The sequence below is a fragment of the Perca fluviatilis genome, chromosome 13, assembly GCF_010015445.1.
Source record: "Perca fluviatilis chromosome 13, GENO_Pfluv_1.0, whole genome shotgun sequence".
In the NCBI taxonomy this organism is placed as follows: domain Eukaryota; kingdom Metazoa; phylum Chordata; class Actinopteri; order Perciformes; family Percidae; genus Perca; species Perca fluviatilis.
In genome coordinates, this window is record NC_053124.1 from 18,566,065 (window position 1) to 18,693,069 (window position 127,005).

The 127,005-nt window shown below is 40.8% G+C and overlaps 2 protein-coding genes across 6 annotated transcripts; one reads left to right on the forward strand and one right to left on the reverse strand.

The window, feature by feature from the left end:
- The first annotated feature begins 6,695 nt into the window (after positions 1-6,695).
- atxn1a (ataxin 1a) lies at positions 6,696-108,298 on the forward strand. 4 transcript variants are annotated; one of them, XM_039821156.1, is made up of 5 exons: positions 6,696-6,807; positions 41,857-42,026; positions 79,328-79,442; positions 96,729-99,083; positions 101,393-108,298. In XM_039821156.1, exons 4-5 carry the CDS (start codon positions 97,242-97,244, stop codon positions 101,996-101,998), a joined length of 2,448 nt encoding a protein of 815 aa, XP_039677090.1. In that variant the 5' UTR covers positions 6,696-6,807; positions 41,857-42,026; positions 79,328-79,442; positions 96,729-97,241; the 3' UTR covers positions 101,999-108,298. The 4 variants fall into 4 exon arrangements, with proteins under 4 accessions (XP_039677090.1, XP_039677092.1, XP_039677091.1 ...); XM_039821158.1 differs by lacking the exon at positions 41,857-42,026 and having other exon boundaries at positions 6,697-6,807; XM_039821157.1 differs by lacking the exons at positions 6,696-6,807; positions 41,857-42,026 and having other exon boundaries at positions 76,803-79,442.
- Positions 108,299-111,854: 3,556 nt separating this feature from the next.
- Positions 111,855-121,483, reverse strand: gmpr (guanosine monophosphate reductase). Of its 2 annotated transcripts, XM_039820628.1 has the most exons (9): positions 121,116-121,483; positions 117,669-117,788; positions 117,168-117,251; positions 115,453-115,626; positions 115,283-115,364; positions 114,509-114,615; positions 113,610-113,652; positions 113,341-113,500; positions 111,855-113,149 (listed from the first exon to the last, which is right to left on the reverse strand). In XM_039820628.1, the coding sequence occupies exons 1-9, from the start codon at positions 121,386-121,388 to the stop codon at positions 112,966-112,968; spliced, it is 1,227 nt and encodes a 408-aa protein (XP_039676562.1). In that variant the 5' UTR covers positions 121,389-121,483; the 3' UTR covers positions 111,855-112,965. The 2 variants fall into 2 exon arrangements, with proteins under 2 accessions (XP_039676562.1, XP_039676563.1); XM_039820629.1 differs by lacking the exon at positions 117,168-117,251.
- Positions 121,484-127,005: the final 5,522 nt, after the last annotated feature.

The window sequence follows — 127,005 nt, forward strand, 5'->3', positions numbered from 1 at the left end:
GTAAATGTTACCACGGTTTATTGTAGAAAGGCTACCGCCAGAAAACCGTAGATTATAAAAAAGACATCATTCATAGATCATTGATGTTTGTTTGACTGCCGATGTTAGCTAGCAGAGCTAACGTTAGCTCTGCTAGCTAGCGCGCTGCAATCATGTCCGATGGCAGACAGAATTGCAAAATAAAAAGCAATCCAACAGCACATTATACAATGTAAACAAAGACAAGTTTTCTTGCAGCGGCCTTTATAAAATGAGCAGTGGTGAAAGTTATTATAGTCCATGGATGTATAAAGAGAACGTTACTCTAGCTAGTCATGTTATGATGGGAAGTGGAAGTGACTATGCTCTTCTTCTCCGTTTTTTTGGTGAATTTCTGTAGCAGAAACAGCGCCGCCTATAGGCCTGGAATATGAAGTAACGTGTTGAGTCATTTACGAATGGATTCGTTTGGACGCAACTATTCTTGAAACGAATCCAGGGAAGACGGGTAAAAAAAAGATCGTTTTGGTACGTGTGGACGTGGCCTAAGACACTCTAGATTACGTCCCAAAATCTGCCTGCCCAAGACAGCGTAATTGAATTGGCTGCTGTTAATACACAGATTAGGGAACTCTCTTTGCATCCTAATCCTCCCCGTTCCTTCTCCCTTGTCGCAGAATGGGGAAGGTGTGAAAACAGGTTAGCCGATAGCAGGCATTCACTGTAGGATTACACTTGCAAGGGCAACTTTAAGCCTCTGTAATTTGGTTGTCAGAGCGGTACTGTGAAAATGGTGGATTTTTCATGTTTAGAATTCAAGGAAGATATCATGTGTGGCTGAGATGCATTTATATCATTGCTACAGTATACAGCAGAAAAGAAATTGGAAATGATTGGGCAGTGAAGGAAGTAATTAGATCCTTTACTCTAGTAAAAGTACTAATACCACAGTAAAAATACTCTGTTAAGTAAAAGTCATGCATTGAAAATGTTACTTTAATAAAAGTATGTAAGTATCATCAGGAAAATGTACTTAAAGTATTAAAAGTAAAAGTACAATGCTGAAAAAATCCTCACATTTTAGAAACTGGAAATGATCAAAACTGTTCTGTTAATAATTGTTTAATTGTCTAATAATTTCAGCTGGACTTGTAGGTCTATATTTGTTGGGTAGTTTAATAATAAAACATATTTTATGAACTACATTTTTTTTGTGGAAAAATCTTAATTTGTAAAGTAACTAGTAATGCTGTTAGATTAACGTAGTGGAGTAAAAAGTACAATATTTCTCTCTGAAATGTAGCAGAGTAGAAGTAGAAAGTGGCATGACAAGAAAAGACTCAAGGTAAAGTACAAGTACCTTAAATTTCTTAAAGTTCTTGAGTAAATGTACTAAGTTACATTCCACCACTGCAATTGGGTGCAGGAAGTGAAGTGAAGTCCAATTTGTTTGGTTGTTCTATGTTTATTATGTCATGAAAACCAAGACAAAAATTCAATGCAATAATTTTGGACCCCAGACTAGATGACTCAGCATCCACTTGTTGACAGGTCAAATATATATATATATATATATATATATATATATATATATATATATATATATATATATATATATATATGTATGTATATATATTATAATCTAGTGATTGATTCCCAACTATTATGGCATACTTTCCCAAGGGGATCTGCAGTTGCTTGGGGGTAGGCCTACTGTCTTTGGGGATTGTCAAGGAGCTCAACTAATATGCAAAAAAAAAAAGAAGAGATGTTGAAATCATTAGCTGAAGTAATGGATAAATGGTTAAAATAAATGAATGGATAAACCATTGAAATAGTTAATAATAGTTGGTAATAGTTGATAGTTTGATAACGGTTAAAATAGCTCAAATTAATGGATTAGCCTTGAGGTAATTAATAAACAGCTGGAATAGACAGCTAACATGAGACTTAATTTCATTTGCCAGGGCTGCACAAGTATGTCTGATAAAAGAAAAGGTTGGTCTTTTATTACTTAAAAATAAAGCATTTCAAAGGTGATCATGTGGATATTGCTATGGTATAAAATAAAAGTATAAAGTGAAACACTTAATTATCCTCCTTGCATTGTGTTTGATATGATACTGTTTGCCTGGCCCTGAAACTTGTAAAACCTTCCACGTTTGAGCAAAAGGGGGAGCAGTGAGCAGCTGCAAAACACACCATCCCCTGTTCACAGAGAGAACTTCAGCAGACACTGAAGCCTTGAAATCTGAAGTGACAGCTACTTTCAAAGCATATACAGGATGAGTATTCCTCTTCTTCTAAGAAAGTCTTTATTGGATTTTGCAGATAATTTCAAGAGCTGACATGTTGATACAGTTGCCTACTCTTTCTGCTACTTATATTTTCACACCGGTTGAACAGGTAATAAGCAGAATTTGCATACAAATGAAGAAAATGCAATCTAGAGGCCCGAAGAGCTGGAGTGCTCAATAGAGTAGAATAATAGAATAATAGAGTGTACTATGTTAAGTGGCATGCACTTTTGTTTCATTTCCACTGCATGGTTTGGCTCGACTAAACTCAACTCACTTCTGGTACCAGGACCTTTCTCTATTTCGTTTTTCACTGCAGATAGTACCTCCTCAATAGGCGGAATTCTCAGCTGTTCGCCATAGCGACACCGCGTAAAACTGTAGTGACATCATCTTCAACACAACATTCGCTGAATTTTTTCATTGGCAACCAAACAGAGGAATGTCTGTACTTTGTCAATTGTACGGCGTAGCGTCAGCGGTCTGCAATGTTTTAACTCCACCTTCTTGTATCGGCTCAGCTCGCTTGAAACCTTGACCGAGGTGGTACCAAATAAAGTTGTGGAAAGTACCAAGTACCAGATACTATCCGCAACTTTTGCTAATGGAAAACCAAAAAAGAGTGAGTCGAGTTGAGAAGAGCCGTGCCGTACCATGCAGTGGAATTGTTCCATTTGTTACTGTGCAGGGCCATTTATATGTTTGAAAATCCCTTAAGGTGGCCGGGTTGCTCAGTGGGTAGAGCAGGCGCACTTAAACATAGAGGTTTATGCCTCCACGCAGAGGTCCAGGGTTCAAATCCAACCTGTGCCAATTTCCTGCATGTCTTCCCTGTCTCTCTCACCTAGCTGTCCAATCCATTAAAGGTGGAAAAGTCCAAAAAAAGAAATCCCTTAAGAGTGCTTCCAAAGGCAGGGGATTGTTCATTATTTATCTACCTTAGTGAATGTTTTAAGTTCAGTGTGTTATTCCCATGCGATGTATCAAATCCCTTGTTTGTATGTCAGTTAAGTGGATGTCTTTTATTAAATTGAATGTCTTTGGCCAAATACAGTTCTGTCTTGGTTTTCTGGTCAGAAGATGATGAAAACTGAAACAAAAATTGGGCATTAGCTTTTTTTTAGAGTACAGTACTATTATGATATACAGTATATCATAATAGTTTGAACAGTGATGATATATCCCATAAAATTCTGTTTCTAATATTTTATTTGGCACTCTTTCCACAAAAAGAGCTTTTTAATCATTCAGGTTTAAAAAATGCATTGACATTTAACATATGAGTCATTTAATCTCACAAAATAGCCATACAGGTATGCAGGTTTAAACAACCAGTTTCCATTTCTCAGGGCTCTCCCCATACATGCCACACCTAGTACTTTATTGTCCCTGAGTGTATATTGTTCACACCACCTACAAAGAACACAGATACAGATACATCTCTAGGGAATAACCCAACCCTCGAAGAATCTGCTCCTCCTTTGGAAGCAGTTCTTTATTATTCTTAAAGCATGCCATGGCACTACGCTACTCACTCAACTATTCTCGTTACACTCTGATTGGTGCTAGTCAATGAAATGAAGGCTTTGGCAGACAGGCTGACTTTTCCTACTGTGCATGTACATCTACTGGTCCTTTGCAACAGCTTAAAGAGTTTAACCTGGAGCTTTCCTAGAGCCATCCATCAACCCTCGAGTGAGTAGGTGTATACCTGTGAGTACATGCAGAAACGAAAGAAAGAGAGTGAGTGTAAAGACTGGAACGAGTACATGCTTGTGTGCGTGCAAATAAGTGAATACACTTCTGGGAGCAAACAAGCAACCCTATGATTAAATCACAAATCAGGATGACTTGAGGATTTATTCAGTAACATATTGTCAACGTACTGCTTCCACTTGAGTTCTGACTTGACACATATGCTGTGTGGGCAACTCATACTGTATACAATGTGAAAGTGACACTATGGGAAGCACTGCAGGGACTTTAAGTATCAAACAGCATGTCTGCACTGTGGATAATAAATGGTTGCGAAGTGAAAATCTTCATTACCGTCTCCATTCAAATATCAAGGACTGTTCACAACCAGACAGTGTCTCTTCATTTCTATGCATTCAGGCCGTGAATGTAATGCTAGCCTCCTGGCACACAGGGTGGCTTACCTCTCTCTCTCTCTCTCTCTCTCTCTCTCTCTCTCTCTCTCTCTCTCTCTCTCTCTCTCTCTCTCTCTCTCTCTTTGTTTGGCATATATGTGACAAGGGCACAATAGAGTGCTGGACAATAGGCCACTTATTGAGTGACTGGCAGGGAGTGGGATACATGCCAGATCGTCTGTCACTCTGCAGCCTCGTGCACCCTACCGCTCATGGTCAGTGTCAGGTTGCACTCTCCTGTGACGAAGAGGCAAGGCGCTTGCTGCCATATTGGAAATCTGGAAGAGGTCACAGAGGTTGAGCTGATAAAAATACACTGAAAATAGAGGGGAGGAGTTAACTGGGTACTTACATACTTTAATGTTGACTTTAATGATTGTTCAGCAACAGTAGGGTTGGTTGGTTCATAAAGTAATAACAACTTAAAGTCCCTGCAGGAAAACTAAACCTCACAGTTTTTTAATTGTCAAATATGTGACTGAGAAAAGGGAGCCAAATGAATTTAGCAGCTTTAAGTATTCAATTAGCACTGAATCATGTCATGACTAAACGCCTTTCATCAACATGTTTTCTAGTATTACTCCAAGATTGTGTGTATGTGTGTGTGTGTGTGTGTGTGTGTGTGTGTGTGTGTGTGTGTGTGTGTGTGAAAGCAGCAGCTGAGATTTTCCACCTTGTCACAATCAGCTGACTATCAGGCATTGCCATCAGCTGATTCTCTCAAAAAACTCGAGCTCTCTGCCTCAAATTCCTGCTTTGACATTGTCAAATACATCTTGAATGTTAATTTTTCACGGTCATATATTAATGTTATTTGTAAAATGTCAGAATCTCAGACTCTCAATACACTTTGTGGTTACAATTTTGCATGTGTATATAATACTTAATAATGTTGGTGCTGCCATCTTCACGGTAGGAACACCGGCTTACTTGACGGAGGAATAAACACACACATGCTCATCATCGGTGCTTCACCTGGAACAGAAAGTAACTTTATTTTGCACATACATACAACATACAGTTGTACATCTCGCACAGAAAATGACTTTGTCAGTATAGGTAACATACCTTAAAGCTATAGTGCATAGTTTCTGTCTCTCCCATGAGGAATTCTAAGTAATGACAAACCTTCCGTGATCACGCACAGCCCCCACCCCTCCTCCACGCAGTTGCTAGTAGCCAAGGAGGACACGGATGAGCTTAATAAGCTTTGTAGCAACTCATTTTAATGACATCTTAGCCTGAATGTAAGTAACTTTTAATTTTTGCTTTTTCATGCCTGTTATTGTATATAATGCTCAAAATAGTATTTGTGTTTTTAAGGTAACTTATCTATACTACACACTGTTGTTGTTACACTTCATTTTTTGTGCACAGGATCAGTAAAGTTTATCCTGTCGTATGCAGTGGTGCAAGAAGTATTACTTTCTACTACATAGGCAAAAGTAGTAATACTAGAATATAAAAATGCATTACAAGTAACAGTAATGTATTTAAAATCTTACTTAAGCTTAATAAAAGATATTATGAAGAAAAATGTACCTAGTTTCAAAAGTATTGATTGTTATTATGTATTATATTATTGGATTCACATTAGTAATGCATTAACATGCATCATTTTAATGTTGCAGCCGGTGGGGGCAGTACATCTACTAATGTATATAGTTTTGGGTAGTTTAATAACAATGCATCACATTTTATAAACTGATCATATGTTTTATATGTAAAATCTTCATCTGAAGACAGCTATCATATGTAGAGTAGTTCAAAACTATCCTCTGAAATGTAGAGGAAAAGTAGCAGAAAAAGAACAAGTACCTCAAAATTGTACTTTAGTTTACACTACTTGATCTTAAATGCTATTGGGGTTTGCTGCTGAAATGTTTAGCACAGGAGGAGAAGCTCTACTACTACTGCTACTCACTTTTTTGAGTGAGGTTGGGTAAAGAAAGCTCTAAAAATAATATGTTGGATATTTAGAATCAAATTCCAAAATACACACATAGGCCTACATCTTAAATTTGTTATAATGAATGCAGCCTGTGAATATCCAAAATATCCAAACACACTAAACTAAACATGGCATATGTAGGCCTATTGTGGATTCACACGCCCTAGTACTGTCAATGAACTTGTAATTCAGTTTCTGTTTGCGCTGCTCCGAGCCCTCTCATATTTTTGCATGAGTAGCTTAACAAACTGCTCCATTTTTTAACTCTCTCTCTCTCTCTCTCTCTCTCTCTCTGAAGGTGGGGGCAGAGAGCTGTGCGCTGCAAACATCATTAGGAGGGGAGACGCTTTCCACCGTCAGCGCCGGAGCAGAGCAGGGGAGCCCTGGCAACAAGGAGCGACACAAACTCAGCAGCCCGTTACACCCTACAGTAAGTCACACAAAACTGTTCATTCAGTACTCGTTTTACCAACCTGCCTTCTCCATGCCACTTTTCTCTTTTGGAGCTGTGAAGAGAAAATGGCTGGAAGAACTGGGCAGGGTGGCGCAGACGCTCTGGTTTACTTCAAAGCCTCGGGAAATGTTTACTTCGCCCTCTGACCTATTTTTAAGTGACCAAACAGTACGGGGGCATACGGGGTTTGGGTGTATGTACTTGTCATTTCGGAACGTAAATGTTAAGTAGTGTTTAAGTGGGGCGAAAGAGAGCGGAGGTTTGGCTGGATTCTGACCGAGCGAGGAGCGCGTCCGCCGGCCGAGCTGGTCTCGGGCAGGCGCTGTAGTTTCAGGAACTGCGCCACCCGACCTTGCAGACTGTTTTTTAGCGCTTAACATTGACATACACTGCTAAATAATGTTGCTTCAAGACGTATTTTTTTTCTTTTAAACTATGTTCTTACTGACAAGGACTGTCAAAGGCAAGCTCTACATTTTTATCTACGTTTCACCATCGCGGAAGTGTTTTCTCTACACGAAAAGAGACGAAGAACAACTAACCACAGTGTGTTTTTGAAAGACGGACATCTATTTGCATGTTAGGATCGTGGTTTCGTGTGTAATATGGTACTATACAGTGTTTTACATTGCCAGCTGTTTGTAGGCTAAAGGACATAGGGTTTGTGATTGCTGGACTACCCGTGATGTCATTCATCCTAGCTTGGATCATTATATAACGGGACTGTAGGGAAGCCTGTGATAGCAGGCTATTTTTACTCTGTTTACACCTCGGAGTTGCACTCAGGGTAGGCTATGCTCCCCAAGTGATACAGCCTAGGCTTTCACTCACATTGTGAATTTAATATGGCATCCAAATGAGACCAAATGGATGGACAAATGTAACTGGTAAAGATGAAAAGCTGCAGTTCTTCCCACCAGCGTTCCCCTTTTCCAGTGTGTAATTATTTGCTATTTGAACAAAAATGTTGTCAAGCTTAACTTGTTGATTATGTCTCTTCTCATTTTTGAAGCATGCCCTATATAGAGTTGCCTTCCCTTAAGCAATGAATGAACCAGACACCCTAGGGTGCTACTGTAACCTGCTATACAAATACCAGTGCTGCCAAACAGAACAAAACAGAGATCTTCAACATTATAACTATAAGCTAAATTTCGGTAAACATGCATAGCAAACAAGTTTTTGGTGGTTTTTGAGACTTCGGCTCATCAAGTTGTCTGTGTTGAAGAGGCAGCAGGTCGGAGAAGGGAGAGAGGTAGTAACTAGGTAGGTAGATGGAAGGATATAGCTAAGAATCAACTCTGTAACAGGGGATGCCTTGATGTCTAATGATGGGGAGGAGGTAGATGATGAAGCAAAGGGGACCCAGTATTAATCCTTGTGGAATACCATGGAGGCCTTTGAGATCTTGGTTCTTAATGGAGACTTAATTGAGAACTGTTCTACTTGAGAGTTCAATCAAATGTGTACAGTATTGGTCATGATAATAGGGCATAATTGTTTTAGGATGATTATATGAAACACCATATTGAAAGCCGTATTAAGGTAGAGAGAAGTGGTAATGGTGTATGGGCCATAGTCGGCTGCCCTTTGAATTTAAATAGTGCAGTTTGGTGCTGTAACAGTTATGGCCTTGCAGATGTGGGTTAAGCTGAGTGGAAACAGTACATTCCAGGATTTTAGAAAGGGATGGGATGCCTGGAAGTCTTATGGGTGGTGAGTTCGTGACCAGAAAAATGGGTGCAAAGTAGAACTGGGCGATATGGAAAAAATCTAATATCACAATATTGTTGACCAAATACCTCAATATCGATATTGCGGCGATATTGTAGGATTGACAATTGGTGCTTACAAAAAAATATTTACACAACGAGATTTTTGATAAATAATCATCATTAATGTGTATATAATAACTAAGTGGGTAAAGGCAAATAATAGAAAAGCTAGAACAGTCTGGTAAGTTAAAAAAATTACATCACTCAACTGTAATGCAGCCATTAAAACCAGGAAAGACAACACTTGTGTCATATCACGATATTACAATATCCAAAATCTAAGACCATATCCAGTCTCATATCATGATATCAATATAATATCAATATATTGCCCAGCCCTAGTGCAAAGGGTTGAGAGTGAAGATAGATTTAGGTCAGGATGTAAGGATTAACCAGGGTTGATTTATAGACCTGTCTAAAAATGACATGACAAAATGCTAAAGAGTAGTAAAAGAAAAGACAGGGGAAAAAAAACGGTATATTTAAGAAGTAGAGGGAGTAGTTGTAGTTGGTCACCAGTTTAAAGGAACACGCCGACTTATTGGGACTTTGTCTTATTCATCGTATCCCCAGAGTTAGATAAGTCCGTACATTCCATTCTCATCTCCTTGCGTGTCGTAACTCTGTCTGACGCACCACCACTAGCATCGCTAAGCACAGATCCTAACCAGCTCCATCTAGCCTACTGCTACCAATAAGTGACAAAATAACGCCAACATTTTCCTATTTACATGTTGTGATTTGTATAATCACAGCGTGTACAAATAACAAGGTCACATGAGACACAGCCATCTTCTAACCGTATACATACTGGGAACTATATTCTCAGAAGGCGAAGCACTGCTACTTCTGCCACTTGGGCGGAGTGATTTGCTCGCAGCACCTGAGAAGCCCTGTGGTGAGGAGCAGAGAGTTTGCCTGGAGTTCTGCGAGCAAATCACTCCGCCCAAGTAACAGAAGTAGCAGTGCTTCGCCTTTCTGAGAATAGTTCCCAGTATGTATACAAAGTCCTAATAAGTCGACGTGTTCCTTTAAGGAGTTTTATACTGGAGCGGAAAGGGTTTTGATTATGTCTATAAGAGTAGCAGGTTCAATATTTTTTAGGTTTGTTAAAGCCAGGGCTTTGTGTTAGTTAGGATGGTGAACACCAAGGCTTTGTGAGGGATGGACCAAACTATAGTGCTCTATTGTGGGGTCATGCCACTGTGAATCAGGCGTGCTATTCCACCCACCGACCACATGCACATATGCACGCACACTCACACTCACACATGCATGCACTGTACCACAGCCACCATAGCCTTTGATTCAAGTAGCCACTCACTTTCAAATGGTAATAAAAGGCAATTAGAAGCCGAGGTGTCCTAATCACAAGCCGTTTAACTGAGCTTGGCTCTTTTGTCAGAGCCATATGTGCATACAGACCCACACACTCAAACACACATGAATATACACGTCTGATAGATCATGCTCGAGGCTTTTCTTTGTCCCTGGAATTTGCTGCCTATGTAAGGGAAAAGAGGACATTTGTGTATTAATGTGTGTGTGTTTGAGGGAGACGGAGAGATATTTCCATGTAATGATTGGGTGGAGATGTCATGGCTGAATTAATAAGTGACAGACACGGCTCTATGCTCTAACCTGCAAATACAGGAGTGAATGATGGGTGGGCAGGGAAAATGGATCGACCAATGGCTGCAACAGTTGTTTGTTTGTTTGTGTGTGTCTGTGTATATTCCTATATAAATTAGTTAGAATAACAGTGCTCTTTTACTTACTCTCAACATTTGCTTGGAGAATAACTTTGACAGATTGCACACGGCAGGCAGAGGTGCACAAATAAGGGCCCTTTACCAATATCCCTTGAGATATTTGGAGTCTGCATGAGTGAGTAACGTTCTCACTCTGTTCTTGTACATTTTGGCTTGACTTGTCTTCTGCCAGATGATGGTGTCTTCATGTGAGCACAGGTAAAAACAGACAAACCCTGCTCTGCACTGAAGTGTGCAAAAGCTTTAAGTGGTATTGGGGCAGACTGATACGTTAGTAACCAGACAGAATAGTATGTAAATCATGCTCAAAAGTTTTCTTCATGTACCCTTTTATTTGTCACTAAAGCCCTGACTGAAAACTCTAATGTACACATGCTGCAAGGAGCCATAACAAACATAGACACTTGTTATAATAAAGTAAACATACATAGAGAAATATGTAGTTGTACCAACTCTGTTTTCAAAGATAACACTGAAAAGACAAATTATAGGTCTAAAGAATATGCGTTTCAGCAAGCCACCTGTTTCCCTCCACCTTCTTTCTTTCATATCTCTGGCCCATGTTTTATACCACTTTCACACAAAAACTCTGTCTGATGTCGTCATAATGAAAAATGATCAACCCCTATTTGCTGCATTCACACCACACTGCTATCACAGGTGAACTCCTGGTCGTCTCGTTTTACACAAGAAGCTACTCAAGCTACACAGAAAAGAAGAACAGCAGTCGAAAAAAAGAGTGTGCAAGAAAAAGGATTTTGAAAAAGTAAAGAGGGTTCTGTGGGGTGGGGGCAGATCAAGAGATTGAACTGTCTGGTTGAACCATGCAGTGCGCTCCGACCTTTTCAGCTTTTCGTTTCATCCTCCTCTATTCATGAGCGCAGCGAGTACACATGCATGCACACAAGAGAAAGGACACCATCGCACACAGAATACTGCTTTTAAAGGGAATCCATGAGAGTTTTTTGTGTTTTGTGTGAAAGAACATTCCACCATGTGTGATCGTGTGTGCCTTTTAGGGCTGGGCAATATATCAATATTATATCAATATCGTGATATGAGACTAGATATCGTCTTAGATTTTGGATATCGTAATATGGCATAAGTGTTGTCTTTTCCTGGTTTTAAAAGCTGCATTACAGTAAAGTGATGTCATTTTCTGAACTTATCAGACTGTTGTAACTGTTCTATTATTTGCCGTTACCCACTTAGTCATTGTAACCACATTACTGATGATTATTTATCAAAAATCTCATTGTGTTTAAATATTTTGTGAAAGCACCAATAGTCAACCCTACAGTATCGTTGCGGTATCGATATCGAGGTATTTGGTCAAAAATATCGTGATATTTGATTTTCTCCATATCGCCCAGTGCCTAGTGCCCTTGTTGCTTAGTGCACAGCTTAGTGGAGGAGGTGCTTAGTGTTTCTTAAACTGCTTTTACACATGCACTGCAAACCTGAAATTATAGAGACCATACCCAGCGTAGCTGTATGTAAGAACAGAAATGTCAGAATCAGTCGGATTGGACATAAAACATAGTTTAATCTGCTGGATCCATAGTACAAAATCTCCAATTGCGGAAAATGTGTGAAAATTCACAGCAGGCGATTGGGCGTGTTAGTGACGTCTAATGCTGCTCATGCAGAACCAGAAGAAAACAAACCTTCAAGGGTGAAGAAGAAGAGTGATTTACATGAAGATGGTAACGAAAATGTCTAAACTGGAGAGACAACGTAATTTGGGAATTGGGACCAGATTTGTATAGTCTTGTGAATCGCTGAACTTCACTAATGCAGTTGTTGAAGTCCCATTTAGTCATTTAAAAAAAATGTTTTAATTCAATCAAAATGTTCATGAAAAGAGAGGGGATCACTGTTCTGTTTATGCCTATACAGTACTTGTGGATCTATACTGTGTATGTGTGTGTGTGTGTGTGTGTGTGTGTGTGTGTGTGTGTGTGTGTGTGTCCAAACATTGAACAGAGTGGATGTAGTCTTGTATCGCCAGACCTTACTCCACAGAGCTGCAGAGTAAGGTCTGGCCCGTCCACACATAAACTCCTGGATAGGAGAAAAAAATGGTCTGGGTTATTTGCGTTTCTTTAAACCAATCACAATTGTCTTGGGAATAAAGACAGTGGATCTGCCAAAATGGACTCGGGAAGGAACTTGTTTTGGTGGAACATTTGCACCCCGCAAAAGAAAACGCCACATACAATATTAAATGAAGTGAACTGTTCATATAATACAGTAATGTGAGCTATATGAATTAGCTGGATACATGGTTAAACGTAATTTGCTCTTACCAGTGTATCGGCGTGTGTATTTTGTCCATAGCAAATCCCCACCAATCGGTCCCAGAACATCCCAGTCAGATAGTAAATGCTGTAAACATATTCTTTGTAAATCTTTACAACCATTCCCCAAAAAAACCAAGCAGGCCTGCCTTGTTGCACGATCCAAACTTGCCATTTTCAACATGTAGCTTGCTAGCTCGAAAGTTGTTGTTGTTGTTGTTGTTTCCCGAAACGAACAGCGGGGACTATCCAGTAAATGAAGTCGTCGATCCAGACTAGAGTGGATGTATAATTTGCAGTCTTTGTGACCCTGTTTACATGCATACCGTCTTTATTTTGAAGTGGCAATCTAATCAATACCAATCTTCTGAATGACCAAGGTACTCCCAGTGTCTGAATGAGAGAGAGAGAGAGAGAGAGAGAGAGAGAGGGGAAGAGTACTAAAGCCATCCCACAAACTTGTGTTACATTGACGGGTCAATAAGCCACTGCATGGCTCAATAGCCATGTGAAAAAGGGAAGCTGGCTTTGGGACTTAGTTCAGCCGTGTGTGGGCTTTGGCTCTGTAATGGCTGCCAGTGTAGCTGACATGATATACAGTTGTTACAAGGCTAAACTGGACTGAACTCCAAAGTGTATAGTGTTTAAATGATGACAGAGTGCTCTTGTGGGCAAATAAGCTTTTAGGCTACAGATTTGAGTTCCTCCATCAATTTTGAATCAAACCAACTCATCAAATCGGATAAAATCCTCAGAGCTGTTTCATTAACCGTCTCTAGAAAGATCATTATTGAGCCTGAGCTATACATAAAAGTGATACCTCATGTAAGTCATCATGCAATAGTTAATTCAGTATACTGCTCCTGTGATGTCTCTGCCTTGATTCATATTTGATTATATTCCAAGCAAAGCCTGGCTGAAAGGAAGGGGTTTTAAGCATTGGCCTTTTGAGGGCCAAGTTAAATGAGGGAGAACCTAACTGATAACAGCTGTTTAATGGTATTATGTAGTGCATAAAAGAGCAATGGCTCTGAGCTCTTTCAACTGTGGCTCACTCAATCTGACAAAGCCACAACACTTTTTGGTGGGATTGGAAAGGTCTAGTTGCTTAAATGGTTGTTCTGCAAGTGTACTCATCTCCCCACTTTAAACACGTTATATTCACTCATGTACATTTTTGCCTCCGTTTTTTTTCCATGTCTTCTTGCAACTTAAAAAAAGCATATTTCAGTCTCTTCTTCTCTTCTCTTCTCTTCTCTTTTCTCTTCTCTTCTCTTCTCTTCTCTTCTCTTTTCTTCTGCTAGCATAGTCTTCTCTGCCTTATCCTTATCAGAGGCAGTAGAGGATTACAGTGGGGAGTTGACACTGACTGGCAGTCAGACGGCTCCTGCTTCTCTTCCCCATAGAGCTCCAGGCCTGCGACAAGGATAAGCTGACAACCTGGGACACAGCCAGATAGATAGTGATGAGGAAGAGAGATGAAAGAAGAATGCTAGGAATTGGGGTCATGTACATATATTGGAGCACAAATGTAATGATTTCTATTACCTGAACATTCGCATCACATTCAAGGGGATTGCCTGTCTAGATCAAGTGCAAGTAATGATTAACTGATTTTTATGCTGACTCAAATGTAATTGAGTTAATTTAAGGGGGCACTGTAAATTATCTAGATACCTATTAGTTGTTGGATAATAATCTAGATCTACTTATAATGGATTACCTTAGATATTTTGGTTATTTTATTTACCTTTTTAGATCAGGTTCAATTGATACAAACTTGCCCCTTATATTATAGCAAGTATAATAACCTTTAGCTTTATGTTAGAACAAAATGTATGCATGTGGGCTGAAGAGGATTATTTGCCTGTTGTAATAAATCTGTAAGAATAAGTACATTTCAGTTAAAAGAGACATATTATGCTCATTTTCAGATTCATATTTGTATTTTGGGTTTCTATTACAACATTTAATCTTCAAAAACATTATTATTCTCATTCTGTCTAAATATGTCTGTATTTATCCTCTGTCTGAAATGCTCCGTTTTAGCGCCTTTCTTTTTAAGCCCCCCTCCCAAAAAGCCCAGTCTCTTCTTATTGACTTGTGAGAAAAATATGTCACGCCTTTGCAAAGGTATTTCCCAAACCTTGGCTGGAGATACTCAGATGGGGGCGTTATATTATAATGAGCCTGCATGTGAGATAGGAAGGGGAGCCAGAAAAGAATGGCTTGTTGAAGACCGTGTTGTTGTTTTTTTATCCAGGCAGCCAACAGGTTGTAGGTTGGTAGGCACTCCTGATATCCAAATGTATTTGGACAAGGGCTTAAACTGCCCCCACTGCTAAAGAAAATCCTAAAGGAAACACTGGTTAAAAAAAACACTTTATTTTTCTCATACTGCCCATGGCTGCTGCACCTGTATTCACCCTCTGTATGAGATGCTCTGTAGGAGTGCCTGTCTCTTTAATCCCTCCCCCAGAAAAAGCACAGTCTGCTCTGATTGGCCAATGCGCTTCCTGGAAACTCTGGAGCCCCCGCTCCGTGTTTCACTAGTTGGATCTGGAGCTACTGCAATAGAGTATATTGCAGGACTTTGTACTGTGAAAAATCACCAATAAAAGCTTGTAAACCAAATATTACACAACCGGACATGTCCCTGCAGTAAAATGACCACTCTATCTCTTAATACATCCATGTGAATGCCCAGCATTGGCCGAGATTGCAGCTATGTTGTGTTAGCATGTAGCTACTTAATAGACCTTTTTCACGGCAGACACGTTGACATGTCATAGCAGGAAAAGCACAGGTGTATTCAAAACCATTAATGGTGGCTGCATTCCACTTAGGAGAGGCCCTGGTATTGTGCATGCTGACTCACTGAAATAGCTCACTGGGACACTGGATGGAATTGAGCCATCGTTAAGGTTATCAATTTCAGCTGTGCTTTTCCTACTGTGACAAGTCCAAATGTCTGCTGTGAAAAAGGTCCATAGTAAGCAGTATGTTAACTTTAGATTGTAGTGGAATGAAGCAGCACGTTCTACTGTCAAAAATCGCAGATAAAGGCTTTTAAACCAAATACTACTAACAGAAAATGTTTCAGGTGATGTTAAGCCCGGGATTGGGTGAGGAAATGTAACGACACCCGCAAGGTGACATTTTATTGTTTAATGCGCGTAGTTAGTGTGTTACATGGGACAATGTTAACAAAAAAAAAAAACAAAATCCAAACCTGCTTGCTTGGAGCAGATGACCAATCATAGAAGGGCGGTAGGGTTAGGTGTTACACTTAGCCGAGTAGAGAAAAACTGTTGAAACCGGAGTGTTCAGAACAGTTGGAAATCTGAACGATTATAGTCTACACAGGGCTAAACTTCATCAAACATTATCATTTGGACACCGTAAATACTATCATTGACTTCTATTTTTACCGGTGCTTCTACCTTAATTGTTGGGAGTGAAGCCCCCAGACCCTCAGCTGCAAGGTGGGTGTGTGGGTATCAACAATGACTTAAGTATGAGCCAGAAGGATATGCATTGAAAGAGAGGAATTCAATAACAGGAAAATGGCCAGTGATAGAAACAATCCATGGAATACCAAAACCCACCCTTCACCAATGTTGTTCTTGGCACAAGCTTGATTTCCATTACTACTGTTTACTCCCAAGGATGCTGATGTCAGACACAGCAAGACACAGCTTGTGACGGTATGGGAAGGGTCAGTGCAATCTATCCTGAAACATCTCAGTTCATTGATGGTTTGTTATGTGGTGTGTGGAATGAAGTCCTGAATTCCAGTCTGTCCATGGCCAGTTGTTATCACTGTCCCCCTCTTTCTAACAATGTCACTAAATCAATCACTAGATGGTCAGGGGCATGCGCGGGTGGGCACTGGAGGACAGGTTGAGACAATTCTGTGCAACTAAACCACAGGCAATATTTAAAACGGTGTCTGTAAGGCTGAAGCTATTTCCTCTCTGACAAAGCTGGGGTGTGGTTTGAATAGAGCAAGTTGCTGGATTGCTGGCTTTTTCTGTCTGTAAGTCCTGCTGGCTGGCTGGTAGTTGTGGCTTGGCCAGTTCATCTTTTTTTACCCGATGGCCGTGGATCAGCCTTATCTGGCTGGACATGTGGCTGACTGACTTGCTGCCTTACTGACTGACTCACTGACTGGCTATTATTTTTGTCCCTTCTTTCAGCTATGTAGTAAGCTCATGACATTGGAACAGGGACATTTGGCTATGATAGTCAGGGAGGTGTGCTAAAACACTGCTGACAGAGATAAGGTCTAGTGAGCCAGGATGTTCCCTGCCTGCCCATGAGCCCCATGAGCCCATCACCAATTACAGTATCAGGACCTCTTTACAGTGTCTCTTTCTCTATTTTTCTTTCACCATCCGAGACTAGAATCTTTTACAACATTTTTTTTTTTCCCACTGGCCTGCCACTATGAGCGCCAAAGTGTCCCTTGAAAGTAACAGGATTGTATACATTGTTTGCTGAGGAGATGTAACTTAATTGGAGCTTTAAATTACACACGTTTTTAAGATGGTGGCATCATTTCTGCTTTGAGTGTGCACAACGCATGACAAATATGGCAGTACAAACCTAATGAAATTAATTTCTGTCTAGTGTTGTGCATGATACTGCACCAATGAAATAAAGAAAATTCTATATCTTCCTGCTCTTACACTTTTAAAAGTTTAAAGACATTACAGGGGTTAATTTAAAGAAATGTTGCACCTCATATTACTGGAATGTTTTATTATATTCACTCTCTTACTTTTGGTCCAGTTTCAACTCTTATTTATCAGATTTGACTCATTGTTTTAGGATGGCCTGGTCTAACTATGTATATGTGTACATGTGTAGACCATGTATTTGTGTTTGCTTTTATCCATGATTTTATGTTGCTGTGTATGAGTGTGCATTAAGTTAGATACTCAAGTGTGTGTGTGCATGTGTTTGTGTCTGCCGCAGCTCAGGCTTGTGTTTTGTGTGTTCATTAGAGAGTGTGTAGCAGGGGTCAGGGGATAAACTATGACATAAATGAGGTTAATGTTCGGTTTCACTGTGGCCTGGCCAGGTCTATTTCTCTGACACTGTCATCTACTATCAAATGCCACAGTGGGGGAGGTAACTTGGCTACAAAATGGCTCAGTGTCATACTTGCCCTATATGTGTACATTGTTCAGAGTAATGCATAAGGAGCCACATTTGTACAAGCTCATTTGCAGAAACAAGACCAGAGCAAGACAAGACACTTATTGACAGGCTCTTACACAACTTACACAATATACAGACATTCAAAGCAGATATTTGCATGGACATACAATACATAAACACACACACTTGGTGCAATTGCAGGGGCTTGCCCAGGAAAAATACTTGTGGTAGGAGAAGAAAGTTGACCTAATGGGAAATTACTAAGCATCCTCATCAGACTGAAATAACTCTGTTTTTTTATACATTCCATAACCTTAATGGCTCTTATGGGAACTTTTTAAACTTCCCAGATGTCAGATCTTTAAAAGCCGTTGTTAAGCGTTTTAGGTGGTTTTGAAATTATCATCATCGTAGAACAAATACCTTTTATGTATACCCACATCTCACCTCAGGAGAAACTGGAGGTCTAGTTTGCTAACCCAGGCAGAAACAAAACGTTTGTTACTGTTTCAAAAACGGTTTCATTATGTTATAAACGGGGCTTAAATTGGGATTTGTTATGTGGGGGCTCTATGTGGTGGGGTCCGGGGGTATGCCCCCCTGGGATTTTTTTTTGAAAAATAAACCATTAAATGGCACTTTCTGGAGAGTTTTGTGCAAATATGTGCAAAACTGCAAGGTTAAGAGCCTATACTTTGCATTGTTGTAGTATCACCAGGTATTATTAGGGCATTTAGCATTTACATTACTGTTATTCAGTCATCACTTGATTACACATTGTATTACCTTATTATGATATAAGAAGTGACCCATACAATGTGCCAAACATAATGTGCCACATGAAGAGACAGAGTGCAGCATATGACAGTAGCAACAGCTGAGAAGATCTGGGTGGTGACCAGATCCACCTCACACAAATTTCCTTCTCCCATTCTCTGTCTTTACTACTGCCTCGACTCTACTCGCCTATTTTGGTTTTCCGTTACGAAAAAAAGTCCCAGGTACTTTTTTTAGTACCACCTCCGTCGAGGTTCCAAGCGAGCTGAGGCGATACCAGAAGGTGATGTGAAAACCTGCAGACTACTGATTGGTCCGTGAGAATCGTCACTAATCACTGTGTCATCATTACTAGCGACAGAGGGGGGTGTCCTGAACAAAACCGTCATTTTTAAATAGTTTAGCCAGCGGTGTTTTGTTTTTTTGCTGACTCCAGGTTCTTTTGAAACAAAATTTGTCTTATGGCTGTGACAGCCACATGCAGAGAGTAAAAACAACACACCTTCGACGTTCTATGTGTGTGTCGCGTTAGGTCACGGCAGTTTCCTGCGGCGTTGCTATGGCGACCAGTCACGCTCGCCTCAGGCATGAGGCGGTACTAAATCTGCAATGGAAAATAGAGTAGAATAGGGTAGAGTCGAGCAGGTACTATGTAATGGAAAAACGCCAATAGTCTAACCAGGACTCAACATAAACTCTTCAAAGCTGCCAGCTTGGCAACCAAGTATGTAGTTTTAATGATTGGCTCCAGTGGTTGCCTCATTACAAACTGCCTACTATTAAGATATAAAACCGATGTTAACACTGCTTAGTTTTACAGTCAACATTTGGATTTATTTGTGTTTTACCTTTGTAATTTAATTAGCCTACCTAGATGCGCATGCGCGAGCTGTGTGCGATGGTCGACTGACCAAAAATGCGGCCGTGTTCCAATCGACTAGATTATACTATCGAATAGACATGCCATTTCAAAAATCTTTCATTTATTGTCAGAAATATCATGTTTTGTGCATCACTTTCATCAAATTTTATGTGACATATTTCCAGTAGGCAACTGACTGCAAGCAGGCACATGCGGACACAAACGAGCAGCCTTATGGGCCGGGGCTGAGCCCTGGAGAGCCCCGGCCCAATTTAACCACTGGTTATAAACATGTTCTGTGTGCAGTATTTATGTTGTTACGTTGTTAGAGTAACCAAGCTACTGTTGATGCCAAACCATTGTAGTCGGTAGATTCTTTAAAAGTATCTAAAGATTTCTTCAAATTGAGTTTTTGATTCAAATCTTTAAAGTAACTATATGTAACTTTTAAATGTTTCTGAAACTGTGTAATGTTCCATCTGATGATCATAAATGACCTGTAACATCAAACGAGACTTACAGTGAAAAGAACGCTATCTTTATATAGTTTTTATTAATGCCTTAACGCCCTGGTCTGTTTCGCGAAGTCACTAAATGATTTACAGCAGGTAGATGGCGTTACAGAGCACACATTCTGACGGGTCACAGATTTCGGTGTAACACCGGAAGCCTGTGTTATTGTATCCAGCCTGGTAAAGGGTAGCAGGAGATATCTTTATATAGGCCTAATTGTATTTTAATTTAATTTTAGAAGTTATCTGCTGTAGTTATGGCTGACACTGGGGCAGGGACATCACAGAAAAAAAGGAAATTAAACGAAGAACAACTAAAAGCTAAAATGGAAAGACAGACGACGGCCGAAACCCGAATCACACTCAGTCGGGCTTTTAACATCTGGAGACAATTATGGGATTGTAAATGATTCAAAACCGACCCGAATTGGCCCATTAGGTATGTAATATGTCTATATAATTTATTAAATAACTTTACAATGCGTTATGTGGTTATACGCCCCCCTTCCATTTAGCGCCCGGTTTTTATTCCTTTTAGTCCGTATTTGGGTTGGCCTACTATTTTCTTTTCCCTTGTCCCACCGTACTTACTGTAAAGCATCCTTGGGTTTCATGAAATGCGCTGTATTAATGTAAATTATTATTACGTTGGTTGCTATAAACAAACTCTTATTGCTTTGGATCGTGACACAGTGACAGTGATACCCGGTTTAGCTCACGATACATCCAAAGTAGGCTAAGTTACCGGATGCACCACTTGAAATGCAACGATGCATCTGTAACGTATTATCTTATTATTAATGAATGATTTTCTGTCTGAGCAAAACATTCATCGCAATCCATTCATCGTAACTCTAACTCAGTAATATACAGTGGGCAATACTGCACTGTGAAAAAAGACCTTAATGACAGCAGGTGTGGTAAAAACACTACCGCTTTTTCCAAAGCGGCCGCTAGAATCAACACAAACTGAAAGTTACATATAGCCACTCTAAGTTGAAGGTCTAATGTCTCAGATGGTGTTTCCATTTGTTATTATTGTTAGGTATTGTGAAGACCATAGCAGTGATTAAGGGCTGACCGATTAATTGACTGGACTTAACTTTTATTGTCAATTGTTGTTCTTTCTTCTTTGCTCACCACTATTTTCCTCTGATAGCATGCCCTATAAATGTCAAAGCAGAGTTCCCATGTCGCATTTACTACATCGTTTGATCGGTAATGTGTTCTGAAAGTGTTAGCGCAATATTTCCCCAATCACTTGAAAAACTCCTGCATCAAGACAGATTCAGATTCTGTCCGTCCTAAAATAAAAACCTCCTATCAAAGCTCTCACCACCAATTAGTCTCAAAACCCAATAGCAGACATCTTTTTGAGAAAAAAATATCATTTTCTCCCCGTTCTTCTTTCACCCCAGTGCTTTGATTTTTGAGGCGAGCGCCCAGTCAGCTCGGTTTAATGCTCCCACAACGTGCCATTAGCTCAGCTAGCGAGTTGCCCCCACACTACCTCTCGCACGGCTCCCTGAGATGGATATCTGAGTGCATTTGCAACCTGACAGGACACGCTACCTAACTATAAACAACTGCTGTGTGTGTGTGTGTGTGTGTGTGTGTGTAATGGTTAAAATGTATGGTGGTTGGGAGGAGGGGGTGGGGTAAGAGGCAGCGTAACCCTTTTAGCAGGCCCTTCATGGATACCATTTACACTTACTTAAAGTAAGAGGACTGGTGTGTGGGGAGGGGAAAGAGAATTTGTGTGCGCATGTGTGTCATGGGTGAGGATATTATGAGTAAGAGCATGCAAAATTATTGTTCATCAAATTTGAACAAAATACAGCTTTCAAAACTGCCCTCGCTAATTTAGCACACATAGCCTAAATGTATATGGATTTAAGAGGAGTATATGTTTTTGGAATTGTACTGTACTGAGCTAACAGGCAAACTACATCCTTCAGAAACCACAAACTGTCCTATTTCCACATTGACAAAACCATGATGACCCTATTCTATCGTGCTTTTACTGAATCAGTTTGATTTGTTTCTTTGATGTCATGGTTTAGAGAACAGAAACTCTCTGAATCAAAGCGTTAAATGGTCTAGTAGGCTGAATGGTGAGTCACGGCTTAACCTAGTGCCACTGTACACCAGACAGTTACAGTGAATAACCAGCTCGATTTGAAATGACGACTCCCACCCTTTGCACAGTGAATTTCAGCTTCTCCCCTCTGGACGGAGGTTTATAATCCCACGGTGTAGAACAAAGCGGTATAAAAACAGTTCTGTTCCAGCAGCTATCACTCAGATGAACGTCATAGCAACATTGCACAGATGCTGTAAAAGCAGCGTTTATTTATTTCTTTTGTGGTTTTAGTGATTGTTTGAGCTTTTTTTTTTATTACTGTCTGTCTATTGTCTGTGTTTGTAAAATATGTGTCAAGATGGATGCCTTGTCTTACTGCAACCCAAATCTACCTATGGGTACAAAAAAAGTAACCTAACCACCCCAAGGACCCTAACAGTTGTGTGATTGTAGCTTAACTCTTAAGTATCTGCTGACTCCTTGAATGATGGGATTTGAAGGTGAATGGCTTTAAAGATGGTGTTTTCTGCCAGAGACAGTAAGTAATAACCAGACTAGATCAGATTAAAGTCCTGAATTTACTAGGCTATCATCTTTAAGTTGTTCGAATACCACTGTTGAGGAAAGTAGAGGCTATTTAATAGAATGCCCTGTGTAAAATCCTCCAATCTCCATTCACCTTGATACATTCTAAGTGAGGCAAATGGGAAAAAATTGTTTGCTTGGCTTAAACACACACCACTTGAGATATTATCATACATACCAAACAAGAGATAGAGTTAAGGGGAACCTAATGTGCAGTTGATTGACAGGGCTGACCTATTTGTTGACTTATGATGATAAAACAATCACGCAACCTGCTACAGCCTCTCTGTTCTTGGACATGAGACAGTGCAAGGTCTCAGATGAAATGCTTAGATCAGTGGTTCTCAACCTTTTTGAGTCGTGACCCCCCAGAATAATGAGGTTGGTGTTCGCTGCAAATCGGTGTAATCAGCTGTTTCTACGCGCCCCACCCTGCTGATTTTTAGTTATTATTGTGAATGCTGTGATTAATACATGGAAACAAATAATGCTTTGCTTTAATGAGAGTTTAGTTTAGTTTAGTTTTAGCAGCTAGCACTTAGCCTTGTCCAATGTTTGTTCCAATTATGTTCTTCACACCCCTTTTTGTGTTTCAGAACGTCCTGATTTACAAGTGAAGCTCTGAATATAACACATGAAATGTACCAAACTTCACACAGTAAAAATCATACCCCAGTCTATAATATGTTATATATTATGTTTTTTCCACAACCATCTGGCGACCCCCATAAATTATCTTGTCGACCCCCTTGGGCGTCCCGACCCCCAGGTTGAGAACCACTGGCTTAGATACATTAAGTCAGTCTCACAAAGATACAGTACACACCACAAAAATGCAGACACAAGTATCCACCCCCATTCCCATTCACACATGCACACACACACACACACACACACACACACACACACACACACACACACACACACACACACACACACACACACACACACACACACACACACACACACACACACACACTCTCTGCTCGATTTGAGTTTTGGTCAGACTGACCTTAACTCCATGACATTTTTCCTAGAACTAGTCTCCCTGAACCATGTGAGGGCCACTATGATTTACTTTGACACTTAACGTCAGCTAATACCCTCCTAGTGGATTAACAGTGAACTGGTTTGAATTTACTGCTGCTTATCATTCCAGTGTTTCCTCTAGGAAATGGCAAATGTTTTACGTATTAAACAGAACTGACACTTCGCTGCAACACAAACAAATATATTTATTCGCCTCTATTCACACACAATGAGGCATATTTTGATTTCTTTTTGATTGGACTGTATTTTTGAGGAACTGTAGGTCTACAAAATGAATTTTACAAGAACTTCTTCATAGGGAAACCAAAACCCAAAGTAGGCTATAGTATGAAACCATTCATAATGAAACTAATTGCATATTTGCCTCAGTGGCAAAGTTGGCAGCCTTGCAGTGTGCATTTGGTTTTTCTTGGCTTTTGGAAAAAAAACTCCAAGGCTGGGTTACACTACAACGGCCAGGACGGTCATTTTGAACCGTTTTGAAATTTATATGTGTAATAACTTTGCTAAATAAAAAAATACAATCCTTCTGGTACCTGACTTTTCCTAAAAGAGTCTGTATTTTCATTTAAAATAGTTTTTATATACTGTACACTATACAAAAGGCAAAGAAAAAACAATCACTTTGACCTATTTTGGCCATACTGTCATATTGACCGCTCGGATTTTCGCAGTTTTGTTTTTAATCTTTTGCGTGGTTGAAGAGGCATCTTGGTTGTTTAGTAATAATCATAGTCTCTGTCAGAGAAACGTAACTAGCGGTCTCGAGTAACAAGGGTGGGCAATGCATCACCGATGGGCCGAAGGCAAAGCCAGAGTCGGTAACGTAGGCTACGGCGTGGATGGACTCGGTTCTGAATCAGAAGAAAAGCACCGGGCGATCGCTCTGTGAAAGGCGCGGTACACGTAGACGGTAGCTGTCTACGTGTTCATATAACTTTATACATGCTACAACTGGCTGGAATCATTGCACACATCCTCTCCAAGGAGTGCACCAGCTGTAAAATGTCCCGGAGGAAGTTCATGCAGCAACTGGCAGAGGAGCTGAGAGCGGAGTTTATGGAGGAAAAAAAAGGGCAGCGGCGCACGGTCCAAACAGCGCTGCGCACCGCAGCAGACACCAAATCGGAGGCAGTGCCTGCCAGGTTAGGTTAGGTTATAAATGTTCAAATAACATACTTTTAATTGTTATTTGGCTGTGAATTATGTTGAATGAATTTCCCCCAATGTGTTTCATGAATGTATGAAATAATCACGGTTTAGCCTACTAGGCCTATGCCATGATATGATATCAAGGGCGTTGTATTGAATCAACAGCCACGTGCAATTTAGCTAGCAGGTGAAGGTGAAACAAAAAATGTGTGAGAACTATAGACTAATACAGGCTTAAATGATCTGACAATATAAGTTATACGACTTACACTTGTCAAGAATGCACACATGGCATCTCAACCGGGTCCTCTGGACAGCCTGTCTCTTTTTTCTTTCTCCCTTTTCTCCGAAAGTTGCAGCGGCGGCGGTAACTTATGCGGTGTAAGCGTGTTCTCGCGTTATTCTCCGGCCGACGTGCTCTTTACAATCACTGCTGATAGACGGCTTTTTGTATATATATTTCTGATACCGTGGCGGGAGAAATCTAACTGTGTCAACATAGAGGAAACACTGACATTCTATTTCTAATGAGACATTCAAGAACTATGCTGTCGACGAGGACGTGATTTGTTTAGGGCTAAAGCCAGATTACACATCCTCCCCATGATTTAGGCATTGCATCACACATATTTTGTAGTGTGAGTTTATACAGCAAGACATGACAGAATTTTAGTAACTGCGCAAGATACACTGTTTTCAAAACCTTGTAGCTAATGGCAGATGTCATTGTGCATGAGCACATGGAAGCTTTCTGTTTTGGGGGTGTACATTTGAGTTTGAAAGAGGTGTTGCTCAATAAGGTTACAAAGTATGAGCCACTGTCTTGCAGCTTGATTATTAGTGCTGACTGTATTTTTTGGTTGCCTGGGTAATGGCCATATATTGATATTTCGGGAACTGCAGATGTCAGGAAAATACTGCTCTGTGTTAGTTCCTCTATTCAGAGAGGGCACTGTGCCCTGACTTAGGGCTAAATGTATGAGAAACATGTCAGGGTATGCCTTTATTGCTATGTATGCTTGTTTTTAAAATGTAGGCAACAAACAAAACAAACGTATTACAATATGTGTGTCTGAGTACGTTTCACTTCCTATCTGCTGAGCCACAACAAGTTGTGGCTTTATCAACATGACCCACAGGCTATCTCTATTTCATAAGCCTCTTGAAAGTGATCATTTGTGGTATTGCATGTACTTTTTCTGTGTATCTGGTGTTCATGTCCAAACAGAAGCATCCTGAATGACCAATCAAAAACTGGACACATCCACAAGTTCAAAGATTCACATTGAAAAGTGCTCTTTCATTCCCCAAATCACAACCCAGAAACTCAAGTCCCCTCTCCCACAAACACCCTATGGTCGGATTTTCGGAAACCTTGCACAAGGCTGCTAAGAAGCTGATGGATTTGAAGGTTTCTATTTGAACTTTTTCCAAAGGTTTTTCTCTGTCCTAAGTGTGTTTGCCAAGAACAACACATGATTAGTGTCCACCAATAGTAAAACTGCTCAGTCCCCTCTGGTCCAGCTTTGGAGAGGAGATTTATAGGGTTTATATTGTTGTTGTTTACTTATAATCTTTTAAAACTGAGGCATAGTTTCATAATGCCTCGTAAAAGTAGTAAGCTTGTGTCCTGTGCTCATTTATACGCTTTTCTGTTTGTAAGCCCCACAAGACATGAAAAAAAAAGGTTTTGACCAGATGTGGCTCAGCTCAGGCTGTCTGGTTTTCTTTGGAATTACCTTCAGCTGCGCACAGTGAAAGATTTGTAACTTGCACCAGTGTCACGTTTTTTTTAAATCTCCACTTCAAAGTACAACTCATGTCAGTTGCTTTTAACTTAACAGCATATGTAAAATACACATTTTATTTGGTTAAATTGAGAAATATGAAGCTGTGAGCCAGTTCTCCCCATGAAAGATAACATTTTGATTTCTGATATGGTACATGTGGTTCATATGGATTTTAGCATTTGGGAAGATCATGCAAATGACAATTTTAGTCCAATGCAGTAGTAATAAAGTAGTCCATGTAACTGAATATAACAGAAGTAATCTGAGCCTTGTCTCCCAGACCAAGCTGTGTTGACTCATGGAAGATTTCCAGCCTGATTCTCAACATTTATGTATGACTCAGTGTGAGCTAGACCTGGCTAAAATATGTCTGAGCATCTTCGTTGTTAAGTTTTCTTTTGGGAACAGAGAATAATGCTTCCAAAATATGTGTATTTAATTATGGATAAATGAAATCGATCAGTTCCTGTCAAAAACAATGTGTGAGAACAAGCAACTCCTATTTATAGAAATAGAAGCTGCACTGAATATCTCAGTAATATCGAAACTCACATGTACAAATGAAATCATACCAGCGGTTAAATGTTGACTGTTGCCTCATTTCTGTTCAATGTCTAAATAAAACGATTTGATTTACCTGACCAGATAATATGTTTGCAGTTCAGAGTACTGTGGATGCAAACAAAAGCCACCAAAGTTTGCAGATGTTTTCTGTGAAAAGTTCGGAGGTCACAAACTAAACATTTTATTTATTTTTTTAATTTTATACTTTTTTTATTGATCCCCAGTGGGGATATTACAATTTACAATTTAAATGTCCAGATGATCCCTCAGTGGGGATAAAAAGTTACTGAATATCATAGTGATGCAAGAGATAAATAATGTCTGACTATGCTATTTTCAAATCATATTTCATTTTGCAATTTTGCATCAACAACAAGACGGAGCATCGTGACCACTCATTTGACTTTTATGAGACCTTTCAATTCCCCGGGATATTTATTTAATCCTTTAAATTGATCCTTTAATTTGCACTCAGCTGAAAAAGCTTTGTATAACAAATTTGCAACCATGAAACCAGATTATATTCACAGCTAACCACTTTATATTAAAAACTGATGTATCACATGCAGTTCAAAAAGATTTCACACGTAATCACATTATTTAGTCCAACATGATGGTTTCTTTGAGCAGTTTGTGGACCCCCAACTCAGTCCACGGTGAGGAACGTAATGTCTCATTTTTGGGATGTTACAGAATGCTGTTATAAAATAATAATGTCCACCATCCTGTTAAGTGCAAAACAACAGGAAAACATTAAATGGAAGGGAGGGGCTGATATTTTTAAAGTTGTCTTATCTCTTGTGGCCAGCACCAATAACTGGTTGGCTCTTTCCCCTCCCCTACTGCTTCATCGGGGGAATCACTCAATTATTGAACCAATGCTATGTGGCTTGTGGACATTTGAGTGTGTGTGTATGTGTGTGTAGCCGTGCACACCTACTGGACATAGAGCCTGTGTGTGTGTGTGTGTGTGTGTGTGTGTGTGTGTGTGTGTGTGTAAAGGAACTGCAGTAATTCCACAGAGTTAGAACTGTGCGCCTGCCCCACTTTCAGTCTTTTAATCATGTATAGACACTCGGGGCACTGTGTGTGTGCGTGCATGCATGTGTGTGTGCACGCACGCTCATACAGTATGTGTGTGTACTCTATTCGTATTAATCTGTTAGTATGAAAGAGATTTTGGTACAGTATGCGTCAGTCAGAAGAGATAGCACTTACTACTCTGAACCAAGACACCATATGTGTGTGTGTGTGTGTGTGTGTGTGTGTGTGCGCGCGCGCGCGTGCGTGCGTGCGTGCCTTCCTTCTTTCATATGTCTTTTCTTGTACATAGGGAGGCAGAATCGGGCACTACGGTACCACTATCCTCATTTCAACTTTGGCATCATTTCTCATGATTTTATACTAAAACACAGATTTCTACTTTGAGATGGGATGGATTGATGCTTCTAGAATGCAGCTTTCCTAACTTTACTCTAAACATTGTTTTAAGTTAAACATTTAGATTTCAAATAGATTTTGAATTAATGTAGTTGTTGCCATCAACAGCTAAAGTCTATGTGTGTGTGTGTGTGTGTGTGTGTGTGTGTGTGTGTGCACATTTTATTTGTTAGACCCTCCAACAATGTAATCTCAGTATGACCTTGTAGCAGTTTGTAGCCCCATGGTGCCCATTCCTGTGACTAACACCCAACTTAACAAGCTGCCACAAGCAACTGCACTATTGTACTTGAAAAGAACACAATATATAGCTGCTTCAGCACGCCTCCTCTCCGTGTGGAGCAGCATCGTTTTTTGGGACTTATAGAGAGTAAGGAAAAGCACATTACATATTTTTAATCAGATACAGTATATTCTATTTAAGAGTGATACCATGTCTCAGTGGTTTCTATTGTTTCCTCAAGGTAGCTATCATTTTCAAAAATAGAGCTGGAAGTATTTGAGCAGAGCACCCTCACCAGAGCAGTAGGCACACTGAAAAAGGAGTTGAGGAAAAGATGCAGTTTGTTGTGGGTACACAGTGCACTTACAAAATGTTACAAAATTATATTTGGTTTGGCTTAGGGGGGATCACCCTCTTGATATTTCTTCCCTTGTGTGACATATAAACCATTCATTTGTTATGGGGGAAATAGGCACGCAAAACACTGCTGAAATGTGTTTTAATTAAAACGTTTTTTTACTCTTTGTTGTGTTTTACTACCATAAGCCTGTGGTATTTGCATATTTACTTGGTTCTTTTGTGTGTAACTGCAGACAGAGGAGAGGTCACACTCAACATGTCTGAGCCTGGCCCTTGGAGCCAGGACAGCAGCGCTGTACATCTCCAGCCTGACAAGTATTGACAGCGTAGCTCACTATGTAATGCTAACAGCCAGGCAGGCAGGGTGTGGCCAAGCTGTGTTAGCTGTAGGGCTTTGACTCCGAACTTCGTTATTCGAATATCATTCGAATATAAAAAAAAATAATGAAATTCGAACGAATATTAGCCAGCCCTTAATATTCAAACCTGTTATGGGCATTATTTTTTGTAAATGCGTTTGCTTGTAAACGTTGTTTTCAGTTCAGATTAGGGCTTTGACTTTTGCCCAAAAATTATATTCGAAGTTCGTTTGTATATTAATATTAATATTTGAATATATTCGAATATTTATTAATAATATTTTGACCATTAAATGCCTTCAGTTTAAAAAAAAAATTAAGTCAGACCCTGGATTAAACACAAACAGTATGCTTTCGACAGGAAGTTCGGAGCTTTCACCGTAGCCTATGTAAGTGGTCTGATGTTTATACTCGTGTGCTGGTGTGTGCGTGGAGCCGGTGTGTGTGGGCGGTGTTGCCAACTTAGCGTGAAAAAGCCTCGGAATCTGAACTGAAAACAACGTTTACAAGCAAACGTACAACTTAACCAATACCCTAGCATTGTGTATTATCAGGCCAATAGCAACCACAACAATTAGTAGTTAGCTGGATAATAATTTTTCCTAATAGACCATAATATAGCTACGTTACCTAAGGTTACCTGGGAGAGCATCGTAGCTCTGCTCGGGTCCTGCAGGTCTCTACAGAGAGAAGTAGCCTATAGCTAATGTTAAATGCTAACTTAAAAAAGCTTTACTAGCTAGCTAGCTAGTCACTTAACACAACGAAACAACAAATGTCTAGTAACCATGCTTGCAACGTAGATCACAGATAATATATATATTAATAATACTTACACTTTATTAAACTTGTAGGAATCCCCTGTGGAGTGGCTTGTGTGTCCTCCAGACCAGACTCTGAGTCTCTAACGTTAGTTTACCTGCACTGAGGCTGAGCTGTCACTCAAACTTTCCCCTTAACTCTCATTAGCCAATGGGGACGCACCCCTGTAAGACCCGCCCACGCAAGATATTTGTGTCAGAATCGCAAGCAAAAACTCAGGGAGCGCAAACGAGAAAGCTGGGAGCATGACTGCAAACGTGATGGAGAGAGCAAAAGACTGATCATTGAGAAAGAAGCAGAGGGAACTGTAAACAAAAGGACATAATATCAAACAAATAAAAGACCAATAGTTTACAACTACACAAATGTTTTGTTTGCAAGTTTTAAGTTTTACCTTTGAGGTGACAATTTCTTTGCTTGAGTTAGTGTTTTTTGTTTGATACTTGAGAAGTTTTGCTTGGAATTAAAGTCACAAAACTAATCCCATACGAACTTCCTGTCGAAAGCATACTGTTTGTGTTTAATCCAGGGTCTGACTTAATTTTGTTTTTTAAACTGAAGGCATTTAATGGTCAAAATATTATAAATAAATATTCGAATATATTCGAATATTAATATTAATATACAAACGAACTTCGAATATCATTTTTGGGCAAAAGTCAAAGCCCTAGTTAGCTGCTTTGACCCTGTGACCTAGGTTATATAACCGGTTGTCAGTGTTTTATGAGAGTACAACGTTTCATGATATGTCATGCAGCTGACATGACATGACAGTGACATAACCTAAAGTCACAAGAACCAGCTACATTGACCTGAAATGCCACTACTGCCATTACTTTCTAAGTTATTGGAGTTTTGTATTCTCATTTTGTCTTTTTTAGTGCTTTTTTCCCCTCCCCCTGGGCTTGTTTTTGGATGATTTTGCAGATTCAAATGAGCATGTTGCATTCATACTTTGTCAAAGGCTATACCAAGGACGTAGTATACAAACGCACATACACACAGCACTAGCAGTCAAGGTTAAACAAAGATAACCAGACTTTATTTGGGTTAAGGGCAGTGCAGCATGTTGGAAGTGAGCCATGAACCTGACACACACACACACACACACACACACACACACACACACACACACACACACACACACACACACACACACACACACACTGTTAGCGTCTGCTCAGTCCTCTTTCTTGTAGTCTCTCTGTTCCTTTGTCTGTCCTCTCTGTCTCATCTGACCTTTTAGCAGGATCTCGAGGGACAGCTGGTGGGGCAGTGTGAGCACCTGCACTCTGTGTGTGTCTGTGTGCATCTTTAGGTGTGTAGTAATGTACATAAGTGGGGTTGGGAGGGGGCACCTGCAGTGTTCTGGCCAAGTGTGTGTGTTTGTGTGTTTGTGTGTGTGTGTGTGTGTGTGTGTGTGTGTGTGTGTGTGTGTGTGTGTGTGTGTGTGTGTGTGTGTGTGTGTGTGTGTGTGTGTGTCAGCACCTGTGCTGCCAGCAGGAACCTGCCGTGGCACTCGATGACGTATGCGCTGGTGACTTCCTAAGGTCATGCTGTGAACCCCATAATAACCATTATCTTCTTAAAGTCAACATACTTCAGTGTCCAGTGAAGGATATTCAAATATTTGGTGGATTACAGATACATGATGGATACAAATCTTTTCATTCTTTTACTTCTAATATTTAATTTCCTTTCTAAGGTTAATTCTTCTTGCACCATTCTAAAACAACTTAAACTCTGTCACCATACAAAAGATCAAAAGTTAATCTTTCAACTAATAGCTTTGTGTTTCACCCACTTTCTATCAATCACCTCTCAGTCAAGCTAACATGCAAATAAAATATATGTTTTGCATCGGTGTCCTGTGGTGCATGGCATGTTCACTTGACATGTGATCTAGAGTCTGGTATACTGCTAAACTTAAAACGGCACGATCTGATCTTCCCTATCACTCTCTGCTATGTGCTAATAATAAATAGATTAACCTTCAAACAAAGAAGGTTTTTACTTTGGTGTCCAATTGGCAATTTTGAGATTAGCCCATCTCCTCTGATCCAAAAATATATGTACACTTTGTTTTGTTTTTTACATTGGTTTCACTTTTCTGGAAGATGCCACACAAAGTTTTCCACCGCAATTGCAGGGTAGTTTCTGTCCTTAACAAATGGACTTTAACGTTGATTTATATAAGCTGTCAAGCCATCAAAAAGAAACCGCTCTCTCGCCACAATTAAATGCAATGACGGACAAGAAAAAGAGTACCGGTTGACTCGTCATTCAGCACTCTGACGGGAATGAAATTGTGGGGGCGAGTGGGACTAAACGTTTGTGTCAAGGAGTTAAATAAGGTCTTATATGCTGCTCCTACAGCAGCCAGCTTGTATCCCCTCGCTGTATCGCTCTACTGTGTGGTAGTAGAACATCCGTAATCCGGCCATTATACCTGCCGTCTGCTTCACTGTCAGATTACGGCTGAAGAGCAGGCCTGTTTCGCATAAGAACTGTTTACTATCCTAGCACACTTTATATTTAAAACATGTCCGTACCTATTTTTAAATTAGACGGTAATTATATTTTTGTGTCTAATTTGTGAGGGTTGATTCGGTGCACATGATGGTTTGGGCTGGAAAGTATGTGTATTTAAATGAAGAGATCATTTGCTTTGTGTAAAGATGACATAGAGAGTGTGCACTGCATGTACAGCATGTGAGTGAGAGAGGGAGAAAAAAAACGTAAGAAATTATTAAAAGCAGTAATTACTATGCATGCGTGGGCAGCGTATGTCTGTTGAGTGTTTTGGAAAGTCGAAGAACGCAGTTTGTGTGCACGCATGTGTACCACTTTGAAGATGTAATTGTGTGTGTGTCTGTGTGAGTGTGCTCCCTGCAGGCCCCCTCCCAGCACATTCCCCTTATCATGGTTGTGTGGATCTTAGGGGGGCGATCAAAGACGGGCTCTCTGCGACTCCCGCATCTCCAGGCCCTCTTCGCTAACGCGGCTCGACTGAGGAATGCTGTGTAATTCCCTCAGGTGGCAGCTTGTGCTCTGATGTTTAGCGTGTGTTGCACTCCGTCAGTCTCACTGACACATGTTAGCGCCTCACACACGTGTGTGTTCGGAGGTAAATACTGTACGTACTACATGCACACACAGAAGAGTAATGGAGAAATTCCTTTCCCCGTCGCACACTCAGTTTCTTCTTATTTTTATCTATTTCACACACTTCTCTTCCATGCAGCATACAGTGTGGAGTGTGTGCCTGAGTTCTGCTCTGTATTTGATTCCCCCCCTCACCCCCCCCACCTCCCCCGCTCACATCTCTGTCACGTGTCATGGTGGTGTTGTTATGTTGTGATGTGTTGCCCTGGAGAATACTAGAGAGGAGGGATGAGGAAAGGAAAGGACGAGAGTAGATAAAAATACAAGTGGAGTTCATGAAACGGAAAGGAGAGAAGAATATATGATCTTAGGAGAGTTTGAACAACAGTACGGACAAAGGGAGAGGAGAAGAAAAATGAGAAATGAGATAAGAAGGATGTTGGATTTGATTTAAACCTTGGTTAGTCTACACTCGAAGGAAGGGTGCAGCAGCTGAAAACACCAACACCAATGAAAGAAATGCATTACTACTTATAGCTTACTCTCAATACTGAAATCTAATAGTAAAAGCATGTTGTAACATTGCAAACACAACCTCGATAGATTGTTATCAAGTTGACTTCGTAAATTCCTGTGTGATGTAACGTTATCACATTATGGCATTTAACAGCTGCTGTTATTTCATAAGACGTTTTATGAATCAGGAGATGCTAAATTAAATCCCCCACCCATGGTAGTCTATATCCTTGACGTTCCACATCCGTTGCCTTGGGCTTCCTTTGTGTTGGCTTTTTAAACTCTGGTCGATTTATAAGGACTATGGTTAACCTTTTTCTCAGATCTCTGCAGGGTAAATCCAGACAGCTAGCTAGACTATCTGTCCAATCTGAGTCCAATGTTCCACCAAAACAAGTTCCTTCCCAGCCTATTTTGCAGCGGCACCGCAGCTTTTCTCCGGTTCTTAGCACCGCCCAAGACGATTGTGATTGGTTTAAAGAAATGCCAATAACCAGAGCACGTTTTCCTCCCATCCCCGAATGCTGTGTGGAGTAGCCAGACTCTCCTCCAGCGCGCTTTGGAGGAGGGTCCAGACTACACCTATGGAGGCCTGCTAGAGGGGAGTCAAAGAGTCAGCAAGTGCTTTCAACTCTGCGGTGTTTTTCCTAGACACCAGGTTCCCGATGGTGTCTCAGTACTGTGTGCGTGCTGACAAACTAGGTACAGGAGGGCTTTTAATCTTCATTTATCATTTTACATCAGTATGTCTTATCTAAGTTGTGTACAGAGTGTCGTTGTCTATGACTACTATCCATGCTTTCTAGGTTGTGTGTGTGTGTGTGTGTGTGTGTGTGTGTGTAAGCATGCTGTATGAGTGGTAGTGGAGACATGTCTGTGTTTATCAGCAGGGAAAAGCATGACCATCAGGCACACGGAAGCATTTGGGTAGATTTAAAGAAAGCTGAACTTTGACCTGCAGTGATAGTGCTGAGGATTAGTGAGTGAGTTGCATAACAAAGAGGTAGTTCATGATTCTCTCCGTGTCTCATTGTAGGTGTTGGTCTTCTTTTCTTTTTTTTTTTTTTTTTTTTTCTTTTTTTTTTTTTTTTTTTCTCTCTCTTTTTCTCTCCTTCTCACTGCTTTTCTCAATTTCAATTTATTGAGCTTTACTGGCATAGTTCACAAACAGTATTGCCAAAACAGTTGCTTATTAGATAATAATTAGGCCTGGTTTGTGTTTTAACATGTGTCGGCAAGAAAACATGAAATAATTAAGAGGAAATAAATATGCAGATGTTGAGAATAATTGCAATTAAGCATAGTGCTAATAGTTAATAATAATCAGTTATATTTTGTAATGTTAAGGTATAAGTCAGTTGAGTGGATGTTTTTTCTAATACAGTTTTTTTACCTTTACACCTGATCCATGACGCATTGTTCACAGCCACTCATTATGAATGAGTATGCATGAATATGCGTCCATTCCTGGCTTATTTCTGTAAATTGGTCCTATGTAATCTAAGTTATTAGGACTATTTTACTTGCTTTATGGAGAGTCTTATACAAGTATGAATCAGCATTTTATACAAACGGTGTACTGTAGTTATCTGAATGAGGTCTTTTGTATGTATCTGATCATTTGTGTCATAATTATACCCACTTCGCATACATGAAGGGATGGAGGCAAATGCAAACAGGGTCGTGCTCAATTAACCAGCCTATTGTTGGCCAGTTTGTTGCTGGTCTTGTTGTGTCCAGCCAGTGAACCCAGAGCCTGCAGTGCAATCCAAGAACTTTGCAACGCTGCACTTTCCTCAGTGCTTGGAAGCCAACACTTATAACGCATTTATTTTAAACCAGAAAAAATCGCTTGTTGTTGCAGTGTATCTAATGCAAAATAGCCAAGTAAAAGCCAGTTTCAGTGGAATTTTCCTTCTGAGGACAGTTGCCTTCTGCAGGGCTCGAGAGTGCGACCAATTTGGTCGCAAATGCGACCAAAATTTGTAAGGGTGCGACTAAGATTTTTCCTAGGTCGCACCGGTGCACCTAACGTCCTCAGATCCGCTGCCTCTCCACTAACGGAGCGATGTTGTTTATATGGATATGGTTTAATGTTGCGTTACATGACCCATTCCTTCTGGAAAGCCGTGCCTGTGTTTGGATTTGGATCTCTCCTCCGCGCAGCCCCGCCCCCATTCACTCACACACCGGCCGGCTCACCTGCAACATGGAGAGACACAGCGCCGCTGGTCCAAACTCCCGACATTTGTATTTGACATTCATATACACAGCTGTATATTGTTAAGTATAAGAGGGAAACATGTATTGGTACCAGTGTTTCAGCTGGTAACTCTGTTACTGCGGCCGCCACGGCGAAAAACACATTATTAAACTAACTTCAGTTCGTTGAGTAATAGCGTGTAAGACGGAGCATGCTGGATCATAGTTCATAAAAATGCAGCGCAGTGACGATACAGACATTTCATAGCCTACACAAGACGTGTGTAACGCCGCTAATGAGTCAGCCGTCACTCTCTGAGTAGCCTAGCATACGCTTCAGTCCATCGCACTCCCTGTCTTTCGGTCGTTCTTTTTCTTTTTCTTTTTTAAGATTTCGGCCTTTATTTTGATAGGAAAGCTGAAGACATGAAAGGGGAGAGAGAGTGGGGGGATGACATGTACAGACATGAAAATCACTCACCTTTCGGCGAAATTCGCCGTTTTGAAACCAAAATAGGTGACCTACGTGAATCGTGTAGATTTGATGAGAAAATGTTTAAGAGGGGAGAGGGGGGTGTAAGTACTCGGGCCTGGTGCCGTATGACTATTTTAGAAAAATAAATAAATTAAAAAGTCCACATGGGATTTATTTTGGATTTGACCAATCATCGAACTTCCACCAACCAATGAAACGAGTTCCACCAACCTTCTGCAGCGCATTCAAGGAAGACTGCAGCAGCGGTAAGACGGTGCTTGCTAGTCATTAGATGCTGGTCACAAAGCTTCGGTCCGTGCACTCTGTAAAACGAGTACGTTACCGGCAACGACCGCTACCGTTAAGACTGCGACTGTTCCTTTACTGACCGACCGTGATACAAACAATACGAGTGTGCACGTTCATAGCGGATCATGATTTGTAAAAGCTATCTGAAGCCCAAACTGCCTTGATAAAGCTGTCTGTTTGGAATCAGCATGGCAGGTATTTAAACATAACGGCCTTGTCCCAGAGTTTAGACTTCTAGCTATATGAAAAGATAAACAATGCCACGTTTTTAATAAATGTAAATAAAGCAGCTAATATCAACATGGACAAAATCATGAATGTACTAATTTGCTTTTTTGATGATGACCTGGCCAAAATAGTAAATTTTAGTTTTCACAATGATTCATTGTAGATTGTGATTATGATATTATTGCAATATGTAAATCCACATTGACTCTTTATTTAATATATGGTTGGAAGAAGTACAAATGTATCCAAAACTTTTTAGTCTTTAAAAATTATGCCTTTTATTATTGTGTAATGTCAGAAGGACTTTAACTGTTTTGCCAGTCAAATTAACTTTAATGAGTGCATATTGAAATATTACACTGTTGGTTGGCAAAAAATGCATCTCAAAATGCATCAGATTGATGCTTTAAAATATGGAATATTTAAAATTTTCTTCTGGGGGGGCATGCCCCCGGACCCCCCTAGAGGGGTAATATCCTTCTCACCTTTTTCACCCCTGACCCGTTTTCATGCCTGTCATATAGGAAAGGGCTGCAGGTCAGAGTCAAACCTCTATATTTACCAACTGAGCTATCCGGGCGTCCTCTTTCTCTTTTAATCAGTCTGTTATTGTTGTTGAAAGCTTATGAAGGAGCTTTCTCAGGCTATTTATTTTAGATAACTTTCATTTACATGTGTTGCAGCTGTATATTTTCAAACTGGTAAAGAAAACCCTGTCTTTGCATTTTATTTTAATCACAATCTGTCTTAATAAAAGAGCTTGTGAAAAGTTGCTTTGACTTAAAACTGAACATTTAGCCCACTTTGTAAAAAAATACAGAGCTATATATCGTGTATCGCCATTCAGCGTTACGGCGATGCGAGGAAATATTTGGGTGCACCTACATTTTGTGCTGGTGCAACTAAATAAAAAAAGTTAGGCGCACCAGTGCAACCACGGCAAAAAGTTAGTGTGGAGCCCTGTTCTGGTTCATTTGCTTCATTCTTTTATTCCTTTTATTCAAGGGTTTATACATTTTTTTCATCTAAATACAAATATAGATACAAATAAAGAACGAAGGCAGCAAACGGAAGGACATGCTTATGGAGCCAAACAAGCCCACAAGGGCCCTCCGAGCCTCCTGAGAAAGATTTTAATGAATTTATTCTCATAAATAGAGGGAAAAAACAATTGACGTGTGAAAAAAAAAGCTGATGTGACATGAAATGTGACAAGGTTGTATAGGTAAAACTTTACAAAAAAAAAACATATAACATAAAAAACATATAACAATATAATGAACTCTAAATACCTAGAGAGTCAAGTTACTTGCGTTCCTCTCTTTCTAGTAGAGGTGTGGAAACACACACACACACACACACCCACACACACAACACACACACACACACACACACACACACACACACACACACACACACACACACAGACCCTCCACCTATGGCTCTCTTGACAGCTGTGCTTGCTGTGTCTCTGAGTGTGCGCGTTTGTGTCCAACCCTGTATGTGACAAAGGGACAGTAGGCAGGGGACCAATAGAAAGGCAGAATGAAAGGGGCAGGGACTGGTTTCATTGGTGCACATGGAGATGTATGCACGTACACACACACACACACACACACACACACACACACACACACACACACACACACACACACACACACACACACACACACACACACACACACACACACACTCAGGCTGCCAGTATTATTAAGTGTGTTGTGCGACAGACAGGGAACTGAATCCTAGGCTGCTGATGAGTAGGAGGAAACACTGTGTTGGTGTGTATTTACAAACCTGTGTGCATGTGTGCACACATATTTGCACATATTTTCGGATTTCATTTTTTTCCAAGAAACAGATGGACAAGGTCAGTCCAAGTGAAAGCTCTGTCCTCATATTTATGTAAACCCTGAAATTGAAAGATCGAGGCAATTTAATAGAGGATTTTAACACATTGATACAACTCAAATATATTGTGAAAAGAGGGGTGAGAAGTCATGATTTTATTGGTGGTTGTGATTTTTGTAGAGCAGGTAATTGACTTCCTGAATTACTCTTTTCCAAGAAGTATGCACTTAATGTGCAACGTGTATTTCCATGGTCAGTGTTGTGCCAAATTGGGCCTTTTTTTGTTTTCTAGCTTTGTACACATTTGTAAACGTTTTGCTCTTATGTTCACCTGTTGGTTCGACTGTAAGGGCTCTCAGAGTTACGCTTATGAAGTGATTGATGAACAGATCATACTGTTACATAAGCTCGCCGTCTCTTCTCTTCACACACAAAGTTCACAGCCTGCATTTTCATGATCGATGTTGCATACAACAGTTTCACAGTTCTGTCTGGTATGTTTACTATGCTAATTAAGTTGTTAATCTACAGTAATAGTGCATACAGTAAAAGGATTTTAAGCCATAGTGTAAATGGAACCTTAAAGGTCCCATGACATGGTGCTCTTTGGATGCTTTTATATAGGCCTTAGTGGTCCCCTAATACTATATCTGAAGTCTCTTTCCCGAAATTCAGCCTTGGTTCAGAATTACAGCCACTAGATCCAGTCCCACAATGAGCTTTCCTTAGGATGTGCCATTTCTGTGTCTGTAGCTATTGAGGAGGAGAGAGGGGGGTGCAAAGTGGAGGGTGGGGGTGTGGCCTTGACCAACTGCCACTTTGCTCGTTTGAAAGCCATGATGTCTCTCTCTCATGGGTTGGCCAAATTCTCTGGGCGGGCAAAGCAGAGAAAGGGGAGGTAACCTTGCTCCTTATGACCTCATGAGGAGCAAGATTCCAGATCAGCCCATCTGAGCTTTCATTTTCTCAAAGGCAGAGCAGGATACCCAGGGCTCGGTTTACACCTATCCCCATTTCTAGACACCGGGGGACCATAGGCAGGCTGGGGGAATGCATATTAATGTTAAAAACTCATAAAGTGAAAAAATTTTCATGCCATGGGACCTTTTAATACTTTTTGTTATTGTCCAAAATGGAAAAGTAGAGAAAGCTGGCATTGAATGTCTTTTTTTTAATCTTCTACTTTATTCTTCAGTTCGTGATTTAAATCAAAAATGTTGACGGTTTTAGAATATTTATGTTAATGTTGAGCATGTTAATGTAATTTTAATTCACATTCAGGTAACAAATAGTATGACAGTCATACGTCAGGCGCAATGATCCAGTCTTGTGTTTATCACCCAGGCTGTGTTATATCTGTATACAAGGTGTTATACAGGTTTCACATGCCTGCATGCCTTTGTGCGCGTATTGTATGTTTATTGAGTTTGTCTCGACTGAGTGCAAACAAGAAAAAAAGTGTTTTAGAATCAGTATTTGTCCCCAGGGCCTCGTTGGCACATGGTCACCTGACCTGAATTTGTGTTGCCAAAGCAATGCCTTGTTTCAATGTTCAACTTAATGCTCAGCTCCACCCCTTGACCTTGGGATGTGTTCTTGTCGCTATGGTAACCGCCTCCGGGGTTACTGTAAATGAGAAGAGTGCGTTGGATGGGTGCACAATGCATTTTTCTTTGTGCTTGTGCATCAAACTACGCACTTTATTACATTTATTTACCCAGGGAAGATTAACTCGCTCCTTTACAGGAACTCCCTGCAGCACGGTCATAGAGTTGGATTCACACCGGGATGATACATGATACAATAGGCTTCTGCATTGTAGTTAGGACTTCAAAGAAGGATTTAAGTAAAGTGTGACTTTTAGTATTGTTGCAGACATGAGGGTTTCAGTTTACGGCATGTGATCAAAGTGAAATATTGTCCTCACCAGATAGCGAGCCAAGTTCATGGAAGAGAAATGAATGCCTCCAAATAACTATGTTTTTATTTTTTCTAAAAAGGAGGATACGCCTCGAACCAGTGTCTCATGCGGGGAAACAAAGTGTGGTTGCCATGCCGATGAGGCGTCAGTGTATAAATAGCTTGGGTGTTTCTTCTGAATACTCCAGAGAGAGAGAGAGAGAGAGAGAGAGAGAGAGAGAGAGAGAGAGCAGGGAGAGAGCAGGGAGACAGTGATAGCCAGTGTACAAAATCAGAAGCACAGACTTTGTAACATTGGGCTCTGTCTATCTTGTCTGGGGCACTATGTCTAGAGACTGCAGTGGCAGTCAATATGCATCCAAAGTCAACAGGTTGCCTTTATTAATATTTACACACATCTATCATCACCATTGAAGATGAATGTGTTGTTATAGTAGCAAAATACATGTTGCTTTTATGTTTTGTTAGTGTTGCTGATTTTGGAAAGCTAACAAAAAGATGAATACGTTCTGGATCCAAGCGCTTTAGTGAGCAAGTTGTCAGTTGTCGGTGTGCCCCTACCTCTCAGAATAGTCACTATGAGTTTACTTTTCATCATAAGCGGCTGTTCTGCACAACTGCCATTAAGCGTGAAAGCAAATCGTTTTGTGAGAAATAACACTTGGCTGAAGGTTAAGCTGATGATTGTAATTGCATAGCAGGGGATTTGCTTATTATGCAGCGATTGATTGAGCTAGAGCGAGCAATACTTACATCTGGAAAAATAATGCAATGGAGAAAGGAACACTTTGAAAATGGTCTTAAGGTCTCTCTGTGTTTCATTGTAGGGAATGGTGACATCACCTGCAGACAGACAGACGTGGACAGGCAGCGCAGGCACCCAGCACGCTTCCCTCGCATTGGTGGAGAGATCCAGGCTTCACACCAGGTTGTCAGCTCTCTACTGAGCAGCAGGCTCCACCTATACCGCCCAAGTAGCTCTGCCTCCTCTACTCAGGTAGGACAGAGTGAGGGTCTTCTCTGTATAATGTGTTTGGTTCAGTTAAAATAAACAGCGGTGCGTTTGCTCATTTGGTTAGGTTTGTTTAGGCTGGTGTGAAAGCTCTCAATCTCAATGTGATATACAAATAAAATGACTTGACTTGACAATCAGTCTCTGCTTTCGCATCACAAACAGACTGCACCAAAGTGGAGCAACCATGGAGTTTTGGGATCAAAGATCTATGATATTAGCATGAATTCAAAAGCTAAACTACTATGGACTTTTTTCACAGCAGACATTTGGACTTGTCATAGTAGGAAAAGCACAGCTGAAATTGATAACCTTAACAATGGCTCAATTCCACCAAGTGTCCCAATAAGCTATCTCAATGAGTCAGCATGCAACAATACCAGGGCCTCTCCTAAGTGGAATGCAGCCAAATAAACAAAATAAACAAAACGCTAAACAACATAATATTAATATTTAAATAAATCACCGGGAGAGTCCGACACAGGCAGACTCTGGAGATAAAACTGGGATTAGCTCTCATATTCAAGTTTATGTTCTGCTTGTTCAACGGTTGTTTGGTAACTTGCTCTTATACACGTTCGGAGAGGATTTAAATTGCTATTTTTATTCTCAATTCTTATCATTTGGGTGCTGGTGATTTTCCTTTTGGGCCAGCTAAAACCTCTTTGGCGGGGGGTGTTTTTTCTAAGCAGAAAAAACACTGGTAAACCATATCCAAATGATTGCTGGGATTTTCCCTGATCAATCAGAACTCAAAAGGAGTTAAACATGGTTTGTTGTTTGATCGTATTTCAGCAGTTCTTGGTGAAAAAGCCAGTAAAATGTAGCGACCACAGAGTAATAATCCTACTGTATCATCATATTACAGTACAAGATACCTCTTTTTAAGCCTGTTTCTAAATGTTCATCATTATTCATTACATGTGAGCTAGGGCTGCACAATTAATCAAATTTTAATCACGATCACGATTTTGGCTTCCCATGATCAAATTTGCATGATCGAGCGATATTTAAAATGCGTCATTCCCTTCATAGAACAGTTTTTGCAAAGCCAATCTAGCGCTCCATAAACCACTGTCTGATCACATGTCTCCATGAGCCAATCAGAGCTGTTCCCTTCCTGCACCGCGCAGCTTAGTTTCTAGATGTAGACAGTCACAGAGGACAGAGTAACGTGAGGAAAATTCCACAACAGGTAGCAGTCGGTCATCATAAGCCGGTCACAATGTTTACCAGTTTACCAGTAAACGCAACGTTTTGTCCCGTCTGTTTTTGTTTTTCAGACAACAGCAGTGACCAGTGCTAGTTTGTGTCTTTTAGCTCATAGCTTTAGCAGCAGACTGTTGGACGTCCCGCTGTTGGAATCCTACAGTGAAATACAGACACACTACACTGTTTAGCAGTCAGCATTTTAGCCGTGTTTAATCCAGTTACTACGGTGGCTAACGGTAGGCTAACGTTACCTGCTGTGTAACGACTTATTAGTGTTTACTAGCGTGACATTCAGCGATGTTTATATATTATGTTTATCAGAGCGCAACGCAGACATGTAAGTGACAGTGTAATGAGCCACAGAAATCCGCGTAGCTATTTCGTCTGGTAGATACCAGGCATACCAGGCACCACATGCGGCGTTAACGTGAACAGAAAATTGCGTTGTTGTCATGACCGAAAGAACGAGATCCAGGGTGCAAGCGGCCGAAATGGGTTTCCTCAGGAGGGTGGCTGGCGTCTCCCTTAGAGATAGGGTGAGAAGCTCAGTCATCCGTGAGGAGCTCGGAGTAGAGCCACTGCTCCTTTGCGTCGAAAGGAGCCAGTTGAGGTGGTTCGGGCATCTGGTGAGGATGCCCCTGGCCCTCCCTAGGGAGGTGTTCCAGGCACGTCCAGCTGGGAGGAGGCCTCGGGGAAGACCCAGGACTAGGTGGAGGGATTATATCTCCAACCTGGCCTGGGAACGCCTCGGGATCCCCCAGTCGGAGTTAATGTTGCTCGGGAAAGGGAAGTTTGGGGTCCCCTGCTGGAGCTGCTCCCCCCGCGACCCGACACCGGATAAGCGGACGAAGATGGATGGATGGATGGATGGAAAATTGCGTTGCCTGTATCTTTCACGGCAAACATGCATGTGTGGAAAGCGGTCGCACAACAGCTGAAATGGCATACTCCTTCACAGTATCCTTCAATAAAGGAGGAATGTAGCACAATATGGATGTATTAGTAGGAATGTAGCACAATATGGATGCAAAAGCAGTTATAATTATATAATTATGTGACAATAAAACAAGAAATAATTGTGATAATTAATCGTGATCTCAATATTGATCAAAATAATCGTGATTATCATTTTGGCCATAATCGTGCAGCCCTAATGTGAGCTCCATTTGCATTCTTGACAAAATCTTTTTTCGTGAGCTCTTTTATGTGACAACAGACAAGATAACTACATGAGCGAATCATGCTGTCAGTCACCAGAATTACATTTTCCCATTTAATTCCATGTAACGCTGATGATGCAGGATGCAGTCACCAAAACTGTCCAAAGAATTAGTTACCTGTCAGTCAAACTTCATGCTTACACCTCTTTGTTCATTAGTAGAGAGACAGTGTGAACACATAAAGGACCAGAACTAAAATCAATGATGTATCTTTTTCTACTTGGTCAGAGTTTTGTCAGTATTAGAGTTGTAATATATATAGTCAGAAGAACTAATGCGCTTTTCAATTACGTGGAGGATACACTTTTCTGGGCCTGTCTGAGCGCCTATCCTTCTTCCCTTCTATTCCTCCATTCATGTCCTTTGTCTTTTGATTGTGTTCTTTGCTTTCTTGACCCTCCCGCTGATGTCTACCAACTGTTCCTCCAAACTCCCTCCCTTTCTCTTAGTCTCTATCCATTCACTAACTGAGCTGTCTCCCTTCCTCCTCTTTTCCTCCTTTCTGTATCCTCACTCTCCACCGTATCTATTGGAGCTCCTCCATCCGTCCTTTATCGTCATCTCGCCAGCTGTGTGTAGCAGCTCCATTCTCTCCTATGAGGGAGAATAGAATGAATAGAAGGGCTTACTGAGAACAGTGAGAAAGCCAATCCCTGCCTTTCGTCTTATTGAACACGTGTCTTACTCCTCTCGTGTCCTCTTGTCTCCTCTCCTCTTCTATCCTAAGACTCTGCCGTGACCAATCCTGTCTCCTCTGCCTGCTGCTGCTCGCTGTTTCAGTGTCTCAGATGTCTTTTTCTTTTATTTATTTTTTATGGAAGGTGTATTTCAAGACCCAACACAACCAAAGTACTGGCTGGATGTATGTACCAATTTCAATTAAACTACAGATATTCAGAAGTTTAATTAGTTCAAAAACAACACTCAACCCAAAGAGAAGTGTCTTCTGAGTCTCATCCCAGCAACAGCATACCCACTAAACAGTTTTATGTTTATTAGCCCTCAGCAATATACGGTTATACTTGACTCAAGTCTGCTGTGAGATACTTCATTGGCTTGGGGACTTATCTTCATAATTATACAAATATGTTTTGAAGTACAGACTAATTAGTTTATTAAATCAACTTTGTAACAATTGAGAGTAGGAGTAGCGAGGAGGGGTGTAAAATATAAAGAGAGCTTCTTAGTGAAAGTATAAAGGAAAGATGAGATTTAAATGAAAAGTGAAGTAGTTCATTTTCTTTTTTTAATGTTCTTATGTTTCTTTCTCACTCACAACGATTCAACCTATCCTGTCCTTCTTTCTCTCCCTCTCCCGTCTCTACTCCCTGTCCTCCTTTCTTCACCCATCACTCTCGCTGAATGGAAATTACCCGTTAACACTCCCTGCTTCTTTCTGCTTCCCCTCTCTTTTGTAAAGTCGCTGTTGACAGTTGCCTTTCTCTGAGCAGAAAGACTCAGAAATGAGCAGATGGAGGGCTGACAGTAGCGAAGCTCAAACAATGACGCTGGGTGGAAAGTCGTGGTGATCAACACATGTCAGAAAATGACTGTTAATGGGGCGACCATATACAGACTGTGTCAGTCACAGACTGTGACTGTGTCAGTCATCTATATAGGGGATGGATCCATTTTTGTCTAGCTGCCTGTTGAAGCTCCAGTCATGATTGACAATACCGTTAAGATGGTTGGCATGTGCCTTATATTGTTTCCTGCATGTTCATCTGTACAATAAGATTATGTTACTATTTAGGGTCATAAAACTCATAAATGATGCACTTCTTCTCTTCTGAGTTAAGATGGTGCTAATATGGCTTTTGGTTGGCTTTTGTTTGCTTAAGATCGATCACTCTTACAGGAGTCCATGTCGAATCCACTCTGGGAAACAATACATGGCATTGTTTTTGCCAGATCTGAGCTATTTAACTTTTAATTTTTCTGTTGTAAAAAAAGCAATGGGAAAAAGACAATTTGACTTTTGTGTGTAGGGCAGGGTAATGGCCTACTGGCCTGATTTTCATGGAACTTGGTGGAAGAGTATAGCTTGGGCCAAGGAAGAACCCATTACATTTTGTAGAGCACATGTGTCAAACTCAAGGCCTGCGGGCCAAATCCGGCCCCTCGCAAGTTTTTATCCGGCCCGCATATCAATTTAGGTTCACAATAGGTTTTGGCCCGCCTAGTTGTGCGCTGAAACCAAAAAGACGGGAAACTCTTTTCAAACTCTAATTATGCAACACTCAAAGCAGAATTTGGCAGATTTGCCGACTTTGAGATTCAGGAATTCCCACAGAAGCAGAGAGTTTTCATATTTAGGCTGTAAAACAGGTTGCTGTAAAAAAATTTAATCATTGTTTTGCTTGATTTGCAAATCTCTATGATGGCTAAGGAACTTTTTTTTTAGAGCTTTATGTCAACATAACTGTAAGTGAGAAAGCTATATGAGACATGCAATAATACAGTCAAATATATTTGACTTAGATTAAATAAAATAATGTCAAACTCTACATGTCTGGCCCCTGATGTGATTCTTATTTCCAAGTGTGGCCCTTAGTGCAGTTGAGTTTGACACCCCTGTTGTAGGATCCAAATCATAAATTATTTTTCACTTTCATTAACATTGATATAGGCCGTTTGTGCTGCATTCATGTGGCGTCGGAATAATCGAAAAAAGGAGTTCCTGACTGGGAAAATTCACACTGCATTAAAATTGGAGTGAGATAAGGCATGCCTTTGAGTCCTGTCAACTCTACTGTGCAGGATTCACAGATATTAGGTACAGAACCTGCAGCCTTCTTAGACTTACGGTAGGTTTCCACACAGCGAAATTTCACTTTGCTCTCATTGAGGTTGATTGAGCGAGATGAGAGCGAATCGCGGAGGGGAGCGAAATAAAGTTGACGAAAGTTTAACCTTATTCAAATGAGGACCACTCGAGAATCAGGTCCGTGTGTTTGTGTTTGGAGGCGGGAGTTACAAAAAAAGTCTGACAAAGATGGCGGAGGTTATCAGCGCCGTATCATGAAAATTTTGATGTGATTAAAATGTTTCTACACGAACATTGGTACTTCTATCAACACGAATTGTGTTTTATATGACACACAAAATTAGTTAGGGCACATACACCACTAAATAGATCACTGTATATGTTAGTTTAAACACTCAAACTTTTCAGCTAGCCGACAGGCTAATCGCTAGCATGTTCGGACATTGGATTTCATTGTAGCCTAGCCAGGCAGCTAGCTAGCTAGGCTACTTGTGCATTTATGTTACTTGTGGATTGTCGTTTATATGTCACACGAACTTAAACGGGGCAAACACACCACCAAATAGACCACTGTAGATAGTTTAAACACTCAAAATGATTCAGCTAGCCGACAGGACAACCGCTAGCATGTTCGGACATTGCATTTCATTGTAAGCATAGCAAGGCAGCTAGGCTACATAGCCAGGTTACCAGAGCATTTATGAGCTAACATTTTACCGATGGTTTGCTGCTGTGCATTTTTACCGCCCTGTCTTCTGACAGCCCGGGGCATTTAAAAAAATGTTGCGGTCTTGTGTGTCGTTTTCGCGACCACGCCCCCGAGGCAAACTTTCGCTGGCCGAAATTCGCAAGGTGTTTCGCTGTGTGGAACCCTACCGTGAAAGCATTGTTTGCAAAATAGGCTTGGCTATAATTTCACTATTGCAGAACTAAGTGGTGGTATTTTAGATGCCAGGAGAGAAAGTAAACTTATTTATGTCTGGCAGGTGAAATCTGACAGCTTCATTTGAATTCAGTCAATTTTTAGAGATTTATTTTGTCCATTTGAAACTGAACTCCCACCCGCTTTCTCATAGTAAGACTCAATGCAGAATGCAGCAAAGGCTCACAGTAATCTCAAATATGTTAAATTCCCAATTAATCCAGCAATTGTATCTAAAATAAAGCTACACAGGAGCCTTTAGATGTCTAACAAAGCCAGTGGGTATCTGTCCTGGGACATGCTCAATATAAAGTAAACTGAGCCTGTCCCTGTTGTTTAACATTAGACTTAACTTAGTTGCTTGCTAACACCAGGCATTTTATGTAGATCCAGTAACCTGCTAAATGTTTGCATTAATACGATTTAAATGTCAGACATTCAGGAAATGCATTAAAACTTCACATACAATAAGATTCATATAAGGAACATATAAGGGACCATTCTGCGCAAATTGCTGCCTTCAGAGGGTTAAGCAACCTGAGTAAATGGAAGGGTCCCTTCTCTCTCTCTCTCTCTCTCTCTCTCCCTTTTTTTTTTTTTTTTTTTTTTTTCTCTGGCTGTCCCTCTGTATGTCTCTATCTCTCTCTGTCTCTCTCTCTCTGTGTGAGCATGGATTTCCCCTTCTGTTTTCTTGTTATAGCTGCGCTCTGCTTCATTTGATCTGGGCCCCTGCTCTCATAGTAGGATTGAATTGAGTTTGGCGAGCAAGAGAATACACACACACAACCACACACACACACACACACACACACAACACACACACACACACACACACACACACACACACACACACACACACACACACATACACATACCTGAGACTGCCAACTTGCTACAGCAGCTGCCCCAAAATGAAGGAGAGGGAAAGATACAGAGAGGGAAGGAAGGAGGGAGGAAGGGAGGGGAAGAAGGGCGGCAGCTGGAAAGTAAGATGCATGAATATAGGGGAGGTGATAAGAAAAGGAAGAGAAGAGACAGTTAATAAGAAAGAGGCTAGATTATTGGAATGAAGAGAGATTAGAAAAGAGTGGTAACTTAAAATGAAACTTCTAATGTGGTCCTGGCCACAGACAAGGAGAAGCAGTTGATTAAATCAAGACACATTTTTATCATTGATTCATCCCAATTTCTGTCTTCTTTCGGTCTTGTTTCTTCTGTCCTCTACCACCTCCCCCGCTTCCTGAGTCTCTCAATCAGTCTCACTTTTGTCTCGGCATCTATACTCCATTGCCACCCCTCTCCACAAACACACTCTCCGACACACACACATACTGTGGCAGTCTCTGCACACTAAGCAATTAGATAATTACCTTGCCCAGCGTCGCAGAGTTCGTCCAGACTGCTGAGGAGAAGCGAGAGGTGGAGGAATGAATGAAAAGATTTAATGGAAGAGCAGACATGAGATGGCCTATTGTGCATGTACTAGAAGCTCTTTACAAGTGGTTTGACCAAGATTTATTTGAAGGTTTCAACCACTGCCATTCTGTTATCAAAACATATCCTGTCTCCTTTGAAAAGACATTTGTAAGGATATTTCACAAACTTGTATGAATTTTAGAAAATTTGAAATACTGTTTTTAAATGGGAAAAGGCAGCGTAGTAGACCAGTGTTTCCCACACATAGACTATTGTGTGGCGTGCGCCTCACTATCCACACTGGCCGCCGCACATTGCGTTTCGTTATTAATATATATTTTTTTAAACGCTATTTAAAACACGTTCTTCTGCATTTCCTTTCCAAGTGGCGATTGCACCGGCTTTAGAAAGTTAACTAGTCACAAGTTTGTGGTAAAATGCAGTTGGGTTGTCGAGGTCAAAACACTATATAGCAGCTGTGAATCAAATAAACGTATTATAAATAATGTTATGTCATTTTTTACTCTTACACTGAATGTTTGCTGCTTCAATCCAGATGAGTATTGAAAAGTATTTTCTGCAACTGCAAAAGGCCCGTGTTGAGGATGAGGACCAGCCTGAACCGGAGGTATCTGTCTGAAACAGAGCTGAACAGTCTGACCAGTGGAATTAGTTATGTTATTAATTTGTTTACAATATTTTCAGGCTTCAACCAGTGAAAGACAGGGTCAGGGAGAGAAAGGACAGCATCCAACTGCGTGTCCTCCTCAGGTTTTGATACCCCCCCCCCCCATTATCACAGGGCAAGACCCCCCCGCGCCACACATTGCTTCCTAATCTGTGGGAAACACTGTAGACCATTTTGTAGACTGTAGTGAAACTAGAAAGTCTTTAAAAAGATTTAAGTGGGACTTCATGTAACTGACACGGGGAGAGAAAGAGCAAAACAGAGCTACAATACATTTAATTTTTTTTAGGTGACAAAACTATCATGATGCTTGCATTTAGACAGGTGTCTTGTTGTGCATGTGCATACTATTTTATAATTATGGAAGACATAGCATATATTTATTTATGTTGGATTCAATTAAAAGTCTATCTAACAAATTACAGTACCATTAAAATCACTTACGATCCAAGCAACCTCATATGTGGTCCAGACACAAAACTTGAGAGAAACTGTAGCATAAACCTTTTTGCCATGTTTGCAATGCTCTGCAGCACAACAGCACAATACATCTTCTGTCTTTCTCTACCACCCGACAATGCAGTTTTGTCATCGTATTGATAAAAACAGCATTCTTTTTGCACGGTGGATACAATCATAAAAGGGAATTTCAAGAAAAAATGCTCTCTCCGTTCTGAGAAACACAAAATTGAAATCTATATAAGTAGAATAACTTCTACAGGAAACGTCAGCAGCAGCTCCTTTATGTTTCATACAGCCACCGTGTGTTTAAAAAAGGACGTTGAAGTCAGACCTAATTATCATAAAGGGGGTCCAATGGCTTCCCCCATAGGAGCTAATCAGTGTGTGCATGTCTGCTTGGCTCAACCACTGTTTCATTACGTCCCGATAAACATCACTGTGTGTATTGTGTGTCTTTTTTTTTTGCGAGTGTGTATTTGTGATTCTGTGAATGCCTGTTAGTATGTTTGTTGTGTTACAGTAATACAGTGTTATATGCCTTCATCTATCATGTATCTGCGTGCGTGTATACTGTAAAGTGGTGTGGGCGTCTGTTTGTTAGATACACAGCCTTCAGTGGTTTGTGTACCACAACATGCTGAATGCAGATGTAAGGGAAATGTGAAATGTCATGTGGAGCTGTGGGGTATTGACTGGAATTTGGCCAGCAGCATGGAAAAACATGTTGCCGTAGGTCATTGCTAATGAGCCATACATGTGCTGGAACATTCTGTGTGTTTGGGAACATAAGTGTGTTTGCGTGTGTGTGTGTGTGTACAGAATCTTTCTGACAGTGACCTAATGGATCTAAGCATTTCCTCTTAAATTCCTATTTAAGAGCTAGATAAAGTGTATGTTTTAGGAATGTGTGTGTGTGTGTGCGTGTGTGTGTGTAATTCTGCTCTGTGGGTGCCATTATTTACATAAGCGTGCTTGTCTGCTTTTGCCATGATAAATCCACTGTCCTTCCTAACTCCGACCCACTTTTGTTGCTCCTTTCTTTGTTTGCTCTTGATTCCCTTCTGCTTTATAGCATTAAGCAATGAGTAATGATGACTGACATCATCTCTGGCTAGGCTAGCGCCAACTAATTGGCCAGAGCGATCTGATTGCATTAGATGTTATTCCTTCAGGGTATTCCCTGTCCTCCACCCCTGCTTTGAAAGATATCCCTCATTGTTTGCATGGAGCAACTTATTGCTTTTGTGCACCATTGGTTTGGGTTTTATTGTATTCATAATAGGAATATATCAATTGGTTGTAAGCAGGTCATGAAATTAGCACTTTTGATGTATTGTTTGGGCTTTTTAACGTGAAAAGTGACTAATGTTAAAAGCTGTGATTGCTGTCGAGCCTTGACTGTTGTTAATTGCTATCATCTAAAATGCACATCTCAGGAAACCTCAATGATATTACAAGCGCACTACGGGGACACTAATATACCACTGCAATGGCTTTGTTTATTGTGCGGATTCTCTGGGTGCTCGTGTGAGAAAGCAATAAAGGTTGAAAAATGAAGTTGCGCTTTAGATTTACCAACAGCCATGTGAGGCTTTTTCCTCCACTCATCTCTCTTCCTCTCTCGTTCTCTCTCTCTCTCTCTCTCTCTCCCCCTCTCTCTTCTCGGTCTTCTTCCTTTCACGGCAACTGCTGTCAAAGCCACCTTTCCATAGTGAGGTAAAATGATTATAGTAATGGATGCTCCCCACTCCAACCTTTCTCTTTCTCTCCTTCACAGTCATTACTCTGTACATTCTGTTCTGTACATTAGTGCGGCCCTGGGGATGCCCTCGCTCTCCGCGGCTTAATACAATCACACCTCCAGTATAAGTGCACTGAGAGAGACAACCCAGAAGAGAAAGTAGGGGAGATCTGAAGGGGACTGGTGGGTGGCAACTGGTGGGAGTGATCACATTCGAGGATGATAATTACCTGCAGACAGCACCAAGAAGTCATGCAAATGAGATAATTTACAGGTTTCCCTGTCAGTCGAGGTACCTATTATACTTCCTTGGCATGAATGTCATCTGTATCTGACGCCGTTTGATTATGATATTTTTCAAGGCTAGTATGCATGGAACGTCTGAATACATTACACACCTTTAGAGTATTATTTGGCTGAAATGGTTATATGAAATGCCCTTGAAAATGGGTTTTACTTTGGACTTTAAAATGTATTTCTTTATTTTGTATCAAGAAGTTTTTCAAGAAGTTTTTATTTTATTTTAAAATATACAGTACAATGATAAAATGAAAAGAAGCAAACCTCACCTCAAAAGCAACAAAGAGAAGTGGTACGTATTATCAGATATTGTTTATGGATCATATTTCTTGATGTTCTAAAATAGTCAGTAGTCCATGATGACAAACATTTTTCCTCCAGGCGCAGTTGAGCTCAGTTCAGCAACTTCAGATTTTAGTGAGATGAATGGGGATGGCCTTTGTGGGGCCTGGGAAGTCCTTATGCTTTGACCTATAGAAAGCTTATTGCTTTTAGAACTAGGCTGTATGATAAAGTGCCACCTCTCTGACCACCCACCCTCTCCTACCTACCGGTTGCTCTATATATCTCACTGTCTCTCTGTGTGCTACTTTGGCTCTGTGCCCTGTTGCCTCTCTTATCTTCTTCTCTTGTTTACCTCTTTGTCAACTTTCCCTTCATTTTGCCCCCTTTCATCCTGCTGTGTTGTCCTTATTTCTGCTTTTGACTTTGCAACAATCTCCTGTCTTCCCCTCTCTTTCATAGTTAGCATCACTGTGACATTAGCAGCCTCTGCTTTTTTAGTATTATTAATGTCAATTTCATTTTCTTAAGTGGCAAGTGGGTTGGCACATTTATGCTCGTGATCTGATGATACCTTAGCAGTTTGCTCCAATCAATGCCTCCCACTCTCTGTGTGCCAGCTAGTGATGCAGTATGTAGCTACCCAGTCTTACAGTTATACACACACAAACATATTAGAAATGTGTATTGTGTCTGTGGTACTCAGAAATGTATTTTTTTTATCAGCAATTTATTACACAGTATATTATTCTTTGGAAATTTTCAGATCTATGGTAGCGGCAGGATAAGTCTGGTTATTTTTTTGAAGAGCTAAAATGATCCCTTATCTGTAAATGAAGGTTTTGCTGTGGGATTCTGGTTGGGTGTCTCAAAATACCACACCATTATTCTTGTACTGTACAGTGCTATAAGCCTTCCTGCCATCACAAAATTATCGGCGCAGTCTGTACGGCAGTGCTGATGGATGGCCACTTAGGAGTATCCCTATATACTCTCCACTCATGCTCCTGTACTCAACCCTGTAATGTATGAAGAGGTGTGGGCTAATAGCCCATTGAGCCAAACTAGTTTTCCTTCCCTTGGGGGAAAGGAGTGAACTTTGGACTAAGGTAGCACCCAGTGGCTTCCTGAATGGTATAACAATGGCAGATGGGCTTCGGTTGAGGGATTTTAATGGAATCATCCAGAGTGATAGCCAGCCAACATGATTCAACACGGCTACCTGAGAGATTTTCAAACTTAAAACACTCCGCTACTTTTTAAAGTACTCTACCTCTGTTGCTTTCTCGAAGATTTCTCTAAGAATTATTTTCATTATCGTTAAATTAGCAGATGATTTTTTCAAATCATCAATTAATCCTTTTTTTTTAATAAAATGTAAGAAAATAGTAGAAGAAAATGCTGATCACAGTTTCCTAGACCTCAAAAGGACGTCTTCATATTTTTGTCTTAACAGTCCAAAAGCCAAACATATTAAGTATACTGTCATGTAGGACAAAGATGCACAGCACATCCTGAGAAGTTAAAACCAGCAAATATTTCTTTTTTAAAAAGTGACTCAAAATGGTTATTCAATTACCAAAAACAAAGTATTGTTGTGGCAATCAAATCATAGACTAATCGTTTGAGCTCTAGACCAGACCCTTACATATCGGCCCATGTGAAAGTGCACAGTATCTAACTTTTGCTAGAACAAATGATTTGGCCTCTGAAGAAATTCTACATGTAGCATCAGTAGCTGAAAATAAATCGTTCCAGTCCTTTACATATTTTTATCATCTCTCCTGTGAATAAAATGTCTTTGTTGGACTAAAATCCCCAGACCTTTCATGAATGCATTCGTATAACACGGCTCCTATCAGCAGCAATAGTTCAGTGCTGTGTGTGGTACTACACTCTGGTGGGACTTCATACAGTATTGTGATAGCCTTAGATAGGGAACGTGCTGTACACATCACAGAGCAGTACAATGGTGTGAGCCTGCCGCTGTACACAACTGCAGGCTGTGTTGACTGGTGGGTGAGAGGTTCCATTAACATACACAGCGCCCTCGCTATGTGTAGGATAGATTTGCCTTAATATCACATTCATAAAGAATAAAGAGTTTGCAACCATACAAAATAATAAAAGGACAGTGAATCAAAAGCATGTCTAAATCAGAATGCCATGAATATGAAGATGGGTCGTCTTACTGTGACACACCCTAATAATGACTCTGTCTGTACTGCACATTCGTCTGAGAAGACTTATATGTAAATGGATTTTGATAGGTTGTCTTCCCTAAAATAATGGAAGCATTAGTATAAATGATGTTAGCAGACCTCAGACTTGAACCATTAATTACACTCGTTAGTTGTGTACGTGCTGCAGGAGGGAGGAACGCTCCTGTCTTGTTTGTGCAGAGATACCATGCAGCGTGTTCTCACCACGCCTCGAGAATAACCTCTGAGCTGTTTGAAGGCGCAATCAGTGTGTGTGTGTGTGTATTTATGTGTGTGTGCGTGCGTGTGTGGAGGTGTGAGGTAAGGAGGTTTGACAGCAAGGATTACATAACCGAGACGCTGCTGCAGGTCACCGTGAATGACAGCAGAAGACACACACACACACACACACACACACACACACACACACACACACACACACACACACACGCGCGCACGCACTCCTCCTCATGTATACCTTTAGTGACTTGCTCTCTCTTGCGCTCGCTCTCTCGTCTTTCCATCTGGTCTATTTGATCTGCAGCCTGATTAGCTGAATTTTTTTTATATATAGGATGAATATTTTTTTACCCACAAATTAGTACGATTTTGTGCTTGTTATCCTCAGCTGGTTGACATTTCAAGTAATTGCTTTCAGGGAACAGCGTTGGTTTCCCTTCCACTGTTCTATCTTTGTTTCATATTGGAGAGAAACTGCACAATTCCTGGAAAGTGTTTAGCACCGGACAGTGCATGCAAATCATCCCATCACACGAAAATCCATGAAGAAACCATCAGACATGGCTCTCTAATGCAACAGGAAGTCAAACAAACACACATGCAGAGAGCCATATGCAGTCTGCCCAACTCATAGGAAAATATCTGTCTGTTTCTACGTTTAGGACTATTGACTTCTGTTGCACACACACACACACACACACACACACACACACACACACACACACACACACACACACACACACACACGCGCGCTAAACACTTAGGAGCCATGGGGTTGCCAGCTTTTGGATGAAAGTATTTTTAGTAGATTTGAGGCTGCTATGTTTTTTGTTTGTCCCACTCAGGTACTAACAAACCAAACCCTGTAAACTTGAGTTAATATATATATATATATATATATATATATATATATATATAGTGTATATATATGTAATGCAGTCTGTCTCAGCCCTTTCCCCTCTCCTCTTAAATCACCAGCTGTACTAATGAATCTACATTACTCCTTTTAATAGAAGTCTGCTAGTCGCTAGAGCTGCACTCAGACACCCGTGCACACACAATCACACACTACTCCCTTTTGCAAGCTCTTGCACACATACACAGAAAACACCCCGAGTTTATGAGTGATGATGACGTGTCATGTGTGGAGGACACACAGGTCCAGTTTTGGCACAGATTCTATTCTAAGTGAAGTTTGTGAATTATTGAAACGCCTTTCCTCTTGCTCAGCTTCCTCTCCATCTCCCTCTCTTTGCTCCCTCTTTAGATCTTAAAAATTAGAATTTTCTTTCTCTCCATTCCTTTCTCACACCCTCTGTTTCTTCCCCTTTCCTTCCTTCTATTTTTTATTTTATTTTTCTCCTCTATTAGATAAGCAGTTAGATTGATTTGTGAACAAGTAGTTCTGTGTGTGTGTGTGTGTGTGTGTGTGTGTGTGTGTGTGTGTGTGTGTGTGTGTGTGTGTGTGTGTGTGTGTGTGGTCTTGTTTAACTACATTCGTGGGGTCCAAAAACTGGGAATACAGTATACTTTTGGGGTCCGGACAGCTTTGTGGGGCCAAAATGCTGGACCCCACAACTTTAAAGGGCTGTTTGAGGGTTAAGACTTGGTTTTAGGATTAGGGTTAGAATTAGGTTATGGTTAGGGTGAGGGTAAGGGTAAGGGTTAAGGTTAGGCATTTAGTTGTGATGGTTAAGGTTAGGGTAAGGGGCTAGGGAATGCATTATGTCAATGACGGGTCCCCACAAAGATAGTGCCACGCACTTGTGTGCTTGTGTGTGTGTGTGTGTGTGTGTGTGTGTGTGTGTGTGTGTGTGTGTGAGATTTGAGTGATGTTGACTGGTTAATCCAGTGTTGTCCTTGGGGAAAGATTTGGCCCATATTACAGCCTGCTATTGCTGTGTCTAAAATCTCCTGTGCATTGAGACAGTCATTATTTACTGTTGTGCGTCGTCCCAACTCCCCTCACTAGCAGTTTTGCAAAAGCAAATACCGAAGGACACACAGAGATTGGAAAAATACTTTATATTTAGTTACAGTATACTGGCCTCTCCCATTAATGCAACACAGTTTTGGCTATCAGCATTATTTAATAAGAAAAGAGCACCTTTACAGTAAAATACCACATTTTATTAGGTATTTATATCTTTTATTTTTTTCCTACTAAGATAAACTGTCATCTTTGCTTGTCAAAAAGGGAACTTTCTTTTTGCTTTTTCTATAAAATAAAAATAAAAACATGTTCACTTAAACAGTTGCCAACACTTTGTGGAATTGTTGATGTTGAAATCTCCATCTCATCCATGTTGGCTTAAAAATTGAGAGTGAAATTCATTCTTGACCTTGAAAACAGCAATTGACAACATAATTTCTCAATTCCCACGTATGTTAACACTTCCCTTAATTAGTTAAATAAGAACAAACTATCTAAAAAAAAAAAAAATTCTCTTTGTACACAGAATGGACAATTTCTAAAGCTTTGGGGATCACGATTGATAGAAAAAGAATTCACTAATTGCCGAACATTTTTAGACAACTGTGGCTTATAAAACATAGTCCAAGCAGGTTCTGATTTAACCTTTGGTATTTTTCACCAAGGAGTATCAGATTTTTTTTTTAGATCAATTCTTTTATTGTTATTAGCACCATTTATCATTCAGACATACAGAACAAATTCCACAATATGTGCCAGGTAATGGAGTATCTGCCTTCTTTGACACCGTATGAAATACAGACAGGGTGAGAAAGAGATGATGGTAAAACACACATGCAGTCTACCTCCCACCATCATCCCAAAGAGTCTTAACACAGGTCAGATTACTACACCACATACCACCCACTGGTAATGACTGATCCGCAGTCACAGACATGTAGGAACCAGTGGGAAAATACTTTTACACATATTCTTCCCTCACCTCTGTCGTTTATCACCCAGGGCTTATCACTGACAGCGGCTGTGCCCTCTGCTGTCTCTCCCTGCCTGTCACACAGACCTCCGGATAAACGTCCCGGATAGAGGATAGCTGTGAGATGGTGGGCTGGCCAGCAGTTGTGCTTTTTGTTTGTATAGATTTAGTTTCATTTCAAATATTGAAAGGGGTTAGATGTATATTGTGGCTCAGTGTTGGCAGTAAGACAGGTCTCCATCCTGTTTTAGTGACAGGAGATTATGAATGGTGCATTAATAACCAGCGCACTCTACAGGGAATGCATGCTGTGTTGAGCATGTTGAATAGCAGCAGTTGTGTTTTTTGAAGATTTTTTAGCTTTAAAGAAAAAGACCGAGATGACAGCCAGGTTAGATACAAAGGAGGGTTTGCACTCACATGATGACATTTTGAAGATTGTTTTCTTTCTCTCTAGTCATAAAATCCACACACCAAAACAATGACTAATTTCATTTTGTTACATATGAAGATACACTTTTCCTTATCTTATATGATAGGAAACGCAATATATTTGACTGTTTTAGCACAAAATAAGTGATTTGGAAAACAATTTTGCTTTGGAAAAATTGTAATGGCCATTTTTCAATATTTCTTACACTTAATAGACCAAACATTTAATTGATTAATCGAAAATGTAATCGACAGGTTAATTGAAAATATAATATAATATATAAAATAATCGTTAGTTGCAGTCATCATGTAGAACACTAAAAATCTACCTTTTAGGCCATATACCGTAAAGATTTGTATCATTAAAATAAAACGAAATCAAGACCATCAACAGGAATCTTGTGTGTGTCTTTGCATTGCTGGTATGGAGGCATTTTTTCTTATCTCGCTCCAGCTCTCCCCGCATGTCTCTTCTGCTTCCTCTGTCCTCTCTGCTCTTCAATATTGATATGAGCTGTCATTGGTCCCGTTATTTATGAGGCACCTCCCTGGTATTTTTCCATTGGTTCCAGCTCTACATTAAAATTCAGCTTTAGTCAAATCTAATCCAGAGGAGCCTTATTTTTAATTGTGTGACAAAAACAGAATGTGCCTTTCATCAAATTTGAAAAAATGAATGGTATGTTTTCAGCTTATGTACACATATAAATGTTTTACAGCCTGTTTGCTTTCTGCTTTCTCTTGTTTTCTTCTCTCGCTCTTTCACTCCCTCCCTCCTAGAATTGCAGCCAAAGACTCTTTCCCATAACCTCTCCGGACCTGTGTGTGTGTATGTCTGTGTGTGTTTCTGCACAGAAGTCTTAAATGAGAGACGGATCGAAAGGCATGTAAGCCTCGTACACATACATGTGTGCGTATACATTTACACACACACACACACACACACACACACACACACACACACACACACACACACACACACACACACACACACACACACACACACACGTACAGGACAGGCCTCATTATACAGGCCCCAGGGACTTGTGTAGGAACTAATTCTTGTTTGGGGTTAAGGTGAAAGGGGAAGTAGTGAGGATGAAATATGACGTAACAACGGCGGTGGTCTTCCTGTGTGCTCTGCTAGGGCCTGGGTGTTACCAAGAGTTTACTTTTCCATGGTCATTAACTGTAAGCTGCCATTAGCTCAGTGAATTCAGTAATCCTTGGGCCTGTTTGCAAAAGCTTTCTTGCAAACACTTTTTGTACACGTTTCGCAAATGATTGCCACTCGCAAATTCCGAGCTATAAACCTGGCCTGCCTGTTATGAATAGGCTGAAAGACCTAGTTGTCCGCAGCTCAAGACACCAATGCACTTACTGTCATTTCATTGATATATTAATATATGCAGTGGTCGTGTGACTTCTACTGTATGACTGAATATCAAAGAGTATCAATCGAAATGTGACCATGGTGGACTTTCTTGCAAACTTTTAAGTGTTTGCAAGAAAGTGCTTGATCAGATGCTTTGTCTTGTTTATTTATTATTTGATAGGATATTTATCTCAATTAGGGAATCCGCAAATGCTGCTAATTTTTTTCACCATTTTGTTTAGTTTGGCGAAGTTCTTGAACAGCTGCTTTTGTTAAGCCAGCATTAAACAGAGATGTTGTGAAGTTTGGCATATTTTATTCAATGATAAAAAAGGGTTGGAGACAAACGTGTTTTCATTCCACATTTTTAACTTAATAAGGAAACTATTGTATTGGTCACAATATTTCAAAGATTTCACGTAACCCTAGAGTGTAATCACTGTGTTTACAGCCATTGCTTGTTTTGGAATTGCCTTTTCTTTGTGCTGTTGTCTGAGACTCTCCTTTTTTCTCTTTGTCTCTCTCTTAAGGTTTGTGTGTGTGTGCATCTGTGCACCTGCGTGTAAAAACATAAAAAACCACCTTTTTGTGAAGTGAGGGCATGAGAAAAAGTTATTTCTATTAAGTATTTAAGTCCACATATTTCACACTTCTCCTGCTTTTTAACATCATGGGTGGCTACTACCTGACAAGCAGGAAGAATACAATTAGCATCTCTAATACCTGAACCGTGGAGTTGAAAAGTCAGTATGTGTTTTGATCTGAGTTATGGCTTTCAAGACAGCAAAAATATTATATATATTCTAATTATTTCTACTTGTATTAAAAGGCAATGTTTTTCCGTGTGTGTCCAGGTCCCTAAGCACACTGGTTCCCTTTGGAAGTTTAATTGTGAAGCAGCTCCTTAGAGGGCCTGAAAACCTGTAGCAAAATAACCCTTGTACAATATTGTTGTAGATATCTGAAACTGATTAATAAGATGAAATGAATGTCAATTATTTCAGTTTTTCGAAGTGTTAACACTACATAGGAGTAAAATATATCAACCATATATTCATATAAACCACAGGAACACCTCAGACTTAAGGGTGTCAAATAAAGTTTTAAACTCTAATAATTATCAGCATTGAGTTAGGTGATCTGGGATTCACGATTACAGAAGGCAGGATGTGAGCTCCAGTGACTTCCTTTGACGTGTGCTAAAAACAGAGGCAATGTAGCACCTCTCTTACTGTGTGGATCTGACACATTCACCTTGAAACACAAAAATACACGAACATGCAGATGTGCATGTACACACTTTTGCACATATGCTGTCCACATACAGTATGTGCTCCGTGCAAACAAAAAGAGAAACAACAGTACACTGCAGTCTCGTGCTTTAAGTGGAACTTTGTGTGCTGAGCAGAAATACTGGGCAAACTGTGTTATTACGTATCACTAAAAGCTTTGATATTTGAAAGGAGACAGTAACAGCTGACTTATTTAGAGGCATTCAGAGTTCTGCAAAAGCATCTCGCAGGTGCACAGAAAAACCAAATATGTACAATGCCTGCAGAGCTGAATTAGGCCAATACCCATTATTCATCAAAATTCAAAAACGAGCAATCAAATATTGGCTTCATCTTAAAAACGGTAACTCCTATAACCTGAAACCCTGCAAGCTGGTCCTGACACTTAGTTTTTCTAGCCCTGTTCTGTCTCAGGACCAGTCTGAGAAAAAAATCAATTAGAGTTAACCAGATTATAACACACCAGAAAATAAACTACATCACCAATTGAAACGCACAAACAAACTAAATATTTCCCCAAATTTGAATACAAACATCCTGAATTTGACAACATAACCAACAAAGACAAAATGCCAATCCTTGTGGGAGAGCACACAAAGAACTGCAGTCTAGTAGCCGAGAATGTTTTTACCTGCCACACTTTGAGGAACAATGAGTGACCATTTTGCAGCCATGATTTGCAGTGAGATATCTTCATTCATTTTTGGTAAACTGATAGTAGCAGCAGGGAGGGCAAAATAAAGTCTGAGAATTAAAAAGCATCTCACAGTTGATATACAGTGTATTCGCAATGCTTGCTATCACCAGTGTTCGAACTATACCGTGGCCTTCAGGGGAGCCCACTTTTTTCCCCACGGGTGGGGGGCGGGGGGGTCGTGCGCTTGCGACTTACAATGACTTACAAAGATACATAACAGCTACAAGTGTATGCACTACAGGATTTACCCTATTATACTTTATCGACAGGAAAAGATAGGTCAAACAGCAAACAGCCAGCCACAAATAGTCTATAAACAAAGCATCAGGCTGTCTTTGAGATTTCACATGAACAACGGTTAAAGTTACTCAGGCTACCGAAGAACAACATAATTCCTCCGTTCAATTAGACCTTAGCAACGCACCCCAAGCTTCCATCCTTAACAAACAGCCATGTATATGGGCTATTCCAGTCTTTCCACTGCTGGCTGTTCCAATTTAACAGCAGAGAGAGGAACAAGAGGGGTTAGGATCATCTTCAGCCAGAGAGGACATTATTTCTTCAGCCTCTTCTTGCGTTGTCACCCCGGTGGGAGGTGTGCTAACAGGGCTTGCAGCAGGTGAATCGGTCGTGCTATTGACGTCATCGCTACACAATTTCTTAGTAAGACCAAAATTAATTAAACTGCCTTGTTTTCTTTTTGCCATGGCTATATGATGCTTACTGCAGAATGGATTTCAAGGACTTTGCGCGCCGATTAATGGCCTCCAATGTTTATATTTTTTCTGCCAATCTTTGAGTTAACATGTGCTAAACATGAGTTGAATTTACACCACAGCGCCGCCACGCCTTGATGCTCATAACAAGAATAGCATGTATAGTTATCTTTATTGAAGTGAATTAAGTTTAAATCGCCGTCATGCATGAATGAATATTTTTCCATTTTTGCACGTCAAAATGACACATTGTCAATATTTTTAGAGACCCCCCAAAATTTCACAAATCATGTTTTCAGGGGAGCCCATGTCTTATTAAGGGGAGCCGAGCTCCCCTTAGCTCCCCCGTAGTTCGCACCCTGTCTATCACTGTTTTCTTTACTCTGATGTATGCAGTGAAAAGAAATAACTAACATTGGTTACCTTAAATAGACTGGAAAGCCATGCTTTCCTCTCCATAGCAACAGTTCAATGTTGAGCACTGACTTGGAGTTGATGGAGTGGATTCTCTCAGCACCTTATTTACTTGTGTGTGTGTGTGTGTGTGTGTGTGTGTGTGTGTGTGTGTGTGTGTGTGTGTGTGTGTGTGTGTGTGTGTGTGTGTGTGTGTGTGTGTGTGTGTGTGTGTGTGTGTGTGTGTGTGTGTGTGTGTGTGCGTGTGCACTGTATGTCTTCCTCTGAGCGTGTCTTTGTTTATTTGTGGACGAAGAGTTCCAAGACGCTGTTTGTGTAGTTGAGTCCATCTCTGTGGAAACTTTGGCTCCTGCTAAGCCAGATAACGAAGTCCTCACTTTCTGTTGTCAGCTGTCAAACCCCCAGAGGACATTGCCACATAAAGTAAGTATAATAAAGAATCCCTGTGTGTGTATACAATTATCGATGCATGTATTTTTGAAATAATACATTTTGCAGCATTTATCAGGATGAACAAAATAGTATCAGTCGTAATATACGCAGCAAAACATGCAGTATATGCACAGTATACACGATTGCACTCAGTGACTTTCCTTTAATCCATCATGTGAAAAACATGAACCCAGGAACCTAACTACTGTAGATGATGCTGTATCTATTTGTAGCTGCAGGGTAGACACACACACACACACACACACACACACACACACACACACACACACACACACACACACACACACAAAACACACACAAAAAAACACATACAACACACATACATATACGTGTGTGTAGTGTCAGGCACGGCGAGGGTTGCATCTCTCCAGATGGTGGGAGCCGCCCACATACTGCCAGTTGTTATACAATGTGTATTGTATAACAGCAGAGAGCATCCCTGTGCATGGAGAAGCAACACACACACACACACACACACACACACACACACACACACACACACACACACACACACACACACACACACACACACACACACACACACACATATTCATTCGGGCAGTGAACACAGATGTAGACATGCAGTCTCTGTCCATACACACACACACACAGCCATAGAAACATAGTGCACTTCATTGTCCTCTTTTCACTTTTAACAGTATGTCCTTTATTAGCCAACCAGCCAGTGATGCAGGTACTCAGTCAGTAGGATAGTCCTCTTGCTGTGAAGTCATTTACGTATTCAGTCAGGAAACCTCCAGTCAGCCAGTCAAACAGCTTGATCAGTCAGCAAGACAGCTGTTCAGTAAAAAGCCAGCCAGCCAGTGAGATGGATAAATAATTTGCCTGTTTGCCAGTAATACAGCTGTGCAGTGAGTCAGACAGCTGTTGGTTAACCAGGCCGTCAGCCATTCAAACAGCTGTGCAGTCAGCCAGCCAGCCAGCCAGTCAAACAGACACATATTCACTCACTTAGCTTTATTTGTAACACTAGTTTGCAGTGTTAGGCGGTCCAATGGCTTTTATGTTAACCTAATATAGAAACACAAATATGGTTTACTTCTTATTTGTTAGGAAGCATTAGGTTTGCATTGCAAAAGAGAAACTTGCAATTATAGTCACTCTTTAACTCACCACGTCAAAGCACAAACATGAAAGCACGGCTGCAGTGAAGCAGGCATGCATTAATAAATGTATACAGTTCCAAAGTCTTGTGTGATTTTGTCAGTTCGTCTGACACCTGCACACACAAATTTGGAACAAACTCAGGGTAGGCTCTCTTGCTGTTAATTTTGTCTGTTTTTCTGTCTGCCTTTGACTCAGCTTCGCACACTTGCTTCTCTGTTTTATCTCAGCTTTACTTTGTTTACTTTCTGTCTGTCTCCTCTTCTGTTTCTTTCTCCTCTAATTGATTTACTCTGATCTTTGCCACTGAATGTTTAGTCACTGTTTTGGCTTAACCTTCAGTTTTACGGTCTGTATTTAATCACTAGTAGGTCCTGTGGAATGTAACCAGCCCTGATGCAGGTTTTAGTTTCTCTACTTATGATGGAGCACAATGGATGTATAGTAATTATGACACCTTAACTCTCTCACTCACTCACTCACTCACTCACTCACTCACTCACTCACTCACTCACTCACTTACTCACTCACTCACTCACTCACTTACTCACTCACTCACTCACTCACTCACTCACTCACTCACTCACTCACTCACTCACTCACTCACTCACTCACTCACTCACTCACTCACTTAATCACTCTCTCTCTTTCTCTCTCTCTCTGTCCCTCTCTTCCTCAAGCTTACTCTGTCTTACTTCTCTTTTCTTTTCCACCTTCCCTCTATCTTTCTCCTCCCTTGTTCTCTCCTACCCTTCAGGCTTCTCTCTCTTGACAAGCATTAATAAGAGTCATATTGAAAAGTTATTATAAAAGCTCTTTGAGAGTCAACCAGTGTGCCTCTGCAATCATATGACTTCATTATAGTGCGCGTGCACACACACACACACACACACACACACACACACACACACACACACACAAAAACACACAGACAGGGCTGCATTTAACACATATTTTATCTGTGTGTATACCAGCTACACTGTGTGTGTCTTTGTGTGTGAGTGAGCCCAGAGCACCATGTGATGATGTAATGAGACAGTGAGCAGAGCAAACTGCGGAATCCCCTAAACACACACACACACACACACACACACACACACACGTACACACACACACATACTCATACTGAGGTTGTTGCACTAAGAGTAAATGGAGCATATAGGAAATTCCCTCCAGTCAAACACTGAGTTTTCTCTTCATTGGATTTACTGCAATAAATTGTTGTAGTGGCTTCGCTCTGTGCTCTAGCCTTCAGCACACACACACACACACACACACACACACACACACACACACACACACACACACACGGTTTGGTAACTCTCACATTTACCCTTCACTTTATCTCTAGGTGTGTTTCTCCCCAGCACTATAATTCTGAATGATAGCAGTGTCAGCTTTATGATGACACCGTTTATGCTCAACGAGTCTGTGTCTATCTGTGTGTGGGGAGATTTTATGGCTGTAACCGGGATTACCTCACCTACTGAACGACAGACAGTGAAGGAAGTCAGGGTGGATGGAAGCTGTGCTGTGTGGATACAGGGAGGTGAAGGACCGTGAGAGTGGGGAGAGACAGATGGGGGAAGGGAGGGAGGAAAGAAAGAAAGTGGGAAGGATGAGCACAGCATGGAAAGGGAGTGATTGGAGAGAGGGGAGGGAGAGGAAGGGAGATTTTTATGCAGAGGAAGATAGGAAAGGAAAAATCTAGACTAGAACTCAGTGGAGGGAGTTATAAAGAGGTAGTAAAAGAAGAGATGAGAACATAAATGAGACATAAATCATGAACATTTGTTGCTATTTACTTGGTAAATTAGGTATTATTATTGGTAAAATACATTATTACATTTACTAATCTTGCCAGTGAGGATTATAGAGGTTAAAATTGTTTTTGATTTATTATTTTAGTATGCAGTATGACATTAAGAGTGGATGGAGCAAAAGAGGACAGCTTGAGAGAGGGATGAATATCAAATAGGTTGCAAGTGGAATGGATAGTTGGAGAAAGAGAATGACAAAGAGGAAATGGAAAGAGGTATATAAAAAGGCAAATTTACAGGGCCTTAATGTCATGTTGACTTTAATCCAGAGAAAGAGAGAGACTGTGTGGGTGTGCATTATGTTTATGAACTTAATAAAATATCTCCACTATCCCAATGAAGAGGACAGAATGTACACACACACACACAACATTTACGAAACCAATGCATTACACATATTCAGTCTTTAACAGCACTCGCCCAGACCGTCAACACGACCTTGATAGATGAGGGATTAAACATCCTGAGAGCATCTTCACTGAAAGGTTTTACAAATAAATGAAATTGAAGTCACACACGGTGAATATGGGTTCAAATAGGGAATAGTTGTGATGTATACATATGCATAAAATTATGTATATACACACATTTAATTATCTCCTTTCCACAGCAGACAGTTTGATTTGTCATTGTAGGAAAAGCGCAGGTCTTACTAATAACATTAATATTGCCACAGTGTGACAGTGAGCCAGCATTCACCTGGACCCTGAAATTGAAGCAGCTAAACGGAATTGAGCCAACATTGATTTTATGATTTACACCTGCGCTTTTCCTACTGTGACGTGTCAAAAGACCTTTTTAAGCTTCACATGCTCGTATAAAGATTTCTGTCTGTGTGGAAGGTACCATTGAGATATGTACCCTATTAAGCTTCTGTAGTATAATGATGGAAAATATAATTATGCTAGAATCAGTTGTGGTATTTGCTAGAAACAGTATATCTTTATGGATGGGTGATTTCAATCTAAGCTGCTGATAAGTGATAGCTGTCTTTCTCTCCCTACATTCCAAGGCTGATTACATACTGTAGTCACTACAATGTTTCAGCCAGTTCTCTCTCTTGACAAGCATTAATATATATATATATATATATATATATATATATATATATATATATATATATATATATCTTCTTGACAGTTTGGGCTTTGAGTTGTAGTACTGTATAGATGTTTAAGACAATATTTCATAGTGCAAAAAGGGTCTTTGTTGCCATTTGAACTGCATGACTGAACTGTTGAACTACAAACAGCAGGAAAAGCATGCTCACTATCACCCATTGGGAGTGCATGAGTGTGTGTGTGTGTGTGTGTGTGTGTGTGTGTGTGTGTGATTGCATAGGTATGGACATCTCGGTACGTATGTGTGTACGCATTGTTCCCATGTAAATATAGCAGAATCCTCAAAAGCAACAGAGTTAAAAATAGATATGAGAATGTGAAAAAGAACCGACACTCCTTAAAGGAATATGACGCCCATTAAAGTGCCTCTGTGTGGTAGATTTTCAGTAAGTGAAAATCCAACAGCCTATTTGTGTATGATTGCTTGTTCTCATATCTGTCCCTCCTATTTCTTTCGTGCTTCATCGTTTATTTCCCCACTGCTGTTACTATTTTTTGTTTGCATACTCTTTTATACACTAACACAGGTACCATGTTGTATACAATTCACCCCAGGAGTCCTGTAAAAACCTAGTTAAAAACAGCTGTTCCACCAGATCATAAAATTCCCTTGCTATCTTAGGTTATTGCATGCAGTAACTTAGAGGATGTGCTGCATCAACACTCAAGTTTTCATCAAAAACGGAGTAAGCACAGTGTTGCTAACACTTTGTCAGCAAGTGTGGGGAGTGGAGGAGAGAGGAAAGCAGGAAGGTCAAATGAGGAAAAGCAAGATATGTATAGCCTACAGCCACTGTAAGAGACAGAGTGACAGAGTTTGAAAAGCAACAATAAAAAAGGCTGTGAGGGAGACGAGAGAATGAGGCGGTTTGTGAAGTGAAAGACGGAGACAAAGAGAAAATGCGGGCGAGTAAAAGAACTGAAGAGAAACACATTTAACAAGACGTGCAAGAATATTATTTCCCCAGACCAAGCAGCCCCAGCAACAACCACAGCAAATAATGAGTCCGACTTTATCGGCCGTGCAGATTGGTGATAACGCCATGTACAACGCACATTTTCATGCTGCAGACTCATCTTCTAAGCACTGAGAGGAGATACAGTGATGTGAGGTTGTGAATTTTCACCCAGGGCAAAGGTGCAGAACCTTTGTCGGCTGTCTTAATAGAGAGAAGGTTTCTATATTGCATTGCCTTTTATTTCTGTAATTTTTTCTTTGAAGATTCACAGAAATTATTTTGATTATAAAAAAATAATGTGAGTAAAGATGACATTGGCATGCATTCGTGGTTGCAATCATTGATAAGAGCAGTGCTTTTTTATTATCTTAATGATATGGTACTAAGAGTTTTGCTAAATGCACACGATGTATTGTGTACTGGATTTGCAAACATATCCGACTAGTGTTAGGCCTGCAGCTGTTCACCCGACACAAGTCTTTAATACAGTTTGTATAATTTCCTCCTTTTTCCTTTGTTGTCATCTGTTTTTTTATTCTCTTATTCTCCCTTCATCTGTCTGTCTGTCTGTCTGTCTGAATTTCTTGTGTATCATTACTTTGGTTCAGAGGAGGGTAGCACAGAGCTTGTCTCCTAGCAGGGTGTACTTACTACGTGTGTGTGTGTGTGTGTGTGTGTGTGTGTGTGTGTGTGTGTGTGTGTGTGTGTGTGTGTGTGTGTGTGTGTGTGCGCGTGTCCCACAAGTGTTGGTAGCAGCGTCTCAGGAGCGCTGCATTAGCCTTTGAAGATCTTAGAATGAAAGAGAGCGAGCGAGAGAGAGAGAGAGAGAGAGACACTCAGACGAGTTCGTTTTACTCGGTTTCTTCTTTTGTGTTTCGTCTCTTTCTTTTATTCATTCTCTCTGTTATCACCCCACCCTCATCTGCCACTGCATTTTTGTTCATTTCTGTCTCTCTTTTGTAATCTACCTTATGTAAAAAGATGTTTTCATTCTGCAGCGGTGCAGTGTGTTTTTGTTTGGGTTTAACTACTTTTGATATTCTCACTTCCTTTACAGACAGAAAACAAGTTTGGCTACCATCCACATTATTAAGTACTCATTAATAAAATGTGACCCACCATGTAACCAACAACCCAGATTTACATTTTAGCTGATACACTTATGTAAAAGGAAAAGAAAAAGAGAGCGACTCATCTTAAGAGAACACATTACATTACACATTGCATTAACCTGTGACCTTCCCCTATGAGGTGGTCAGTCTAACCATGAGGCTGCATTGCTGCCCCATTTATAAATTGGGCCACAATCAGCAATATATTTCATATCTTTGCCAACAAGATTTTTAATTTTCTAATATGTGATCTCAGTAAAAAATAAACTCCCCTTACCTTGGCAGTGACATGTTTTATTCATTGTGCTATACAGTGACTACCTGAGCCATACCACTTTAGAAGTATCAATCTATCTTCTCAGCAGTAGTACACAATTATAGTTTTTATTTCAGCCACGTATAACTAACCATCAAATCATTGTTATCACCATCGAAGCATCTTTCTTGTTTCCCTGTTCTTCAAAGACACAAGTAAGACAGCATTTCTGTTGTAATCTTTCTGGAAAGATACTAAAATGAGTGTGTGTTTACAGTGTTGTTAATAGAGCTGCAGGACTGTATGAGACGGCCTCCAGCTGTGCTGAGTGCTTCTTAACTCTTGGACGCATTATACCTGGCCTCAAAATCCATCTATCCATCAAATAATGCATGGCTCTTCCTGACTATAGGCATGAAGAAATGATGATTGAACAGATGTTTGCAATTGGGATACAATGGGAACCTTCACTGTAGAGCTGGGCAATATATCGACATTATATCGATATTGTGATATGAGACTAGATATCGTCTTATATTTTGGATATCATAAAATGAAAAGTTGTCTTTTCCTGGTTTTAAAGGCTGCATGATGTGATTTTCTGAACTTACCAGCCTGTTGTAACTGTTCTATTATTTGCCTTTACCCACTTAGTCATTATATCCACATTACTGATGATTATTTATCAAATCTCCCATTGTGTAAATATGTTGTGAAAGCACCAATAGTCAACACTACAACATCGTTGCGGTATCGATATCGAGGTATTTGGTAGAAAATATCATGATATTTGATTTTCTCCATATGGCCCAGCCCTACTTCATTGATACATTTGTTGTTATAAAAAAGTACTTGTGTTTTAGCCTGTTTAGCTCCTGATTAGTCATTGTTAGCTCCTGTCAGAATTTCAAACTTCTCATTGACATCAGAGCAGGCCGAGCTGCAGTTTTTTTGTGATGTTAGTATTGTGTCTTCTCCGTTTGCTTCTCAATGAGTGGTCATCTGAGAAGCGTGTACGTGTGCATGTGTGAGAATGGTAAACTGATAGGGTATGTGTGAAAAGTTGAACAGACTATCTCCTTACAAGTCAGTCAAAGTTGCTGTACTAGCAAGAAAGAGAAAAAAAAGATGAACTAGAAAACTTTATTCTTTCCCTTGATTTTATCCATATCTGTCCTCAGAAATGCCCCAGACATAGGTAAAGGTAACCGATTGCAAATAAAAAAGAGAACTGTGATAAGTTTTTATATGGAACAACAGAACAGAACAGAACCCAGAGAATGACGCACTCCAACAAACACCAGCTAAATAATTTTCTTTTTACCACCCACAGCCCCAAAACTCAAAAAATGCATCAATAAAAAACTGTTTTCTGAGTCTGAGCTCTGCTTGGTGAAAATACAGACAGAACCTGCCTTCAGTTCAGAGAGAAGACAGCTATTACATTTCTGCAAATCCAGTGCACAGTTTGAATTACATAATGTATTTACATGTGGAATTCATTGTATGTACTGTATATCGTATATATTGTGTGATAATCAGACATTGTAGATTATCACTGTTCCAATGTCAAATGTATAAGCCTAGTCAACTCTGTTGCAGCATTAGAAGCAGTTATCACACAGCAGTAACTGCTATTAGTATTCAAGATGAGGACCAGACTGTCTAGCTACACATGTGTGTGTGTGTGTGTGTGTGTGTGTGTGTGTGTGTGTGTGTGTGTGTGTGTGTGTGTGTGTGTGTGTGTGTGTGTGCCGGGCTGACCCCTCCTACCTGTGAGCTGCAGGACAGAGATCACACACACACACACACACACACACACACACACACACACACACACACACACACACACACACACACACACACACACACACAGTGGCAAGGTTGTCTGGTTGCTGGGCAATGAGCTCACAGCAGTCGACCTTAACAACCCCTCTCTCCATCAATCAGCGAGTGCTTTGCTCTAGTAATGATGTCATCACGCACACAAGCACGCACACACGTATACACACAGACCACACACTTATCTCATCCTCTTTGTTTTGACCTTGGGTTGCTCATTGGGTGTGTGTGTGTGTGTATGTGTGTGTCTGTACTTGTCTGAGTGTGTGTGTGTGCAGAGTGTAAAAGGAATGAGTGGTGATGGTCGTTGCTTTGCAAAATACTGCAGGTGAGGATGCAATCTGCTTATGATATGGGCTACATAAATCTCACACGCACACACAAACACATGCACGCACACACACACACACACACACACCTTGTTGACACTCAGACAGTGCACTTTTGTAAACTATAATTTAACTCTGAAAGGTTGTCTGAGTGTATTTTGTATTATTTATTTCTTCTTTTTTTTACCAAAATGTTCCACAGCACACTCATGTGGTTACACACAGTCACACATTATAAGCCATGGAGCAACACCATGGTGCACACTTCACAATGTGTTGGTGAAACATGCCACAATGCACGTGGTGTGTTTGTGTGAGCTTTAAGAGCCTCAAGTGTATTGTGGCATTTAACACTGAACAACAGACATTTACAGCACATGTTTTGTCACACAGACTCTCCATGAAAACCTGGAGACTATGCAGTGTGCCGAAAACTCTGAATGTGTGTTGTTTCAATTGCTGTAAAGATAATGCAGAGTGCTTCCCTTACTGATGTAGAAAATGTTTTGGCCTTGGTGTAAAATCATTAAAAGAAGAAATGCGTGTGTTCCAGCCACACAATAGCAGTGCACAACATTGAAGATGTTTCCTAAAATGCAGAACTTTGAGACCTCAGCATATCTGAGGAGATGAAGACTTAATTGAGTGATGTAGTACTTGAAATGAACATTTGTCACAAAGCCTGAGAGAATTTCAGAAATCTGTCCATGAAACTGAGCCTCCTTCAATTGCGCATACACAAGCACATGTGTATTACATTAGATACACGTGTATCTGTTTAAAATGACACCTTTACCTACACACATGCACAGACCTACTCACTCTTGCGTTCAAGATGAAAAACACACTACCACACACTCAAGCGCGCACACACACACTGTGACTCTGTGTCCAGCTGTGTCTCTGCCAGGCTGCAGGGCACAGGGCCAGCACAGTGAGGTGAAGAGAGTGGCAAGAACACTAACTGGCAAATCAGTGGCCAATTAAAAATATTAAGCACTGTGTGTATGTGTCTGTGTGTGTGTGTGTGCTCGCGTAAATGCGTGTGTGCGTGTGTGCATGAGTGTCCTTGTTTGACTGCCAAGGATAGGGTTGGCACAGAAAGCATGCTTCCTATTCTCTCAGCATGCCCTCTTACGCAGAAGCACACACACACACACACACACACACACACACACACACACACACACACACACACACACACACACACACACACACACACACACACAGCCTTTGATTTGTCTCAACCCATTGTCTTTATTTGGGACGTTTATGGACGTGCGTGTGTGCTCCACCCACAAGTGAAGTTGTATAGCCTCACAAAGTGAAGCTCAGAACATTGTAATGAATAGAGAAGATGTTGGGCGTTGAAATAGTGACGGTGTGTCCGTGAATGTGCGGAACAAGTGAAAACAGAAAGTGAAAGAAAACTTAAAGCTATAGTGCGTAGTTTCTGTCGCCCCCATGAGGAATTCTAGTAATGACAACAACACTATCGGCGCATCCACATGATGCAAGCCTTCGTTGATCGCACACCACGTCCACCCCTCCTCCAAACATACATGATGGACTCTTTAGAAGACCTAATTATCTTGTAATTTTATTTCCCCTTCGTCTCCAAAGCTGAACGCTGCTGTTGTCCTTTCTTAGCAGTGACTTAAAACGCATCACTCAAGCTTCTGCGCACGAATGTTGCCGGACTACGCTATTTTGTAAACCTAGCCATACTGAGAAATACAGAGAGAGTTTTGTGAAGCTGATGGGCTTAATTAGTTTTGTATCAACTCATTTGGCAATGGCTTGAATGTAATGGACGTTCATTACTATAAAATAGTTGTGCACTAGCTATAAAAGCAACAGATGCTTCCTTGAGCTGATTAGACAACTAATCAGACATTAGGGTCTAGGCTGACGAGTAAATACATGGTTCTCACTGGACAGCAACACTATGCTCTTTCCCCAGCGTTAATGTCATATTTCATAAAAATGTAATCATCTCTTCTGATTGCCTGGCCAGTCTTTATTTCAGGTTTGTCAGTGTGTATTACCTATAACATGTTGTTTCTAGTCTAAGAAATTGTTTGACTGTTACTGTAGTTGTCTGTGAATGTTAAGTCGAACATTACTCTCCCTCTTTTGCTTTGGATGTTAGCATTCAATCAGGTTTATTTAGACTATGATCAGCTCCTGCACCAACAGCAGGAGTCTTGGGTGTTTCAACTTGTATCCATATTATTGCATCATAACCAAACAACCATGGATTTTATGCACTTTTAATATACCCACTAAAAAATGTCCTTAATTAGGTCAGTTCTCATTGAAGAGAGTGGGTGAGAAGTAAGACCTCCATCAGTAAAACGTTATGATGTGTACCAGTGGGCTGTAGCTCACTCTAAGTTTCTAATAGCAACCTTTCTTGTTACAGTGTGGTTTGATTGCAAATATCCCTGATTGTCACTCGCCTGAGCTTTAGCCTGGAGGGTTACTAAGCAGAGAATGGCTATAAATGGTTGGAAAGAGTTGGGAAGTGGAGGGAGAAAGAGAGTGTATTGTAAATCTGGAAATGTTGACCTTTATTTTGTTTGTCTTTGCTGAATGATTTGTATTTGCTTGTGATATTTCTTTCTTCTTTCCTTCCTTCCAACAGTGTATGATAAAAATGGATATTAAAAAAAGTTCAGGTCAGCAACAGGAATTTTTGTTATGGCACTGAACATCCCACAGCTGCCACGTACACACTTCCACTAACACAGCAAACGAGTGTGGAATGGTAGATAAAGGATGGTGGTAAGTAAAAGGACACTGCTCTTTCCAGACATGTGTGCACCCAAGATAGCATTCCTCCCTGCTTTGAGCACCTTGAACCTTCAAAGAGGGCTGATTCCTCACTTGTGGTATGACAGATATGTTGGAGTCTAGGAAAATGGGGTTGTGGTTAAGGAAGGCATTTCCCTTACGTTACAGTGATGGTCAGTCACTCAGTACACACACACACACACACACACACACACACACACACACACACACACACACACACACACACACACACACACACACACACAAAGACTCACCGCATTCTTCTGCCTCAGCCAACCAAACAGCTGTCAGACACTACCTCAGCTCCCAAAGTATTTTGTGTGTGTGTGTGTGTGTGTTCCTGTGATTGTCTGTCATATTTATGATAAATGGTGAACTGTGTACTACAGGATGTGTAATTGGTTGAAGCAAATAGAAAGAGAAATTGAATGCCAAAGGCTTTGAGATGTTCCCATCTCTCTCATCTCTCTGTAAAAGTCCATTAAGAGCAAGCAAAACTATTTATAAATACACACATTCTAAGTGTCAAGCAATATGATGTGAACATCATGTTCTGTACCCAGATCTACCTTAACCACACATTTATCCGGCAAGAGTTTGGCATTTAACTCCATTTTTTGGGAATGCAACCTTCAGAGGCATTTTTGAGTAAATCTTTTGCTGATGTTAGCCTTTGGACCACATCCTTGTGGTTGCACAGACTACAGCCATTTTTGAAAACAAGACCGCACTGTTAGGCAAAACTTGTACAGTAGGCAAAGGATTCGGCAACAGCCGTTGGGATTGTGGGTGGACAACATTTGTTTTCTTTGACTACACTTGTCGAAGAGACAATGGGAAGAATGTGAGCACTTAAAGACAGGTGAAGTGATAATTGAGCGGACAAAAGTATTCATGGAGTAATCCCGCCAGCATCTTGTCAAGTACAGAGAAACACTCACAAGAAGAACACTTGCTAAGCATGTTGAATATCATCACCTTTTAAACTAGAAGTAGATTACCACAAACGAATGAATGGCCAAAAATTGTGAACCCATCCACCCATTGTGGCAGAATACAACAGCAGGACATGCACATAAAAGACTGTACTTTAGTCTTTTGTTAAGTGTGTAAACCACTCATTCAGTCACTTACACACTATGTCCTACATTCAGCTGTACTGGCAAACCTGTTAACTCACTGTAATGACAGTGTCCGGTAGATAACTCGACATGCATAAAACATCTCTTAGACCCAGTGAAACACACTGAGTAAGGTAGACTTGCAACACATACGTACACAAATACTTGTAGGTACGCTTTGGTCATTTATGTGCATGTACTGCACTACAGCATTGAACATTGAACTTGCTCTTAGCTGTGTAGGTTAAATGGACTTATTGTAAGTCACTTTGGATTAAAGTATCTGCTAAATTAATGTAATGCAATGTAGTTAAGGTTACAATACAGAAAAAAACCTTAAAGCACACATGGCAACGTAAAAACGGCACGCGCGTACATAACAGTTACTTAATGTGGTTTACATTGAACCATTTCTGACTATTTTAGCATGCTTGATTCATGGATTGGACATGATGGATTGAGACAAAGTGTCTTTGTGTGTGTGTGTGTGTGTGTGTGTGTGTGTGTGTGTGTGTGTGTGTGTGTGTGTGTGTGTGTATGTGTGTGTGTGAGTCAGGAGTGGTGTGTTTGTTGTAAGGAGAAGTTTCTAGTCAGCCTGAAAAGCATTTATTTTGCAGCGCTGAGCATTTAAGGCCATGTGTACGGTACTTTCTTTTCATTGACAATCAAATTGATCCCCAAACAAGTAACGGGAGTCCGGGATCGGTTGTAAAAAAAATTCACTTTTTTATGTTTACAACATTATCTCATGACAGCTATTTTTTATTTATTATATATTAGAGATTTTGATAGTTATATAAGAACTGCCCAAACCTGGTAGTCTAGAAGCTTCCTCTACCCTGGCACAGCCTTGTGAAATGATGGAGTTCTTGATTTTCTGTAAGTAAAGTAGTTTATTAAGTATAAGACTGGCAGTGTGTTTCCCCTCACAGTCTCAGTTGTTAGAATCAACATTTTTGTTACATTTGTTAAACAAAATGAATCTCTGTTAATTACAATTGCTTTCTTTTAGTTAACCCCTCGTATATGCTTCGCTTATTTGCTATGACCAGAATAGGTGATATATTTAAACTTGACATCTTTAAATTTTGGGGTTTCATAGTATTTTCCCTACAAGTTTGCAGAGTTTTGAAATGAAACCCTCACTCTCTGTCCTGGTCTGCCCTCTCTCTCACTATCCTCCTCCTTCCTTTTTCCACGGACATTTTTCAGCTTTCCATACTCCCTGCTGTGTCTCGCTGGCTGTGCCAGTGTTGTCCTCCCAGTGAGTTTCTATCTGCCTCTTCTCTGCCACCATCTGTTTCTCTCTCTGTCTTTCTTTCCCTCTGCCTTCCTTGCCTCTTTCTCTCTGTGTCTGCTTTACCTCATCATCCATTCTATTCTCTCCATCTGTCTTCCTTCCTGTTACCACTGGATCTCTCCTACTGTTTCTCTCTTCTTTTAACTTTGGCTATTACTCAATCTCTTCTTTGTCTGTCTCTTCTCTTATCTCCATCCCTCTTTCTATCTTGCCTTTTTAACACCATATGATGGACTCCGTTGCCTGTTGGTGTCTGCTAATCCATGGCCTCAGTACACATCTATTTTCTGCCTTACACATTACAAACCTCTTTAGTACACACAAACCCTGCTGCTTTCTGTGTGCATTAAGCTTAATACATGTGTGCCTACATGCTTAGCTTAAGCCTGACACTATACTATAGTCCACTGTGGAAGCCTATTGATTTTCCCATTTCTGCCATACTAGACCTCGTTTTCATCTGCCTCACTGACCTATTATCATATCTCGTTTCCACCATAGCTCTCAATTCTCTGTAGAATAGAGTCATCATGCATAACATAACAAGTGTGCGTGGAATTATATATTTTTCACCATTACTAATTTAACACACAAAACCAGCCAAATGCTGTAATTCCCCTCTCTGTCTTCCCTAAACTGCAATAAAACACTTTCCCACAGCTAGACAGCAACACAAACACACTCCTACCCACCTCTTTCCTTGTCTTCAGACATGTAAAAAGTGGGTCAGTAGGATGTTTGACGTCCCACACACCACACACACACACACACACACACACACACACACACACACACACACACACACACACACACACACACACACACACAGCTGGGAACATGCCTCTCGTATCCCTGTAAAATCCCCATCATTCCACCACAACCTGCCTAATTGGTCCCACAGAGTGTGTGCACGCTGTCGACGATCAGCCAGTATGTCTCTTATGCCGGTGTGTGGGTGTCTGCTTAAATCAGCTTGTTGCACTTTTGATGTCTTTAAAGATGCACTGGAGTTTGTTTTTCCCCTCCATGAATATGACAGGTTGTGTTTTTAATGATGACCTGTATTTGCATTGCCGTTTTTAAAACAATAAAACATTATGCAAACGGTAGCAAATGAAAGCTACAGAATGAAAAGCTGCATGGTGAAAATGTCAAACGAGAGTAAGGTTTAAAGGGCTTAAGCAAAAACATTCAACAGAAAGAATGCGCAGAAATTTTTCAAAAGCCTGTTAAGAATATATACAGTGTATATATGTATATACAGTGGGTTTTCATTGGTCTTTCACTAACTAAATGTCTCATAAACACTCTTTTGTACCAAACCTATAACCCAATTAATTTTGACTTTGTGTACATGTACAGTGATCTTTTTCAAATTGATGTGGTAAGTTCAACTCTTTTTTTCTTTTCAAGTCTATATACTGTAGATTACTTACTCAGGTGCACTACAGTCATCTTTGTAGTGCTTTACTGTAGGATCTGTACTAGTGTGCATACAGAAAATCAGAGGCTGTCGGGATGTAAAAGACATGTTTTGCATGTCATCTGTTTGATGCAAGATGTGACAATCCCATATTGTTGTTTATGCGTATGGATCAAAGCTGAGTTACATAAACCTGGTGATTCATGTGTGGGCCCTGCTGATGCGTCCACCACAGTGTATAGTATACCAATGTGTCCTGTCATGTTATAATCTGTCCTTTCCCTACCTTAGTGTCAACTTTTGTTGTTGTTGTTTCATCCACCAGGGAGTGCTGAGTCCCTGAGTCAACACACTGCATTCTGGGATAATCTGGAACCCTCTCCATGGGCTGTACCACCTGGTGACGAACCAGGGGGTCTGGAGAAGTTGTGTTGAATGAGGTGAGATTGTCCCCGTCTGTTAACATGCGCCTACTTCATGGTTTTCATTTAAATAAATTCAGTTCCTTTTTTGCTATGTAAGCTGGTTTAATGAATAGATGGGGACTTATATCATGTTTTAGTTGAGCTTGAATTGAGGTTCTACAGTGGTTCCCTGCTTACTGCTGAATCAATACTGACAAACTGCTGCCATGTTGCTATTACAATCTAAAAGCTGCTAGTCTGACTGTCATGTTTAATTTGATGTTACTAGTTCTGACGTCAAGGACTTTTCAGCCCTGTGTTTTCTTCATAGCCAAGAGCCTTGCTTTATCACCCTGGTCACATTCCAGATGCATGTTAAGTAAAGTGCATTTGATTTTAATGTGAGTGAAGTGGCAGCCGCTCACATACTCGCTACTCGCAGTGAATGAACCAAGGTTTTCCTCAATACAACACAATCGTAAACGTATGGCTCGGCTCCAATTAAAGGTGCTCTAAGTGATGTCACACATTTTTTAAGGCTACAACATCTTTTGTCACATACAGCAAACATCTCCTCACTATCTGCTAGCTGCCTGTCCCCTGAACACACTGTAAAAAAAAAAACGCCGTCTCTGTAGACAGCCCAGGCTCCACAAACGGCAACAAAAACAAACTGGCCAACCTGCACCACCAAACAACAAACAGAGTTCCAGCGTTCCAGCCAATAACAAACAAGAAGGATTTTGGGGTGGGGGTTGGGGGGTTAGTGTGCGAAAGCACGGAAGGGAGGGGGAGGGAACGGGATGAGGAGGAGGGAGGGGCAAGCTGGCCTCGTTTTGTTTGACAATACTTCGAACGTCAACAAGAAGTAACGTCACCCAACATCGCTTAGAGCACCTTTAATGGATCACTCTCCTAATTCTCATTATCTGTCGAGTAATACGAGTCTGCCTAGTGAGTGAGTGTTTGTCTGCTGTATGATACTGCATTCGAGCTCTTTGTTGAGCAGCGATATATTTTTATGCATAATACATTCAGGAACCAGTTAGTGAGGGGTCTTCTTGTGAGAATGGAAGCCTTATTGGCAGTGCTGATAGTGCGAAAAACACCCTATAAGTAATGTCTCTGTGAGGCGTGAGGAGGGGGATGTATTTTAGTTTATCGCTTTGTTTATATTCATTACTCATGTGAGTGTTTGGGTATCTAATGTCTATTCATTGATGAATCTCTTTATAAACAAATCTGCCATTCTTTAAATTACTAGCAAACCACAAGCTACAACTGCTTTGATTCTTCTCTGAATTACTCGCAGCACAAATGCGGTCTTTCTTGTGGCATTATTGATTCCCAGAGGAGAAATTCTCTTTTCACTTCCTCCCCTTCCACAGGGAAGTAAGATTGCAGGGTCAGCTGCAGAAAAGCACCTTTGGGTCTGCTGGCGATTATCTTGCTTGCAGACATTTCTGCAGAGCAAATGCTCAAGGTCAAGGATTTAAACTCAGGCCTTCTGGTTGATGTATGGTCTCTCTCTACTCACTACAGTATAAGGCATTCTTCCAGTGAGTCTGTGCCAATCAATAGGAACAAACATTTAAGCAAAGTTTTTCAAGTTCTCTCCCCCCACATTGCCTTGCCTGATTGGAGATGAGTGTTATTTTCCACTCGGCTCTTTCCCTGAGGGATACTCTGCATGTCTGTTTACTGCAGTCATGAGCAATAAACAATGTACATGGGTGACTAATAACAAACACTAACCGACCTCCACCAGGAGTCTGCATGCAGAGTGGAAGATTAATGTTGGATCTCACTAGAGTGTCATGATGCTAATTGGCAGGTTAAGTCTCAAGGCAGCACTGATCTGTCCAGCTATGACCAAATAATATGCATCACAAACTAATTAAAAACATTTCATTATTGCACAGTACAGGCATCAACAGTGCAGACATAAAACGGTATAATATACGGTATATAATACTGGGTGAATGTTCTGAGCAACAAACTGCTGAAAAATCTAGAAGTCACAGCTAAAAGTTAAATTTGCTTAATCATTTCTTTGCATGTATGACTGATACAATCTTTTTTGGCTAAGTAGATAACAGAAGTGTGATTTCTCAAATGCTGCCTATTGCGTTACACATTAAACTAGTCTAGTCATATTTGTTGGTTGAAATCAGATCTGTCGCAATGCCTTGTTGAACACTGCTATGAACCGTTTTTTATTTTTATTTATTTGTGATAACTCATTGTGAATGAGGTTAAAGTATTTCTTCTACAGTATGTCCATGTTTTTGGAGTGGAAACCATGTTGCTGACTGTTCTGTTGCTTCAATGGAAGTAGGGAGTGCACTCTGGTCCTTGTTTTAAACAAACACGCTTGTTTAAGTGAACACAAACACACACACATGCACATGTACGTACACATTCACAGGCCGAGCATTCCCATTTACCCCACAGGGAGCAGATAGTTTGGAGAGGGCTGCAGTTCCCCTGCTGGAAACTCTGTCTGTCTTCCTCTCTCACTTGCTTTCTCTTTTTTGCCTCTTGGTTCATTTCTGTACAATTCAGTGAAGCTTTATTAGCGTGACGTTTTATTTAAAAACACGTTGCCAATGAATATATTTGAGCAGAGAGCGAGACTACAGTGTGTTTCTCCCTCTTTTTTTAAAATCCAAATGTGCTTTATTACCATAACTGTATGTACAGTACTGCCAAAGCATGTTGTACAAGGTTTACAATTCACAAAATGTGCCTGTCTTTTTTCCTCTTTCTCTCTTTCACCGTGCTGATTGAAGTGTGTGAGGCTGTACTTCCCTCCTTCACACCATCACTCTTTTTCTCATTGAATCCAAAGAGTAAAAAAGTGCGAGTACTTGAGTGTGTGTGGGTGTGAGAGAGAGAGAGAGAGAGAGAGAGAGAGAGAGAGAGAGAGAGAGAGAGAGAGAGAGAGAGAGAGAGAGTTGGTGCTATTCTTGGCTGGTCGGGGAAGTCTTGGCTCCCTGGCGTATGGGAAAAGTGATCTTGGCAAGTCTTGAACCGAGGCATTCCTTTATGCTGTCCTCTTAAAACATTCACACACAGAGACCGATACACAAGCTTATTTTTGTTACTTCGGAGGACATTGCATTGACTTAAATTATCCTCTGGAGACTTAACCATAAACGCTACATGCTAAACCGAACCCTTATACTAATTAAATTGAATGGTTTAGCTTGAGTGGATAGGACCCACAACATGAATAATAGGAGAACACACACACACACACACAAACACACACCAAAGTGACTAATTCTCACATTTACATGTTCCTTTATAGTTAGAAACTGCCATGTTCTTGCAGTTTTTTTTTTCTTTCATTCTCTCTCTGCATGCATGCTTACTCACACACACCGAGAAGAAAAAAACTAAGCGCAGTCTCTAGTAGTACTACATTATGCCTCGAGGCCCAAAGCCAGTTTCACTGACACTCACACACACACACACACACACACACACACACACACACACACACACACACACACACACACACACACACACACACACACACACACACACCCTTTTCCGCATAATATCCTCAAATCAATTGCCTAAGAAGTGGATTGGGAGTGGGAGGTTGTCTGCATGACTTCTATCAGCTAATAGATCTCTTACTGTAAGTCTTTTTCTCCATGTCCATTTCACTCCCTTTATTCTCTCTCTCCCTCTCACTGCAGTGCCACTACTACAAGGTGACATCACTGTCTCTCTCCATCTTTTTCCCTGCTCCTCTGTCATTTTCTTGTTATTTTAACCTGCTCTCCTCCTCCCTCCTCCTCCTCCCTCCTCCTCCTCCCCCCCCCTTGTCCTTCTCTCACAAGTAAGCTTTTAAAACATGTTATTTTCAATCCATGAGTCAGCTGCATGCATGCAAAAGAATTTCGCCCATGAATACGTTTTTTTTTGTCTTGCTGGTCTTTGCTTAGTTTGAGATTGTGTGACGCGCACCTACAGCACCAAAACAAATTCCTTATATGTGTACAAAACATACTTGGCAATAAAGCTTTTCTGATTCTGATTCTGAAAAGGTCCACCCAGCGAATGTCACCAAGATGGAATTTCTTTCATCAGTGTTTATGTGCACAATACGTGTGTGTGCGTGCGTGCGTGCGTGTGTGCGTGTGTGTGTGCGTGTGTGTGTGTATTTCTGTGTGTGACAAGCAAAGAGAAGCGTATGCAGTTAATCTGTCCTTCTGTCTGCTCTTTCCTCATCTCTCTCTGCAATCTTTCACTCACATCACTCTTACACTTGAATAGCAGTACAGTAGCCTCCATATGCAAACTGGTTTGTTAAATCAGGAAACGCTGGAAAGTGGATAGTTAAGCATGAACTTGAACTATGACTCAGCTAGTTGCAGAATTTTGTAATTCAATTCAAATAATGGGGAATATGGGTATTAGAGTCAAAATAATTTTTACTTATTAGTATTTTAATGTATATTTGACATTTCTCCATTCAAGTGTAATACATCTTTGTTTTCATAGTTATTATTCAAAATAATTTTCAATTGTTCAATGACATTTACTGTTAAGTTTACTTTTATTTTATATTAACTGTAACTTTTAAATGATAACGTTTAATGTTTAGCTGTTAAGTATACATTTACTCACACCAATCTTTATAACAGAATTCTTGTTTATATTATGTGTTTATAATTTTTTTTATATCAACCAATATATTATTTTCAGAGTTTTATTATTCTCAAGTGTCGGTAGAACTCACAAATTCATTATGTATGTAAGGGTATCATATTGAGATTATTGAGGGGTTTGTTTCAATATGATAATCCCCACAAAGTACAGTATCATGATAGTCAAAGAATCATAGAATAACAGAATGTATCATCAAAGAAGACCGAGAAAAAACCCTGTGTGTACAGAAGAAAAGCTTTTCCTGTGCTCTTTGTGCATTCATTTCAAACTCAAGTTTATGAAATATCCTGTGGATTCTTGTAGTGAACGGTTACCACGAAGAGACCATCCATATTTCAGTTATTCATAAAGCAAAGGTATTTACAAGGCCATTTGATGTCTTAATTAGGTTTCCATTAAAGTCAATGTGTGTATTTCCACTGACTGAACGGCAGCGTTCCGACTGCGTCCCAGCTCCGGCGATCCGCAGCAGATACGCAGAGCTTCTATTTTTGCTGGACGCCGGAGAGCTCCGCAGCAATTCAGCACACGGCAGATAGTGCGGGACAGGAAGTCGAGCACAGAAACAAAATAAACATCCGGTTAATTTTCTAAATAAAATACACCGTGATCACTGCTTATCATATTTCCCTGCACTACATCTTGAAAACACAGCACAGAGTTGTTTCCCATCTAGTCCTCTGGATGGAAACAAACTGTTGTTGGTTTTATGGTTCTATTCTACCTGAATTTGCGAAGAACTTGTGGCTCCTCGTGACTACAGCTGTCAGTCATGGCCGCAACCGTGCCGCAACAAATCCGGACCTAGTGGGTACTGACGGACGGCGGAGCACGCAGCAGTGGAGCCGGTCCGCAGCCGTTATGCATCCATTGGAAATCTGGAGTAATAGCAATCAGCATTGGCTATTCAACATGATTATATACTTTTGATTGTATAGAGTGAGTGGACGTGCATATGGGGTTGTGTAGTCTATTGTTGTGTTCAATGACACTGCTGGGCAGCATGCAGGCACCTGTGGAGTGTGTTGGGATTGTGTGCCTGGCTGTGGAATTTGTTTGTCTGGATAATGGCTGAGTTCAGTATGGGTCCGGTGTGTACTGCATGTGTGTGTGTCCTGTTGAGTCTCAGGGGTGCTGGATGTGTCGAGCAGAGGCCTTTGATGATTTGTGCAAAGTCTTTGTGCTCAACTAGTGCTGCTGCCTCTCCGACATTTTTGTGCTTGTGCCTTTGAAAAGGTGAAACACATTATTTACAGACAAGGACACATGCTGAGCAGTCACCCACCTCTCATTCATCCACACAATGCACACTACCATGGCCATTCATGCCTATTAGTGCTAGTCTGCCTGCCTATGCCCATTACATGGGGGCAGTTCACCTTCAGTGCACACAGCAGTATGGTTCTCTGTTCTAGATGTGGACACATACAGGCACCATCAGGGGACAAACCCAGTGTTTTTTTCTTTCAAGAGAAAAAAGTGTGTGTGTGTGTGTGTGTGTGCTGACAAGCAAATAAAGCAGTGTTGGTCTACACAGTTGTGTGTTTATTGCTGTTTGTCTCCACGGGCGCTGTTTAGCACCGTTCTCCCTGCTGCCCCTCAAAGTCACACATCCTACACCTGTCAACCTGTCCTCAACCTGACTTCAGCTAACACATGATCACATTCATGTCATCTTATTGCATGCTTTTATTTCTCACCATGTCACATGCACATGAAAGAGTCACGGGAGCACAAAGATGAGGTGTGATAAACGTTAGAGGATTTGCTTTAAATTTACATTACAAAATTACGTTGTTTTTTTTAATACTGAGTGATACATTTTCAGATGATTCAAAAATGAATACAAAAGCAAGGGATTGTTTTCTTTACACAAGACATTTACCACATGAAATCCCTTGAAAATTCAACACATAGTGGTTTACAATTTCAAGAAACATATAAACTTTAAAAGTATTATAAATATATAACTTTCAGTTTGGATGGATTTTGTAGATTTTTCCATACTTAATATTGCCAATGAAAAGCCAGATTATAAAGTAGTCTGCTATTTAATGAGCCACATTCTTCAAACTCCTATCACATCTCACATCATTGTCTTGGCCCTGTAAAAGGATGTGGGTAAATATTTCCGTGTTCCTAATTGCTCTTGCAAATTCTCCATATTCCATTTTTAAAGTGAGTGACATTCTATTTTAATACATGTAAGGGTCTCGTGTTAAAGAACAGACAAAGGAGTGATAGCTGTAAGGGTAGGGTGAATCAGTGGATGGTGTTATGATGAATGGTGTTTAAATTACATTTATCTTTCCCTTTTCTCTCGCTCCTTTTTTTTGTCTTTTACTTTTGTCTTTTCCCTTTTCTCCTTGCAACTGCCTCCCCTCCTACATTTTCTCTCTTACTCCCTGTGGTGCAGTAACACACATTCTCTGAACAGGATTATATACAGTATTGTCTTTGAAATAATATTTGGGGGTTTATGTCTGCGTTTGCCCTTGAATGAGTGTGTTGGAACTTTGCCCGCACATTTGTGTGTCTGAATGTCTGTGTTGACTGGCTATTGTTTGTGTGTGGGGGTGTTTGCGAATGCATGCTTTGTACGTGTGTCAAAAATGAAAGAGTAAGAGAGCGTCAGATCATCGTTTGTTTGTGCGCATGTGCACGTTTGAATGAATGTTTACACATTTGTGCGTCTGCGTGTGTGTACTCAGTAGGATTATACAGCAATAGAGGAGCTTAGCAGTGATTTGCCCGTCCATTCCAGTCCCTCCCTAATCCTACACACACGTTTTCATTTGGATTGTAAACATCTCTCACCACACAACCAATTCAACAATTCAAAATATAAGTTTTTTGTGAAACCTCATCAGAACATATGGTTTAATCACCTGTGTTTAGGTGATTAACCCATATGTTCTCATATGTTCTCATTCCATAATGATATCTTTTCAGTTTAGTCATTTTCACTGCCAGTGAATCCAGGAACAATCAGTGCAAGATACATGTTTCAAATCGCCGTTAGAAGTGCTAAGGGGAATATGCTACAGTAGTGCATATTAATATATATTATATTAATAATAATATATATTAATAATAGTAGACAGATTACAGATTTCACATAAAGTAATACACTTACATTACCCAACATTTACAGAATCTATTAATTCCATAATATCTATCCTATGTGCAAACAAGTTGTGATCAATGGAGACATCCTCTACAATCATTTGCCCAAATTAGTTTTTACATATTTTACAGTAACCTCTGGCCTCTCTGTTGGTGCCCATGCCCACCACTCTGATGGATCCCTTGTCCCCACACTCTCCCTATTCCTTGCTGTCTATCCTGCTCCATGTTGAAAGAAATTAAGGTGTTGTACTAAGGGGTTCTGCCTTTGTAAAGCCAGACTTGCAGTGATCGTTTGTGTGTGTTTGGTATGTGACCATTAGATGGCTCTGCACCTGCTGTCTCTCACACACACAGACAGATGGAAAGACATGGATAAACAAGAGAGCTGAGATTTTCACCGACAGAGACGAAGGGGGGATAGATGGGTACTGTGTGTGTGTGTGTGTGTGTGTGTGTGTGTGTGTGTGTGTGTGTGTGTGTGTGTGTGTGTGTGTGTGTGTGTGTGTGTGCGCGTGGGGCGTGTGCGCGTGTGGGCGACTGAGAGAGCGGGAGAGTGTGTGAGAGGGAGCAGTCTGTGATATGTATATAGGTGAGTGTATATATAGAAGCTTTTCATCAGTTTCCTTAGTGACTGGCTCTGACTGAGACTGTGAAAGAAAAGAGAAGAGCGTTCTTTGTTGAGGAAGATTTTACTGCACTTAACATAACATTGATTCCTATTATGAGGTGATTATTGACTGAGTTTTGATGTTATGAACAAAAATTACAGGATTTTTGGCTTAATGGCTTGTGTTTACCACAAATTAATTATTTGAAATATCTCCTTATGAAAAACAGAATAGAGTTGGGATATGTGCATTCAAAAACACTTAAAGGTGCTGTAGGTAGGATTGTGAAGATCCAGGACTTAGCCAAAAAATTTGCACATCGACAACTCTCAGTCCCTCCCCCCTTTCTGCTAAAGCCCAAAACGGTCTCCTAAGCCCCTCCCACACAAGGGAGAATGACTGCGTGTGCATGAGCAATGACTGACACACAGTTAGACCCCGGCCCTGATCGGAGCATCTGAACAGGGAGCTGTGGATTTTTGCAAATCGCACTACAGGCTGTAGGTGGTGCCAGAGGAGCCAGATTTTTTCTTTAAATGACCTGCTTCATGTAGTTCTACTGGAACATAGGGTCAGTTTCAGCAAATATGACAGAAAGTTAGTTTTATAAGTCTTACCTACTGCACCTTTGACAAGTTTCCCATAATGTTTTCAATATCCAGCTGTATAAAAGATAACTTAGTGATTTCACATTGTACTGTACATATAAAATCCAGAAGTCATGAATTAGAGATGTAAATTATGAGGAGGTGACAGCTTTATAAAGAGATGTTTAAGCTCAGGGATAATAAAACATGAATTTTGCAGAAGGAGTGACACTCGATAATACCAAGTTATAATCAAGTGGTAATATTCTAGTGATGGCATGCAGTTATTGAAATCCAACCAAAACAGCTTCCTCTGTCAAAATGGTTAGACAGCGGGTGTGAAGAAACTGGATATTTATGTGGGTCTACGGTATGGGTTTGGTGGTGGAGGAAAGAGGTTTTCAGAAATTAGGGAAGGGCATTGGAGTGTGGCCAACTCAGCTGGACCGAGATAGTTTGAGATGTAGAGACGGACCAGCTGAAAAAAGACATTACAGAGACAGAACCATTCAAAAAATTCTCTCAGAACCGATTCTCTCTTCCCTCATCTCTTGGTGCCTGTTCTCCACCCCCATTTGCTCTGTTTCTCTCGCACTGCTTTCACTTGACGGGAGATTATAAACAAACCCACACAAATGAATTATGATTAAATGCAGAGAGGCTCCAATTAACTGCCAAGGCAACAGAAACGACTGTGAAACAAATACACAGTCTAGTCTGGTTTTTCTCTCAATTTGGCTTTCTGTCTTATTCTTATGTGTTTATTAAGTCTCTCGACCTGTATCTTTTTCTTCACTTTCTCTTCACTTTCTCTACATCCTGGTCTCTTGCTTCAAGCTGTAATTTAGAACCTTTTCTTTTAAAACTCAATAGTGATATTAAAGACAATGCTGTAGTTGCAGTATGTACAAGACAAACGGGTTAAAAGACACACATCTTGATAATGTTACAACTTTTAGAAGTACACATAAAAAAAAAACACATTTCGTAAAAAAAAAAAAAGAAATGTTTTGAAACAATTACATGGTTTAGTTTCAAAACAGGAAGGAAATTTTGTGATTTGCTGGGACCGCTCTGTAGCAAATCAGGAACTGTATCTCCAATATGAGCAACAACAACTAACAAAAAATTAAACAGTATCTACAGAGAGTCAAACTGCCCCGACACAAAGTCCAAGTAGAGAAAAACAAACAATGTAAAACATCATCACTCTGAGTGCTTATCAACAAAATGCATAGCCTCTCTGGGTACAATTCGTTAGTTCTTTTAGTCCTCTTTGCCACATTAAAAGCAAACTTTTAATGTCTTCTGCCCTGCAATAGTTAAACACTGAAATGAATATCCAATGTTGATATCAAGCTGACAGGAAGACCAACCAACACAAACAGGATGTGTTTTTAGTGCATGTTTAGACCCATTGAGTCCAGTGGGAATCATTACTATTCTGCATGTGTGTGTAAACATCTTATTAGTGAGTGTTCACTTCTTCCCTTGCGTGCTACGTCTCTTAGCATTGAGGAGCACATTTCATCTATATGTACTTCCAAATGGTCTTTTAACTGGGTCAGCTAACTAACGGAAATAGACTGCTGTCTGCTGTCAGTGAGGCAATCAGTCTTGACATCTAGTGGTGGAAAGTAGGAAGTGCAGCCTTGTTGAATATGAGCATAACACCTACAGTGTCTGCAAAAGGGGGAAATAGATAGTGGTTTTATGTTGCTTCTTTCATTGAACTCATTATTTTCTTCTCAAGCCAGCATGTTTGAGCATATGAACACATAGGAGTGGGTTTGCATATGTGAGAGTGGATGTATTTACCTGTACAGTATGTGTATGTCTGCCAAACATTCTCTGGTTCCAACTTCTCAAATGAGGATTTGGTGCTTTTTTCTCTTTTATATCATTTTAAATTAAAGATCTGGGTTGGATAAAAAAAAACTATTTAAAAACATCACATTGGGCTCTGGAAAATTGTGATGGACAGTTTTCACCAGTGTGTGACATTTCATAGGTCATGGTTCATCAATAAATTGAGAAAAGAAACCACAGATTAACTATAGTTTCAGCCCCAGATACATGCATATCTGTGAGTTGTTAATGTTCATGTACTCTCTCTATAATCTCTACTGCTTACTCTCTCCCTCCCTCTCTATCTCTCCCACACTCCCCCTCTCGGCCCTTCTCACTGTAACAACCTCCCACCCCCCCTCTCTCTCCCTCTCTTGTTCTTTTTCGCTGCTTGTAAGCGGTCTCTGGGCGTGCAGCCAGCTGGCGTGTGTGTGTTTTTTGAATGAATACCTGATGAAGTTGGCCGAGCGAACCGTGGGAGGGGCCCTGTGTGTGTGTGTGTGTGTGTGTGTGTGTGTGTGTGTGTGTGTGTGTGTGTAAGTGTGTGTGTGTAAGTGTGTGCAGGGCAGACAGTGTGAGAGCTTTGGCTTGCATTCAGCCCCTTGCATAATACACGTTGAAGCTCTGCATGCGGGACTCCCTCCCTGTGGGCGTGTGCAAGTGTGTGCTACCAATTTTGTGTGTGTGATCACCTGAGTACTGTGTATCAGTGGTAGTGAGGGAGCTTCCTGCCTCGCTGTCAAGATTTAGGAGAGAGGCTGTTAGCTGTGTGTGTGTGAGTGTGTGTCTGCAGTGTTTGTTTTTTGGGGGGGGGTGTGAGAAAGGCCGAGAGCAGTTAGTAGCACAAGTACACGGAATCTGCTCAGCATTTTCCGCTTGAGGGGTAAAGAGGGAGACCGAGGGTGCTTTACAAGGGACACGGCAAAGAAGAGAGGACTTAAGGGAGGAAAGGAATGAGAGGGGGAGTGAGAGCATGCTGCCAAAGCCGGCTACTCCTGCTACCCTGGTAAGTACACTTCACACAGTTTTGCGCTTACTCTGAATGAAGTGTTTGTGGGAGGGAGAAAGAGTCAGCATGTGTGTGCGAGTGTGTCCCGAAAGCTTGTCTTGTTGTATCACAGTATGTCATTTGTAAGTGCGTACTGCGTCTGCCCTAGTTTTTCCTACACTCGTCGTCGCTCGTTTCTCCCATTTGCCTGTCATCCTGAAGTGTTTCCCCTCCCTGCTTCTCTTCTCTTCTCACATTTCTCTTTTATTCCGCTCCTTCCATTGGCTCTTTTCTTTCTCAGGTTCTCTCTAACTGACTGACTGTCTACCCGTCCAACCACCCACCCACCCACCCTTAGGGTTATTGAGGGGTGAGAAAGTGCAAGTCATGCAACGCTGCCTAAGTGTTTGTTTTCCGAAAGAGACTCAGTCTTTTTTTTCTTTCTCTCGATCTCTGTTTCTCTTTGTTTGTGTAACTCTTAACCACTTTCTCCCTCTCCCTCGCTCTTGCTTCTCTTTTTCTCCGTCACCCCTCCCTCTACTCTTCCCCTGCTTCTCTACCTCTCTGTCTCCATCTGTCAATGGCAGATCCTCCATTACTCCCTCACTATCTGACCATACTCCCGTGTGTGTGTGTGTGTGTGTGTGTGTGTGTGTGTGTGTGTTTGTTTGTTGTTGTTTGTGTGTAATCATAGTGGAGAGTGACATGGAATAAAGTGGCAGCCTTGTCAGAGTTCCCAGTCTGGCAAGGGTCCCTGTACTGTGCACGCACATGCACACACATATGCAAACACGCACTCACACTAATGAAAAACCACAGAGGCAAAAATCTACGGAGAGACTTAGAGGAAGAAATAGAGAAGGAGAGAGAGACGGAGACGTACGTATAAGCCTGCAGCAACGCTGTACTTTCCAGTTGAACTATATTTAGCAGTAAGATAACACATCACGTTGGACTTATCCCTTTGATCATGATTATGATTATGACTGGGCAATAAGCCACACACACACTCAAATGCAGCAGACATATGTAGCCGATGCACACCCATTTTTATATTACTGTAGCAATAGTGACAGTAGGCAAAAACAAAGTATTTGTTTAATTATCTAGTATATGATTTTCTGAAATTATATCCTTAATAAGCAAACATCCATTGTGTGTTGATGGCGTGTCAGTGTGTGACACGGTGTGTGGGTCTGTCAACACATTGTGTAACCTGATGTCCTTATTGGTTTGCGTGTTTTGATGTTTTACTCATGCTAAGCCAGCGATTGTGAGTTCTGCCAGAAAGTTTGGGCCTCCTGACATCTCAGCAAAAACTCAAAGTAACTTTCAAAGTAATGCAATGCGTTGTTCTTTTTAACATCTTGAGTTGAAATGCAAAGTTGAATGTAGGTTCTTGTTTTAAGGGGAGTTAAAGTGGTATTTGTAATGGCATTGTTTACGTAAAATGTTTTTACATAGTTTGTATGTGATTCAATCAGAACCAAAAATGTTACATGACATTATTGTATACCATCCTAAATGTGTACTGTATAGAGGCCTCTGGGGCAGATACAATACATTCTTTGTATGTATGTGTATATACAGTATATCAGTAAGTTAAAGAGCATTGCACACAATTAATGCAGTGGAACTTTGAACCCAAAAGGTATCTTTTAGATGTTGCATTTAATATACTGGATTGGCTGTTCAGTGAAGTTTAGGAAGGATCAGTTGCTTAGAGATGTACTGTAGAACTGTGAAACCAAATGTTTGTGTCTTTGAATGTCTGTTGCTGCTGTAAACATGTCGTAATTTTTGTAAATGGCCATAGTTACAGTATTGTTGGCCATACTATTGCACCACTGGCACCATTACCGCATAGCACTCCATTACGGCTTGAGTAAACTAGAAGGATTTATAAATTATAGATTGTTATATACAGTAATTTAAATGCATCAATTAGACAATATAGTTTAATGTGTATTACTGTAACATACAACTTTGAAAATGTCATTTTTATACATAATGACTTAAAATGCATCTAGTAGTGTGTGTGTGTGTGTGTGTGTGTGTGTGTGTGTGTGTGTGTGTGTGTGTGTGTGTGTGTGTGTGTGTGTGTGTGTGTGTGTGTGTGTGTGTGTGTGTGTGAGAAAGAGAGAGAGTGAGAGACTAAAGCACATGGAGGACAGACGGATTGGGTTACAGGTCATCTGATATCAACACACACACACACACACACACAGCTGCAGACTCAGCAAGATTCAGGTGACATAGCTTTTCAGTGAATGTGTGTCTGAGTGTCAGTTTCAGTGAAGCAATACTCTCTCTTTCTGCAATGTAGGTCAGTTGAGCTTGCCTCTCTTTTTTCTCTCCATGTCTCCCATGCGTCCCAAGCCTTTCCCCACTCCATACCCATTTCCTATCTCTCTTTATCCCTCCCTCAATTCCCTTTGTCGACCCTCTTTAGGTTCTTCCATCATTAATTAAAGTTGCTGTAGTTGCTTTTTTTTGTTCACAATCCTAATTTTTCCCACCCTACAGTACATGCTGGAAGGGTTAACAAGGAGGGAATGTAGCCCTCAGCAGAGTCTTTTTTTATACTGTCACTCCTTCTTCTCCCTCACTCTTCAGCACAGTCTCTTTCTATTCTTTCTATCTTTTTTATTCTCTCACTAACACAGATAGCTTGAAAGTTTAGGTTTTTACTTAGATACTGTCTGTCACAGCTGATGTGAAAAGTCTCTGATCTCAGAGCTCTCAGACACATAATATTCCTCTTATCTCAAAGTTTTAATTTGAGCAACAGCTTGTTGAATATGAGTTTGGCTTATTTTCTTTTAAATCTATCTATACCAACTGCGTTTTATGACACAGCATGAACAGTACATTGAATGAGGTGCGGTACAGGAGTTGAATCTAAGTTGAAGATTCACGTGAAAGGATGCCAAGAGAGAAGAAGCAAAGGCATTGAGAGACGATTTACAACATAAAACCATTAGATGGAAGAATCATAATTGAGAATGGAGCTATGAAGAAAGAGAGGTGGGCAGGCTGAGGCAGGAGAGGAGTCGAGTGGAGGTAGAGTGAAGGGAGGGAGAGGCAGAGAAGTGCATCTCAATGCTAAAAGCTCAGCGATCAACAGTACCTCTCAACACACCTCTGAATCATGCCTGCTTCATTGAACGATGGTACATGGTTGAGAAAGTGCGTGTGTGTTTGTGTGCGGGTGTTCTTGTACTGTATGTGCATGTGAATTTGCATGTGTGTTTACTCATTCGCCTGTATCTGCAGTTGTGTTATACTAGCAATGCGACACAGGACTCTGCTTGAGATGCAAGATGTCCCTCGTCCTACAGAACACACACACACACACACACACACACACAGTGGGTGCAATTGGTATCACTCTGCAGGAATTAGCAAATAAGCCTCAGGAAGCCTCCAAGGTGTTGACCCATGCATTCTGGTGGAAAGATTAAATCTAGAAAAAATAAGAGATCAGATAATCAGAGTCATCACCAATACAAGAGGCTCTGCTATGTGGTCTAATGTGTAGAGTTAGCAACAATTGCAGTCTTATATTCTGTGATGTAACCAGACCAGCTACATTAATTGTGACTGCCTTTCTTCTCCGATAGTAATAATAATATAGCATCAACATTACTAGATTTTCGTCGTCTTCTTGATGGTATCTGGATGATCTTTAGAAAGGCCTCCTTTTAGTTCCCAAAAAAACTATAGGCTTGATTTTGCGTTGTAGGTGGTTGAAGACCTTTGCAAGTGTTTATTATGATATGATTATTTATTTGAGAGTAAAAGTTAATTGTTGACCCTTACTCATGTTTTCATTTACAGCAATAGATGCAAAACAATTTCATAACTTTCCTTTTGGTTCAGACATTTTATCTATTGGCTTATTGTAGTAATGCTCATGTATTTCTGTCAGTTTATTTCACAGTTGCATGAAACAAACTCAGGCCTTGACAATGTAAACTCACTGACTTTGCAAACTCTTAACTGAGACAAACCTTGTATTGCAGTCAGCGTGTTGTTGCCATAACAGCTATGCTAGCTGTGCATTTTTAGTGCAAGTGTGTTGTGTGTCAGTCAGCTGATATTCTGCCCACAATCAAGTGTGCAAATGTGTCTTTAAGTTGACAGTGTATGTGCTTTTGTGCACTACTTGGTAAAAGAGAGTGTGTGTGTGTGTTTGTGTTTGTGTTTGTGTGTGAACTTGAGCTGTGTGTCAGGAAAAGAACATGTGTCAGCATAATTGAATATGCCCAGGTGTCAGTGTTTGAGTAAGCAAAATGGTGTGTCACTAGTTGTGTGTGTGTGTGTGTGTGGGTGTGGGTGGGTGGGTGGTTGCATGTGCTTGAAATGCTTCTACATTATTAATGAGATTCACACCAAGCTTTCCATCTTTGCAGCAGGGGGTCCTCACTAACAGATGGCACACACACATGTGGTACACACTCACACATACTTTATTTAGGACAAGCTTGTTATCAGATGTCCGAGTACAGCAGGTGCTGGAAACTTCTTGGAATTGTTTTGATTATTATTATTAGGGGTGCAAGCTTCTAGAAACCCATAAGGACTGCTTGGATTTTTATTCTGCTTCAATTATTTTCCTCGCAATGTTGAGGCAACAAAAAAACTAGCCACCTGCTGACAATACAACAACTTTTACCTCACACTCTAGAGGCACAACACATGTCCTTGTAGCTATTTTCAGTATTTGACCCCCTGAATTTCTTGTTGCAGGGAATCATTTTTCCAGCTCATGGCCTCCTTTTCATCTTTCAGATCAATTTAGTTTCCTCTAAACACTGTTAGTTCTTGAAGGGTTTATTACGCTCCTGAATTTCTTGTTACAGAGCAACCTTGTGTTTGTCTATGCTATTATTTTAGTTTTGGAGCTGTTTGTTGAGCTCGTGACTTTGTTAATGCAGGGCGTCATTTTCCTTGCTCATGGCCTGTTTGTGGACCTTACATATCGCTCAACAGTTCTCTTTTGGGGGCAAAACATGATCTAGTTTACTTTCAGTTGCAATATTTTGATTAATAAACAGTTACAACCAAATTGTTAAAAGTTTAGATTTACATTTACACTGAAGACTTAAATAAGAATAAACTTCAAGCAGTCGTGAACTTATACGTTTTCAATTAGTTTAGCTTCAGAGACAGTATATATCAGCAGAGCTCCTTTGTGGCACAGTAGCCCAGACCAGGGATACTTACTGTATGAGGCAGTGCATTTCAGTGTGTCAGCTTATTTCATTTTCATTGAAAAACAATTAGCTGATGTACTTGTGCAGTGTTAGACAGTAGTAATTTGGAAGATTGTCATTATTGTTGCTGTCTAGGTGAAAACAAACACAAATAAATTACAAAGATATAAATGTCTTTAAATGTATATGTATTTTTCCTATTATTATGTTTGAGATCCACCAATTCCTAACAGTCTACTTATCTCTCTGTTCCACAGGATTGTGCTGGGTGTGGGCAGGCTTGCTTTTGCAAGGAAATGATTCCGCATGAAGTGCGACGCACTCGGCCCCCCGTCGTCCTCGGCGGCAGCAGCAGGTGTGACGTCGTGACTCTCTCCCCTACCACACTGAGCTCACCCTTCAGTCGCTAAAGACCTCTGGACCAAACGGACCGCCTACCCCTCTCCTCTAATCACCCCTCCATATCTTCATCTCCATCTTTAATCCTTTCTCACCTGCTTGCCTGGATTTCCTTTGTCATCGAGAAAAAACCTGGTAATCAACGGCCTTGGTTGAACTGTATAAAGAGGGAAAGACAAGAAAAGTTCGGGAATGTAATTCATAGCTAATTAAAGCAAAACAAGGGACACATCATCAAAAGTGAGACAGGAAATTGAAATAAAAAGCCAGAGATAGAAAAAAACAAAAAAAAGGAAAGAAAAATCTACAGAAGGCCACAAATCAAGGAACGATAACACAAGTACAGTTGAGGGACGTGAGGCGGAGTCAGCATGAAGTCCAACCAGGAACGCAGCAATGAATGTCTGCCCCCAAAGAAGAGGGAGATCCCCTCCAGCACATTACCATCTGACATTCGCTCACCTATCCTCCCACCTGCCAGTGACTGCCAGCGCACAGAGAACATGGCCTGGCTTGCCAGTGTGGCTGGTGGAAATGAGAGTGGCATGGGTGGACAACGTAGCTCCAGTCAGTCTGACAGCCTCCAGTATAAACCCCTCTTTTCCACATCAGACTCTTCATCCTCCTCTTCCTCGTTGAGGCTAGTCTCATCTCTTCCTGCCGTGTATACGTCCCCTCTGTCACAGTCCACAGTTGGAGGAACTGTCCATTACGCCCAACTGCCTCCCAACCTGCAGTTCGTAGCCCCATACGCAGGCTACATCTCCCCTCAACTGCTTCCACCTCCTCCTCCACCTCCCCCCCTCTCCTCCTCGTCCTCTCCTTTGGCCGCACAGAGACAGTCACACACAGAGACAGCCTCTGCTCCGTCACACGCCTCCAAACATGACCAGCAGAGAGCATCCACTGGGCGTACCTCCATGCCTCCGCCTTCTACAGACCCCGCCCCTCACCATGTTCAAATGTCAACCTCAACACGGACTGTGCCGTCACCTCATTACCAAGGAGGCATTCACCTTCCTCCCCAGTCTCTGCACCCCCACCATACTTTGGGACATGGGATGTCCCAGCTTGTGGTTCAGTATACGGACGCACTCACTAGGAAAGAGGAAGTTGGCTCCAGACCCAGAGAGCTCCACAATGGAGAGCTGGAAAGGGGTCGGCGGTTTGGAGCGTCCCCCGAGTCCAACCTCTCTAAGCCAGGGAGCAAATCACGGGATGCCACTTCGTCTTTGTCCTCCTACGAGGGCCGCCAGCTGGTTCTGCACTCAGACTTCTCTACTCACGATCCCTCAGGGCTGAGAACCTCTTTTATGCTAATGCCCAACAGCCATGGGGACCACCAGCTGGTACCACCCAGAGCCAGCCCTGAGAATCAGACAACCTCTGCACACCTGGAGAAAGGTGGCATCATCCTGGGCAAGCCTGTCAATCGCACACCCTCTTCCTCCAACATCACCTCCTCTTTCACGTTTCCACCCCCATTAAGTGTCGACAGCCTGAAAGCTGCTGTCAGCACACTGTCACCCCAGACCGTTATCCAGACCACCCACAGCGCTACAGAGGCACTGTCGATGGGGCTCTCCTCCACCAGTATCTACCATCAGCCACCTATCATTGGTTACATCGCAGGGGGTGGTGGGAGCCAGCATACGCCAATTAGCTACCACACCAGCCTACAACAACACTTACTCATTCCTGGCGCCCAACCGGTCATTATCCCTGTTAGTGGAGGGGGAGTCACCACATTGGATCCTGTAACTTCCCACATAACATCATCTACCCAAGCCGCACCGTTTCCTACCACACTCCCACACACATACATTGCTGCCACTGCTCCCAAAGGAGAAACTCGAGAAGCCCCCAGTAGCTCATATCACCAGGCCGCTTCAGGTGCGGTGGTCCAAGCCCAGCTTCATCTCCCCATTGTTTCTGCTCCGCCAGGACTGGTCGCTCCTTCTGCTCCTCCCTCCTTATCCAGTACAGTGGCGCCCCCCTCGCTCCCCCCGTATTTCATCAAGGGCTCCATCATCCAGCTGGCAGATGGGGAGCTGAAACGCGTGGAGGACCTGAAGACAGAGGACTTCATCCAGAGTGCTGAGATCAGCACCGAGCTGAAGATCGACTCGTCCACAGTGGAGCGCATTGAAGGGAGCCACACCTCACCCAACTTCGCTGTGGTTCAGTTCTCTGTTGGTGAGCACCGTGCACAGGTGAGCGACAGGGAGCAACTTTTATTAAAGGATTAGTTTGACATTTTGGGAAATACACTTTACTCTCTCACGAGAGTTAGATTGACATCACCCTCCTGTCTGTGCATTAAATACGGTCAACTGGCTTAGCTTAGCATAAACAGCAGAGCTACTAGCACCTACTAAGCTCACGTGCAATGTATACAACTTGAATCCCTGAAGATCTACATTTTGTTTGTGTATAGAAGAGTGATACAACATGTTAATCATGAAGCTTTAGAGGTAGTAGTATTAGTATTATTATTAGTAGTAGTAGTAGTAGTAGTAGTAGTAGTAGTGTATTTCACAACTTTGGGGCCTCGCTGTTTCCCCCTGTTTCCAGTCTTTATGCTAAGCTAAGCTAATCAATTCTCAGTGCTGTCTCAGTTGTTAATGCACAGACACGAGATTGGTATCGATCTTCTTGTCTGACTCTCGGCAAGGAAGTGAAACTATTCCTTTAATGCGTGTTCATTGTTTAACTCCTCTATCAAGCTCTTTACTGGTGTGTTTATGTTCACTGCATTGCCGAGCTAATCAGCCCAGTTGCAGTTTGCCACTGTAAAAGGCGACTTTGAAAAAGATCTCTAAGAAGGCTTTTATGCATACTCTTAGCTGGTGTTATTAATGTTGGATGACAAGTGTTGAGCTGCTCCCTTATTAATGCCTCTATTATGGTGAATCACACAGGACTCTGCTATTCCCTCTGTAATGAAGTTCAATGTACTCGGATGGCAGTCATGTAACAAACATGTTCTGATTATGAGCTTTAGAGAAGTTCAAAGAGTTGAGTGCTGGAATCTGCTCATCAAGTATTCAGTAAAGCCTGGAACATGAATGCACTGATACAGTATCACATTTCTACAGCTACATGTAATACTCTACTGTGGTATTCAGAGAGCTTCGATAGGCCACAAAGAATTGTTTTATAACGTCGACCTCTCAGTAATTTCTTAACATCTAATACTACACTTCGATTTATCTTTCTATTTTCTGTCTCTCTCTCCCCAACTCTTTCACACACACACACAAACACACACACACACACACACACACACCCACACACACACACACACACACACATGCACCCTTCTCACTGCCTTTGAGGGTGTGCGTTAAAGCCAGTTAATCTATTTCATCTGTCCACGCTGTGACTCGTCCACCCACACAGCACATCTCTAACCATCTCTCCCGCCCCCGGCTGCTCTTTGATACTGTACCCCACAAAAGCAGACAATCTTTCAAAGACTTATCTTTCTCTGTTGTACTTCATCAGTGGCTCTCTTTACTTTTTTTCCTGAGAGGTGGTAGCAGCTTTGAGTCCACACTCAGAGGACTTAATCTGAGAAGGCAAAAATTATATAATACGGTAGGGAAAAAATATTGCCTGACGTTATCTTTGAGATGGTGTTTGATACATCTTATACTTGTATTGTTCTTGACATTGTTCTCTTTCACACTCACTTTCTCACTCCTCTTTTTGTTCAGCCCACCCTCCCTCTGTAAACTCGCCTTTATATCTCCATCTCACTAACTCCATCCACTCCCACCATATTATTCTCTCTACTATATTTCAGATGTTCCTTCACTTCATCTTCTTTCTATTCAGGTTTATTTTCTCCTTCCTACCCATCATGCCTCAAAGCCTCCTCTGCTTCTATCTTTCATCTCCTCATTCTGTCATACAAATGATAATGCAGACCCCAATTAGTGTTAAAGAATTTAATCCAGAACTCAGACAGAACATAAATATGTTTTTTCCTCTTCACTGGATTTGTGTAATGGACCACAAGTCTTCATTTTGGGTTCATTTTATCTTCAAATAGGTTGCCCCTTTGGTCACCGAGACATTCTTTCCAAGTGAAAATTTCTTTTCTATTGCTATGTTAACATTATCCAGGTGTGCCTCTAACAAACCAATCAGATTTATTACATAATCGTCTTGCTGAGTTTAAGGACAGCATGTCCCAATAGTTCTTTCATTCAGCTACATTTACACAAAACTAAAGTCCTTGTAGTTTTCATCAAGCAACCATCTCTCTGTCCCTGTTTGTAAAATGAAATGTGATTCTATCTGATCAAACCGCACCCACACAGTCCCAATGAGAGTTTTTGAGTGTTTCCTAAATTTAAAATTGACTGTTGCTTATTTAGTCTACTGTTTAGTGTTAGGGGGAAATATTATGGATTTGAAACAAAGTTTTAGGGTCTTTAAAGCACAGACAATGATTTGTATAAAAAGTGTCTGTCTTCAGTATGTCTGTGTCTTTCCACCCTTCCTTCTCCTCCAGGTGAGTGTGGAAGTCTTGGTGGAGTACCCCTTCTTCGTCTTTGGCCAGGGCTGGTCTTCATGCTGCCCAGACCGGACCACCCAGCTTCTGGAGCTGCCTTGCTCCAAGCTCTCTGTGGGCGATGTGTGTATTTCACTCACCCTCAAGAACCTGAGGAACGGATCCCTAAAGAAGACTCAGCCCCTGGAGTTGGCCACCCCTGCCTCTGTCCCAGCGTCCAGCTACGGGCACCTGAAACCCCCCAGAGCTGTCCCAGACACTCCCCAAAGCTGCAGTGGAGGAGGCTCCAGGCACAATGAGCGGGAGAATGGTATCAGCTATCGAGGGAGGGGTGGAACTGGGAATAGAAGTGGAGGAGGCACCAATGTGGAAAACGGGGATCTCGTGTTTGGGGGAAGAGGGTCAGTTTCTAAAGGTCAGGTTGCCAACAGCGCTGAAGCTGGCGTCACTAAGCCATCAGGACGAAGGAAGCGGAGATGGTCTGCTCCTGAAGGACGAAAAGTAGAAAGATCCGAGGAGGAGCCGCCCTTGACCCTGCCCAAACCTTCCTTCATCTCTCATGAGGTGAAAGTCAGCATCGAGGGAAGGTCAAGTATTGGCAAGTGAAGGCTAGCAGGAATGTTCAATAACCATTGGGATTTGAAAAAAAAGAAGAAAAAAAAGAAGGATTCTGCAAGAAAAACATGAACGCCCACATTAATGTTTCATTTGTCTTGGTTTTAAAGTTTTGTTTTCCGTTTTTATTTTTCTATCTTAAATACTGTACTGTAGAGGTAAATTTACCCTACATGGTATCACCTTACATTAAGTCCATGTAGTCAAGAACACATTTTTTCATAGATGGATTTGATATCACACAAGCAATCAGTGCCGTTTTGGTGGTTTTCATGAGATGACTTATGGTGAGGGATTTGTGAGGCGTGCTAAATGCTTATTGGTGGCTGTGTGGCACACAGGAGCAATGCTTGATGGCTCTTCTTGGCTGGCTACACATTACACATTATGTAAATTTCAAATTAAATTAGCTGACAGTTTGCCTCTTGACAGGGATTTCACTGCCTTTGCACTGCCGCTGAGGCAGCCTGGACAAAAAAAAAAACTCTCTCCCACCATCTCTGTGGTTTTACACTGGGCCACAGGAGTGGTACAATGTCCGCTGATCCTGAGCGTGACAAATCTGTGGATAAACCATGACATTTTTCATTTTCGAATAAACGTTCTATGTGTTATTCTAAGTGTCATCGGGGTGTGCCAGACCTGACCAGTGATGTCATCAGGTGGTGCCAGTGTGCCACGCAAAAGGGAGGTAACAACACTTACTCTGTTCAGTTGGATGATAGTGGATTCTTTACTTTCATCTTGATCATTTTCATTTTACTTTTTTTTTTGTCATTAACCCCTCATCTTCTATCTCACCAGATAGTTGTTTTCAATGATTGTCAAAAACCTTAATCAGGGGTCATTCAGTCCTAGATTGAACCTAGGTGGGTCAATGTTAATGTATAAATGTGAGATACCCTATCCTAACACATATTCAAGTGCAAACACACTGGGTTGGCGAACTTAAACTTTAAGAAAATGTTCAGAGGAAGACTGCATACAATCCTCATTGTGTTTTGATAATTACTTTATATATATTTTTTAATGGAAAAAGGCTGTGTGAGAGAAACCGAGAGAATCTGCATGTCAGTTCTGAGAGGGTCAGGATGTTTCAAAGCACTTAACACACCTGTCACACTCACCATACAGCCGAGAAACTTTAGTTGTCTCTTTATTTACGCAGTACTGTATGTTTTTAGATTTTTTTATTTTTTTTTTTAAGACAAGGGTAGAAAGTAGCAACAGCACTTTTGAAAGGTGAAGCTTTTGGAAAAGTGAAGTGGTGGTTTTGGAAATGTGGTAGCGGACGTGCCATGGGATCACAAAGAAAGGGATGATTGTGACAGGTATTGGAGGAAAAGAAATCCAGTTAGTAGATGGTTAGAGAAACATTTATGGTGACAAAAGGAATTAGAAATATGATGGTTTTCAGCACGTGTGCTTGTACAGCCAGCCTGCCATGCTAAAAGTTAGAGGAAAGTATTGGAATGTGTTGTGAAAAGTTTGGGATCTGGCATAAGGATTAACAAGAAACAGGCTTTTGAAATATCACAATGATGTTCTGTACTAGACTGAGAGCATCGATTAGAAGCTCGCGCCACAGAATTTTGAAGGGTGTCATGTATTTGTAATGTGTGTGCTAGAGGGTGCATGATGCTGGTCTGTGTCTGTCCATACACACACACATGCTTACACAAACACAAAACAGTACAGACCATCCCTGAAACTCAATGACCTATAATATGTACTGTATTTAGATGAATGCGGACACTTTGTGGTGCATGTTGTTCCTACTGCAAAGACACTAGTTGACTGACATTGGGTTGATGCACACTGCTAACAGTACAGTTGCAGAGAGTGCTCTGTGGTGTGTTTGTGTACGTGTGTGAGTTTGTGCACGAGTGTATGTATACTGTGTATAGGAAAAGGATATACTCACTTGATATATAGACAATGCTAAATGTCCAGTGTTTCTACTTAGAGTCGTACTTAATAGAATCTTGCAATTTGCACATCAGGAGGAGGGAGAAGGGTGGAGACATGATTTTGAACCGCCCTGTCCTGAAACGAGCCCTAGACCACGTGACACACTGGACGAGCCCAGGGTTTTTGGTCCTCAACAGGCACTTGTCACATTGTAGAGGAAAAGTTTTAACAACAAAGCAGTTAAGGTCAAATTACATTTTGAGTTTTTACAAACATAACCGTAGCTGTAAAACAGAATTTTAACATGTGCCTGCCTACTGAATTTACTGACTTTAGTTAAAGATATGCCATTTGTAGTGTTGAAACCAGGGTGTAGGGACTAGGGTTCAGTTTTGAACACGGCCTGTGCGTTCAGCCAGCTGAAACCTTATTTAGCTAAGATGCAGCAGTTATCTCAACAGATGTGCCTGCTTGGTTGACCCAAGATTTAGAGCTTTGCAAGCAACTGGTCTTTATTTTCTTTCTTTTTTTTCTGCTCTAACATCAGTGTAATTGTAGTTGTTTTTAAATCTATCACTGATGGTAGACGCATGTGGTCTGTGTTTTATTATGTTCTGATTGTATGCTGCCATTCAATGTGCAGATGTTTCTCTCATTACTGCATGTAACAATGAAGTATGATCATGCGCAGTAGTTAGATCAGCATGTACAGGTTGCTGCTGGCACAATAAGTGTTAAGGAGGGAGAGAAGATGTGGGTTCCTGCAGGCATATCTGTTGAGCTGTCTACTCGGCCTCTTTATTTAGGTGTTGTTATACGTTTTTAGTTGACATTGTCTCCAAAAAATAGTGGATCAGTCGTATTTTCTGTTTCAACTGTGTGGGGCAATGCTGTTTCAGGTCGCAGGAGTTTACCATGGTGATGGCAGGAAGGATGTGTGCTCAGATGGATGACGAATGGTTGAGTAAATGGGCAGATGGATGGTGAATGAATGATTAGACCGCATATGAGATTTAAAAATGCTTTATTTTTTTATAATAAAACAGGGTTTCTCACATCAACACCACCACAGTACATTTTCATTTCTTCATTTTCCTATTGAAACATCATCATCATGACTAGTAGAAATAGTAGTGTGTGCATGTCTGTGTGTGTGTGTTTTGCAATCTGTGTGTGGCTGTGTTTGTCATACACACATACTGTAAATTTTTTTGTTTTTGTCCAACTCCCTTCCCAACAAATGAAAAAGTAGAACAGCAACATTGAAACAAACCTGTCAGCCACTCAGTCCATCAAAACATTTGCTCTCAGTCAGGTGAAAAGATTTTTAGCCAAAGCCAAGTGATACTGATGTTGCTTTGGTTACTTTAGAAAGCAATAGTACGGCAATATTCAGGCACTCTCCTTGTGTATGAGTGGAACACACACACACACAAACACACACACACATGCACACAGTCAATCCACTCAAATTCTCTGCAATAAACATTTAATAGTAATCGCCTCGCATTGCAACCAAAACAATCCCTCTTTTCCTCCAATAGAGGGAAACCAATCTTGCCATATACTGGAAAATGCTTTTAGAAGCTAATATACCTGAACACAACTTATTTCAGTTAGCACTATTCCCCTTAACATAAAGTACACTTAAATCTTAAGAAATTGCAGTTGCAACACCAGTTGCTAGTTTTTCAGGGAGTTGTCTCACATATGCAGTTACTGACCCCTGAAACCTCTGCTGTCCCAGCTGGTCAGAGTCAAGAACTCCGTTGTCACGACGTTTTGACTCTGCCCAGGTTTGCCTTGTTGCCACGACTCCCGTAGTGACCTCGTTAACTTTGTTTCAGGTACCCAATCATAGCCAGCCAGCCTCACACCTCCTCCAGAGGCAAAGCAATCGATTAACCCTCAACAACCGTTAGCTACCTTTCAGTGTTGCCTGGCCGGGACATAGCAGGGCTGGCCTGGGCTGCCTGTTCCCCTCCTAACATCATCTTTTGATATTCGGTCTCCTTTTCACTACAAGCTTATAAAAGTCCTTGTGTTAATACTTAAGTGGGAAATGCATGCCTAATAATAGACTATGAAAGAAAGCAATCTGAAATGTAGACGCATTCTGAATGCAGGAGAGGGAATGGCACATCACAGCAAGGTTTCAAAATTTTTTTGAAGGTTTGGTGTAGTTTTACTTTTGTTAAGATAATCGCAAATTTAACCTTTTTAATCCACTTGAAATGTACCACAATGTGCAATACTTACATGTTGTTCCCCTCAGTACCCCCCCCCATTTGCTGTGCCAATTGTATGTAGCTAGTCCTAGTCCTACTCCAGTGTCTCGTCCTTGTTAATGGTGTGTCACATCTGTAAAACAAGAGTCAGGATGTTTGTGAAGAAAAACAAACCCAATGGAGAGTTTATCCATATCTCTCTTTCCCTTTTGTCCTTGCGGCCTTCCTAAATTTGTGTGTGTGTGTATGTGTGTGTGTGTGTGTGTGTGTGTGCGCACGTCCATGCGTGTGTGTGTGTGTGTGTGTGTGTGTGTGTGTGTGTGTAACGGAGTGTTTTCTCCTGTAATTGTCTGTGAGATCATAAACCCTGACCCTCAATGGTTCATGGTGAGACCCACAGAAAAAAAATAAACCTCATTGCTTAGTGGGGACCACTTTTTGTAAATAAAAAAAAGAGAAAAAAAAGAAAAAAAAAACAACAACAACCAACCAACAGAGATGCACATGTAAGTAGATGTAAAAGACTTGATAATGTTTCAGCACTTTCTAATCCTAGGATGGGCTTGGTCTAACCCCTCTGTCTCAGACCGACACCTACCCTAGGGGTAACATTCATTCAAAATGGACAGAGAGAATGAGAATGGAAAAAGAGGGGTGAATAAGGATGAAAAAGAGAGATGGCTAAGTTTAAGTTTTTGCACATCACCATGCCGTAACCTTGTGTTTATCTGTCTGTGCTCCATCTCGCTTGGCGCCCGGCGCGTTCTTGGGTCCAACGGGCCGAGGTGTTAGGTAGTTCCTTGGTTCTTTTCTACTAGGAAAACCTTTTCTCATGGAATGCATCCCTTCTTTTGTTGTGCTCAGGTTTGTTTGAAATCTTTTCCACCCTACACCAACCAGGCTGTGCCGTTAACTAGGTTTTGTTTTCTTCACATTTTGAGATCTAATTTGGCAGACGTGTTTGTAAGGAGTTCGGCACAGCTCGATTCGGTCGTGCGGTGTGAAGACGGTGCGTACAAACCTTTGCATTGTTTGCATTATCTTTGGTGCAGGAGCTTTTTCTGTGTTTTTGGTCTCCTTGTAGCACTCAATATAATGTCAGGGGACTTAAAACTCTGTAGAGAATGTGTCATTGTTGAGTTTTAATGACAAGCTTCCTCACTGGAGGAACACTGCTTATGTCTTTTTTTTTTAATTGGCTTCTTGCACAATTTTACAAATAAAATGAATGTTGGTGTGTGAGCTTTGACTTTTCAATCAGAAAAAAAGGCATGAGTGCTCTTTGTTTCTTGATGTTTGTACTTTTATTTTGCAAAAAGGATGTTTTTGGCACTTTGTTGTGTTTTAAAAGTGAACAGAATTCGATCAGGATTCCTTTTTTTCAATCTTTTTTTTGTATGACGTCTCGTCAATGTCCTTAGCGCTGGATAAACAACTCAGGCAGAAAAAAAAACAAAAAAAAACATGTAGAGGCCCACTTAACAGTTTAGTTTCACCCCAATCAATTTACACAGTGGGCTGTTTCATATGGGTTATAAGATATGTAAATGTATTACATATAATTTGATATGATTAACAACTGTCATTATTGACAATTAACTATGAATTATTATTATGATATTATGTGTATTATGCTGGAGATGGCTTGGATTACTCTTCAGTGTACTGAACGTCTTTGTTGTGAGTCTCTGTGCAAGGGGACAAACACTTCAGCAGGGGACAGGCTGTATGCTTTGTGACCTCTGACCTTGCCCACTGCCACGGAGGGGGGTGGAGCTTATCCGTCAGCTGTGGCTCAGTTGATTCCTCCCCCCTGTTCTGAACACTCAGCCCTGAGGCTAGCAACCCGTCTGTCTAGATGTTTCTCTGCTAACCTAGGACACCAAGTACTGAACTGAAACGTTTTGGCCCATCAGACGGTAGCAGAGAACTGGACATCAGCACAGACCTGCTCAGACAGTCTGTCCTGCGGGGGGGGGCGCAGCAGTTCCCAGCCAACTTGTTTGTACTATATTGTACTCACCAAGTCCCTGTGTCTCACCACCCGTTTACTCTATAGCAATGGAGAAACCCTGTCGGTGTATGTATTTGACATCTGTACAAATGCACCTCTTTGAAAAAGAAAATGAAACCTTGACATATCTGGAATAAATGGGCAATTTGTGTCTTTATTTCAATACCAACACTAACACACACACACGATATGCCCTCACAAAAGACCACAATTTGATATGGAAACACAAAAACTGCATTTAAAACCTTATCTCTCATTAGCTATGATGTATTTTTTTCATTGGTTTGGCACAGTGCTGAATTAAGCAGAAAATAACCCCCTCTAGTGTAGAATGGGCTGCATGACATCCCCACTATCTGTAATGATTAAAGTGCTCATATTATGCTTTTTGGCTTTTTCCCTTTCCTTTATTGTGTTATATATCTTTTTTGTGCGCGTTATAGGTTTACAAAGTGAAAAAGCCCAAAGTCTACCCCAAAGGGACTTAGGCTACCATCTCGAACAGAAAACACTGTTCACAAACTGCTCCAAACAGCTCTATTGTAGTCCAGCCTTTACTTCAGACGAACGTGCTTCACTTTGTAACACACGTTATAATGCTCGCCTAGCTGCTAGTGTGGAACGCCCTCATATTCTGCAACTGACTAGCTAGCAGTACTTAATGCGCATTTGGGACTCCCAACAAAGATGGCACAGAAGTAAGATGTCTCACTCTGTAGCTAAAACCAAGGGCGTAGGCTTCACTTCAGAACTCAAACCTATGGCGCCATTTTGATGCTACCAAACGATCACCTCCCGTTAGCATTCCATTGACTGCCATTCATTTTGACGTCACTTTGACAGTGAATAACTTTACATCTGAAGCATTTAAAGACTTTGTCCATTGTTTATTTCTAAAGAAACACAACAATGTATAAAAGGCTCCATTACCTTGTATCTCACGTTATGGCTCCGTAGCAGATGTTTTTATAAAAATAGGCTAACGATTGTGTCATAACCACACGACTTACTGTCGCACAGTAGAGGAATTACCGTATAGTACAGGAGAAGCTTGCAGGCAGTTTTGACTTACATTAGCTGTTTAAGTTTAATTACTAATGTTAACTAGCATTTTTGTTAGCAATAATTAGCCTGTGCCCATGTTATCTCCTTACATATACCTACGCTCTCAGTCAATGTATGATTGAGATTTCTCTTGGCAAAGCTACCAGAAGACTTACAACTTTCAGACAGGTTGCTCACGCAGGTGGCTGCGCAGTAACATCAGCCATCACCGGAAAAGTGCTTCTAATATCCTTCACTGGTCTCCGTCCAGAGCAACAGGATCTGTTTGTCCATTATATAATGTCTATGGCTAAAACAGAGAGCTCAACACACAGGGTGAAAAGAGGAGCTGCAGCAATGTGCAGTACAAGAAATATATGGTGTTTTCTGAAAATTAAACCACATAAACCTATTCTGGTACAACCTCTAAATACAATTATGAACCTGAAAATTAGCATAATATGAGCACTTTAAGACATTGGTTAGTTAGCTCACAGGAGTTTTTTGTTGCACTTCAGATAATTTTCCTGTTCCGGTTGTGTTTAACTGTTTGACTTTACTTTCCACAAATAAAAGCAGAGGAAATGGAGATTACACTTTACTGTACCAAAGCCATTGTAAAAAACAAAACAAGGCAAAACATCATTTTCATTTACAAATGAGTATCACATGACACATGACATGACTTTACTTGGGGGGGGTGGCACAAGTCAGGTAAGTAATGGTGACCTTGTGTGAAGTACTGTTGAACTCTTCATGTGTCTTTTTTACACTCTGTAGTCAGTTAGTTTAATTTGTCAATTGGCACCTGCTAGGTTGTAGTTTTAGTGCATCTTTCTCTACCGTGCTACACTCCACTTCTTTCGACACAAATATAATTTAAAAAAACAAACCAACAACTCATGATCCACTCCCTAGGTTGTAAATGTGGCAAAAATACCATCGACCACTTTAATTAAAATAAAAAAAGCTTCATATTTCTATGAGAACATGTACTGTTCTGCTTTCAGAGAGACTGAGCAAATGCATGGTCAAAAATAAACTTTCATGTAATTGGAATCCAGTTTATTCAGTTGCATTAAGAATTACTTAAATATATGAGTTCTACCCTTATAAAGTGTTATCAAACATGTCTGCTTTAGTTGAGAATGAACACAGGGGTGGAAGTAACAAACAACATACTCTTGTTACTGTATCAAAGTCATTTTACTTTTATTTCAGTACTTTTATTTTAAGTGTTTTGAGTGTGAAAGGGCGGAGAGCAGAGAGCAGAGCTGCATGTGCAGTGAGGTGACACCCCTACCTTCTTTCGGCACCCTCACTTGGACCACACCCATCTTTGAACTGCTTTCATTTTTATCTCAACTACACACCTGTAAAGTTTCGTGACTGCATCTTGCAATGCTATCGCGGTGACATTGACAGACAGACAGGCATATAAACACCTGGCAGAGTACTCCAAACCGCCTCTGTGTTTGTTCCCGCTACAGTAGGTGTACATGTTGCCATGATGACACACACACACACACACACACACACACACAAGCCGAAAACATTACTAGAGTTGCTGTCACGGCTGGTAATTAATCACTGATTTAATGCACCACCTGGCAAGCACCCTCAGTGACCCAAATCAAACACCCACCCAACAGGTGCAGCCTGTGTCTGCCTAACATGCTTAATGCTAAAATGCTCATGGTGAATCCTCCAGCCTGCCCTCTGTGTTCACTGAGGTGCTTTCACCTTCAGTGAGGAGGTGTGTGAGGCCTTACTGCTGTTTTTGACAACAATGCCGGTCACAGTTGTGACTGCAGATACTCTTTCTGCTGAAAACTTTTGAGGAGCCTAAACAGAGATTCTGAGTGGACTGGTCACGCTGGAACAAAGACTCTAAGTGGACTAGTTATATGATGCTTTGAGAAGTTGAACCTGGAGCAGATTGTGGAGGACTTTGCAGTGCACAAGACTAACACAATGATGTACAGGTGAGTACAATAACAAGCCCATGTATTGTTGTAACTCACTGTCCAGAGTTGCCTAGTAATTTAGAGCTTGTGTGTGTGCCCTACGCAATACGTAAAAACTGTGCATGCTCTCCTTTGCTTATGTACGTGTGATTGTGGCTGCAGCCCCTTGTGTCTTGTGTCCTGCATCTCTTGAGTTTTCTCCTTTTTTCTGATTACCAGTAAGACAAAGGAAGAGGGTTGGTTATAATTTATAATTAGTTGTATGTATAGGCTGCAAGTGCCTTCTATAGAAATGGAATTTATAGTTGGTTTGGATATTGGTGCCGTAATGTTGTTCCATTAGTATATACGTTGATACCCTCTTAAAAATGTAACGCAGTAGGTCTACTCTTATCTTTTTATCCAAGTACATTTTTACACAATTACTTTTACTCAAAAATGTCTTTACAGTAACAGTACATTTACTTGAGTATATTATTCTAGGACTCGTTCCATCCCTGAAAGCAAATATTAAAACGAAAAACATATGGGAAAGGAATGGTCTTAACTCCAAATTAGTTGTATTAGATATATAGATAGAGACCTTGTCTTGTGTTGTCCCAACATCCTGATGTTTTAATAGAAAAACCTCTTAACCAAACAAATGTGCAGTTTCTTGTCCAGAAAAAAAAAAATCACACTGGTCATTCTCTAATCATTTTGGTTTATTTGCACAATTTTCTATCTTCTTTTGCACTAACAGTGAAACTGCTGCTGTTCCAGTATGCGTTTTAGAATTTTCATTTAATAGTGTTTAGTTGTGTTGTCTCTTTACATGACTTTTCCCTGAAGTTCCTTGCTTAAAGTACAAGAGCTTCAATGCAGTAGAAGCCACAAGACGCCCTTGATTTAAAATGTCAGGCACAGTGGAATCAATGACTTAAACGTGACCGTTTTACATGCAGAGACAGCGGGGTAAATCAAATCTGTCAAATGTTTGGGATACATAAATCCAGATGTCATCATGATCAGCTGGCTCAGTGTTCCTGACACCCAAAATACATGCACACAGACAATAAGGAGAGGTACAATATCACGTTGTCTGTCATCAAGACAGTGAATAAAATTCACAGGATGATCAACACCATTTCTAAATTAGCAGAGGGTCCTGCATGCAATTTATTGCAACACGATTTATCCAGTGTCAGTTAAAGGATGACATCTCTGGATCTTGCATATTGATTTGCATATTCATTCAAACATACATTTGAGCAGAATAGTTTCCCAAAATTACCTTAGCACAATTATCAGCCTCCTCCTGCTAAGTGTGTTTCACATAGCTCACATTCTTGTTTATTCACAATATGATGTTAATCTAGAAATACCCCAACTGCTACATATACACAAATTAAAAGAGTATTTCGAAATATTAGATCTGAAGTGCACATGCCTCAATGTTCTTGCTCTCTCACGCCTGTTGAAATGAAATCTGTTACATTCAATAGCATGTTATGGTGTCTCTTAGTATGTAAACGCACTTGCTATTAGAGCGCTGTGATTCTTCTAGGACAATTCAAGTCAAACTGTGATTTCTTTTTTTTTTTTTTTTTTTTTAAATCACAATCTGCAGGAAACAGCTTTCTGACAGCAGATATCCTGAGAAAAACAGGTTGGGTGATCACGTAGAAGTGTGGGTGTGGCTGTGCGTTGTTCTTTTGTACGCGTTAAACCACTGTCCTACTATTGCACGTTTAAACTGCATAATACATGTACAATGTATATTATGCAATCTGTGTGTGCGGACAAGTGTACATCCTACGAAGTGAACATTTGGCTGGACTGTTGTGTGACACGAATGAAGGTGGTTCTCCTGCTCAGCTCTTTGAGCTTGGCGGCGCCCACATAGGTGCAGGTGGAGCGAAGGCCCCCCAACACGTCTCGGATAGTGTTCTCCACATCTCCTCTATAGGGAACCTCCACTGTCCTCCCCTCAGACGCCCTGGGAGCAGAGCAGAGAGAGGAGAAAGTAAGAATAAGGATATTTATTAATTAAAACAGAAACAGTTTTTGAAAATCACAGACATCTGAGTTATTGAACTGAATACTTACCTAAGGATATATCAAGGAGAATAGGAACCATTAGAAGCACATTGATTGACTGATGAAACCAAATTCATATCAGTCTCTCACCTGTACTCAGCAACTCCACCCACGTATCTCTTCATGGCGGTGTCGGAGCTCATGCCATAGAAGAGTTTGTATTTCTTGCCATTCTTCTCAATGACCTCTCCGGTGCACTGGTCGTGGCCTGCAAGCATTCCTCCCATCATTACAAAGTCAGCCCCTGCACCTGGGGAGCGAAGGCAGAGAAGTCATGTAGATAGATTTGTAGAACAGTGCAGCACATAATCACAATCACAATATGTGAGTCAAAGAACAATTGTGGGTTAAATACTTACCAAAGGCCTTAGCTACATCTCCTGGGCAACTGCAGCCACCATCCTGAACAGAGAACACGTACAGTGTACTTGTCAGTCATATAGCTTCACACTGAATGACATGCCTCAGTTTTTCTTATTATTCTACCAGCCTTGGAAAACAGAGGATGCCCTTTAGTGGCTGCAACCCAGTTTTGTTATTAACATTAGAAACTATTACGGTGTTTATGCAACAGCATTATTATTATTATTATTATTAATTATTATGGACTTATAGTAAATTAATAAAAGAAAAATGCCTTTTGTCAGTATGATTCAGCAAATAAACCTCTTTTTTTTTTTCTTTTCTTTTTTTTTAACCCTAACCCATAACGTCATGCTCAGGCTATCATGTTGATCTACACCACGAATTAGGTAAGGGTCTTTAGATAATGTTTGTCAAGACAGAGGATGCCCTCTAGTGGCTGCAACTTATTATTATTATTATTATTATTATTATTATTATTATTATTATTATTATTATTATTATTATTATTATTATTGTCAACATTAGTAATAATGTTTGTCATGACCCTATCCTATGCAGACAACTCAATAGCTTTACAATAAAAAAGCATGTTCTGTTTGAAGTGCAGATAACTAAATGCAAACTGTCATTTTTATTTCAAAATCTATATCTGAAGCATATTTTGCTGCTATGTCCAATGCATTTGGACAATGGCCTTTTGCCTTTCTTGACCTTAGTTAATTACATTTTTGTTGGATTGATGCCCACCAAACCCAGAGTGGCTTCCATTCTACACCGAGAGCAACTGAGAGAGGAACTACTGCCCACCAGCAGTATAAGAAGTACAGTATACTGTAAACTTCGGTAACTCTGGCTGCCCCATTATTTGTTTGTACCATGATGTGGGACTTACAGAGATAATGTGTCCTTTGAGTCCATGGGCTGAGTCTGCACACTCTATTACAGCACTGAGCTGTGGGTAGCCCACTCCTGTCTTGATCCTAGTTGTGCATACAGACCCTGCAACACACAGTTCACAATGCACACATTAGAGAGGTTATTTATGTAACCTTCCCTAACCTGTTGTCTTTCAGATCTGGTGCTGTCAGTTCAGGTTCAGTTCAGGTTTCTACAAGCTGGAGACAAATGATCTAAGAGACTGTCTACTTCATGTGGAACAAGCTATTTAATATAGGCATCTAAATGCCAGGCCCTGAGGAGATTTAGCAAACTTAATAAAATAAAATAAGTGACAATAAAGCTCTTTCTTCTCGTTAAAGTTTTGTTTTTATAATGTTTTGCAAAAAAACGTTCTGTTGCATTAACCAAGACGAGTCTACTGGTAATAAAACCATGTTTTACTCTATTAACAACAACCTATGAGTTGTAACTCAAAACAAGCATTGTACAGTAAGAGACACTTTATGAGACTAGTACTAACTACTACAAGTCAACACGTGTGTGTGTGTGTGTGTGTGTGTGTGTGTGTGTGTGTGTGTGTGTGTGTGTGTGTGTGTGTGTGTGTGTGTGTGTGTGTGTGTGTGTGTGTGTGTGTGTGTGTGTGTGTGTGTGTGTGTGTGTCTACTTGTCTCACTTGTATTGTATATGTGAGGTCCGTACAGTTTTGTGTTGATTTAGGGAGAGCACACTCCTCAGACTGTTTACAGAAACAGTCATACCCACCCACCTGGCCCGATGCCCACTTTGATGATGTCAGCCCCGGAGAGGATGAGCTCTTCCACCATCTCCCCTGTTACCACGTTGCCAGCCTGCGAAGCCAGACAGCATTATCCACAAGACACAATCTTACAGTTTGTCCCATAACTGCCAGCCAAGGTGGCGAACCATCTCTCTTACCATGATGGTGTGTTTGGGAAACTTTTCTCTGACCGTCTTGACAAACTCCACAAAGTACTCAGAGTAGCCGTTGGCCACATCCAGACAGATGTACTTGAGGGCGGGGACAGCTTCCAAGATGGCACACAGCTTCTCAAGATCTGCAACGCCACTGCCTGAGCTAGCAGCTACATGCTGAGGAGAAAAGCCACAATCGCTTATGCATATGTGTGTAACTATATTCCTGTTGCTAATAAAGAACAACATTTTTAAAAGGCCCAACATTGGTAGATAGATAGACATTTATTGATCCTTTCGGAAATTCATCTTGCACCATACAGCTCATCAAAAAGACAGACAACAGACCATAAACAACAGACAACAACAAAACCACCAACCCCTCCCTCCTCACCACACAACCCCAATACACAATCCCAAATATCTGCACATCATACATACAAGAATAGCAAAGTGCAATGTCATTAGCGCCAATGGGCTATCAACAGTAAGGTGCATCATCATCAGTGGCGTTTTAACATTATACCAACATGCAGTATTGTTGTTAAGTTATTTTCCCTAATTTATTTAGTAGTGTAATGCTGGTAGGAATGAATGATTTGGGAGCCCGGTTGGTTTGTAAGGACGGCACCCTATATCTTCTGCCTGATGGCAGCACCTCATACGCCTGAAATAGGGGATGTAGCCCATCACCGCAAATAGCTTGTCCTTTCCTCACTACCCTAGATTCGCAAATTGTGGTCAAAGAACTTAACTGAAGTCCAGCAATCTTGCTGGCCATACTAACTATCCGGTGTAATTTACTTTTATTTGTCACTGACCAAGACAAATACCAGGCAATGGAGCAGAAAGTCAAAATACTCTCAACATAAGAGCGATAGAAAAGGACCATCATGTCTTTTTCCACTCTAAACTGTCTCAGCTTCCGCATAAAATACAATCGCTGCAGACCCTTTTTATAGACGGCATCAGTGTTGGTGTTCCATGATAGCTTAGCATCTATTATTGTTCCTAAGTTTTTATACTCCTCTACCACTTCAATCCCTTGTGCCTCTATAGTCATCTTCTGGTGGGTCGAGCCCCCACTTCTAAAGTCAAATATCATTTCTTTAGTTTTGTTTGTGTTTAGCAGAAGACAACTGGACCTGCACCATTCTATAAACTGATCTACCCAAGCCTGATAGTTGGTTTCATCGTTGTCCCGTATCAAACCTATGATCGCTGTATCATCAGCAAATTTGATTGTAACATGTTCCTGTGTGTTGCTCCTGCATTCATTTGTGTACGGGGTAAATAAGACTGGGGAGATTGTACTTCCTTGTGGAGACCCGTGTTTGTAATAATGGGAGAAGACACAGCTTCATTTACCCTGACACACTGCACTAGGTCAGTCAGAAAGGACTCAACCCATCTGATGACATCATATGCACTCCCAACCGCAATAGCCTCTCCATCATAATGTGAGGCCTAATGGTATTAAATGCAGATGAGAAGTCTATAAATAACACACGTGCATATCGTTTGGGCTGATCAAGATGACAATAAATATTATGGAGCATATACAATAGGGCGTCATCAGTGCTCCTTTCTGTCCTGTATGCAAATTGTAGAGGGTCAATCACCCCTTGCACATCTCCTAGAACATGTTTTAAGACAATCTTCTCAAGACTTTTCATTACAATTGATGTTAGGGCAACTAACATCATTGGTGATATTACCTCTAAGCATTCTGGATGATTGGCAGCAAAATTCTTCCAGTCCTCTACAGAATAGTGTTTATGGATGGCTGTGAAGAGAGTGTGCAAAGAGAGAGAGAGAGAGAGAGAGAGAGAGAGAGAGAGAGAGACAACAAGAGAGGGAATACAGAAATAATTTAACAAATCTAGAAATTCCCATTCCCATTTTTGTCTCCGTATTTGTGATAACTCATCATGGCACTCACCATTTTATTTGCATACAAGAGAAAAAAAAAGTTGTGTCAGGCTGAGCAGTAAAACAAGCAGTTCATAACTTTTTACATAAAATTACAGACCTGTTGATTTAGCTGTTAGTAAAGAAAACCGCAGCATCCCACAAGCTGCCCACACCATCCTTTTTTATGTTTCCTTATTCTATCTTGAAATCTCAGGGGAATGACGCATGGAGCTCTTGGCTGGCCCACACAAAGAGGAATGATGCGGTTATTTATTTTCCATCCATTCAGTTAAGAGTTAACTCACTTTGCTGAGGACCTGTGCCATCTCAAACGTTCCTGTGGTGTCCATGTTGGCAGCGATGATGGGGATGCCAGTGTATGTTTGTTTGGAGTTGCGGAATGTGAAGGTCCTCTGAAGGTCCACCTGAGGGGGAAGAGACATGAGTAGGCTAATTGTGGAGACTTGTGTCATGAATATTAGTCATAGCCTACTAGGGAAGTGTTCAAGGCGACGGATGAATAATTTCTTTCTCTAAAGCTGACACTGCAGATTTTCTTGAAAATGGGAGCAGCTCATGTTCTGAGTCTTAATGGGGATGCACTGAATCATTTAGATCCAGTGGTTAGCTTAGCTGGTGCTGCTGTAACGTGATAAGCTACATGAAACAAGCGGGGCCCATTGGGACACACCAGCTGCTCCCTTTACAGTAAGCATATCTGTACTGATGATGCAAGTCATAGCTTTGATTCCTTTCAAAAAGCTCTGCTATACATCTTATTCCAATGAGTTAACATCACCTGTTAGTTACTCAGTATGAGTGGAGTTTACCCATATGCATATGTTCCTTTAAAGTCAGTCACAAAGAAGAAGTAACACATTTTTCTTTTCATAAAATTTAAATGTATAAGAAATACATCGCACCTTTGCTCAATTTAATATGTTCAGGGGTTTTGCTGCTACTTGGCCTAGTATGAACACTAGCTTATGGTGGCTAATGCTGGCTTATGTTTAGCAAACTTAAGATACATTGTGCTTATGGAAATTACTGAGTCAGTAATGACTTTGTGACTCTTTTCTACTTGTGATACTGTCATGCTACGTTTTAGCATTCGCCAGTACTGTATCTTGTAAATGGCACCTTTTGCCACAGTGTCTGCTTAGAGAAAGTTAAATAGTCTTGTTGTAGAAGTCATTTATAGAAAGTATATCATATTAACATGCCCAGGACTTAATATTTTAAGTTATTATAACACATATTTGCTACGTGGAAGGTTAGATAGATTGTTATAAAGAATTTTATAATGGAAAGTGAAACGAGTTTAGGCCTTTTAAACTCATTACATTTTTCTTAAATCCAACAGTTTCACAGTGCTGAACACTTTTGTTGAGTAGTGCCAAGGCATGTATTATGCAAAAACTACTTCAGCTGTGGAAATAGGCTAACAGCACAAAGTGTGCCATAACCTTCACGTGGAATAATTTTCAGAGCCACAGCAAAAATAAGGCTATAACTCATAATGGTGGGAGAAAGAGGAAAGTGGTGAAAGGAGTACGGATAACAAGGGAGGAGCGCCCGGTTGTGCACCAAATCAATACAGGCCTCTTCTTTTAATACAGCACACTGAGTCAGCAGGATTTTCCAGTTTAGTTGCCACTAAATCATGACAAAGTATGACACATGGATCCAAGTGCCTCACTATTTCAGGATCTGGAAAAATGCCATTTTTGTTAACTCTGGATATATCCATATATTTGTACTGTTGATAAAATCTGTGTAACCTTTTTGCGTTAAGTCACAAATTTCCCTGGATGTAAAATACACTAATGAATTATTTTTTATATAGAAAAGTTATGTGGTAAGAATCTCAAAGCATCTGGCTAGGCAGCTACCAGATGCATTTGCAGTCATACAATTAAAAGGATTTAAATACAGTACATTAACTGTCATCTTTTATTTACAGTATTGGCGTGTGGCAGGTGTTTTTGTAAACTCCCACGGTGCAATGCAAATTCACACCAGCATTTGCAAAAAAACTTGATGTCCAGAATTGAAGGGACACGTTTCTGCTTGGTGGTGGTGCATCAGCGCTCGATTACTAACCACCTTGGTCTCTTGTTATAAGTGAAGTTTATCTTCCATAATGTACATATACCCTCCCCTCTCTAAACAACTTGGTGGATGTCTGGTGGATTTCTGCTCCTGCTCAATGCAGAAAAAATTCAAATGAGCAGTCAGATGAATGCTTTCAGGGTGCATGGGCCATTAGATTTGGCTGCAGTATATTACCTTATATGACATGTCATTTAGCTAACGCTTTGATCCAAAGCAACATACAATTGCTATATCAGAGGAGATGTCCTCTGGAGCAACTAGGGGTTAAGTGTCTTGCTCAGGGACACGTTGGCTGATGTATTGCAGTCGGAATTGAACCCAGATCTCCCACACCATGGGCATGTGTCACATCCATTGCACCACCACCATTTATTAGCATGCTGCAATGAAGTCATCTTGTGTAGACTTTTGTCATCTGAAATAATGTTATTTTAGAAGTGTTCTTTATTATTTAGTAGTAAAGAGCATTTGATGAATTGTTAAGAATGAGTTGAGACATTGTGACAAAATATAGAATTGGCTTTTATACAATCAGTGCATGCTCAAGTTCTGGGTATTCTCTGTGGAGCTATCTACATCAGTCAGTATATATATATATATATATATTTATATATATATATATATATATATATATATATATATATATATATATATAATATAATGTTTCCTGATACCTCTGTGGTGCATACTGTACTCTTGTTGGCTGTAACCCACAGTACTATTTTTAAACAGGTTTTCTGAGAAGTGTCCTGTGTCTCATGTTGCTTGCAACCCCTCAGAAGCCAACTCCTACCCACTTCCACCTTCCAACCCAGATCTAGTGCCACCCCACCAGCATTGTGATCTTGGGTCGGTACCATTCCCTGATCGAGTGACACATAAATTTAGGAAGTTGTGAGTAAATAACAACTAGGAGAGGGTTGTTTTGTCCCAGAGAGCCAAATCAGTGGGTGCTTGATACACTGTTGACTGTTATACCAACATAAAAAAATAATTGATGATAAAGTCCATTCTGATCCATATCTTTTTATTATTTTTTATCTCCGTCTCTCATCCGGTTTCTCTTCTGTTGTTTTCTCTGCTTGTAGACAGTTGTTGTTTAGCCTCTGTCTGGCACAGGCAGGCTAGCCTTGTTTTCTGTCACCTTTAAGAAGGTCACTCTGCTGTTACATGCTCAGTCAAGGTAGCTTTTTTGCTCACCGAACTACAACGACATTGTACACCTACTGGCTTACACAAGACAAGACAACAAAGAGACGCACACGTATACAATTACAGTGACTATTTGAGAGCTTTAGTGAGACATCCTCTCAGGGTTATTGGGATAATTAATGTAATTGCTGCTGCTGCTCTGTAAATACATGTTTTCAAATTCTCATCCTTATTCATGATGATATGAGTGCTGCAAAAAGGGTTAAAATGACTCCCCAACATCCTCCCCCATAAATAATTAACATATCTCTATTGCGTCACGTCACCCACCATAGAGGCGTAAGCAAAAGTATACTTCCTAAATGCAGCAGTAAACCGATTGCGCAGCTCCTGAGAAATATCCTGGTCAGATAGTTAATCGAATTGTAGCTTTAATATTTGGATTACATTATCTGAGTACAACTAACTTAACTCGCGGCACCAACCTCTGAGCGACTCTTCAGGCTGCTCCTCTTAGGTCTGAAGAGGACATCCTTAAAGTCCAGCTTGAGGTCTGAGTCCACACGAGGCATCTTGGCTGCCCAGAATGATAACCAGGATGAGGCTGATGAGGATGATGAGCATACGGAGGAGACTCTCCTGATAAAGGCTGTAGCAGCAGTGGTGGCTGCTGGTCCCAAGCCCCAACTACCAAACCCGAACCTCCAGGCGGCCAGCTTATTTATAGCAAAGGGGGCCAGCCCAGCCCCGGCCCACATGGCTTTATTTGGGCCTGGACTCTCTCACCCTCTCTCTGTCTCTCTATCCCCCTTGCTCTTTTTCTCCCTCCACTCCTCCAGCATCCTCTCTCTCCCTCCTCTCCTTCAGCAGAGTGGCAGGAGCAGCAGTGGCCAAGCTGGCAGGCACACTTCACACACACACACACACACACACACACACACACACACACACACACACACACACACACACACACACACACACACACACACACACACACACACACACACACACACACACTACATGGTAGCAGCACTGCAGTGGGTTGTGTGCTGCAGTGCTAAAGAGCACACCTACTGTCCAGTTGAGGCATTGCTGCTCCCTATGGTATTGGCAGACAGCCAGCAGAGAGGGGGGGGGGGAGACAGACAGAGGGAGAGATGTGGAGATGCAGAGGAAGAAAAATTGAAAAGTAATTTATTAGTCATGGTGGATAGTGTGCAATAGGGAACATAATGCTTTGTTTTTTTCTTTGTACATGTGCTTTTATATTGATCTTTCCTTGATCAAGTCTGTCTCTTAGGGCCATCCTTTGTCTTTTGTTCTGCTTTAGTGTTACGTCAACTATGCATAACAAAGTAAAGAAAACTGTGTGAAATACTTTAGTCAAAGTTTAACCCTTTGATGTACAAACAACTCTGATTCAAATGGTCCATTTGACATCATGTGTGGTCTTTTTTATGGCAGCAGATTAAAGAAAAAAAAAACAGAGTACTGCATCAGTTTCCAAGCATTTATAACCGTTAGTAAGTGAGACCAGTAGATGGCAGCAAAGCTAAGGAAAACAACTGCTAAATAAAGAGCAGAGTGAGGGCCAGGGTCAAAACTCATGTTTATCAAGTGTGTCCTGGCAACAAGAGCTGCCTTTGTGATTTTAATGTGTCTCTTTGTCACTGCCTTTACGGCACTGTTATGCTGTTTCTAACTGGGGTTTCTTTGTATACACTCCATGCAGGAAGCAGTTATTCCTGAAATCATAAATGTCCACAAACATGCTCTCATTTCCTGCACGGCAAGCCTGTAACACAGTCTTAGAGTGAATATGGTTTATTCAGCCGAACATTTCAATGTAAACTCTGCATTTCCATATGAATAAAGGAATCAAGTGAAGTAAAAATAATTAGATTTTATTGAATTCTTAACAAATTGACTGAACTGAAATAATGTTTTCGGTGGAAGTAAGTTGACTGCTCTCAATTAAAAGCACGGTCTAACAATAAATATTTTATTTATGGAGTATTTTTCTATGCAAACCTTAAAGTGCCCTATAACCTATAAGCAAACTATATTTTATTCAATTTTTATATAATTAAATAAATAATCTGTAATCATGATTGGCACTGGATCTTCAGATGTCTGAAGGCATGCTTCGTTAATATTTAACTGATTAGATCAGAATATTCCACAATGAGCTTAAGAGGCTACTATAAACACACTGCTCTTTAACCCTTTGTGCTAAACTGCATTGATAAGGCAATGAATAAGGTCAGCCTTTTAAAGCCCTTTTTAAAGCAATAAAACCTATAAGTAAAGAAGATTTTGGCTTCATTTCTGTGTACTGTGTACCATGTATTACAGGCTGAGGTAGAAACTAGGTGAAAGTGCAACAAGTAGCTATCTCAGTTTGCACATGAAGATTTTACTGCCTGTATGGTATGGGTCACTCTCACTGAACTAATGTATAATCGCTGTAATGTTTAACTTAATGTCTGGAGCTGCCCCATATAAAGGTCTGGTTCTCACAACCTGTGTTATTAAAACGCTTCATATTACACCATATTCGTGGGTACAACCCATTCCGGCCGCTTGTACCCTGGATCTCGTTCTTTCGGTCATGACCCAACCTTCATGACCATAGGTGAAGGTAGGAATGAAAACTGACCGGTAGATCGAGAGCTTTGCCTTCTGGCTCAGCTCTCTTTTCGTCACAACGGTGCGATAAATTGAATGTAATACCGCACCCGCTGCACCGATTCTCCGTCCAATCTCCCGCTCCATTGTCCCCTCACTCGCGAACAAGACCCCAAGGTATTTGAACTCCTTCACTTGGGGTAAGGACTCATTCCCTACCTGGAGTAGGCACTCCATCAGTTTCCTGCTGAGAACCATGGCCTCAGATTTAGACGTGCTGATCCTCATCCCAGCCGCTTCACACTCGGGCGAACCGATCCAGTGAGTACTGAAGGTCACAGGCCGATGATGCCATCAGGACCACATCATCTGCAAAGAGCAGCGATGAGATCCCCAGCCCACCGAACTGCAACCCCTCCCCACCCCGACTACGCCTCGATATCCTGTCCATAAATATTACAAACAGGATTGGTGACAAAGCGCAGCCCTGGCGGAGGCCAACCCTGAAACGAGTCCGACTTACTGCCGAGAACCCGGACACAGCTCTCACTTTGGTCGTACAGAGATTGGATGGCCCTGAGAAGAGACCCCCTCACCCCCATACTCCCGCAGCACCTCCCACAGTATCTCCCGGGGGACCCGGTCATATGCCTTCTCCAAATCCACGAAACACACGTAGACCGGATGGGTATACTCCCAGGCTCCCTCCAGGATCCTTGAGAGAGTGAAGATCTGGTCCATTGTTCCACGACCAGGATGGAATCCACATTGTTCCTCTTCAACCTGAGGTTCGACTATCGGCCGAACCCTCGTAGTAACTTTGTGGATCATTTTTCTATTTAATTTTTCCTCTAGCGCCATCATTAGGTCCAACTTTTAATTTGTCCAATACTTTGGTTTATGACCAAATACCTCACTTGCGCTATGTGTTTAGTGCATTCGCAAATGTTAGCATGCTAGCACGCTAAACTAAGATGATGAACATGGCAAACCTTATACCTGCTAAAACATCAGCACGTTAGCATTGCCATTGGTTGCATGTTACCACGCTAGTGTTAGCATTTAGATCAAAGTACAGCGGTGTCTAAGACTTAAGTACAGTCCCATAGAGCTGCTAGTGTAGCTGTGGTCTTGCTCATATGCACATATTTTTACTGTATTTATTTGTCATCGTGTTCACTACTCATCCATGATTTAGGTTTTTTAGGCACTAGGCAGAATCACACAAAAAACACAAGAAAATGGTATGTAGTATTGCAGATGTTTTGTTGGCTCAGGTGCACAAATAGAAATGGAAAACACCAAAAACTACTACTTTAACCTATAGATATTTTTTCCCATACCACTCTAAAAAGTTGTACTTCATCATTAATATAACATTGTCTCTACATTTTACAAATTTTAAAAAATTAACGTTTTTCAGGTATACAAAGATAATGTAAGGCTTGCATGCAGTCTATATTATCACCAGACCTCACTACTACTATGGTCATCAAATTCTCTCCATGGAGAACATTGTGTAACCAGGCTGTTTGCACCCGACTAAAACCTCCGAGAGGCACGCACGCACACATAGACTAGACCCTGTATTCAGTTACCAGCTGACAGTGCCGTCAGGAGGCGGACTCTGTTTGCCCAGAGAAAACGTATCTCAAACGCATTCAGAGGAGCTGCGTTTCCCTAGGCAGTGTGTCATTGGGCCGAGCAGATGTGAAAACCACATGGCAGTGGGTGGGTGAAGTCGTTGAGTATCTTTGATGTTCTCTTCTTGGCATGAGTTGAAATGATAAGAACTTAAAAATTCTATTTGTTTTCTACCTGAGTGGCTCAGGTAACGAGGATGAAGAAGAATCTTCTCCATCAGGGAATATGCGCTGCTTTGGGTTGTGAGGTTTGAAGCGATGAACTAGAATTTGAATGCAGGAGATGACAGAGCTAAATATGCAGCACTTCATTTATCTCAGAAGGCTTCTGCATGGGCCACACTTAAACAGGCATATGTGTAAAAATGATAACAAGCTACAACTCAAGAGAAGTAGGTTAAATTCCATGTCGGGTTGACAAGAAGGCATGGCAAGTCTTCAGAGAGGCGGTTTGACATACAAAAGGAATGGAGCAGACTTGCTTACTTACTACATGCACTCTTCTCTCCTTTATGCCTCATAACATTATATTGTCTTTCTTATATAACTGGACTCTTCATGCTTAACCTAATTAATTCCTTCAGTGATAAATAAGCTCCTAACCTTAACCACCATGCAGTCAGTGTTGGTCAGGGCACAAGCCTAAGATGATCTGTCACCACATAACCTTTAACATTAGTCAGTTCTGTCTCAATTGGTAGAAATTAAAGTGGTATTTTGGGTCCCAAATTGAACTCTTATTCTTTGTCATTGGGTTGTGGCATGTGGAGTAAACACTGGCTTATTAGCATAGGTCATACAATTGGCAGATGTTTCTGTAAGAGGTGCACAGACCGGAATTGGTAGATATGAGATGGATATGTTATGACATTAAGAATAGGTTGGGATTTCATAAATGCAGCCATTTACAACAGTGGATTTATTAAAAGGAATGTATGTGTGTGAGGGGGACGGGGGGGTCTTATGTAATGATTTATTGAATGTTAACCGTAGTTGATCGCATTTGTATGAGACACTTGTATGTTGATTGTGTGTTTATGTGCGATGTGTAGCCATTTTTGTTCTCTCGACTGCCCAAGACAAATTTCTCCTATAGCAATAAAGGCGTATCTAATCTAATCTAAATGGCTGAATGCGTCACTACATTCCCATCGTTCCCCCTGCTAGCTAGAAACCATATCCCACCTGAAACACCTTCCTGTGTCTTTCTAGCCTGTGTTTTTAATTATGCTGCCTGTTTCCCTTCTTTTATATTCACACAGAGCAAAACCTTATAGTAGTTAGTTGAATCTTGCTGCGGACTTAGCAAAATGCACAGTAGCTCCCAGTATAGTTCCCAGTATAGTATTTGTCAGACATAAAAGTGGGTGACACCTCTACCAGCTTTTATTGACTATTGCTTTTGGCTGCATCCACACTAGAAAAGGGATATCTGCAAAAGAAAGCCAATAGAAAGAATTATTTTATAATTTATTGTATAAAATATTTTTGGCAGAACATTTAAAGATATTTTTGAATCTGTTATCTGAGATACACGTTTTAATTGTTTCAAATCATTAAAAGGGCTGTAAATGTCCCACATACGAGGGCCATTAGTATTGAAATATTATTCCAGTAAAACATAAATATGCAACAGATTAGGCAAATACAAAATCCAGCCTTTAATAAAACAACCACTTTAGAATTCTTTCTTTTTCTGATATTGGCTCTACCAACTGAAAATCCATATTTTATTGGAAATTTCTTAACAAGAGATTGTTGTGTGGTATTACACAGTAGATACATTTCAGATTAGTGTGTGACAACCGAAGATGTTCTCAGAATTTCCCATTTCGAAGAGCATCCATGGAGTATCCATGGTTAGTTTACTTGTTTTTTTTCCACTGTGTTCTTCAGCAATATTTTTTATAATACCATGTGTCATTCCTGACATGGTTAATAGTTTTCTTGACTGAAGAACACGTGAGCACGTGAATCTGTGTCGGGGATGCAGACAGTATGAACAAGAGTTGATTGATCTCTCTTTTTTTATCTTAAGGCTAAAGTTTAATGGCACAGCCAGGTAACATTCTATCTGCTGCTACAACCTGCAATGATACTGGAG

Excerpts from the sequence above, each read along its gene's own strand:
- atxn1a (XM_039821156.1), top strand. The coding sequence starts at position 97,242 with ATGAAGTCCAACCAGGAACGCAGCAATGAATGTCTGCCCCCAAAGAAG. Across the intron at positions 99,084-101,392 it reads TTGGTGAGCACCGTGCACAG|GTGAGTGTGGAAGTCTTGGT; the intron begins GTGAGCGACAGG and ends CTTCTCCTCCAG.
- gmpr (XM_039820628.1), bottom strand. The coding sequence starts at position 121,388 with ATGTGGGCCGGGGCTGGGCTGGCCCCCTTTGCTATAAATAAGCTGGCC. Across the intron at positions 117,789-121,115 it reads GCCTGAAGAGTCGCTCAGAG|GTGGACCTTCAGAGGACCTT; the intron begins GTTGGTGCCGCG and ends CTTCCCCCTCAG. Across the intron at positions 113,150-113,340 it reads GGTGGAGTTGCTGAGTACAG|GGCGTCTGAGGGGAGGACAG; the intron begins GTGAGAGACTGA and ends CTCTGCTCCCAG.